Source organism: Thermobia domestica, chromosome 1 (genome assembly GCF_964235325.1).
Source record: "Thermobia domestica chromosome 1, izTheDome1.hap1.1, whole genome shotgun sequence".
NCBI classification, from domain to species: Eukaryota; Metazoa; Arthropoda; class Insecta; order Zygentoma; family Lepismatidae; genus Thermobia; species Thermobia domestica.
In genome coordinates, this window is record NC_137454.1 from 253,771,523 (window position 1) to 253,915,701 (window position 144,179).

The window sequence follows — 144,179 nt, forward strand, 5'->3', positions numbered from 1 at the left end:
AGGGATTAAAAATGTAGAAGTCAGCTATTTGAGATGTACCATCCCAGCATTCGTCTGATAGGTAACAATGTTATACCATTCTTGTTCCTTTGACAAATGAATGACATGAGGAGAAAGGACTGCGACACTCACAGAAGGAATACCGCACCTAACCTAACCCAATCATTTCAAGTCACCTACGTCTTGGAAGATCCTGAAATAGATAAAACAACGCTGTGACTGTGCTCAGTCTTGATGTTCGAAGTGATGTCCACCTTGTGCACGAATTGCCATACAATGTCGCAAACTAGCCCTAACCCGCTGCAGAGTTTCAGTGGTAATAGCAGCGCAGGACTCGCGAATATTATGTTGTGGGGCATCATTTATACGTGGGCGATCCCTGTAAACAACGGATTTTTATTGCCGTACGTAAAAGAATCAAACGGCGTTAAATCGGGCGATCTCGGTGGCCATTCCGCCAAATCTCGACGCCCGATACGATGTCCACGAAATGCTGCATCTAACCAATGTCGAAGATTGACACTTAAGTAAGGGGGCGCGCAATCGTGTTGGAAATAAAAAGTGCATTCGATTTGCGAGTGGCAAGTTGTCCAAATAAGGTTTCAGTATTGCTTGTAGCAGGTATGATTGGTTTTACATGTTAATCCCCATTCTAGGAACACAGGACCACCAGAACATTACCGTGAATTGTACACCACACATTTATACGAGGGTCAACTTGATTATCGGAAACTTCGGTAACATGAGGGTTGCTATCTGCACAATACACGTAGTTATGTCTGTTAACAGTTCCATTAAGATGAAATGTGACCTCTTCGGGAAACATGATGTTAGCTCAAGGTTGGATTGTTATGTTTTGTGCGTGTAAACCATTCACAGAATTCACGTCGTCAATCGACATCATCTCCATGAAACTTCTCTACGAAATGTACCTCGAAGGGATGAAAATGATACTTGCGCAGAATACTTTGGACAGACATTCGAATAGTATTACTTTCTTGGGCCACCTTTCGTATCGATAGCGTTGGAATGCTTGTAACTTTAGCCAGAATGTTAGCGAGTGTGCCATCGTCGTTACAGATCGCAGTTTGTCAGAGCGGGGTCGGTCGAAGACACTGCCAGTATCCTCGAAGCGTGTGAATTACTTACCGATCATTGTATGTGATGACAATGGGAGCTGTGGATGGCGGTGATGAAACTGTTCCACAGCCGCACGTATACTCAAACCGGATGTGTGAAAGATCATTTCCGCTTTGTTTGCAGCTGAATACATAGTTGCTATTCATACATACGGAGATGTAGGTCACCAACTCAACAGACCACTTGAATGCAACACACAATTCAATACCAATTCAACACACAACGGAACAAACAGAACTAAATTGGAAGTGAAAGATGAGTGGCGTGTTGCTTGTGCTTGATTACGTGAGACACTGCCACTTGGTCAAAATAGGCGTATAATGGCACTATGGTCATTAAAGAAAATCGCTCAGTGCTGCTTTCTGCAATATTTGACGGTTTCCTTCCCTCCTGCTTCTGTCTCGTCTCGTTTCGAAAACTCACACACGACACTAGACAATCATTCAACGAAATGAGATGAGACACCAAGTTTAGGAGCCGAGTCGAGACCTTAAAATGAAGAACAATGCTCACCAACTGAGAATCTTATTTATTTATTTGTTCAAGGAAATGACAAAAGGAGAGATCGGGCCTCTACTTCAAGGTCACATCGATCCTGTAGGAGATTATAGGACTGGAAAAGGAATCGGTTTTGGAAGGAGAAAAGGGACTATCTCGGCATGTACGCGGGGAACTGAGGGAAACCAGGAAATAACTTCGTCAGGATGTCCCGTCGGAACAGATTTCGTGCCCACGTTCGACCTACCTAAAAACTGTGTTACAGGCAGGCACACTACCCCCACACCAGCAGCCGGAAACGAGATAATTAATCTATTTCGTTTGAACTCATCTGGAAACGTGACGCGCTTCTGTTTCTAGACAAGACAACAATTGAATAATGAGAGAATCTAAGTGCGGCAATAAGTAGAATTGAATTGTAGGGGAGAGGTGGGCAATGGCGATCACCTAAGAAAAATGGGTTATTACGTAGTTTCATTTGCAAAATATATTGAAACAAATTTGTAAATACGTACCCCAATCCTTCTACAATAAGTGTGTAAAATAAAAAGGGTTCATTCTTTCAGTTCCGGAACACGATGGCAAAAACTCAAATTGCTACTTTGGTCGCCATTCCCATCACATGTTGGTAGTGGCGATCACAGTACAAGCTTAATAAACACACTGTAGTTTCATAGGCAGTTCAAGTTTTTTTTTTTTTTTTTGCTACTTTGCGCCTTCGAAAGACTGAAAACATCAACTGAATGTTTTATTGACGTTTTTTTCAAAGACACGTCACAGATATATCCATGTGGTGAGTCCACAGCAGTACAGTCAGCATGCACCCACGATCCACAAAGGTTACACCGATACCAAAATTTCAGTGTTTGACTCAAATAGGCGTATTACCTATCTTAGGTCTAGCCTCTTTTATAATTTTTAGCTGGAGAAGTATTCCAAATGTTTGTTAGAAATGGCGATCACCATGATGGTAAACCGATCATGTTGATCGGCATTCCCAACATTGCGCCATTTTCAAAATTGAGCTGGTTATACTGTAAAACGTAGTTTATTTGAAATACAACTATGTGCCGTGCATTAGGCATAAATATAACTTTTTATGAATCTTAGTAATTTCAAGATCTTAAAATTGTACGTATCGTGAGTTGAAGTGTGCAGATCCTTATAAGAAAATCAACAAAAACAAGTTTCAGCAGGCTGTGGACTTCAGTCTCCTCTGACAACTTCCTCGACAATACACAAGAAACCTTGCTACAAGAGGCAGATAGCACCACTAGTTTGACTTCTCCTCGGGTCACGCAAGAAGGCAAAGTGGGCTGATCGCCATTCCCAACTGATCGCCATTCCCTTCCTTTCCCCTATCTTCCAAAGTTGTCTTAGTACCAAGTAGAATACGTTTGTAAAGAGTTTATTGCTTAAAAGTTGTTGCTTCTGTTTTAAAGCACTCATATGGTCGCAGTTCCCGTTTAACTTGTATTACGATAACTCATGTTTATCGACATTTCTGTGCTTTTTATTTTTTTTTTAAATTGGCACAAAAGCCCTTTCTAATTGTATTCAATTTTCGTCTTGTTCCGTCTCGTTGACGTCACTAAGTAATTAATACCAGTTTGCTGTGATTAAATTTCTTTTTCGTACCTTCCCCTCCCCCTTCTGATGGTGACGCCACTGCCTCGGATTGACATTGTGTGTGATCCTTCTTATCCTTCATTGTGGCCACCTTCTATTCTCCTTGGTCGAGGATACTCCAAAACACACGCACTTGTCTTCATTTTTGTCCAACAAAGACGTGGCAACGTTGCATTTTTCTTTAACATTGGGCGCTATACCACTGTAGAGTCCAAACGGTTGGTCCAATTACGAAAATTCCAACATTTAGCCCTCCCATATTTTAACCCTTTCCGATCCAGGTCATTTTTGGCGTTTTCAACATTTTTACTTAATGACTTATTGCTCAGAAACTATTAGTCCGATTGATATGGTTAAGACCTTGGGTTTTAGAAGAGGGATGCGTCTATTATTTGGTGTAAGTTACATTTCAGTGTTACTAACAGGATGGAACTTATTGAGGGAAATGTAGGGATGAACATTTACAAAAACTTAAATTTTCCCTAACCGAATTTCAAGATTTTTTTTTTTTTTTTTTTTTTTTTTTTTTTTTTTGTAGTTGATGTCACTGTTGCCTCATAATCCAGGCTCTGTCCATAAGAGCTGTAGAAAAGTCGGGGATGACAGCAGATCTCTTCAGAACCTGTTAGAGGGTGATCAATTAATGAAAAAAATCGAAGGTAACACTTTCGCAACCGGGGCCTTCATTGTGAAATTCAATATTCAAAATGGCGCCCACGCGCAAGTACCAAATTATATTTGAACTGAAATATCTTCTCACAGAAACAAGTTAGAAACTTCGTTTTTGTACCAAATTAAAGATAATTGATAGTAGAAGTGAGAAAACTGGATATATTGTTTACACGTTGCCGCCATATTTAAAATTAACGGTTATTTGGGCCAAAAATTACGAGGGCTATCCAGAAAGTAGATTACGTTTTGGAATAAAAAATCAACAAAGTATAGGAAACAAATTTTATTATATACAGATGAAAGCCACACACAATACTACTTTTCGACATAGTCACCATTCAAATTAAGGCATTTATCGTAGCGATGTACGAGCTTGGAAATTCCTTCGTCGAAAAATTCGGCCGCCTGCGACTTCAACCACTTCGTTACCTCTTCTTGCAGCTGTTCGTCGTCATCAAAACGCTGCATAGCCAGCCACTTCTTCATTGCTGGGAATAGGTGGAAGTCGCTCGGTGCCAGGTCGGGACTGTACGGCGGATGAGGAAACAACTCCCACTGAAAAGATTCAAGAACTTCACGCGTGACATTTGCCGTGTGGGGCCGGGCGTTGTCGTGAATCAACAAGATCTTAGAGCTCAACATTCCTCTGCGCTTGTTTTGAATTGCTCTTCTGAGGTTTTGCAGAGTTTGGCAATACCTTTGAGCGTTTATTGTAGTGCCTCTTTCCAGGAAGTCCACCAAAATCACACCTTTTCTGTCCCAAAAAACAGTCGCCATCATCTTCCTTGCCGACATTGTTTGCATGCATTTCTTGGGTTTTTGGGGAGAACCTGTGTGCCCCCACTGCATTGATTGCAATTTCGTTTCACAGTTCACGTGTTTCACCCATGTTTCGTCACCAGTAACGATGCGATCGAGTAAAGAGTCACCATCCTTATTGTAGGCGTCCAAAAAGTGCAACGCTGCAGCCATTCGCTGATTTTTGTGGTCCTCTGTCAAGATTTTTGGAATCCATCTTGCACAAAACTTGTGGTAACCAAGCTTTTCGCTGATGATTTCGTGCAACAAACTTCGCGAAATTTGTGGAAAACTCAAAGAAAGTTCCGTTATTGTGAACTTTCGATTTTCACGGACTTTAATATCGACTTTTTCGACAAGTTCGGCAGTCACTTTGCTGGGTCTCCCACTTCGATCTTCGTCGTGAACATTGGTTTGGCCATTTTTAAATCTTATGACCCACTGTCGCACTCCACCTTCAGTGATAATGTTGTCCCCATACACTTCACACAGCTGCCGATAGATTTCTATCGGTTTACAGTTTTTTGCTGTCAGAAACCTTATTACTGCACGCACCTCGCAGCTCGCGGGATTTTCAATTAACGCAGACATTTCAAACCGTCACAGTATCTTAACGGAGCACAGCACGAACCTCTCACTAGCACGGCTAGATGCCGACTGAGCTGCGCAACGCTCTGACCCCAAGATGGCCGCGCTAGCCCCGCCCCTAGCGGACACAGACGAAAACGTAATCTACTTTCTGGATAGCCCTCGTAGTTTTTGTCGTTTCTCTTTTTTCATTTCATGACAAATAACTATAAAGTTATTAAAAATATGAAAACGCAGCCCAAACTAATTAAAGGAGAATAATATGGGCTTTCTATCGTTACCAATATCTTTAATAGATCTTAAAAAATGACGGAGCTATTTAAATTTAAGTGGCGCAGGGTGTAGCGTTTTTTGGACTGTTTAATAAATTACCGGAAAAACACTCACTACGCGAGGCTATTACTTTTTAACAAATTAAAATAGTCCATTCATTTTATCAATAAATTAAAGGTAATAGGTTGCTGTGTCGTAGGAAGTGAAATAATAATGTTATTGCATTTGTCAAATATTATTATTAACATGTTTGTTCATATAATATGTAGCTAATGTAATTATTATAATTTTTTATTTTGCAGACTTTGATGTCACGAGAATTTACTTTAATTTGATGGTAATATCATGTGTGTTTGTTTGAGCTAGTAATATTTAACTAAGGTTTTCTACAGTTTCAAAATTCTTACGAATATATGACTTTAGCTGTGCTTTAGAGAATATTTACATATTTCTTTTCAGAGCATAATGTAAAATTACTGACACTCAGCATGAAATACTCATGTAATTTTTGGAACAATCGAACAGGCAGTGACAGATATAGCATATAACGACTCACCAAGGGTAGTCGTCAACCTGGTTCGGCTTAGTTAAGATATATAAATCTTAAGTGGTAGTATTTGTTTGCATGTAAACAATTATCTTTAATAATTATATACCATTATTCTCACCTTTTCTATTAGAATGATAACGTCGATGAACGTTGCTAAAATGATTTATTAGCTGATATACTTTATAATATATTTTCCTTCAAACTGTCAAGCACACAAACTTGCTGACTATGTATCCATAAACATTTACATAACAACAACTATCCCATAATAATAATTTACATATCTTAAAAACATTCTTCTTTTGTTATTATTAAATTAACATTCTATTAAGTATAGTGCACATGTATGAGCACTTTCTGCCCAAGGTACAGGTAATTATTAATCTATCCAAAGTATTTTGTTATATAAAAATGTCGCCCGACAAATGGACTGAATATAAAAGTCATGAGTGAGCTTGGCTTTTATCTTCAAGAACCACTGGTCCGTTTACAATAGTGTTCTTACCTTACATATGCTCTTTATATTTTGATCACACCTCGTATATACCTTCATTACATTTCACATATATATATAGATACATTTATAACAAATCTTATGCTTCATTAATATTTATCTTTTATTACATTAATTATATTTATTTCATTATTATCAAAAACATCGTCGCTTATTAATATAATTAACGAGGGTGAAACACGAATTACTATGATTAATAGTTTTGATCATTATTAAAACAGTGATGTTACAAATAATGTTTGATCTTTTAGGGCGCATTAAATAACAAATAAGTTAGATGTTGTATTATAATGTATACATTGTAGCACTAAGATGTCATAATAAAGAAGAATCTTGTTCGGATAATATATCGGATAGCTCATAAAAACAGTCGTCGAATAATTAGTTTTATAGAATGGATCTTATTCTTAACATAATCTTTGACAATTAAGTTTTCAACACAAATCAATCTAATATAAATAACCTTTGCTTTTAATCATTTATGAATCGAATTATAATTCTTACATATATTAAAAACATTTGAGAATTATCATTGATTAATGAGAATTAAAGAAAATTAAATTGAATAAAAATAAAATAAATGTTCATGAAAATCTATAGCTGATATGAATTTGACCTAATTTCATTAACGGTAATCAGGTTACATTCGTACTTGCATACGATTCTAATAAAGTACATTGCACAGCACAATCATGATTATGTCCCGTATTATTGTTCTGTACAGAAATTACTTCAATACCTGGATCTTGATGCGAAGTGCCATCTCTTGTCCTCCCATTACGTCTATCCACGTAGTTCGCTGTATTCCTGGAATTTCGCCATACATTTCGTCTATTTTTAAACCTATTTTGATTATATGGTCTAACATATGGATTGCTACGATTAATTAGGTTAGGCGGATTCCCTACATAACTTTGCCTATTTTGCTCATTTTGATTGCTAGAGTATACTCGGCTTAGGTTATGTTCCGTATTATTCACACTTCGGATATTTAAATTCCGAACAGGCACCAAATGATCTGAATTATTCTTATTTTTACCCATTCCTGCTTGTTGATTCATGGCATGGTATTGAGTTTCATAGCATTGGACAAGCATTAATAAATGGTTGAAACTCATACACTGTGTGGAAAATAAGATCTGTTGTAATTTAAATGGAAGCAAATTTCGAATCGATGCTATTATTCTCGATTCCGATTGCAATGGATTAACGACCTTTAATTCGTTGTAGGTATTTACAACAAACTCTACAATAGATTTATGCAATCGAGGATTGAAGTGTTGATTTCTAATGGTAGCATCTCTATTCGCAAGCAAAAAGTCATTTTCATAATTGGCGATCAGTGCCGCTTTGAATTCTTCATATGTACTGATGTGATCACGTACTGCTTTAAACCATAATGAACAAGGTGGGAGTAATACATGAGGGATTAATTTCATATATTGTGATCTATCTATACACATTATATTGCATTCGTCCTGGAATTTCTCTAAGAAAGAAGTAGCATTCTCGTTACACTTACCACTGAATTTGCTCATAGCTCGAATTTCACTCATCTTAACACTTAACTTTACCTTTCTTTTATCATTCCGTGTACTTATTGGGTGATAGTTCCTATCCATGACGTGATGTGTCGTTACACCATCTATGTTTCGCCCATCTGTACCCTTCGGATGTATTTCTTCCAATATAATATCCTCATCAGACACCGGCGAAGGCGAGTTCATCTCTGGTGAGTGGGGAAACTCCATGCGATCACTACACATGTTATTACGGTATGTGTTGTCCTTAACCTGTAGCATTCTAATTTCTTCCTGTAACGTAGCTATCAATTGCGTATTCGCATGTATATTGTTAGCATTATTGATGACCTGAATCTTTTGTTGTTGAACAGAAGATTCTGTTACTTCTAAATCCTTTTTTACATCACTGATTTCTTGTCTCAGGTGATTGTGATTACTCTGGCATTCCTCCGATATTCCTTTTAACTTTTCCTCGAACTGCGAGGTGATATCACTCATCGTCTGGATAATTAATTGTTTCGTTTCATCCGACTTCTGTTCCATTCGTCTGCTTAATTCCTCGTATTGCTTGTTGGATTTTTCGGAGTTCTGTTCCAACGTCTGCTTTAACTCGGTAGACGTCTGCTTCAATTCTTCGTATTGCTTGTTAGATTCATCAGACTTCTGTTCTATTCGTCTACTTAATTCTTCAGAGTTATGCTTCATCGTCTGCTTTAACTCGGTAGACATTTGAATCAATTGCCGCTGTAAGACTAGCAAGATTCGGTCTTCTGATGTCAATCCTGGTGTTACATTAGGTTCACCGTTGTCACTATTAGTGGATTCTTTCTCCATTGTTTCAGTGTCCTTTCTTCTTATAATTATTCTACCACTTCTCAATATGGTGAAATTTGTACTCATTAACTTTATGACAAAAGTAAATTCAACCTTACTCTGCTTCGGGATATGAATTTACAGCAAATCCCGGGTGAGGTAAACCAAAATTTTTATAACGACTCACCAAGGGTAGTCGTCAACCTGGTTCGGCTTAGTAAGATATATAAATCTTAAGTGGTAGTATTTGTTTGCATGTAAACAATTATCTTTAATAATTATATACCATTATTCTCACCTTTTCTATTAGAATGATAACGTCGATGAACGTTGCTAAAATGATTTATTAGCTGATATACTTTATAATATATTTTCCTTCAAACTGTCAAGCACACAAACTTGCTGACTAGGTATCCATAAACATTTACATAACAACAACTATCCCATAATAATAATTTACATATCTTAAAAACATTCTTCTTTTGTTATTATTAAATTAACATTCTATTAAGTATAGTGCACATGTATGAGCACTTTCTGCCCAAGGTACAGGTAATTATTAATCTATCCAAAGTATTTTGTTATAAGCAATATAGCAGGAGTTGCACCATTTTCAAGCAGTAATTCACTCAGATACATTTCAAAGACTAAACTTTGCTTTTGTGCAGAAGTAGTCTTTTAAGACATCTTGAATTTCAATTTTGTTTTCCGAGAAAGCCAAAAATCTCTCCATTTGCACTGGTAGGAATGTGTACATGACAGATTAGTTAGTAATATAGGTGAGGTGGTTACCCTTAGCTGTCTTTGCACGTTTTTGACCGAGGTGATTAGTCACCTAAAATCCCTGCGGGTGCGTGTTTAAACATTGTTGCACCTCCTGAAGAATACATCAAACAGATCAGCAAATGTTGGTAAACCTTTCAATCGAGTTTTACGAAGTTGGTTCATAACATCAGCAATAGTTGCTGTATTCATTGATGAATTTTCTTTGGGGACGTACTCAGACGGTCCCAACAACTTTTGCAAAGTTGACAAAGTAGACTACTTTATTTGCTTGACGAAACAGTGGAAGTTTCGTCTGTGAATGGTCTTCGACAACGGAGTTTTTTTTTTTTTTTTTTTTTTACAAAAATCGCTCGTTTCGGAATGCCACATAAGCTTCATGGCTACGTGTCAGGTAATTCAGGATTTCTTCTGCATTAGAATCTGGTACAACTTCATGCGACATGAAATGGTTCAACTTCACAGGACTGTGAACTTTGTACGGGTTTTCCCTGCGCTCCATAAAATTCTACCATTCTGTTAACAGAGTTACGAACTTCAAGTACAATCAAACTCATGGTCTGTTTGGGATATACCAAGAATATGACTGAAGATTTGGCATGTCGAAAGAACTTCGTGGTACGACAGTTCCCACTCCGTAATATAATTCATAGTTGCGTCTGACCCATAATTTCTTCCGATGATTTCTTAGATCTATTTACAATCTGTTCAAGTACCATATCAGCACCAAATGCGCTAAATACATTGTTCGTTCTTCTGACTACGAAATGACTATTCATGAAATGAACATCTATTTCCGGGTGTTGAGTCTCCAAATTTCTAATTTGTTCAAGATAGAGGAGCGCGCAACACAGGAAATTGATTAGATTGAATGTCATGAATACCGGAAGCAACTGTTGTACTATATACAGATGCAGCGGCCAGTATCCTTCTCGGTCAGCTCTTATAAGGCTTTTCAACAGAAATAAAAGATGTAAAAACAGTTCAAGGCAGCGGCATTGCCCTGAGATTGAGCTGAGTTTCTCTGAAAAGTTCTGCAAAACTTGGATATTTCATCTGAATTACTGACCAACTCCATGAACTGATAAGAGCACGTTAAGCTTGTCTTTCTTTCATAATAGTCATAGTGTCAACGAACTGCTGGATGACAGACGTATAATATTCACTTTCTTCCAGGAAAGCCTTCCCTTTAGCATACACACATTTGCAATCATAAATATACCTCTCACTGTCCTAACGTAAATAGTTCCCTTTAAAATACTCTCGGTTACTTTGGACCCAACAATTTTCTATGAAAAGAGACTTCAAACCACTACTTTCCTGTGCAGACAAGAAGGTCATGTGGAATGATCCTAGCATGAGGACAATGGTTGAAAATTCATTGCTCCTAAGTTGAATTTCGGCAGCAATGTGATACACCCCTTCGTCACATAATACAGGCATTGAAGATTGGTTTAAGTGTAAAAGTAGGCTCTGGAAGTTTTTTTTCATTGCTGTGTATACCCTATTATATTCCGTTACTTTATACGGCAGTACTGGAAGAAATCCAACCTGTTTCTTGGAAACATCTGAATCCGTTATTATCGCATTCACAGTACCCCGCGTTAGAGTGGATTCTTTAGTTTCTAGCTCGTATGCAGGATGCATTATGTCTTGAGTAAACTCCTTCTGACGCAGATTATCGATGTCCAAATCATACAGTTCGGGAAAAATTGTCAGCGTGTTCTGAATCGATATAGGTTGTACATCCCTTTCTTATTTCTTCAATTGCTGAGATGGAAGGAAGGATCGAAGATGACTGCAGGTCTTGCTAATACTGACTTTGACAATTTTGGTTTCGATGGGACTTTTGTTGACACTTCCCGGAAAAGCACAATGACTGTATCTTGACTATCACGGATTCCTGACAAAGTTGCTTCTTCACGGTCGAAATTGTCCACAGCTTCTACCGTGAACTATCCTCCTGAAAGTGGCTTGAAAAAGACAAGATGGAGAAACAGGTCTTTAGTGTATATTGTGCAAGGTTGCTTCGTGCTTGCATATCTTTATAGCCAACTGACACACCTAATTTATTCATAGTTGAGATAAGTTGTCTGATTTTGCATTTCTCATGAATTGAATGTGCCACCATCAAATGCATGGGGGTTGCTTTCCTACTACGATACATATTATAGAATAAAGTCTGGAAGATTGACTTCAATAGATTCTGAAAATTTAGATTTTGTTGGTCGGAAAATTCTTCAAGATCGTTTTCACTGTCTTCGTCAGTGATATGTAGATCTTCGCTTGCGTCCCAGATATAATGTTCAGCTTGCCCACTTGTAGCACTTCTGCTAGGAAATCCAAAAGAGATTCAGGAATTCTAGTTGTTGGCCAGAACTTATGAAATTGCTGACTGTCCCCAAATTCTCCTTCAATACCGAAATCTGTGTGAAGAAGAGCGGTTCGTACTTCTTTCGCTGCACTCGTAAGTATGTTAATCGATCTCAGTTTGTCAGCTACTTCTTCGGCACTAAATAATGAGTTGAAACATAGAATCAGTTTATTTATTTTCGAAGGCTTCGAAAACCTTACTTTTTCTCCAAAGTTTAACGTCGTTGTTATTGAAAGTCAGTTCACTGTTTCCATTAATGAAGTCTCGAATTTCCGACAATGTCAATCCACACCCTCATCCAATAGTTTCTCGATAATTGGCGCCACTTTATTAAGGACTCGACTTTTATTAGTTTTCTTCGACTCGATAGTTGTGCTATCTGATTTCTGAGAATATTTATTGAACTTCAGAAGATAGTGCTCAAGACAGGCCTTATGATAATAGAGATCTGCACCGAAAACAGGAATTCATCCTCCAAGTCACAAGTTCTCGTAAATCAGTCATCTTTAAAGAACATTGTTGCGGATAAAAATGTAGTTGCACGATTTGATTCACATATTCTGTACTTTTGTTTAATTCCGTGGTGTTTCTCTTTCCCACATACTACACATAAAACATTTCTTGCTTTCTTGTTTATAGATGGTGATTGTCGAACTGGAATATCTACTCTCATTTTAATTGCCATTGGCTCAGATTGAGATTTTATTGAACGTTGATCCAGCTCCTCAGTTTCACTACGTTCTCTTTTCTTTTTCTTCGTAACAACACATTCTTATTTGAATATAACATATAGAATGCGTCATTACAATGATATACAAATTCTACACCTCGCTGAAAATCCTTAAGTCTTTTCAGAACACCATCCTTGCGAATTTCAGCTGCAGCTATAAAGACGAAATTGTTTTACCTGAAAATTCGTCATGATTCTGGCAAATGATGCAGGCATTTACGTCTAATACGGATGCAGAGGAAGAGGTGTCTCGGGATAGGGAGATGCCAAACAAGTTTTCTATAGTCATTGTCTAGAATATTGGTGCCAACTATGGATTTTTATTATTTCACTGTCCACATTAGAGTCTGCAACATTAGCTACATATTATGTGTACAAACAGGTTAATAATAATATTTGGCAAATGCAATAACATTATTATTTCACTTCCTACGACACAGCAACCTATTACCTTTAATTTATTGATAAAATGAATGGATCATTTTTAATTTGTTAAAAAGTAATAGCCCCCAAGTAGTGAGAGTTTTTCCGGTAATTTATTAAACAGTCCAAAAAAACGCTACACCCTGCGCCACTTAAATTTAAATAGCTCCGTCATTTTTTAAGATCTATTAAAGATATTGGTAACGATAGAAAGCCCAGATTATTCTCCTTTAATTAGTTTGGGCTGCGTTTTCATATTTTTAATAACTTTATAGTTATTTGTCATGAAATGAAAAAAGAGAAACGACAAAAACTAATTTTTGGCCCAAATAACCGTTATTTTTAAATATGGCGGCAACATGTAAACAATATATCCAGTTTTCTCACTTCTACTATCAATTATCTTTAATTTGGTACAAAAACGAAGTTTCTAACTTGTTTCTGTGAGAAGATATTTCAGTTCAAATATAATTTGGTACTTGCGCGCGGGCGCCATTTTGAATATTGAATTTCACAATGAAGGCCCCGGTTGCGGAAGTGTTACCTTCGATTTTTTTCATTAACTGATCACCCTCTAACAGGTTCTGAAGAGATCTGCTGTCATCCCCGACTTTTCTACAGCTCTTTCTACAGCCTAGACTATCATGGGTTCAAGTCATCTAGAAAGTTATTTTGTGTGTTGCCAAGATACAATGAAAACCTGAAGTCGCTGGCTGCCATACAAAGAGAGAAAGAAAGAATTCTCTGTTGTCATACACTTGAAATTCTAACACTTTTCACACCTCAGAAGCAAAAATCAACAGATATGCCGGGGCTACAGCTTCCGTAATCATGCTGTTGAAACTTTTTATGATGCGTTCTGTAGGTAAAAGAGAAGGCTTTCAGATAGTGGTACGTTTGCTCCAATGTAGCCAGCAAGAGGAAAATAATAGAGGCGAAAAAGGGAAATTATTCGATTTCACCTGAAATCGGGAATTAATTTTTTTGGACTGGAAACACTGTTACCAGACAGAGGCAAACTATCTAAAAATAAACCTTGGTACCCCACTAATATATCCTACAAGTAGGCCTATCATGGCGATATCTAAGAAAGTAAACATGAAATTAATAAAAATATCTCATTCTACCTCAGAAATTCACCATTTTCTTACTATTTACAGAACATAGTTTACTATAAAGCTCAACTACACTTCCCCTAATTACTCTACTGAAACTCTTTATGGTGTGTTGTGCAGGCTAAGGACGAGGATTTCAGACAGTTGTATGTTTGTTCGAATGTAGCCAACAAGAGGGAAATAGAGACAAAAAGGTATATTTCCAAAATTTCCCCCTAAATCGGGAAATAAAATTTTCTGTAGTTGGTAACACTGTCAGCAGACAGACGCAAACTATCTTAAAATAAACATTGGTACACTACTAATATTTCCTAGAAGTATTTAAGAAAGAAAGCTTCGAATTACAAAAAATATATTACGGTAATCAGAAAAGTAGGGAAAACTACAAAAATCAAGGGTTAAAATCTAAATTCGAATTTTTCGTGCGTCTTCTAATTACCCCATTGTAACGATCTGTACCCGGTTTTGTTCAGTAAGGACTAATGTTTGACTGGCGTGAGTTGACTTGTCCTCGGACGTATAGATACAAATTTTCTAAACAAAAATTTTGATTTTTCCCCAAATTTAAGACAATTTTAATTTCTCTAGTTGGCAGCACTGCACGCGGCCGGTCCAGTCGATGTCAGCAATTAGGTATCTATCCGAGGTATGTGCCTCACAACTCTTAAGGAGATCTCTCTACAACGAAGGAAACTACAGGTAAAGCAGAAAAAAAAATCGAAATTCGAAAATTCTCTAATTTTTTACTTTGGGCTGAAATTTAAGAAGAAAATTCGACACCCAGAAGGAAAAGAAACTAATATGATAAACTATAGTCCAACCATATTTGGTAATATATATATATATATATATATATATATATATATATATATATATATATATATATATATATATATATATATATATATATATCCCGATATCTTAATTAGTGTTCACACAGTAGCGGATTAAAAAAAATGATACACCTGCGTGTGCCATTTTGGCCACCTGGCCCCGAAAGGGTTAAAGACTAATGAAAGGAAAAGTATTGCAGATATAAAATTGTTTATTCAAATATATTATCGGCTATAGCGCTGTCATTAGAGAGGCATGAGAAGTAGAGGTCGTCCCTTCCGCTGACCATTCTCTTGCTGCTGTTTTCAATCGTCATTATACTTCGATCAGGAGCTCATCCTACGAATGGAGAAATATTTTTTTCAAAAGTAGCAGTGCAAAGAGCTTTTAGTTTAAAGTCTGTTATTCCACGTAATGAAAATGTTCCTAATCGGAAGATTGTCTTGTTGTCGGTTAAGAATTTCTGAAAAACGGGTCCAGCGTAGAAAAGAAAAAAGTCATCTGGCCGACTTAATAGTGCTCCTGTGTGAGGCCGATGCTGTGAGACAAACTATGTTGTAGTATCCAAAATGTTCTGCAAAGAAGCATGCTGCAGCTGTTGGGCTTCCTACGGAGAGTATAAGAAGAATTTTACGCAATTTCAGTGTAATTTTATATTTTTAAATAAACAATTCTCTATTTGCAATACTCCTTGCTTTATTAGACTTTAAATTTTTTTTTTCGTCCCACTAGTTCATTTACTGAGTTTCATCTTTCTAACCTGACGGGCTCGTAGTACGATACTTAATATTGTGCATATATTACAATTCCTGGTCTCTCCTTAGGATATATATTTTAATCAAAATAACATGATAGAAACTTAATGGTTCGTTCACGTACCAAAAATCATGAAATCTATGCAAAGGTCTAGGAGGATTTGGGATCAATTTTTTTAAAAAAACTTCATTTTTATTTATACTGTGTAGATAAGTTAAGGATATTTAAAATATTTTTGCTTAAATCTTTATGCAACTGGAAACTTTCGAATGTCTTGAGGTTTGCATATTTGCGTTACACGAAACATACGAATGAATGAATAGAATATCGTTAGCCAGCGTTTGAATCAACCTTATCCGTAAAGATATTAATAAATTGCTGCAGGAGAAAACAAAATTCAAAAATTCCTTGTATTTAAGAGTTATTGTATTGAATAAGGATAGTGATTAACATAAACTTATAAAGGCCTAATTATTTTGATCTTAATTTTTTTTAGAGGACAGAAATCAGGGAGCCAAGTTTGTAACTCATAATTGTCAGGCACTCAAATCTGTAGGCCCATTTAGACTTGCCAACAGATACTAGTTATTTAATAGCATTTTTAAATTGTTAAATTACATATTTTCACGAATATTTAGTGTTTATTGTTATCGAACTATTTACAAAAAATAGATAATAAAAATGACAGAGAGCGTAAGGCTCTTTGTCGATGAAATTACGTTAAGCATATCTATCTTACAAGATTTTGTATTAATATTTTCTGCAGTTGTGTAGTTCCTCTTATCACCTGGCTCAATAACCACGTACTGCACTAAAAGCTACTTGATCAAAAGTTCAAACTCATGACTTTTCGTTTTATTTATTGATTTATTAAAGTGCCCTATGGAATATATGAATCTCCTGGAATCCGGAACTATGGATCTCAAAAATTCGAATTCCAGCCTAGCAGAAAAACTAAAATGGAATGCAATGACTCATCATTAAGCTATCTTTAGTAGTACAATATAAGACAAATCGATTATTCCTATCGTTACAGAGTTTGGCATTTGCCCAATGGCAGCTTTCGAAAGAATTCACACCGGTAAAAAAAAAAAAAAAAAAAAAAAAAAAAAAAAAAAAAACCTACATGCTAAGAGAATAAAGCTGATCAAATGTATTAATTATGCTTTTTGAACTTATATAAAGCTTTGTTTCATTAGCTTGTAGCAACACTTAACTTTCACCGATGTAACTTTCCCCCAATAATTGTAATCTTTATAGTAGCAATTGGGTGGAGGCATAGCCAGAAAAGCACCAAGAAGGCCAGAAATATGGCATTGGAAATTGATGCACTTAACATGGTTTACTGGCTAAAATATTCTCCGTATAACCGGTCAGAGTCCTTCAAAGGCTGTTATGACACGAAATTTAATATTTTATTTCAGTACACAGAGATGAGGTGAATCATAGGATAGACATATGATAAAGAAATCATATTATTTTCAGTTTTCTTTAGGGTATCAGTTAGTTAGATTTGAGTTTAACATATTTTAAGCAGTGAGGCTTTGTGAGACGTGAACTTGAGCATGACGTGGGATTCGAACCACATGAGCTCTCACCGAGAATCGAACCCGGGTCTCCCACAACGAAGGTGCGTACGCTATCCACATAGCCATAAGATGGCTTACTTACACGGAATTGAAATACTGATGAAATTATCTAAAAGATAGAAAGAAGTACTGAACTAAACTCTTTGGTGCTACAAACCATAAAGGGATATGGCCGGTCAGTTTTCCTATGGGAATAAAATCAGGAACCAACATCGCACTTAGACGCGCACACTACAATGCGGTTAGTGGTAAGGAATATTGAGGTTGTATATCACTCTTGTGCAGGCATGTCCTTTAACAAATAATGTTCAAGTGCAATCCCCTTATATTTTAATTTCCCCTTATCACACCTCCAACCCCGAACAAACATTTTCTGGGAGAAAACCTAATTTGCATTAAACCTAGTCTTTAGTCTTCAAAGCGCAATGTGATATGTATTTGTTATTAGTTGTTTAATACCAGAGACCTCTAGTGAGCTGACGTGGCAACTGAGAACGTTAATGCCAATGTTGTCAAATATCGGAAGCCATCAGTTAATGTGGAAGTTGTGATCGTAACAATGAATCTAAGTTAATCTTTGTTTGTATCGCACTAGTTTAAGTGATTGATGTTAGTATGAAGACTTTAGGATTTATAGTGTTATTCGCGTTGATATTTGGCGTAATTGGAGATGAACATACTCACATAGTAAGTCTTAAAAATAAATGTACATAGTTAACATTTGAAGGGCGTTCACATATAAAGTAAAATTGTGTAATATTTGTATTATTTATTTTCGTAAAATTCCTTTTTTTTTACGGTAAGTGAATAATGCACTTTGCGGTGAAAGAGTGTAGATCCAAGTAGTAGCAGTGGTAACCAAAACGAGACCGACTAAGAGTGTACGGAATCTTATACTGAGTTGCAAAAAGAAAGTATCAAACTCTGTTTGAGATCAATTCTATACAGCTAGTAGCTGTAACCGATTTTTCATCCGTATCAAGTTTTATTTACATGCTCTGCTTAGCACGAAAATTGTATATTCAGTACCAATACAAACAGATGAGAGAAGCAATGTATTCCGACATAGGGGATATATTATTTGCATAATCCCTAGTGCTAAATACTATTAATAAAATAAACCGGAGACTTTTTCATTGTATGAATCTCGGCTGGCCAGATGGCTTTTACACGTCAACGCAATTATTTTTGACTTACTGACATGTAACTCGCTACTTCATTCTAAGTTCCTCAGCTGTTATTGTGGAACAACACTGATATGTTCCCTGTCGGGATTCAAGCGTAGGTGTACACAAACTAATTATTCTGCTATTTGCGTGTACTATATGGAAAATTACTAGATGCGTGGAAAGATGAATGTTAAGTGAATCACATAAAAGTATAAAACTTGAAACATGGATGCGTATCTAACTTAACGTAACCTAAACCGAAAGTAGCAGGGTGGCTCAGTGGTAGAGTGTTCATCTCTGGTGCGTGGGGTCCCTGATTGCGCCAAGTGGGCTTTGTGATGGACGAGCGGCGTGTTCATGGGTTTACTCGGGTTTCTTCCGTCTTTTCCCACTTTTTTCATTCCACCATTGCGTACATTTCTCATCACCATCTCCTTTAGCCTAGCCGGCATATTGTGGGACGTAAAACTGAAATATTCCACTTAATTTTTCTAAAGCTAAAGTGATGTTGGTAAGAGTAAAATTTGATTGATAAATATATGTATAAAAAATATGCTGATGAACTGTTCAGAACTTTCCGGGTTAACTGCTGCATATACTGGCTCCGAAATAAATAAATAAAACAACATAGAAATTAACAGAATAAGATGAAAGGCTGATATTTAGTATCTCCCCCAATCTTGCACATATAAGATTGACAGTGTGTTACTTACTTTACAAAATATAGCTGAGCTAGGGACAGCTTGCGAAGGGAGTTAGAAGCCCCCCAGGGCCCTTGTACTTCTACCTTTATCACAATTTAGACAAAAACAAGGTACTCGGTTCTGGAACCATGAAACGAGTTGGGGGAGATACTAAATGCCATCCAGAAGAAATGACAGCATGATAGTGACAGACAACGTAATAAAGTTCATCAGTGTAGGGTGATTAATTAAGGAGGGAAACAAAGTTGAATTCTAGGCTATATAAATTAGTGTGTTGATACACTATTAGACAAGCAGGCAATAGACCATAATTTGGCAGTGTTTCAAACCTACTGTTGTATTGTCTAACGTAGGACGTGTATGCTGCAACAACGAAGGAAAATACAGAAATATAGAGCGGAAATTAACAAAGAGGAGAGTTGCATCTGAACCAGATGTAGTGGAATGGGACAAAATTTCGGTTGTTACCCCATTTTATATGGGCATAAATTTGTAAAATTCACGGAAGAGATATGTTGATTTCACAATAAGTTTGCACGAGTAATAATTATATATCGGATTCTTAAATGTACCTCTTACATGTATAATAAATGGAAAGTGTGCTCTTTTCCACGTAATACTTTATAAGAAAGACATAATGAAGTATTAAGTGAAAGCAATATATAGTAGTGTCGCAAGCTGTGCTACACGCAAGGCATGCGTTTCATGCTGTATAAAATGTTTCTCCAGTATGCTAGTTTATAGGTATACGCACCATCGCAGACGCGCCTTCTTCCTACAGGATTCGGTAACATAGCATTTGTGCTTTTTAGTGGCCATGTAGCCCAAGTTGATGTATCTTTTGAATTTCTACTCAGCCGTCCTATAGTCCATCTGCACCTATTAATGCAACTCCCCCCTATGAAACACTTTCAAAGGGGGTAAGAGTCCATTTCCTGTTAAGAGAAATTCATATTTCGTGAATATAAGTATCCGCTTGTGTGTCAATCTAATCCAGGAAAGTTATGTTTTCGGACGCGTTTTGTACGTTTTGATGTCCAGGGACAAGTATTTGATACGGCTTCCCCCCCTAATCCCTTCTCTAAAAGTTTACTTACATACTAGACTAGTAGGGTGTTGCTGGTTGAAAACATGAGGAGCTAAGAATTTATTGATTTTGTTATTTCTTAACAGTAAGGTAATTTTGCGCAGTAATACAATACCGATGAAACGATATCTAGTGAAGAGCAGAGAATTCATGAAAATAATTAGTGGTTGTAATGAGCAATTAAGAGTGTAGGACTGAAATGAAAGTAATTCTATGTAATGTATATTAAAATAATAAATAAATAGTAATAAATATTGAAAGCAGGTTCATGTGGGTGTAATCCGGGTCCGCCATCTACGGAAGATTAGCCGACTTTTCCTTGGTAATTAGTGTGAAATTAATATGTTTTTCTCTATTTTTAAAATTATTATTACTGTATTGAGATTATTATGATATAACGATGGACAGTACGGCGACGACACAAAGCAACGATTAGAATGCTTGAACTGTGTTTTGTGTAGATGTTTTAAGGTATAATCTTTCCGTAACAGTCAGTAAAGTCTTACATCAGATTTAAAACAGCGGTGTTATACAGATATGTTGGAGTTAAAACTATACACAAAATAAAGAAAATATTTCCTAGTACTTAATAATGATTTTTCAGAAGTTTATTCAGGCACTACTACATCTTCTCGTATGTAATTTGTTCTTGTGACGTTCACGTTGGATGTCACAAAGGTAAATTTGCACGGTCGTCTACTTAAGGGATCCCTGAAAACATTTCTCCGACGTAAATTACCAGTTCCAAGTTTTGAACGTAAAGCACATAATGTTTTCAGAAAATGAATTGATCTTCATGTGAAAATGAAAAAGGCAACAGAATTAAGTGGTCAAAACCACTGAGAACACTCGTGCAGATCAAATCTATATTGGTTTTAAACCCAAGCAACGGAGGTTGTGGAAACGCAGAGCTCAGTTATTATGCTGTGTGTCTACACCGTGAATTTTAAAGTGTTATGGCTCTGGAATGAAACGTGTGATATGAATGTGAGTTACGCATGGAGAAAGTGTGATTCTGTAGCATATTTTTCTAAGAGAATGAAGTAAGTCACGTAAGTAAGAATATACCGTATTTGCCGGCGTATAAGACGCACCCCCTTTTTTGGGAACGATTTTCGAGAAAGTTAAAATTTTATTAATTTCCATTATTATTATTTTCCCAAGCATTTGTTATATTTTATTTTACTTTAATGTAGGTATTTTACTTTAATCATAAAATGTAAACAGATATACTGTAAAAAGAGAGAAAAAAAAAGTGTTCGTGACAAAAATACAGGAACATATACCATGTACGTTACATTCACCTAAATAGCTTGGACAGAAAAAAAAATGCGTACATGACAAAAATGCAAGAATATATTCCATGTACGTTACATTCACCTAAAAAGCTTGGGCAGAAAGATTACAAACTTGTTTTGTCACATTGAAAGACTTCAGTCATCACTGTTACTGCTATCAGCAAAACTTAAAACTTCATCACTTGCCGTTTCACCAGAAACAGAGCTACCACTGTCTTCGTGCAGTAAGTCGTCCTCAGAACCGTCCATATCGTTACTGATTCCACATTTTTTAAAATTATTTTATGACAGTTTCTTGTTTCACTTCACCCCATGATGTTTTCACCCCTTCGCATATTTGTGAGATACTGTGTTTCTTTCTTCTTCATGTGGGAGTGACTTCGAAGTCAGCAGACCTCATCCACGTATTCCATTTCTCTCTCATGAATCCTTTGAAAGGTTTGGTGATAGAAACATCTGAAGGTTGAAGCTGGCTTGTTAATCCTCCCGATATTACGGCTATGTGCGTTTTCATGTCATGCAGTTTATTCTTGACAGCCTCTGTTTTGTGTGCACGAAATTCATCCCAAACAAGTAAGGACGGTTTCCTTAAGAGTCCTCCAGGGCGCCTGGACCACACCTTCTCTATCCACATCTTAATTCCGTTTTCATCCATCCAACCCTTTTCATGAATGTGAATCACTACACCATTTGGTATTTGTTCTTTTGGTAATGTCTTTCTTTTAAATACAATGAATGGCCTCAGTTGCGTTCCATCTGCACAACATGATAACACAACAGTGTAACGAGTTTTTTCATGACCAGTGGTTTTCACAGTAACATTTTTTTCCCATTTGAGTCCACTGTTTTATTTGAAGGTACATCAAATGTGAGGTACCTCATTCATATTGGCTATTTGGGAAAGTTGAAATTGTTTACGTTTTCTGATTTTTAAGACATATCTGTGAAACTGTATAATTTTTTCCTCATATTCAGCTGGCATTCTCTGTGCTATTTTAGTTTTTTCACGCATAGAAAGGCGATTTCTTTTCATGAATCGGGAACACCATGAAGTTGAACCATAAAATCAGTGATACCTGTACGCTCTGCCATAATTTTGCTTTGTGGATTATCATCTTTGTAGACACTGCAATCCTGCCCTTCCTTTGGTCCTCAACCCACTTTCTTACATCCTCTTCGAGTTGTGGCCATTTGACGACTCCTCTGCGAAGATTATGCTTAGATCGCTTTGCTGCTGAAAGTTAATTTTCTTGTTTTCGCCAGGTGCGAATCATCTTTTCTGTAGGGGGAGGGCTAAAATGACGTTCTGCGGCTCTTATTTCCATTAGCGTTTGCATATTCTTTAACCTGCAGCTTAAAAGCTATGTCGTAGCTGTGCCTCCGCGACATTATAACAACTTGCCACGATAACGAAGATTAAAGAACTGAAGCAGAACACGATGCGAATCTTTCTTAGCCTTTGTTAGTCATCTATTCATAAACAATGCAAACAATAAAAACTGGTTACAAGTACTAAATAAAAGAACACCGTCATCCTTCTAAAAACAATGCGGTGAAACAACAATCGGCGGTTACAAAAGAACACGGACTGTTTGGTCTTTATTCAGCGGTTTATAAGAACCATGCCGACAAGTTTTGCAGGCATATTCCTTTCGGAAAAGTAATGTTATCGGTATCTTTGAAATATTCAACCTTATGTCAGCACTTTCTTGGACCCTGATTTCAACAACACAAAGGAGAAGCAGAGGCAGTGAAATATAATGTCTTCGAATTACCGTTAGTTGCATAACACGCACCCCAATTTTACCGACAATTTCCAGTGGAAAAAATTGCGTCTTATACGCCGGCAAATACGGTATTTGAGGAGGAGAAAAAGGGCGCTACCTGTAAGAAGACAAATTATAAAAATTCTTTCTTCGTCCAAAAACATTCTTAAAATCCTTTGTTACGAGAACTTCTGCTGTTAGTTTTAGACCGGTTAGCTGGCTTAAACGAATTGTTACTTTTCAGTAATGATAATAATAATAATATTTTTTTTTTGGTGCAAATCTAAACTTTAAAAATAAAGGACTAGATGATGCTGTGAGGACCAGATGATGCGCAACGGATGGCTGTCTCCACAGAGTCAAAGCTGAAATTGAGCCGATTCAGACTAGGGCAGTACGAGTTTCGGAACTACTTTGCTCCCACCAGGAAGTTGATATATCCCTCTCCCCCCTCGAAGTTGATATATCCCTCTTTCCCCTAAACTGAGAAATTTAATTGCTAAAGTGGATACTTGCAAACATCTAGGATCAATATTAATAGACGAAAACGATATTCACGAGGAAATTAAATGCCGACTAAAAGCAGGGAATTCGTGTTATTATTCAGTTCAAAATCTCTTGTTGTCGCGAATTCTGTCGAGGAATTTGAAGTTTAAAATATATGAAACGATAATCATGCCTGTTCTGTATGGTTGCGAAATATTGGTCGCCTACTACTAGAGAAGAGCATAGACTGAAAGTATTTGAGAACAAGATCCTGAGACGAATATTCGGACCCAAGAGGAACGGGAATGGTGGAAACTTCATAACGAGGAACTACATAATTTATACGGTTTACCAAACATTGTTAGGGTCATCAAGTCTAGGAGTCAGGTGGGCAGGTCGTGTAGCCAGGATGGAAGAAAGTAGGAACGCTTTCAAAGTCGTAATTTGAAGACCATTCGGAAAACGACCATTAGGAAGACCTAGGCGCAGGTGGGAGAACAATATTAAGATGCATCTCGCAGAAATAGGAATACATATTAGAAACTGGATCAAGTTGGCTAAGAAGTCAATGGAGAGCTTTAGTGATCGCGGCGTTGAACCTCCAGGTTCCATAGGCCATAGAGTTAGTTAATTTTAGGCGAAATTTATGTACTTTATATGTATTTCGTGCCGCTAGGAGGATTAGGAATGGAAATGGTTTATTTAGTGGAGTTAGCGACACTTTTCAGTACCGGAATGCGAACTACCGTAATGCCTTCGGTGCTCTTGCAGCAGGAATCGAACCCGGATCCCGTGTACCAAAGGTTAGTGCTGACCACTAACCAGCTAGGAGGAAAGATTATTATTGCATTAACGTGAAAGTGTCTGTGTTTAATGATTTTTTAATATTACACCATTGGGAGGGGTTTATGACCTATTCCTTTGTCCTTTTCCTCTCGGATGCTTCTTGTAAGGCTATTTAAAAGATACTGTGTAACAATAACAATAAACAAACATTATAGGTTTTCCAAGCAAGTGTTACGCACGTCAAGAGCGTACACCGGAATGCATCAAGGAAGGATTTAAGCACCCAAACTCTGATATGGTATGATAAATGATTATTTTTCGTAAAACAGTATCTTGTTAGAGGGAGGTTAAAATCCGAAATTCTCGGTTTGCCTACCCCACTGCTGCATGCCTATCCCAGTATGAATTCAGCGTTATTGGGGACTGTGGTTTCTTTTCTTTACTATACAGACATCCATCACGCATTCCCTAGAGCAGGTTAATGTTCACAGTGTTGCTAGCCGCAAGCGATTTTCAGAAAACTTTTCATATCAACGCCATAAGTTATTTAATTGTGAACTCATGCATTATAAACGCAACATATCACATTGTTTCAATATTTAACATATGTTATGTCTAAAACTACAAGAGTTCTTGTGACATAGGACTTCTGAAATGTTTTTGGATAAAAATAATAATAATAATAATAATAATAATGTTTTCTTAATTTTTCTTCTTAAGTGATAGCTATAACGTGAGTCTTATTCCACTATCTCGGAAAAATCATTTATATCGCAAGTTTCATTCCTAAGTTGTAATAGTTCGAAGTTCACAGGACAGGACTTCGTGTACACTGTGTATAATAAACTACATGAAATAGTAAATATGCCTCTTCAACTGGGTTGTTCTGCAATTAATCAAATTATCTTGTCACTGCGCGTGAGTTATCTGCAGAAGAAGGCGTATACTACATAACGCAGAAAAGGAAACAAGGGTCTTGGCATCGGAGTTGATTGATTTAAATCGGATCTCTTTTTTTCTTTAAACCAAAGATTTGACAAATTTATTTTGCTTGAAACTGAAATTCAATGAAGTTTCTGGCTATTCTTGGAAAATAATCGAATGTCAGTCTGAAACTAATATCTTAAGGTTAATGTAAAGGGACAAGTTTTGTCGATAGATGTCACTACAATCTTCGTATCTCTCCCATGTATTTTTTACCTTTCACGAAAATTTACAATTTCTGTTACAAATTTCAACCTAGAGAGTTCAAATTTTTAGAGAAGGAACTTCATAACCTATCAAATGGAACAATCCGTGCCGATTTTTTATTTAGAATTTTCTTTATTGTTGAAACAGTTCCATTGTTAAAGATTTAGATAACCATTTCAACAATCAAGCAATTTCAACAATGAACAAAATCTAAATAAAAAAAATCGGCACGGATTATTGCCTTCGATAGATTATGAAGTTTCTTTTCTAAAAATTTGAAGTTTCTATGTTGAAATTTGTAAGAGAAATCGTGAATTTGCGTGAAAGGTAAAAAAATATATGGGAGAGATACGAAGACTAGTGCCATCTATCAGCAAAACTTGTCCCTTTAAACCAACCTTAATCCGTATTATGTGATGGTCAGGTAGAATTCAATCATCCTTTGGGATATTGGATATTGGTCGAAGAGATTTCCCTTTAGACTTGTGGCCGGATTTGAAAGATGGAGTGCAACAGTATATGCTGTTCTCCATTGAGGCACAACACTACATTTTATTTCTGAAGTTTATACTTGTCTTACGGAAACACTTGCTTAATCCTGTTGACAGTACATCAGCTCCTTCTTATATTACTTTCTTGACAGGAGTCATGTAGAGCTGTTATTCCTCTTTTCAGTGGTCTTATATCCAATTCGATAGGTAAAATACAATTAAAGATTTTACACAGCTTTTCTGAAAGTACCTCGTCACAAATCACCGTTTTTGGAACAATCGGTATATTTTCTGTATATGTGTTTAGAACATTTGCCATTTTCACAACTCTTACCCGGAATCATTACTGCACGTAAAATTTTAGAAAAATCAGTGATGGGGTAGATACATGGTAGCCTTGTCAAATCAAGTGCCTTATTGGTTTGACATAGTGTCCCACATGTATCCTATTTTCTACTCATGAGTGTCTCACTGACTTTTTCCTTTCATATGTGACGTAACTTCCATCGTGTGACTAAAGTTAATGATTCAGGTTTCAGGGAAGATGTTAAGTTTCTTGGTTTCTGCAAGAATTTTTATTAGGTATGTGTTTTGTAATTTCATAATAAAATACATTTTGTAGTTGATGAGGGAAAAATATGTCCCTTATGTATCATCGTTATAATGTTTCCTTGGTCTTGTTTTTCCTTCAAGATGGGAAAGCCTGCATGGCTAATTACGTATCAGGAAATTTTTTTAGAATGTTCTGGAAAACCGAGAAAAGTCAGAATTTTTCCCGTAATTGGGACCGCGGTGGCTCAGTGGTAGAGCGTTCACCTCTGGTACTTGGGGTCCCGGGTTCGATCCCAGCCCCCGCCAAGTGAACTTTGTGGTGGACAAACACCGTGTGCGTGGGTTTTCTCGGGGTGCTCCCGTTTCCTCCCACTTTCTTCATTCCACCATTTCATTCATTACTCATCATCACCGTCTCCTTTAGCCTAACTGGCATAACCGTGGGATGTAAAACTCACAGATTTCATTTTCTTTCCCGTAATTTTTGTCGCCATCTTGAAATTTGAAGTAACTACTTCTTGCTAATGTTCACACACCATACTTTCCTGTAGCACTAATTTTATTTGCTGCACCTCCTCATAAGCGAAAAAGAAAAGGAGAAAAATAAACTAACTTTGAAGACACTTGTACTGTCCTTAATTATACAACTGTTGGAATAAATATTTTTAAGGCTTAGGGTTTTTAAAAAGAAACTTCTACATTACAAACTTACGGTGTGATAAGTCATCATTGATGGTTACGTTGGATGTAGACATTTTGTCGTGTAACCGAACTCGAGTAAAAGTGGCAGCTTATATGTTCAATAGGCTGTTGGATAAATTTAATCTTGAGGCATTGCTGTGTAGTTTTCTTCAAAGTCTAAATGAATTATTACTTTATTTCATGAAGTATTTTGCTTCAACGTTTCATTTTTTTACTAGCTAAACCTGCGCTCTCTACACAGCGCATAATTCACATATAAGCATGAATCTCCTTGTCATCCCTCACATCTGTAAATGTTCCTTTACAGGAACGAGTGAAACATGTCTTGATAAAAATCGGCAAGGGCTATCATAGAGGGGAGATCTTTTTCGATTATTTTTTCAATATCTCGCATCGTTTGCAAGATTGAGCCTACTTCCGGTTGAAGTTTCTAATTCATGTATGATCAGTGTTTTTTTTTTTTTTCTTGTTAAATGCAGTACGTAAGCAAATACATTACACATACAATTAATTATAATGCCAGTGATATATGGTGTTCACTGGGATAACACTCCAAACAAAAGATTCACCTTAGACTGGAGAAATGGTTATTCTTCGTTTTTCATTATCATTTGCCCATAAAAAAAAAAAAAAAATCTGACATCTATACAACCCCCTGTACACACCTATGTGGTGTTGGAATGTATAACTCGTAGGATATGATTCTTTACTTAACGGCTGTTTAAAAAAAAAAATCAATTAGAACTAGACGGTGTCTTCCCACTTGCGACAGTCCTATTAGCGACAGGAACTGTTAACTGTCCTATGAGCGACCGATTCGATCTGTTAACTGCTCTATGAGTCACCGATTCGTTCATACTAAGATAATGGAAGAAGATAAGATTCTCCCTTCTTCAACTTGTTTCATGCTAATGTGATTTAGAACCTAACAAAATGTACTATGAAAAATTTCGCTCTACCTGAATTTAATACGTGAGAATGCTCTCATTACATTAACAATCTTTTATACGTTTTTCCTAATATTATATTTTTGAATTCCTGTTTGATGCAAATGTATAAATTTTTATTTTTTGCTCTTTTATGATATTGTTCGAAGATAAGGCATTTGTCAATCGATGTATCACATTGAGATGAAGAAAATGACATGCGTGAAGGATTTAATAATAAATAAATAAAATTTATATGAATACATTGACTCTATCAAGGTGAAAACTAAGTAAATATTTAGAGTAGCTCCGCCTTTGTCTATGATTCTAATATAATTAAAAATTTCATGTTAAAATGATGTGGAGCATAAGTTTAGATTGAATATGCTTATGGCATAAGAAAGAAATCAGAAAGAGATATGGGCGCCCGAAGAAAATTTTCTAGACGAACATCTAGACGAAAATTTTCTAGGGGGGGCATCTCCATGGTTGCTGTATCACGTCTGGTATATCTGGTATTTAATATGCGTGGTTTGCTATATTACGTATACATTTTTGTGAGCCAGGGGGACGACCCTTGCCTTCCCATCGGGTGCCCATGGAAAAAAGGTGTTCACTATTTGAGGATATCAAAGAAATCTAAAAACACGGTGTATTCGAAGAAATTATTACACAAGTTACAAATCTCTCGCAGGACTTTACAGTTCGTCTAGTTATAAGGAATTATTTCAGATTGCTTCACGACAAGCTTTTATGTATAAGTCAAAACAAGGGAGGAAGGCAAATTAAGCAATTAGTTTACACGTTTTAGTAGCTTACAATAGGGGGGACGGTAGTTTAAAGAGTTTGTTTACCTTTTGGATTGTTTTACCTTTAGGAATGTACTTTTCATGGAAATATCCCTGTTGTCTCGTTAAGTTATTTGATATGTTTTATGTCAAATCTAACTCGAAAATTAAAATAAGTTTTATTTGCACTCACAGTAGAGGGAAAATATATTTGACGAACAGTATCACTGGCACGTACATATTTCATACCAAGGTTGTTCGGGCGCTAATAACGCCAGAGGCAAACATGTTTTACGAGATGGAATCATATCATCTTCCATCATCTCAATGTAAATGAATCGGTCGCTCATAGGACAGATAACAGTTCCTGTCGCTAATAGGACTGTCGCTTCTGGGACTAATTCAACTAGACTAACTAACTAACTAACTAACTCTATGGCCTATGGAACCCGGAGGTTCAGTGCCGCGTTCACAAAAGCTCTCCACTGACTTCTATCCTTAGCTAATTGCATCCAGTTTCTACTTTGTATTCCTATCTCTGCGAGATCCATCTTAATATTGTCCTCCCATCTGCGCCTAGGTCTTCCTAATGGTCGTTTTCCTATGGGTCTACCAGTGAAGACTTTGAAAGCGTTTCTACTTTCTTCCATTCTAGCTACATGACCTGCCCACCTAAGCCTCCTAGACTTGACGACCCTAACAATGTTGGGTAAACCGTATAAACTATGTAGTTCCTCGTTATGAAGTTTCCGCCATTCCCCATTCTCGTTCCTCTTGGGTCCGAATATTCTTCTCAGGATCCTGTTCTCAAATACTTTCAGTCTATGTTCTTCCCTCAGAGTAAGCGACCATGTTTCACAACCATACAGAACAACAGGCATGATTATCGTTTTATATATTTTAAGCTTCAAATTCCTCGACAGAATTCGCGACGACAAGAGATTTTGAACCGAATAGTAACACGAATTCCCTACTTTTAGTCGACATTTAATTTCTTCGTGAATATGATTTTCGTCTGTTAATATTGATCCTAAATATTTGAAAGTATCCACTTTATCAAAAGCATTATTTAATATTTTAACGCCTCCACAATTTGCCGTATTACGGTCCCGACGCACTTCCATGTATTTAGTTTTCTCTGCATTTACTTCTAAACCCATGTCCCTGCAAGCGTTTAATAAGATCTCTGCATTTATTTCTACTGTTCTCCTATCATCCCCTATTAAATTTACATCATCAGCATATGCCATAACCTGGCGAATGCTGTTCAACTTTAGGCCCTGGTTGCTACCTTTGATTTTCCTTATGGCGTATTCCAACACAAAGTTAAATAATAATGGCGACAACGCATCTCCTTGTTTCAGGCCATTTTCGACGTGGAAGCTCGTGGACAAAAATTTTCCTACCCGGACTTTACTTTGGGATTCACTTAAACATATCTTAATTAATCTAATTAGCTTTTTCGGTATTCCAAGTTCTGTAAGAACGTTGTATAATGTTTCTCTCCTAACCGAGTCGTAAGCCTTTCTAAAATCAATAAATAGTTGATGTACCGGGGTATTGTATTCCCACTTCTTTTCGAGTATTTGGCGAATGGTAAATATTTGGTCGATAGTTGATCGATTTCGTCTCAATCCGCACTGATAATCTCCAATAATTTCATCTGCGTATGGGGTCAGTCTTGCTAACAGAATATTTGAAAGTATTTTATAGGATGTTGACAGAAGAGAAATGCCTCGATAATTATTACAGTCAGTTTTGTCGCCTTTCTTGTGAATTGGAACAATGATTGATTCTTTCCACTCTTGTGGCAATTCTTCCTTGTTCCAGATAAGGAGAATGAGTTTGTGTATCTTGTTCCACAATTTTTCGCCTCCAGCTAAAATTAACTCAGCCGGAATTTCATCTACACCCGGAGATTTATGTTTCTTCAATTTCTTTATAGCGGCTTCCACTTCTATTCGATTGGGTTCTGGAATATACGGTTCTGCGGTGTGTATCTCCTTTTCTCCACGCACATTAGTTTTTGGCTGCGTGTTCAGCAAATCGTCAAAGAAATCTTTCCATCTATTTAAGAGGCTATCCGTATCGGTGAGAACTGTTCCGTCAGATTTCTTTAATATATAAGCACGAGGTTGATAGCCTTTCTTAAATTCGCTGATCCCCTTATACATGTCCCGAATATTTTTATTTTTACTATTATCTTCAAGTTCCTTAATTTTAGCTTTCAAAAAATCCCGTTTCTTTGTTCTAAAAGTTTTGGAAGTTTCCCGCCTGATATCTGCGAAATTTTGTGTAGTTGTTTCATTCGGATTTTGTAGCCACTAGACAATCTACAAAAAAATTAGTATCGACCAGTGAAAACTGCATGTTTCTAGCACTTATGGTTTTCGAGATCTCATTGTCGAAAGGACTGAAGACAAACATATAAACCTATCATTTTAATATATAGATTATTTTATTTATTTATTTATTATTATTATTATTATTTTTTGTGACACAGCAGTAAAATTTAAAATTATTGTCAACACAATTGAAATTCGTTTTATAGTTCATCGTTCTTCTTTTACTATCGAATAACCTAAACTGTCAACTTCCTACTGGCTCCGTGCAGTTATCATTTTATATACAGATCATTTGGTAATTAAAGAGGCCTAATACAAGATTGTATTGAAAACTGCTACTAGAAAGTTACTTATCGTAGATCATACATAGCAATAAAATAACAGCTTAGCCATATCCCCTCCCCCCAAAGAAAGAAACTTTAAAATCATGAGAATAATAATTACCCCTGAAACCAATAATAAACAGGTTTCTAGTTATAAGTTAGTGCACAAACATTAATGTGTATATACTTGAAATGTTATAGCTCATAAACATTTATATCTACCGTGCAAGTAGACAACTACTAGTATCGTAAATTAATATATTGCGTGGTATTTATGTACCACTCGTAAGATAGAAGAGAAAAATGTAAAGACTTTACATATAAAGAATGACTTAAGCCTTGTGACTGACGAAATATGCCGGAACGAAGCTCTTGAGATATCGGAAGGAAACATGATGAGAAAGAGCATTACTTAGTGAGTAGTCTACTAATTACAATATCCTAGTTTACCACCTTATTAACTACGCTTTCACCATAAATACTTAAATAACGAAACAAAATACAAATAACTTAACCCATAACACCAAATGTGAGTGGTCTCTTTTGACACTTTTTTTTCAACTAACTTGCTGATACTTGTGTTCGTTTGGCTAGTCTGAAGTCGTCGCAGATTTAGTTTGAAATACCAATGCTGAATGTAGTACTATCAAAACACACACACACACACATATATATATATATATATATATATATATATATATATATATATATATGTTAATAAAGTAATAGTATATTAAGAAATGTAATTAAAACCTTTATTAATGTACTTCACAGAATGCAACGATCATGACCTTCTTATAAACAGTATTGCTAGGGTTTAACCAAACGGCAAGGTAGTATCTAACAGAACACCATTATACTGTTTGTCCAGAGAAATTATATTATTTATGTACTATGAGCTTTTCAAGATTTAGAGATTAAAAAAAAAAAATACTATTCGGATTCAAGTTAAAAATGAAATGATCCAGCAGTGAATTACAGAACGCAAGTACTTTCGGTAGGTTTGGGAGAATTAGTATTTGTTTTTCTACATTATATTTCGAAGGCTAATTACTAGTAGTTATTTAAATATATATATAATGTCAACAAATAGTAATGTTGTATTGATAACAACAGAACAAATGAACCAATATTAATAGTTTCCATTTACGCAGAGCGAAATGCTAGTTGATGGGGAACTACTAGGTTACTGAGTTAGGTTAGTTTCTAGGTTACTGACAAATGTCGATGAGTTCTACATGCACCTTAGAAGACGACTATGCTCTGCGAAATGAGCGTCCAGAACGAAGAGTAAGACCAAAAGTTAAGTAATTCTGTTCTACTAATACACACATGATATTGTATTATCGTCCTGTAACTGTGAGAAATGTATGTATATAAAACTCATATCGATACTCTTGTTTCAGTAGTAGTATTTGAAATTGAGTTACGAGATTTTGTAAATGAAATATTTTATATTATTAATATAAACGTGGGAAAACTTGCAACCAAATATATGAATGCGACTAGGAGGCTGGGTTTAGAATGAAGTCTTCACTGTCTGTGCATACTACAGAAATTAATGTGCTAGACTAGTTTGATAGGTTTGAATTATTCTCAAACTCAGTGTCAAATTGCAAGTAAATATTAGGTTAGTATATTTAAGGAAGTCAGAGTCTACGTGACCTTTTAGTGTGTATCTTTGATTTGTTGTTTCTTTCGGATGATGCACTAAGATTGATAATTACGAGGGTGGATCAAAAAAGAGTTACAAGCAGCAATATTGGAAACGCAAGCATTGTGGAGGGAATATTGTTTCCCGAGAGTGGAGACAGATGACACTAGTTGTCTGTCAGCGGTTGTGTGAGTAGGTATTGTGAATTCGCAGAAACGTCAGAGCAAGTAAAATTACATTTAGAAAACAGGTCTCATTTCAGTTGCGAGCCGTGATTCGTTTCTTGTTAGCAAAGAATGTGTCACCGTTTGACATTCACAGTCAGATCGTGGAAGTGTATGGTGAAGAAGCAGTGAGAAAGACGTGTGGCGAAATGGTGTTGTGTTTTTCAGGCGGGCAGAGAAGAAATGGAACACCGCAATAAGGCAATGAGCGGTAGTGCAGGTTCTGCAAAGACAGGCATTAACATGGCACGACTGGAAAAAAGAATTTAAAATGGTCGAAGGGTAACAGTTCGTGCAATTATGTTAGATTTGGAATTAAGCTATAGTACCGTGCAGCGGATCGTGTTTGATGTGTTGCGTTATTCCAAGGTGTGAGCCCGTTGCGTTCCACATGCATTGTCCCAGTAGCAGAAACACACACAAATGACATGCAGTCATACATTTCTGAAGCAGTACCACACTGACGGCCAGAACTTCCTTGATCACATCGTAACTGGGAACGAAACCTGGTTTCATTTCGTCCCAACAAGCAAAATGACCAGTATGGAGAAAACACGCTGGATCACCAACGGGAAGGAGGATTAAGTAAAATTACATGCAATCATATTCTGAGATCATGCAGTGTGATCCTGAGTGGCCATTCTATAATTGGCGATCGTTATTGTGGAACGTTGACCAGATTACGTGAAGTCATCCGATGAAAACGCCTTGGCATATTGATTGAAGGTACCATCCTTCTGCTTGACAATGCCAGGCCTCATACTGTTCGTCAAACTCAAGCACTGCTGCAGCAATTCAAGTGGGAAGTGTGGAGCCGTCCTTCCTCTATAGCCCAGATTTAGTTCCCAGTGACTGTCCTTTTTCCGGCATTGAAGGAACACCTCTCGGGAACAAGGTTCCCTTCAGACTATGATGTGAAAACAGCTGCTGAGAACTGCCTAATTGGGCTGGGACGTGATTTCTACCAAGCCTGGTCATAAAAGTTTATCCTGCGTTCTGATAAATACCTGAATATATTTGGTGATTATGTGGAAAAGTGATCGGCCCATATGCCGCTTTTTTCCCCGTTTGTAATTTCTCTGTCTTAATGTAATTCTCAGCTTTGTAACCTTTTCTTGGATCCATTCTCGTAGATAAGTAGAAATTTGTAAGGATGATAGCATGAGCCATGAAACGAAGCTTTGTGAGCATTATACGAGTAGTGAGACAATGCGGTGGAGTAAACGGTAACACCTGGAACTCTTGGGCTCAATTCTCAAGAGAAAACTATACTGAGAGATTTTTTCCAAGGTTACTTAGTCCCAATTCGTTAATCTTTAATCAGGGTTTGCCAGGTGAGCCCGATTCAGCTGTTAAGGAAAGAAGGAAAAAGAACGATTTGATGTGAAACTAAAACAACGAAAAACTAAGCGCGAATCAAGATATATACATTTCCTACACTTCTATCTTTATCTCACCTCATTTATCTATCTATTTTCTCTATCTACCTTTATCTCACAATGTCGTCCTGGATTGATTTTTCGCTTGTTCACAATTCTTGTACTTCAACATGTTGATATAATTTTTGTACTATACAAGAAAGCTAGGAAACGAAGAAATCAAACGAACTGTTAATAATTTTGTTAATGTTAATTAAAGCATAATTGATTAATTTTTGTATTTTTTTTAAAAAAGTTAATAATTATATACTTATGAATATTAAAATTTGTTTTCTTTCGTATTACGTTTGCCAAACCTCTTTTCTTTAAGTCCAATGAAGAACTACCAATAAAAAATTTCCGCGCACTCGAGTTGAGGGAAAGATATTCATACAGAGTGTCTAAGACATTGAGTTTAGGATCTGCAGTATGCCGTATTTCTGGTATCACTTTTTAAAATTAACATTCCAATATAAAAATCAAAACTTAACACACATTTTTTCCGTCCCATGGTAAGCATTTAATCTGCATTAAAGAAAGTGTCGAAAAAAAAAAAAAAGAACGATTTCAAAGTGAAAAATAATGATTAAGTGTACATATATTGATCATTTAGCCACTAAAAATGTGTTTGAAATTCGCACTGATTACATAACTACATTGCATAACTAAGTAGGCCTGCTTAAAGTTCTTTAATGGAATAGGCCCACTATGTATGTAATGTGGTCAGTTATATCTAATCTGGTCTACTTACCTTTGTCTTGAAAAGTTATCAAATAAAAAGCACACTTAACTTTGGTTGAAACTTAAATTCACAAAATTTAATTGTTAATTAAGTTTTTAGAATTTTGAAATTCCAGTATTTCTAGTATGTAAAACAAGATCCAGTATAATTCAAGGACTTCCACTACAGTAGACACCCTGTGATATCTTGATTCGAACTTAGTATTTATAACGACTTTTAATTTAACTCGCGCTCAAACGTCTGGCGCCCAAATGACTTCGCGCCCAAACGTCACGTACCGGAAATTTGTGATGTCTTTAATGCATCATTCAGTCTTCATCACCCTGTTCATTAAGTGATGTTGAATTTTTATACTCGCTCGGACAACTACACATTGGAGTGCTCAAGAAACCGTGATTCTTACATTTGCATTTCAAACTTACACACTCAAGTTTCTGACAGCTACACATGGTATTCTCTAAACAAACCTTAGAGATATCTTCGAGGTTTTCAAGGCTGGTCTCAGAATTTGGTCCTCCAAGTACCATCTGGAGTCTTCTGGCCTTGATAGATAGATTTCACACTTATCAGCGTTTTCCAAATTGCTGTTTGGTAATGGGATCTCTTTATATGTTGTTTCAGAGCATTACTAGTTGGAGGTAATATCTCCAGGCTGCATTTTCCTAAAAGTAGGAGCCTAGCTCCATCACAGGTCTTCACATTAACCTTGAAGAGCTTTGTAAAAAACAGTTCTGCAGATTCAATAGCGTTTGCTGATAAAGGTATCTGTCCTAGGGAAAGAAAAGGTCACAGTTCTCTTAGTAAGTAGATAATGCATTGCTGGAATTATCACCTTCAGAACTTTTTGTTGTTGAGTCAAACTTCGAAATCGATATTAAAAGTTTTGAAGGGAAGCATGAAGAAGCAGATTCTAGAATGATACTTCATGCTGTGAATCACAATTAAGAAAGAATTGTTGTGGTGAGTAGAGACACCTTTGAATTCGTGCTGTTGATGCAACATTATGACAAAATTTCTTGTAAAGAATTGTACATGATGGTGGGATTTCAAAGACAAGAAGGTTTATTCCAGTTCACCACCTTTGCCACCAGTTATCTGAGAATGAGAAGAAAGGTTATGGCTTATCACGCTCCACTTGGATGCGGCATAAAGTCATATCCAGTTGGAACATCAAAGATCAAGAACTGTCTACTTATGTCAGAAAACTGTGACCTTTTACTTTCCTTAGGGCAGATTCCTTTATTAGCAAGCGCTATTGAATCTGCAGAACTGTTTTTCACAAAGCTCCTCAAAGTTAATGCGAAGATCTGTAATGAAGCTAGGCTCCTACTTTTAGGAAAATGCAGCCTGGAGGAATTACTTCCAACTAGTGATGCTCTGAAACAACATATAAAGAGATCACATTACCAAACAGCAATTTGAGAAATGCTGATAAGTGTGAGATTGATCTACCAAGGCCAGAAGACTCCAGATGGTACTTGGAGCACCAAATTCTTAAGCCAGTTTTGAAAACACTCGAAAACATTCCCAAGGCTTGTTTAGAGATTTCCATGTGTAGCTGTCAGAAACTTGATTGTGTAAGTTTGAAATACAAATGTAAGAATCGCGGTTTCTTCAGCACTCCAATGTGTAGTTGTTCCAGCGAATATAAAATTCAATATCAGTTAAAGAACAGAGTGGTGATGAAGACAGAATGATGCATTAAAGACACCGCAAATTTCTTTATCTTTTTCGAGATATAAAAGTAATCAAGGAAATTCTGTCGTTTTTTGTGAAGGTCTGTGTTCAGTTGGCCCTCACACCGTGGGTTGAATGCGAATTGAGATAAGGCGAAGGTCAGTTATTGATGTGGGGATATCCAACATACTATCTGGTTGTGGCTGTTCAGTTACACGGTTTACTTGCGTAAGGGCAGAATGAACATACGACCTCCACAGAGCGTCATAAGGGCGTGTATGCTGTACGACATCAAACTGGGATCAAACGCCGCTGCAGCGTGGCGGAGCTAGGTCTTTGGTGAGGGTGTCGTGACCACACGGACAGTGCAGTGGTGGTTGAACAAGTTATAGGACGGTGACGAAACACTTGAAAACGCACTGCTTGCCGGAAGACCAACACATGTAAAAAATGAAGATCTTTAGACAGCAATTGGAACGAACAGTGGCCAGACATGTGAGGAACTGGGACTACAATTCAGTGTGAGTGGAAAAACCGTTCGACACCACCTCCATCAACTTGGAAAGCTCTACAAATTGGGCCGATGAGTCCTACATGATTTCACTCCGGGCCAAAAGGCAACGAGAAGACACCTGTTTCTTTGCTGTCTCGTCTCAGGGAGAAGTCATTTCGGGACAGGTTGTTGACATGTAGTGAGAAGTGGGTCCTGTAAGAAGCTCCACGACACCGTCATCATTGGTTAGCATCTCATGAACCGGTTCCAAGCAGCCGAAACCAGCGCTGCACCAGAAGGTCCTCCTATGTGTTTAATTGACTGCTCGCGGCATCGTGGATCGGGAATTGCTACAAGCTGGTCAGAGTATCAATGCAACTGTGTACTGTCAGGAGTTGAGTCGTGTTCAAGAAAAACTGTTACAGGTCCTCCTGTTACAGGACAACGCTAAGCCCCACGTGGCTGGGATGATAGGGGACACCATTCTAGGCTTTGGATGGAAAACATTACATCCGCCATACTCCCGGACATTGCACCGTCTGATTATCACCTGTTTCATTCCTTTGACAATGACCTTAAAGGACGCCAGTTCAGATCCCTAGTAAAGGTGCAAAATGTACTTGATACTTTCTTTGCTTCATGGCCTTCCAGAACGTTGGTAGAAGGTCGTCGATGTTGATTGGGACTATTTTTGATCTTCCAGGTAAGTCTTAGGTTACATATCAATGCTCGAAAGTGGTGGGTGAAAAGCCACAGAACTTTCATGGTTACCTGTATATAAGAGTGGCATAACATCATTGAGGACTAATTCTAGAAATCAAATAATTTCTTCTCTTGTGTAGAGATTTCTTAAGTATATAGTTTCCTTCTATTATGTTTCTTATTATAGATTTATTGTGTTATAGCAACTGTACACAATGTTAATAATAGGCAAATGCTTTTTCTGTAAATATGATTGAACAGTTTAGAAACTGATCATTTATAAAATGTGATAGTCATATCTTTATTTTTTGCCTTTTTTCTTACCGTTACAGTAAGTATTAAGAGGGAAAGGTGGTAATATATACAAAACGTGGATGGCAAATTGTTCATGATTCTCTCTTGAAGGCAATTTTGAAATCTGGTTCCTGCTCTATTTCTCTCAGTACCATTGTAGTATATAAATCGAAGGACTTGTAGCAGAAACAACCCTTGTCGAGACAAGACTTTTTCAGAAAAATGAATGGAAAGCTGCATTTTTGCGCATGTTTTAGAAGGTATCAGAGACACGTATAAAGAAACAATTTTGAGAGTTTCTCATACTGTGTACTAGAGAAAGCTCTCTTTTCATTCTCCCAAGAAATTTTGTGTTTCTTTCGAAAAGCCTCTCAGTTGATATTAAAAATGGATATATCTAATTAGATTATAGACAGACTTAATCATCAGGATTATATACTTGCAGGCAGACAAGATTTTATATATAGAAAAAACTTTGGATGCTCTAGCTTCAATGGTTACGGAGATATAATGAATAATAGAAATGGCTAAGATTTCTGCTTTCTCTCCCTCCCCTCCCGTGAGGTGTTTTTTCTGGCATCCGGCATTTTTGTGATCAGTGATGGGTATATATTCAAAAATATCGGATGTCAAATTGTTACATGATTTGCCCTTAGAACTCAGTTCTTAAACCCCGATTCCTAGACTGTATATAAGTGTCAAGAAGGCCACTCGAGCCAATTGCTTATTTAATGAGCAAACTAATTTTGTATATCACTGGAGCGATGCTTAGAGTTCATGTGCTGGTAACCGAATCCACGTCCCAAATTACGACAAGCAAAAGAAACTATAACGTTCTCAAGTACTTCCAAGTTTTAAGCAGAAATTCGTACTCAGCACTTCGTGCCAGGTTGGAAATGGTGACTTCATATTTGAAATTCTTGCGGAGTTCTTTTTCGAAGTGAGGAATGAAAGTAGTAACCATGTGAATTAAACGAAAGTATCAGTAAAGGCTCGGCAGATCATTCATAATGTCAGAACTTACAATTAGCTAACGATGCTCCCTGATCACGTGAGCTAAGTACACGAAATGAACCTTCCTATCAATTGATGGTGAGGTTACGGTCTTTGTTTTAATTCTACCAAGATACAAAGAAAACAACTAAATTACATCGCCTTTCATTTAACAGACCGGAGTCCAAATTCACCAGCATTTAAATTATTCAGAACATAAATCCATTGTGTATGTGTGCTAGAGACCTGCACGGGCCGGGCTTGGGCGGGCCGACACTGTTATTTCTTTGGGCCGGGCCGGGCTTGGGCTGGCCGACACTGATTTCTCTTCAGGTCGGGCCGGGCTGGGGCCCATCAATTGCAATTCTTTAATAATTATTGACTTTCGTTAAACGATAATTGGAATAAGGCCAAACGTTGAAGAAGTGTGTCCGTGAAAAATGTTACAAAGAATGGAATAGCTATTTACAGTTTGTGTTGCTTAGCGGCTCCACTTTCAGTATAGAGGATTGCAGGCATTGCGCGGTAAATTGAGCTCTGACCTTGACCTTCACTGAACTCAAAATATAAAAGGAAGGGGTGGGAATGTTTTGCTTGTCGCTAAACAATATTGCCATCTTCACTTTATGCTAAAAATCAATTAAGTTAGATTTTTGTTACAGGGAATGGAGTTTTTGTTCTCTCGATGACAGGCAAAGTTCTAGGAGGCAATGGTACCATTCGGAAGGCAAGCATCAGGTTGTGAACCAAAGTTTAGAAAATGTTTCTGAGGGTTAGGTCAAATTTAGTACTAAATTTTGAGAAAGATTCGGGCTCGAGCTAATTTTTTAAAAAAATTATCGGGCCGGGCTCGGGCCGAAAATCTCCCAAAACTTTTCGGGCCCGGGCTGGGCCGGGCGTAGGTGCGTTCGGACCGGATTCGGTTCGGGCCGAAAAATTCGGCCCGTGCAGGTCTCTAATGTGTGCTTAGTAATTATGCAAGTAATTGCTAAGTCAATATGTATACTTCCAACACACAAGATCTGGTTATAAAATACACAGAGTTGTTCTTGAAGAAAAATAATACTTGGTTGGAAATAAAATCGTAGCACTCCTTAGACCCCGTTTAGATTGTAGTTATTTTTCAAATTGATTTTCTAACACGTAAAAGGCGTGGCCATGGGCAATCAGTTATCTCTCAGTTCTTTCAAAAGTTTAATTCATTGAAATTGTTATTATTAGTATGTTGATGATACTGCGGTTCAATTCCCGGTGGGAGAAGTTTGAAAATTGAACGTATTACAGTGGTTCTGATTACATCTTAGACTATAGATCCGCGTCTCATATAGCATCGGTGTTGAAAAGGGACGCTAAGCTTTAACAATTATTATTACTTTATGCTGATAGGCTAATTTTTTGGTCTTAAATTTTAGCGGTCAGTGTAGGAGTGTATATTTTGATTAGGAAAGTTAATTGAACTCAGTGCAAAGTGTCTTAAAGAGAGTTTGGAAACCAATACGTCTCACTCTGTTCAGAAAAGTTACAATACCTGACCATGTACATGTATAGTCCTTCCAAGTTAATGCAGTTTGTTAACAAGTTATATGTTTTATATATACTATAGTTTTCATATTTTGCTGGACCTACTTAGTTTCAATACACACAAAATACACAGACCAACGCACTGTGTCTACTGAAATCTACAATACGCAGAACTCCTACTAGGATCGTATTTAACGGGATGATCAGGAGGTTCAGTTCTCCGTAACATGAGAATATTGCAAATTGGCAAATTGTAGCTGTTTAGGGTAAGTCACTTCTATAAAATTTTTCCTAGTAAATTTGAATCTTCCTCAAAATGAAATCGTGGCCGTACTAATATTTCACCCTGAAAGATAATACAGCCTAGAATTGCTGCGCCGAAGGTGAGCTTTCTAATCAATTGACTACTGGAGACCTTTATCAAGTCAGTGTTCTTCCTTTATACTATTGTTATGCAGAATCAGTTTGTGTAAGTGGCGAAGTGTATAGCTTTGGGCTTTCTTTTCTTTCTAGTACGAAGATAATGAAGAGGTGGTGTTGTGGATGAACACAGTGGGACCATACCACAATCGGCAAGAAACTTACGCGTATTTTTCTCTTCCTTTCTGCTTGGGCACAAAGGAGACGATAAGTCACTATCATGAAACACTTGGAGAAGCCTTGCAGGGAGTTGAACTTGAATTTAGTGGAATTGACATCGAATTCAAAGGTAAGAAGATAATAATAAGACTTGCTTGATAGGAATTAATCATACTCATTTCTAAACCTTAAAATTGTTTATATGTATCAGATTTTAATTTTATGTTCTACATGATTTTCTGAAAACTTTTGGGGATGAGAGCATCCTAAATATTTCTTTTTTCTTGTATAGGTACGTGAGAACAACATACATTTTCTAATTTCCTTGTATATGTATGTGTATCTTAGAATACATAATTTCCGTATTCGAAGAGATCAACATTATATTTGAGTTATTTTGAGGATCTGTTTGCATGAACGTATATATTACAATAAATGAAATACAAAATGTCAAATTAACAAAAGTAATGCATACATTGATTATTACTGAATACATGTCCGAATATTTTGTAAGATAATTTATTAGTTTCAGCAAATAGTACCAGAATCAATCCGAAATTACGTTACACAACACCATTGTAGGATCATGGGAGTTTCGGAGATTCTACAGTCTGAACGATATAATAATAGTCTTCACAGAATAGGTTCAAACACTAGTCAATAAATAAGGGTTCCTTTTCGCGATGTCCAACTGTGTGCTTGGCTTCTAGTAAACGTCTGTCGGAAACCGAACAGTTATGAGGTAGTTTCAGAAATAACATCTACAGTACAGGACGAAAAGAAAGTAATATATATATAAGAAGAATGACGATCTAGCTAATTTAAATTTTAACATCTGGAGCAAGTATAGTTCATATTGTTATTCGTATTGTGTGCTGCCTGGCAGTATTGTCCAACGAGTCGAAGCTGAAATTGAGCCGATTCGGACAAGGGGCAATACAAGTTCCGGAATTGGTGTTTTCGTCAGAGAATTGAGAACTCCCATCAGAAAATTGACATCATAATATATAACCCAGAAACCACGAAACTAAACACAAATGTAATTTGTACTGCAAGTATATATCCATCTCACTGTTGCGAAATATTTAACTGCATACTATCTCTGACTATGTTTTTCTACAAGCATTTTAATAAATAGCCAAGACCCCGTGAATTAATGCCCGAAAGTATTACCAGAGAATAATATTAAGAAGAAACAAGCTATTAAACATAGTCTTCCATTTGTATGTTTTTTCATTACTACTTCGTTACACTATACCCAAAATTTATGTAGCACAAAGATAACAAGCTTGTTTTAGATGACTAATAGTGATTATCAAAAGATGCACCTATTCCTTTTCTTCGGGCGTATTTCCATCAATTCAGCTTCCTTTTACATTTGTTTATATTTTACTCTAATCTCTCCATTTCTTATGCTTACTTCTGTATTAATTATACCTGTCTGGCTCTGTTTCATGTATTTCATTATTGTTGCTTCCATAGTTCTAATTTGTATTCATGTAATCATCTTTCATTTTTGTGTAAGTTGCTTCGGTAATACGTTGTCTTCATAACCAGCGTTGATTCCCCTATCGTGCGGTTTCGTCTGCAGCTTGTACGCAGAGTTTCACCTGCTTTCACCACTTATTACCCTGCGTGCATTTCTTTTGAACAGGTGCTCCTCTTTGAATTTCCAAACGAATTTTGTTTTTAATATCACCATTTTTTGACATTGCTTCTTTAATTTTTTTGTTTCTTTCTTCGTTCTTAAGTTGGATATCTAATTCAGTCAGCACAAGGGTGTGATCTAAAACGATATCAGCTCCAGTTAGAATCTTTGCAGTCTTTAAATTACAGAAAACCTTAATTGTACCTTATATGATCTAATTGACATCTTATTTACTACTTAGTACTTAATGGCATATTTATATTAAAATGTGCTTTATATATATAGAGTGGAGCATTTATCTTCATATGCCCTTGTAACTTGAAATTTTATACGACGCTGAAATTCTACACCAAACAAATGTTGGCAGGTGGACATTGTTTGGCATACTCTGTGATATCACAAGGTGAACAATGTTTCAAACCCACCATAGTTGTTTTTCTTTGATATAGCACTACATCAGGTAATTACATTTATATCAAAACAGCATGTAAAAGGAAAACATACACTACCAAACTTGTACATTATTGCAAACTAAGGACGCTACAGTATTACGCTATCCTCCACGATAGTCATTAAAATGAATCAACAATTTTTAAAGTCCACGTTCAGCCTCCATCAGCATGGTGGGTGAGAAGGGGTGAAAAAAATATCCAAAGTGACCTAGAGTTGTATCGAATTCTTTGTTTTGGGGGGTGATTCATTTGAAATAACTTTTGGAACATAGTATGTATTCCTGTATGTGGGACTTCCGGCTTTGTCTTCTCTTGTGCCAGTAGAATCAAGTACTCTGTATTATTGTGAGTTCTTCCTGCAAAGCTTACTTATCCATAATTTTTCTTTCACAAAATTGTATTATATATGTAGTATACTATATTTCTGCTCCTCTCCACAGTAACCATATATATGTGCACTTGTTTTTGTTATAATTTTCTTGTCCTCCCTCCCTATCCGTAACCATCAAAGTATAGCAGACAATTATAATGAAAATAACTACTAAGGAAGAAAACATTATCAGCTAGCATTTGATTCCTTTAATAAAAAATAAACAAATAAATAAAACTTCGAGCATGATCATGTATTATGCGTCATAAGAGTCACTGTGTCTACTAAAGGGGTCATTCCATGTGAAATCAACCAAGCCCAAAACCTCATGGTGTCAGATTTCGATGAAAGTTGCTGTACATGTAGGCCTCTATGAGAGATGATCATGCACCAATTTGTAGCCGTGTACTCCCTGTAATTTCAGAGTACAGGGCGGTAAAAATTGACAAATTTGATGTCTTTTGTAGAATCTTGTTAACTTGTAAATATTGAGCTAGATAGGAAAAATAATATACCATTTTGAAAAGGAAAGAATATACTTAAAAAATATGTTAGGAACATTTATTTGAAAATCAAATATTTTCCGGGAAATCCCTGGAAAATTTTTGGTCAGTGATATCTCAGAAACTGCCTATTTGATTTCCTTGAAATTGGGTACCAAGGTAGCCCCATATGTTCGGCATAAGTGTGCCAAATGTCAGCTTGGGCCAAGAATGGGCCTGAAGTCTGTAATGATTTTAGTGTGACCATGTCGGGAGAGACACCTGGGGTGCCAATCTCTTCAGCTTCTTTTTCTGAATCGGTGACGCACCAAGTACCTGAAAGCTCTGGTTCAATACGTCAATTGTTTCGTCAGGTGATGTGAAAGGCTGATCAGGATTTCCGCTAAGAGACTGTCCATCAGACGATTCTTGGTCATCGCTTGCCTGTACATCAGCTACTCTGGAACTGCGCCTACTTAGTTCCTTCCTGCACTTATTGCACACCTTGCTCAGACTCTGAACTTTAAGTTGTGGAGCCAGTTCTGCCATCCACGCTTACACCGAGCGAAGTCCAACCCTCACTTTACTGCTATGACTGCCAAATGGATTGGCACAATAGAGGCGTGGCAATGCTGGCATAGTGAAATCACCTAAGCAGCAATGCAGCTTTTGAATTGCACACAGTTACAGCTAGATCAGTTACACCTCACTTCACCAGTACTGACAAATTGTCAAGTTGCTACATTGGCATCCCAGGTGCGTCTCCCGACATAGTCACGAAAATCATTGTAGACTCCAGGCCCATTCTTGGCCCAAGTTGACATTTGGCACACTTATACCGGACATATGGGGCTACCTCAGTACCTATTTTCAAGGAAATCAAATGGGCAGTTTCTGAGATTTTACTGATCGAAAATTTTCCCGGGATTTCCCGAAAATATTCGATTTTCAAATAAATGTTCCTGACATATCTTGTTGCATATTCTTTCCTCTTCAAAATGGTATATTATTTGTCTCTCTACTTCAATATTTACGGAAGATATGACCAATTGAAGCTAACAAGGTTCTAGAAAAACATAAAATTAGTCTATTTTTTTTACCACTCTGTACTCTGAAACTACAGGGGGTACACGGCTACAATTTGGTGCATGATCACCTCTCATAGGGGCCTACATGTACACAAAGTATCATCAAATTCTGAGACGACAAGGTTCTTTTTTTCCCTCAAAATTTGGTTGATTTCACATGGAATGACTCAAAGGTTAAATCTTACCATCATAACCGAGTCATCTACAAATTTTATTTTTATTACATGCTTTTTTCTGCTCTCTCAGATCTGTCCCAACCAATAGTCCTCTATTTTGTAGTAGATTCCCACTATTGTGTGCGTTCTATGGAGCTAGACAAAACATTCAGCATCTGCTTGTGAACTTCCTTCATCATGCTTAACTTCAAGCTGACTTTACCAGTAGACTTACGACCACTGCTTGGAGATGGACCCTAAACGAGTTTGTATATTTCTTCGTTACCCCAATATCCTACCCGCATTGTGAGTGTCGTAATGTTTAAATTTACCTCATTTCCCCTTCTTATGTGTTCTCTTGTTTATTGTCATTAAATGTGTTCTTAGTTCCCAGGTCAGCTGACAGTGACATGTATTTGACTTTACTTTATCTTTCATACCTAGACCCTCATTTACCCTTGCAGCATAGTCTCGGAAAAAGATATCACATTGTGTTATTCATTTTAGTTTTGTACTTTTCTCACTATGTTTGTACGTTTTCTATATAATATTGTCTTTCGTGACAGACTTGATACTGAATTTTACACATCGACAGGTGCAAAAAGATCTGTGCAGTATGACACACCCAATCCTAATCTCATACTCGTACTCGATTAGACATTTTTCTGTAGTTTCCACTTCATATTTTACTTCTAACTTCACATATTCACATCAAGTCAAAATTGTTTAGTTTCGATCTCTTCTTTCATTTTTTCGGATTTTAATTCACGCAGATCGAAGTAAGTCACTCTTAAGAAATAATATTTTTATTGCTTAGTGGAAGATGTGACATACACTTTGTAAATTTTCAATTTCTATGCCAATTTAAAATAAGTAAAAATGTAAATATGACATACCATTTTGCATGGCAATATTGTTGTCATTGGGTAGCAAGCGAGAGAGAGAATTAAATTATTTATTTATATTCGTAGTTAAGAAGATGACTTATGTTCTGTTTATTTTTCTTTTCAGCTGATACATCAATCACACCAATATGTGAAGTAGAACTCAATGAAGAGAAACTGAAAGCATTCGTATATGCTGTGAAGAATCATTATTGGTATCAAATGTATATAGATGATCTTCCAGTGTGGGGTAAGTAATGGCACAAAAATATGTTAACAAGTTTCGATATTGTATTTGTTGTTTGCTTAGGTTATTTTTTATTAGCAATGTGTTGGTCCTTCATCAATCCTATTCATGAAAATTTCTGTGTTCATTAAAAGATGAAAGAAAAATAGAAAATTTAAAAAGAAACAAAAAAAGTTCATATAGTTTTTATCCTTTCATTTGGGCAGAGGAGGGAATTTATTCAGAATATTTTTTTTAAGCTGTCGTTTCAATTGTACCAAAGCACTTAAATAAGAAAGTTGTAGAAAAATAATTAATATTCATTTTTTTCTTTTCTTTTTTTTTTTTTTAAATTTGGTTGTTCTTTAGCTTAATTCAGTGGCTAGAGGATTAGTGCTCAAATTGTGCTTCACACAACTTTACAAGGGCACCTTGAAGATTCAATGAAAGTTAATAATTTGAACATTCGCAAAACGAGTTGAATAGACATTTTTATTTATATTCAAATCATACTGGTTTTCGAGATAAAAATATGGTAATATTGTAATGTGTCTTTGTTTACTAAATAATTCATGATATATTAATATCCTGATTATAAAAAAGCAAGTTTAAAAAAGTTGAATGTAAACAGTAAGAGCTCTTAATTAAGCACAATTTTAACCTATATTATATACCAAGTCGAAGGTTTCGGTGCAGCAGCGAACATATACTTTATATATAAAATATCTTGGTTGAGTATTTTCCTGTTTACTTCATTTCTTTCTTGTTCTTTCCGTGCTTTAAATATTTAGAAATTTTATCTTCATTTTTGGATTCTGCTTCGTTCTCTCTTCATTATTATGAATGTTTCTTCAGCGTTAAGAGTCACGGGTATGAAGTACATGTTGCATGGTATCATTTTTACTTTTGTAGGTGTGTTCGTATCCCATAGCAGCTGCTTCACGTGTTTGCAGAGAGCAGACCCTTGCTTTTGTTTCCTAATAATTTCTGTAATTTTGCCATTTATCTTTTGAAAGTTTCTTCAGTAGACTCCTCTCATAGTTTTGTTTCCCTTACTAATGTTTGTCCCTTGAAGTGATCAAATATTTGACTTTTGAGTTATGTGGAGGCTTCTGTATATTTGTCCTCAGTATCTGGTTATATTCGTACGTTTTCTTTTATTTCTTTTCAAACCAAAATGTCTGTGATGTCACATTAAACAATCTGTTCTTCTTTTGCCCTTCTAACCATGCCTGCCTTTCATAACGATATTTCACCTTGATTGAGATCGCTCTTCACTTGGAACCATTCTTTTTATTGTTCAGAGTTAGCACTGTAGTTTTAGTTTTGTTTCACCATAGGGATTCTTCGTCCATTACAATTTGCTGAAGTTCGTATTGGAATGAAAGAAGAAACAGTATGAAGAACCAAATAACTTTATAAAAAAATTACCAATTCAGCTACTTTCGTTCGAGCTTTCTACGTGTGAAGTGGATATAGATTTGGGTTGGTTGTGAAAAAGACAATCTTGAAAATAAATAACTGTGTCATGGAATGAATGGCTAAAAAGTGAAGAGAATGATTGACTATTTGTTAGTAGTGTATACAACGGACAGTCGACTAATTCCTCTTTTTTTATTTTTTTGATAAAGGAATTGTTGGCGAAGTCGAAGATAATGGAGGCGGTGCTTACAGTTACTACATTTGGACTCACAAAAAGTTCGACATTGGTTATAATGGCAAGCAAATTGTGGATGTCAACTTAACATCAGAAAATAAAGTAAAGCTCACCTTAAATGCTAAGATTCCATTTACGTATGAAGTCAATTGGAAAAAGTCCAATGTGAAATTTGAAGACAGATTCGACAAGTATTTAGATCCAAATTTCTTCCAACATAGGGTAAGTAGAATTTGTTCGTTACGCTATGTATTTATCTCCGTTTCTTTTGAATATGTTGCTGAGTACCAAGCAATAAAATGCCCACTCAAAGTGTTATCACCGTTATCTTTATGAACTAATTTATTGTCTTGCTTATAATTGAATAACTGAGCAGGAAAATTCAAGAATTTGGTGACACTTTAGTAGATACTCTTCGTTCAGAATGTAAATTGAACTGCCAAATGATTGTATCTGTCTTGGAAAATGATGCAGTTAGGGTTGGCGGTATTATTCTCTAGAACAGTGATGGCCAGTTTTCAACGCACTGAGAGTCAAAACAATTTAGAAGTCATAGTTGGGAGCAGTTTTCTATTTTCTTTCCTCATTTCCTCCTCAGCGATGGTTCGCAGAAAGTACGTAAATCATACATTTTGTGAGTTTGTTCTTTTTTTCATATTCTGCTTCTTGTTCAAGTGTCTAGGACCGTTACGATCTGAGCTACGAGTATTTGAAAGTATATGAAATTACATTTTTCTTTAAATAAATAAATAAATTTCATCGTAGTACCAACAGCCTGACATTGCAGAATAGGCGTGGTAATCAAAAGATTAAAGAAAATAATTTCATTTAAGCCTCGATTCAGGTGTATTATGATGGTCAGCTTCACATTTCCTGTTACGCATGGAGGTTGTATTTTAAGGAACAAATCCTGTATTTTCAAGGATCGTTAGCGAAGCTTTTATAATTCAACTCGATTGGCATTTGTATGTCTATCCATCTGTTTCACGATAACTCTCGTAGAACTTATCCGATTTTAACGAAACTTAGTATGTGCCTTTTTTCAAACCGCAGAAGTAACCCTACTTGTTTGAGGTTGCAATCCATTAAGTATAAGGAGATAAAATCTCTCTCATGTTGCAAGTTGGCACAAGTACATGCAAGAAAGTTTTCTAATATAAATCATGTAAAAATTATTCGACTATGACAAAATTTCGTTTGTATTTTCTTTATAGCATTGTGAATATGGCTACGGTTTGAGGTTAAAATCTGCCAAAAATGAAAAGAGGAATTTACCCTTCCCCTCAATTTCAAAAGTGTGTTTCACACTAATTCCATTTAAAAAAATGTTCGATTTTCTTTGAGGTTTGCTAATCATCCTCTCTGCAGGGAGCTCAAATCAGTAGAGAATGAAGTAGTAGTATTATCTTTTCCTTGTTATTGTGTTCCACGATAACTTATATAAAACTACTATTAAAAAAAAAAATCTTTTCCATAATCCCCAGTGCTTGGGATTAAAATCAGTTAAGAATGAGCGGTGAATTCACTTCCTTCATGGGTTTGAATTACTTCCGTCTCTTCCCCATAATTTAAAAATACATTTCACGTTAATTTCTGTTACAGCTGTTTGATTTTGGTGTAATATGTCATACATTGTCATAAATTTAGTTTTATTTATTTATTTATTTTTTTTTATAAAGAATTTCCATACGTCTCAATTGTTTGCAGTTAAAATCGGTTGATTATAAAGGAGCGTGTTCTCTCCAGTTTTATTTAACGTATTTTCCTGAATATTTATTAAACACATTCAGATTTTTGTAGAACATTGTGTGTGTTTGTTTTGTTTGACATTAGGGACTTGGTCTGTAGTAGTTTGGGGTTGAAATTAATGAGGCGGAGGATAGTTTGTTATATTCTTTGCTGTTAGCTTGTGTATACGCTGGCTTTATTTTCTCTTTCGTGTTTTATGTTTACTTGTCACTGCCTTAGAGATACCATAACAGGAGTAGATTATCTTGGAACAGATGCCGTCATTGAATTCCCAGCAATCAATCAAATAAATATAGTGGAATAGGAAATGAAAATTAGATGGCACGGTGTCATTCTGAAATTTACAGATTAAGATGATGAATCGAGAGTAGTAACACTAGAAATCACAATTCTAATCCTAGTTAAATGGCTTACTAGTGATCTCGATGAGGATACTTGGTTCGGATACAAACCCGATTAATGATTCTAATCGCATTTTACGAGGTGTGACACACACACACACACACACAAAAAAAAAAAAAAAACCGAAACTAAATGTGTAGCTTGAAAAAAGAATGGAGTTGGCAACAACTGTTTCGCTGACGTCATCCCATACACCTCCTCTATCCATGCGGTTTGACTTAACCGATCACACCAGTTGGGAGTACTGCGTCATTCTGCATTCTGCCGGAAAAATGTTTAATCTAAAAACCGAACAGCGAATCAACATCAAGTTTCTTGTAAAACTTAAGAAATCCGCCACGAAAACATTTCAAATGTTAACCGAGGCTTATGGAGATAAAACTTTGTCTCGTGCACATGTGTTTGAATGGCATAAGCGGTTTCCAGGGGAAAATGACAGTGTGGAAAATGATGAACGTGCTGGGCGCCTAAGGTCACCGATTACAGACCAAAACATTGCCAAAGTTCGTGATGTGATTCGGGGTGACCGAAGATTAAGTGTTCGTGCAGTGGTGGAGTTCGTTAACTTCGATAGGGAAGCTGTTCGACGCATTTTAACTGACGTATTTTAATTACACATGAGGAAGATTTGTGGGAAGATTGTTCCGAAAGTTCTGCCCGATGACCAAAAACAGTGCCGTAAATACGTGTGTGTGGACATGTTAGAACACATTGCAAACGAACAAAATTTGTTGGAATCTCTTGTATGTGATGAGATATGGATTTTTACTTATACTATCCCCCCCCCCCAAAAAAAAAGCGCCAGTCGATGCAGTGGAAGTCTCCAGGATCCCCAAGACCCAAAAAAGTATGCATGTCAAAATCAAAATTCAAGGCAATGTTAATTGTCTTCTTTGACATTAATGGAATTGTAATGACTGAATGGGTTTCCAATGGTCGGTTGGACTGTTAATCAACACTACTACATTGAAATACAAAAAAGACTTCGTGAAAAAATTAGGGAAAAAACGCCACAGTTGTGGAGTGATGGATTTCTGTTGCACCAGGACAATGCACCCACTCTCACTGCCCTATCTGTCAAGCAGTTTGACCAGCAAAAACATTACTGTGATGGCGTCCTCCTTACTCACCTGATTTGGCTCTATGCGACTTTAATTTCCTAAAGGTAAATCTTGCGTAAAGGGAACCAATTTTACCTCCGTTGAAGAGGCTCAGGCAAAAACGGAGAATCTCCTGAAGAGCCTTCCAAAAGCCTCGTTCCAAAACTGTTACCAGCAATGGCAGCACCGAATTCAGAAGTGTGTGAATGCTGAAGGAGACTACTTAGAAGGTGATAATGTCACGAAGAATTGATTCTGTAAGTACAATGATTTATTGGATCAAGCTCTTTTGTGTCACACCTCGTAAGTTGTAGTTTTCGTCTATATAGTCTCCTTGCTGAAAAAGGACATAAAATTCCAATCCAAGTCCCATCGATCAATATTCAAGTGCAGTATAGTAAGAAAAGTTTTAGGGAAGATGAGATTAAATCATTTACTATCATAACGTTTGCTTTGTATTGCAAACTGAAAGTAGATATAAATACGATATTTAAGTTTATACCTTGTATCGTATTTGGCGCACAAAACCTGTCGTAAGAGGAATAATAATAATAATAATAATAATAATAATACCTAGGTATCATTTACCTCTTTGCTGCAAAGGAATACCAATTTTCTTTTATATTTGGTGAACTCTATAACCTTTGAGAGGTGATACTCTCTTAATTCTCATATTGTTCGTTTTTAATAGAATTTTATGTCTACTACCAACATTAAACAGTATATTGAAAGAAGTGTCGTGCTTTTGATGTTAGCTCATTTATCACATGAATGTGTATATATACACATACAAAAAATAGTATATTTATTTTCTGTGGTTGTACTTATAGTCTCAAACTACGCATCGAATATATGCCTTTTAGCATCCTCTTGCTCACTTATTCGTAACATTTTTCACCTTTGGTACGTAGATATATGTTGAATTCCAGTGGAAATACTATTAAAATCTCGTTGCTGAAAAATGATGTTAAATTCCAGGCAGTAACAAAAGAAGATTATAATTTGACAATATAAAAACAGGGAATATCTTACCTGACACAGGCATGACTGATACTTTATATATGACATAAGTCAGGGGCGGATCCAGGACCGACTTCTGGGGGGGTGGGGGGGTGGGTTTGATACTGTTACTTTTAAGGGCTCCAAACTTTGGGATTGGTTTTATTTATATATATAAAATAAGAGTTTCCTCTTCTGGGGGGGGAGATCCCCCCCTGGATCCGCCCCTGACATAAGTACTAGTTCTCTTTTGTCTCAGATTGGATAATCATCAAAACTATATTGTGAAATGAGCGAGGATATTGTTCTGATTTTATATTCAATGAAATGTTGAACAGAACTGCATGGCTTTTGATATGCATTCTTCCTTAAAAGAAAGAGTGAAAGGGAGTATTTGTAGAAGACACCCGGATAGAAAGAATTTGAAATCGAAAATTCATTCCAATGTAGAAATTGTCATATAGGCAAATGAATTTCATTAACCCATTTGGAGTCAGCGTTCTGTTTTTATTTAGTACACTTATATATATATATATATATATATATATATATATATATATATATATATATATATATATATATAACAAAGAAGAATAAGGTTGGCGAGTTTTGCTAATTACAGGGAGTAGTGAGACCTGTCTTAATATACTGTAATTTTCTTGATATTTTTTCCTTTCCTTTTGTAAGAGGCGTATGTTTAAACTTCTGCGTGTAAGTTACTTCATTTGGATATGGTGTTGAAAAAAAAAAATTCAAACTTCACGGGTCTCATTGATAATACGTATGAACTACTAATTAAAACCATAAAAATTACTCAAGATACATTATAGCACGTGAAATATTATGGTTTAACTCCATTATAATTTAATCGTTTACATATATTTTCGTCGAAAATGGTTTACCTTCACAACATAACAAAATGAGTAACATTTAAATTTTATTTGCTTTTTTCAGTCCTTGTAATTTCTATTTACAGATCCATTGGTTCAGCATATTTAACAGCTTTATGATGGTTATTTTCCTTGTTGGATTGGTTTCCATGATTCTAATGAGGACATTGAGGAAGGATTATGCCCGATACAGTAAGGATGAGGAATTGGACGACATGGTACGTGCACTTTCCTTCAACTTACAAATAAAGCACAGTACTATATGAATAACTGCTCCTTGTTAATAGAGGAAACATATTTTCATACATTCACACTATTTTCTAGAGAAAACGATAAGTTGGATATTTTTATTAGTATGTGATTAGTGCTTGAACTCGAAAAGGAGTAAGATTAGAATAATTCGTTTTTATCCCACTGTATTTGGTAAGATAAGATCATTATTTGTGTAAATTAGAAGATTATGATAATGTGAAGAGATGAGAAAAATATTTTTTTCTTAAGATGAAATTCTCTTTAGTTCTAGACTCAATGAAATTCCGAGAGAAAAAGTGCAGCATTCAGAGATAGAATTCGGGAGTCAAAGTTATCATGCTATGTGATGATAACGTTACTCAATCCATTCCCAAACTAGCTATAATGAATACCTATAGTGATCGAATTATATGAGATATAGAGGAAAAGATAAAATAGAAGTCACATGAAAACAGAGGTCGCTTGTTTATAAGGTGGGACTGGCAACGCTGACAAGATCACGCGTGGGGCCGCGGTGGCTCAGTGGTAGAGCATTCACCTCTGGTGCTTGGGGTCCCGGGTTCGATCCCAGCCCCCGCCAAGTGAACTTTGTGGTGGACAAACACCGTGTGCGTGGATTTTCTTGGGGTACTCCCGTTTCCTCCCACTTTCTTCATTCCACCATTTCATTCATTACTCATCATCACAGTCTCCTTTAGCCTAACCGTTCGTGGGACGTAAAACTCAGAAATTTCATTTCAAGATCACGCGTGAGCAGTAGCATGTGCACTAGTCTTCAATGCAAGTAGCATGCGTGTAATCGTCAGTGTAGAGACTTGTATACTATGCGTGACAACAAGTGACCGTGGCTGTCGCAATACAAATCCAGTCAATAATGTGCATTCTTTACTCACAAGGAAAAAAAAATCGAGATTATTCATCTATGACCCAACACTAATAAGTGATGGAGGAGTACGGCATTGATATCAAGCTTTTCGGGAAACCCGTTCAAAAGAGCGCGACGACAAAAGGAGCGGTAGGCGTAGTGGTCGGAGGATGATCTTGTGAATGAAACGGTGCAATTCAGTTCTTGCTTCGCAATTACTGCACTAGCTTTGGAGATCCAGAAATGACTCTAAAACAGTACACTATATTATGAGAGTCACCATGGGTTATTAAAGACTGTGCCAGGTAGGTCCTCAAAATGTCGACACGTTCACAAAGCACGGATAATTGTAGCTTCACGTGGATTTTTGAACTGATGGGTGAGGGATGATGATGATGAATTCCGGGCAGTAAGGGCGACTCAGTGTCGAGTCATTTTTTTATTTATTCAAAGTAATAGAAGAATAAGTTTCAGTAATAATAATAATAATAATAATAATAATAATAATAATAATTGAAAGAATATTTTGAGTTTGTTCTTATGATGAAAGTTTAAAATGCATTTTTCCTAGAACAAGCCTTTATTGAGTTCGCCCTTATTACCCGGACGCTTCAGTTGTTTTCGGACATATTGACTGGTGACGAAACCTAGATTTCCTACATCACTAAATGATCGAAGAAACAATCGATGTGACGGTATCTTTCAAGTTCCCCGAAGCCGGAAAGATTCAACCAAACAGTCAGCCTGTAAAAATCAAGACAAATGTTTTCTGGGACCAGAAGTGCTTTCTCCGTGAGGATTTAATGGAACCAAAAAGAATCATTACATCGGAATGAGTACTGTCGAATACTAAACTGCGACGTGGAATGTCAGAATCTGGAGTTCTTCTGATTTATGGTAACGCTCGTATTTACACAGCTGTTCGTCCGTTCAGGTAGTTTAATAATTTTAATCGGAACGGTGTGTTCACCTCAGGAAGTGGCTTCCAGACATTTTGACGATAGTGAAGTGTTGAAAACATCAGTGGTGAACTGTTAGACAGTGCAATTCTATCAACCGATGTGTAAAATATCCAATGAAATTCTATCAGAAAGTGGGACTAGTTTTTAAATAGTAGTACTGAGTCACGTAATTGTAAGACAGAGACCCGAGTTCGGTCCCTGACCTAGTCACTTATCATACTTCGAGTTTCTTTGGATCTACTATATATATGTACACTCATGTCCAAAATTATTGTCGCATGTCTAAATATGTTGTTGTAGGAATATAATTTGATAACGAATTCGCCCGATATTTCTTATAATGTTATGTGTATAATCGGCAAAGACATATATGTGGCAAATTTCATGTCAAAAGAGCAGTAAATAAGAACAATGAAACGAAAATAAAACTTTCTTGTCCATTTAGCAACATTTTGTTTTACTCATTCTAATTTTCGTATTTATAATTCTTTTCCTATGAAATTTACCACAAATATACATTTCCCGATTATACACATAGTATCAGTATTAAAAGTACCCTGCAAAATCATTATCAAATTATATTCTTACAAGAAGACAGTTATAGATATGCGACAATCATTTTGGACATGAGTGTTCATATTTTTTATTTAGTATCCAGATCTTCTGCAAGGGCGGTTCTAATCCCGTTTCAGAGCTAAACATCAACCCGAAACATAAAGAATAAGTGGCTGGTCTGAGGGAGGACGAGATATGTCGAATTATAACGTTTTAAAAAGTTGACAGCTGCTATGAATGGGCTCGTACGATATGTTAGATACCCGATATCAACCAACCTTATGTTATTTAGTGCCATGAAAACAAAATTCATAACTTTCATTTTCTTTTAAACGACTACAAGTAAAAACATTACCGGTACTAGATTCTGATGCTGGAACAATGATAAAATTAATAAGAAATTATATATCTTATTCAGCTCAGCTCTTTGTATCAGAATTTCCATTGAACCCAATGTGTTCCAGCAATGTAATGATACAGCAGTACTGTTGCTAAAGGTAGTAACATACATTATTAAACTCGTAACATTGCCTCACTTCCCTCTTGTTATGTTACCTTTGTTTGACAAAGCGTCCCTATTAAACTCTTGTAAGATCGAAGTTTTGATCATCCTTTCTGAAAGCGTGAATACCCTTTTCTGTAGCTCTAATCGACTCTTTATCTTTGAGTGTCTTCTTTTCTTTGTTTTCTGCATTGAACTTCGGGTGCATCATTGTAGGCCCATTCTAGTATCAGCATAAACATCCAAACCAATGTTGGTGTTCCATCACGTATCCAGGCAATCCAACTGGCACGTTGTATTGTGATGGTATCTCACCATCCTGTATGTTCTTTAATTGCTTCGACTTCTGAAGAATTATTCTCAATTAAAATATATATATATATATATATATATATATATATATATATATATATATATATATATATATATGTTTGTAAATAAGACTAATTCATATCTAATAAAATATTCACTCCAACTCGTTGAATTACAATATTTTAAAAAATTGACCTCGACTATGCATGTGTTCGTACAAGATATCAGATATCAAACACATCCAACTACTTCATATTATTGAGTACAGAATTCCGTAACACCTGATCATATAATTTCGTAAAGGAACACTGTTGATGTAGGATGATCTTTCATACATTACTTTGGTCTTACAAACACACTATAAAAATATCTAAACCTCAAATAATGGCAACAGCTTACTGTGTTAAGTATCGTAGGGCGAGTGCTCAAAGGCTAAATTTACGTTCGTCAAAGCACAATCATATATTTGTAGAACAACTATTCGTTTCACTGGAAACGATCAGCATCGTGAGTGTCCTTCAACAAAATTCATGTTGTACCTCTTTCTTATTTACGGATAGGTATGTATGTGACCTTCATAGACATTTTTATGTCAAACAATTGTATCCTTAACAAATCTCAATAGTCCGTCTTTTAGAATGCAGTGCATGTTACGGACTAAATAGTTTTTTTTTTTTTTTCTCGTTCTTTTTTTCCCGACACTTAAGGGAAGTTTTTTTTTAATTCTTGCAGGAGCGAGACTTGGGAGATGAATATGGTTGGAAGCAAGTGCATGGAGATGTCTTCCGACCTGCATCCCATTCGATGTTGTTTTCAGCATTGATAGGATCCGGTTATCAAATAACGGTAGTCACGATGTGTGTGATAATATTTGCTATTCTAGGAGAACTGTATACAGAGTAAGTAATATTGGTCCCATTTAATCCATCCTTTTTTTTTTTGTTTTGTTTTGTTTTTGTTTTAATTCATTTAGAAGATGAACTGTGTGTTTTGTTTTAGTTATTGCACAATACTTTGTAACGTAAAGTAGTGTCAAGAGATTTTGTTTTGCAGTTCCTTGAGTCTTTTGTTGCTTTTTGCACCCGAATGGAAATTATATCTTCCCAAATTGTTTTCCTTAATTTCTTACTTTTCTGTTACAGCACGTTATTAAGACCTTATTTAACTTGAGCATTTCAGTTTTTGACTCTTTGCATACTGAACCACTTCAGAAATTGGGCAATGGAAAGCGAAGTGTAGATGTTGATGTATACTTTTAAGTTGCAGTGAAAGTGCAGTTCAGAGCAATAGTTCCCATTCTAGGGCACGGCCCCTGAAGGAAGGTGAGCTTAGGAAGGAGACATAAAATATTGAAAGATTTTCAGATTTTGCAGGCGAAAAGAGATTATGAAAAATATTTAGTTCATTTCCACCTAAATCGAGCTTACCGACCACTATCATTAAAGGCACATTTGGTACTAGTCCAACGAGAGGGGCATTAAATTTATGAAGTTTGCAAAGTGAGATTCGAATAGAACAGGTTTAGAGCAGTGGATATTTATTGCTTTTGTATTAATGATATTATGTCTAATGTGTCAACTTTTCAGAAAACATTGTATTCTGTTATACTTGCTACGCTGTTTTATTACAGCACTTAGCTTTCTCTAATGTAGATTCTCAGTCAATCTTAGTTGAGGCAACAGTTAAATTTGTATCCTCTTTGTACTTCACAGATCGCACACTTCATACATGTATTACTTGATTTATGAGCAACATTGCTTCTTTTTAACTGTGGTTCTTTCAGAGGCTCATTCTTTCTTCTACATGTAAATGCTATATATAATTCTTTATAAATCAGTAATCAAATTAACTGTCCTAATAGTATTATTTCCTGTTTTGGGATTCTAATAGGGCTATGCAGTTATTGTATATTTTAGTTACTGTAAGCAAATTGTTAATATTGTGAAGCCACGAAATTGCTGTTTACATCCAATATCCATAATATGAGATCACCTTCTTCATTGTATTATTGAATAGTGTATAATGGCATTTATTTATAAGGTCCATACTGCTATTAAATAATAGTAATAAAAATAAAAGTACATGTTGTTCAGAATATATTTCAACCTCCGTGATAAATTCAATAGACCATTTGAACTGAAAAGAAGAAAGTGTTTAAAATCATAAAAATATTTGCAAATACCATGTGCCATGCTACTGTCATGTTCAACTTTCTTATGGCTACGGTTATCTTACGCGAATTTTGGCGCGGGAATCCCGTTTTTGATTCCCGTAGTACTAATGTTCGTATTCCTCACGAAGTTACAGATTCACATCTCGCCCAGCCTCGGTGACAAAAGGGACGTTAAACTCAGCAACAACTATTCCTATTACTTTCATATAATAGGAAACATTCAGAACGATATGTGAATTAAACGTCTCGACATATTTCACCATATCAATAATTCAGCCGCAGTCTTTAAGTTCCATTTTGGAACAACAGAGAGGTATAGTAGGTCAACAAATCTGGTACATATTTGACGCGGTGGCTCAGTGGTAGAGCGTTCACCTCCGGTGCTTGAGGTCCCTGGTTCGATCCCAGCTCGCGCTGAGTGGACTTTGTGGTGGACAAACGCCGTGCTCGTGGGTTTACTCGGGGTTCTCCCATTTCCTCCCACTTTCTTCATTTCACTCATCTCTCATCATCACCGTCTCCTTTAGCCTAACCGGCATAACCGTGGGACGTAAAACTTAAAGATTTCATTTCATTTTCTGTTACATATGTGGGTACAGTCAGTTGCTTCGCAAAAGATTTTCACTACGTCTTCGTTGAGCGAATGTAGCTGAGTGCTTAGTGACTGAAAGTGAAAAAGGTGACGAATTTGTTACTGGTGGTTTGGTGTTTTAAAACTCTTACTGTTCGATGCCTTGTGCCTTAAAGAAGAAAGTAGTCAAAACAAAATCAAAGGAGCCTTGAACGTGATCAGTATTGGCATCAAATTAAATCACCGCTGCACAGCTAACCTTTCCATGGCATTGTTCAAGTTTTAAATTTATGTAATCAATCAATAGTTATTGTTTGATATGATTACGATTGACATGAGAATTAAAACTATTCTAACAAGGGAAGGGGAAAAAGGCTTGATAATATTCTATATGCTATTACTTTCATTCTGTTGTGGTACTAGGAAAGCGTTTAAACCAGCTAAAAATACAATGAAATTGTATCAATTACGATTATTTTCGGTGCATTGAAGTTATGCTTGGTGCACGTAATCGCAGATTTCGTTAAATATTTTATACTTACGAAATACAGTATTTTATTCTTCTAGATGCTGTTTTACAGGGTAAGTAAGGAAAGTATTTGGTGTTTATCGCTAAGAACTTCAAACCTGATAAAAAAAAAAATCGTCGAACTTAATGTAATACTATTCTGCATGGACTAATGTAATAGTGTTCTGCATGGACGTTATCTGCTGCATGTATAAGTGGATGAATAGTTAATTAGAAATCAGGGTCAAAGTTTAAAAACTTAAGAAATAACCTTCAAATACAAATACATATAGAACTTCTAGTTAGTTAAAACTAATCTGCCAAATAAGCGCTTTCTCCATTAGCTTAAGAAGTGTCTAGTTCGCTTGATAATTACGCAAAAAAACATCTGGAAAATGCATGATGCTTCTGTGTGCTTATCTTAAATTATGATTGCTGATTTTTGCAAGTTATGAATATGACTTGGAGTGGCCATGTATTTTCTTTTCAGACGAGGGTCACTCCTGAGTACTGCAATATTTGTGTATGCTGCCACGTCTCCAATCAATGGCTACTTCGGAGGAAGCTTGTATGCACGAATGGGTGGCAAAGTCTGGATCCGTCAGATGTTGCTTTCTGCATTTATGCTGCCTGCCCTAGTCTGCGGAACAGCGTTTTTCATCAATTTCATAGCTATTTATTATCATGCGTCCCGTGCCATACCATTCGGAACTATGGTAAGCATAAAATGACTTTTTAAAAATAAATAAATAAATAAACACGTTCGTTATGACCACTCTGAAATTATATTACTTTCTGCATTTTCTTAAAAAACTAAAGTGGCTTAATAATTATCTATGCGATATTATATATATATATATATATATATATATATATATATATATATATATATATATATATATATATATATATATACTAGCAGCGTTCACCCCGCTTCGCTGCGGTCACCCCGGAACGCAATAAACTTTGTTACTTAGATAATTTTTACTTTTTCGCTTTCAAATTGCAGTAAATGTTAAAATTATAGCGCCTGTCATTTATGTTAACCCGCCGAGTCACATGGTCATGCGGGTTGCATATAAATACGTTTATTTTTACCTATGATGAACTAATAACAAAGGATTTGTACGTATGGACACTTGAATGGTCAATTATCTCAAGACACTGGTAATTAAAAATTAAAGTGATATGATAAAAACCATCTAGGGTCCAAATCCTAATAACCCCCCAAAAATGAAAGAAATTGGTTCAGCCGTATTAGCGTGATGAGTTCACAAAGGATTTGTGCGTTCTCTTTTATATATATAGATATATATATATATATAATATGAAAAGTTGCATAGCTTTATTTTTAGATTATTATTAGTAGTAGTATTACGGGACACCGTAGTCTAGTGGTTAGACCGTTGGATTCATGTCCGCGTGGTCCCGGGTTCGATTCCCTGCCGTTGTTTCCCCAATTTTCGGCGTCCACCCAGCGTCGTGAGGCAAACTAGGAAATCACGTGAATAAAAGACGTGACTACCACTAGGTCTAGAAAGCTCCCGATATGCCGGTTGGCGATAGGGCGACGCGGCGCGCTGAACACGTGTTCGTCGCTACGCTGGACGTAGTTCCACCAATCGGTAACAAATGGCGTGGAGCGGCTCAGGCCCACAAATCGGGCCGTTGCGCCAAGTGGTTTATTATTATTATTATTATTATTATTATTATTATTATTATTATAATCAGTGACGAAAATTATCCTTTTTGTTCCTTTCAACAAGTAGGGTAGAGATGATTATAATAAACCTAACGTAGTAGTTTAACGAAATGCAAAGAGTTTTCTCCTTTTATTATATGTAGAAACCTTAATATTCTTTAAAATTAATATTTTGCTGTTTATTTCATTACATGTGTGCACTTAATAAGGATACATTATTAGAATTCGATGCTATAATTAGTAATTTTTGTGTAATGAAATGAAACCTTCTAGAGTTAGTAAATTTTAGTTTTATTATTGGCTAAATGTGTCGTCGTTTTCTCTAAGTAGGTTTTGTCTAATAAATATATTTTGCCTAAATATGCTAAATATGCGCACTCTAACTTGAAGATTGACACAATTTTACTACTACCAATCGCAATCGTTCCTATACACCGATATTTAAAGAAATGTAAACCGAATAATACGTAAAACGTGCTTAGAGATCTTAAATTCGCTTGGAAGCAACCTTACGAAGTATATCAAAGCAATCCTTGGAGTGGCTGACACTTCAGCTTCAGTCACAGTAGTATTACTTACATAAATGTAATATTACACAGCATACGAGCAGTATTACTCGATCAAATTCGAACTATAATTGTATGAACATGTTAAAATTTTATGTTGCCTTGAGTTGAAGCTCTCAGTTTTAAAGACATATTAAGATTTAAAATGGATTAATTATTCATATATCTCCGGCAGTTCAGAAAAGCCCAATCAAAAGAATATTGACTGTTTTTGATTCAAAAGATATACTTTGAAGCACGCCAAATAAACAGGCAGTGACTAGAGTAGCTGTTCTATCTATATATTAAACTGATAGATTTATATGTTAATCTCCAAAGAAAAGTTTACATGTTTGTCTCAAATCCTTTCGACAATGAGATCTCGAAAACCACAAGTGCTAGAAACGTGCCGTTTTCGCTGATCGATTCCAAATTTTGTGTAGATTGTCCAGTTCTAATTGAATATTTAAGAAACGTGGCCGTTAATTCTTTATTACAATTTTAGGGGAACACGGAAAGTGTTTAATTAAAAAATATATATCCTACGAGTTATACATTCGAACACAACATAGTTGCATACAAGGGTTGTATATATCTCAGACGTTTGTTTCATGACCAATAATGAAAAACGAAGAATAACCATTTCTCCAGTCTAGGATGTATCTTTATTGTTTGGAGTGTTTTGCCCAATGAACACTATATATCACTGACATTATAATAAATTGTGTATGTAATGTATTTATTACATAACTATGCAAAAAGAAAGAAAACACTAATCATACATGAATTAGAAACTCCAACCGGAAATAGGCTCAAATCTTGGAAACGGTGCGAGATATTGAAAAAAATAATCGAAGAAATTTCTCCTTTATGATAGCTCTTGCCGATTTTTATCAAGACGTCTTTCACTTGTGTATGTAAAGAAACATGTACACTTATGTCCAAAATGATTGTCGCATATCTATAACTGTCTTTTTGTAAGAATATAATTTGATAATGATTTTGCAGGGTACTTTTAATACTGATACTATGTGTATAATCGGGAAATGTATATGTGGTAAATTTCATAGGAAAAGAATTATAAATACGAAAATTAGAATGAGTAAAACAAAATGTTGCTAAATGAACAAGAAAGTTTTATTTTCGTTTTATTGTTCTTATTTACTGCTCTTTTGACATTAAATTTGCCACATATATGTCTTTGCCGATTATACACATACTAACATTATAAGAATTACCGGGCGAATTCGTTATCAAATTATATTCCTACAAGAAGACAGCTATAGATATGCGACAATAATTTTGGACATGAGTGTACATATGTTGTAAGGAATGACAAAAAGATTCATGCCCATATGTGAATGATGCGCTGTGTAGAAAGCGCAGATTCATCTAGTATGATTTTAAAAAAAGAAATTATTATTTGTAATTTATGAACAAAAGGTTCTTTCCCGGTCCTATAAAACATTTATACGTATAGGATGAGAGGCTTTCGTGAACACAAGCGGTAACATATATGAAGACACAGGCTTTTAAATCATCTTTGGCTCAAAATTCACAGATCAAAAACGTGTCATAGATAGGAACAAACTTTTGCCCGTAATGTATGCAGGGTACACCATTTCTATTGATATGCCCTTGTAACTTTTAAATTAATAGGTACAAAACGCTGAAATTTCATATTATGAAAATATCGACCAACTGTATGACATACACTGCAATACAATAGAGTAACAGTGTTGCCAACCCAGCATAAAGTTTTATTTTTTTTCGATGGCACTACGTCGGGTTATTACATGTATAAAATCTACATGTTAAACAAAAATAGCATACTGGTAATGCAGTGCTGCAAACTAAGGACGCTACAGTATCACAGACATTGAAAAGCAACCAAATGGTGAGGGATTCTACGACAGTAATAATGCAAGTGAGACAGATGGGACAACACATGTTCGAAGTACCTTAGTGTTAAATACTAGGGTCATCATATGACTTACTTCGAACAAGTAGTAACCAAGTTAGTTATAAGGAATCGAAAATTTTATTTTCTTCAAAGGACTTTGTTTCGAAAAAGTGCTTAGGTAAGTATCTTATCCAATTACATAGGTAATTTTGAATAGATATAGAAAATTATAATGCCGTTTACAGCAGTGTAATATCTCAGACCATTCTGGAGATATGAAAAATGGTAAAATAATTTCTATATTGCATATTATGGTGTATTTGTGGGAACATTTTTAAAACTGCTAGTTTCCTTTGCTTCCAGAACATCCTAACAATAGCTTTTGGCAGGTGTAATGATAATTTCTCGAAATGATATAACTTTAAGCAGTGTGGCAAATATCACCAGTCTGTATCATTTGTCAAGAACAGTTTGAGATGTAAAATTGCTACGAACGGCATTATGATCTTTACATTTATCGAGAACTATCTCTGTGAGTGGATGAGGTATTTAACCGAGCAGTTTTTCAAAATAAGGGCTTTTGAAAAAGGTCAAATTTTCAATTCCTTGTAAATTTGTTCCTAGTCATTCGAAATTCATTACATTATGATCACTGAATTACACTAAAGTACTTCAGATGTGAATTGACTTCTACTTAAGTTTACTGCTGCGGAGGTAATAAAAATTTGGTGTTTGTAGTACTGTAGCGCCGTTAAATTCCAATACTGAATAACGAAGATAATATAATACAAGATCTCGTTTGACATGTAGATTTAAAGTGTGTAATAACCTAATACAATGCTATTTGAGAAACATAACTTCATGCTGAGTTGGCAATACCGAGTATGTGTATATAGTCCCACTTGTATGTATAGCCAAAAAAGACTTCAAATTTTCACCACCAAAGTGTGTGGGTTTCAGTCAATCAAATGTGTGTTTGCACAAACTTAATTTAGTTATCCTAGTAAAAATGTTGCATATCCCGAGCCAGGTATTTGATTGGAAAAGCGGTATGCTATGTTCACTAAGCAACATGGCTTCTTATGTCTTTAAATTGGACAACAGAAACTATAACCTCACTCTTTCAAATCGTGAGATAATACACATTTTGGAATATCGAACCCTAGTAAAGAAAATACGTGCATGTCACGGAGAATAATGACTATAAATAAATAAATAAATAAAAAAGACTAATATAACAACTTAAGGTTATGCCCGGTTGGCGGATTATTAAGGAAAGTGAATGAAAGAATTGGTGGATTAAAATGTAGAGGAAACGGGAAAACCCCGAGAAAACTCGTAAACAGATATCATCCATTACAAACTAAGATGGCCTGGGATCGAATCAGAGATTAGTGAAAGACCTTAATACATTTATTTAGTAAAACAAATAAACTGTTACATTTTCAACAACTTAACGTTGTCTTCAGCAGACACTAAACTAACACTGTATTTTTAGTTTTGCTAAATAAGTGTATTAAGTTCTGGTCAGAAAGAATAACTGTTTATGTAATAAGTTTCAGAGTCGTAATGAACGGAGTTAAATACAATAGTGCGGGCGCCACCCATAGGTCCTGTTGGATCGAAAAGGTCGAGAGCAAATTATTACTGGACTTCACTAATGGTACTAGTGGATGATTTCTGGCTTGGTCACGTTCTGAAAACCGTGAGTTTTTTTTGACAATATGGCTGCCAAAGTCAAAGTTCGTCGCAAAATTACTCTATATCAGAAATCTTTAAATATATTTAAAACGGTTGAGTTTTTTTTTTTGAAAAATAACCTTCTACAAAAGTTGTTCAGAATTAAATTTTGAGCAAATTCACTATTTTTACCTTTTTGTGAAGTGGCGTAGCGTGATCAAAAATTTGGAGGGCATTATGTCCTAAACTGTTATAAATATGTGGACCATAACCATATGATAGAGGTAAGTAGATATTTCAGGGGAGAAAGTTGGGAGCATGTACCTCCCTATACCCCCTTCGACGCGACACTCTTGCCTAAAACCTACCTTTATCACAAAAATACGCGCGAAGTTAAATGCTGATATATGACGTAGACGTATACGCCACATTTTATTTTATTTACTTTTACAGTATTTATTAAATGTAAATCATTGTAATTTGTCAGAGGTTTTATTTCATTAAGCAGGAGTCGTGCAGTATTTAGTAAAGCCAATATTAACTAGTTCTTTTTGTATGTAACCTATATTTTTTTATATTTCTTACACGAATAGGTGCACATATATATATGATTTATAAAAATAGACGTGATTCGATAACACCAAAATTACGTGAACGAATTTTTACCTTCGCTGCTTTCACAACTGCAGAATCGACAGGGAGACATGACACTAATGCGACACTTAACAAGATGTGTTCCTTGCGCATTGTTTGCAAGTGCAGGGGATGGGAAGTCGACAAGAAGAGTTCCAAGTGTCATATCAGATATATTCGCCATTATTGTCTGTGTAGCCATACTGAGCTGGATTGAGTTCTGGGGCTTCAAGTACCACGTATAACACTGAAAATAAACTCTTCTAATGTGAAGATTTATCGAAGATGAGGTTGGCGGTAATTTGGAGAAATCCAGACGTTTCATGCGATGATACAGGTAAATTCTATATTTAGCCATGATGAGAATTTACGTAACATAATCTGCATTAGAAAGGTTTGTGCAGACATTATCATAGTTTATGACAATTCTTCTTTATCGAATTGAGTCAGATACTGTGCCATATTCTTTGCAGTGGTAACAGGAGAATGCTTAGTGCTAACTTTGCTTGTACTGTCATATCCAATTTGAGCACGGACTGCCAGCAAGGTATCAATCACGGGACTCCGCGAACATTCAGCAAGGATTTGGATGGAGATATACCGCGAAGTGATCCCAGTCCCACATAATACCCATAATTCTACTAATCTGTGACTTCTGAAGTCTTTCTGGTAATAATACAAGGTACAAATAATCAGTATCAGAGGATGCAACAATTAGACGCTTAATGCTCGGAGACTGCATGCTTAATATAAAAAAATATCCTCTGCCAGCTTCTTCTAGCTCGCGTTGCAAATCAGGAACATTGCTTATTTCCTTTTTAATATGCGAATGCTTCTTTTCCCACAAACTTAACCCACCAACATATACATCCATCCCTCGCAATTTATGACAGTTTCATCAAATAGTCAGCGAAAAACATTTGCACTCTGTACCCATTTTAGGAAGATACTCAGAATGCATGCGTATCTTTTGGCATTGGGGTTTTTACTCCATTGATGGTAATTTCAATGGGTTGACTCTCACATCTTCTGAGGCATTCGTGCGATTTTACACTATCCTCTTTATACATATCGAATACATCTACGCAAGATATGATGTGCAAAATCTCCAAACATCATCAACGACTTTGCAGCTGACACCGCAAGAACACAGGCATGAAAAATGAAGTCACGTGCAGCTGAATTTGCTAAAGAAGACGCGGAGTTGAAGTAGGCATTTTAGACGATTCATTTTCCATATCCTGTATCATTTCAGATTTGTTTGATTTGGACAGGAAACAGTCTTTTGTTAGAAAGAACGAAGTTGAAGTTATTTTGTAGTATAAGCGATCGAATGGATATTCTCTCTCCCTAGCTATGTTATTAATCTTCATACTTCCAAAGGTTTCTCTTACGATATCAAATTTCTTGCTTCCTTGTTGAGTCTTCGGTTTTTTTATTCGCGCAAGAGGACTGAAGAACTTACTGTCTTTTTAATAAGTCTATCGTCGCGAAATTTAAGGTATTCTCTATCGCCAATGCTCATGCACGTCAGCTTGAAGTTCTCGTCAGTTTCCGTATGGTGTTTTCCAGTTACTAGATTGTGCAAACTACAATCATTTAAATCAAACGTGCTCTGTGTTTCACAGATAAAATTCACAATTTTCTTTCACAGAATTGGCATCTGATTGCGTGACACTTAATGAAAATTGTAGTGAAGCGTGCACTCATCATTTTCCTGGAACCCGCACATCCTGCGATGGAAGTGTTTGATGCTGATCTTCTCATGTTGATTTAGATCGCGTTAGGCAACAGCTTCCTTCCGTCTTGTAATCTCAATGATTTCTCCTGGACCTTTTGCGGGTTTGTTGTATAGTTGCTCCAGTGCCTGGTCCATTGCAACTCCTTTAAAGTTTCGATCTGTTTGTTGGATAGCGAAGTGACCTCTCATGAACTCCTCATAATGCTTTTGTGTATTTCTTGAAGCTTCAAGCAGTCTTCCAAATGAACTGAGCCTCATCTAGAATAATTAATTTTTCCGAACGCGAAGAACAGTAGAAGGGCGCGTCGGAGAGCAGACACATGAAGCACCCAATTACCCTCTCTGTCAGCTCGAATCATCTCTCTTAAGACTGGGAACACAACAGTGATGAATGTATTCCAATAACGGAACATTTTTGGTTTATTGCATCTGTCTTCCACAAAGGAATTTCAATAATCGATCATGGGTTGCATAACGTTGGAAACTTTAATATGCGAACGTATTGCTGCATCTCGGTCGTCAACTTCACCTGTATCTACAAAGCATTTCACTGACTGAATGACATCCATATATTTCCTGGGATCTGATTTCAGAAAGAACTGTTGCCACTGTCAAATTTGAATTCCTTCTGCGAATAGAAATAGACCTCAAACTCCACGAAAGTAGTGATCACCTCTAAACACGCTCTCAATCGCTTTTGCTCCACTTTCACTCAGATTGTCACCAATGCAGTTGATGATAACTTTACAAGTGTAGAACGAACATATGACCTAGAAAATGTTTTTAAACATCGTCCGGAAACCATAACTGCAGTTATTTTGCCCATCTATAAGCACCTTCCACTACTTCTACTTAATGAAATAAAACCTCTGAAAAATTACAATGATTTACATTTAATAAATACTGTAAAAGTAAATAAAATAAAATGTAGCGGATACCTTTACGTTATATATCAGCATTTAACTTTGCGCGCTTTCTTGCGATAAAGGTAGGTTTTAGGCAAGAGTGTCGCGTCGAAGGGGGTATAGGGAGGTACATGCTCCCAACTTTCTCCCCTGAAATATCTATTTACCTCTTTATCATATGGATATGGTCCAGGTATTTATAACATAGTTTGGGAAATAGTGCCCTCCAAATTTTTGATCACGCTACGCCACTTCACAAAAAGGTAAAAATAGTGAATTTGCTCAAAATTTAATTCTGAACAAGTTTTGTAGAAGGTTATTTTTCGAAAAAAAAAAAAAACTCAACCGTGTTAAATATATTTAAAGATTTCTGATATAGAGTAATTTTTCGGCGATCTTTGACCTTGGCGGATATATTGCCAAAAAACTCTCGGTTTTCAGAACATGTGACCAAGCCAGAAATCATCCACTAGTACCATTGGACAAAGTCCGGTTTTAATTTGCTCTCGACCTTTTCGATCCAACAGGACCTATGGGTGGTCCCTAGACAAGGAGTGTTCAATAAAGACTTTTACTGCCATTTCGTGATTCATTATAACAACTTCGCGCCATCTGTCAGCATGAAAATGAGCTACATTTTTCCATCAGAACCTCTAGAAGTTTTGTAAGCACAACGTGTTCAGTCGAGCTACTGTAGTTGGTGGGAGTGTATGTTATGTTCGTTGCCGAGACGCCTATTACTACAAGCAGCATTTCACCTTTAAATTTTGTGTATTTAAGCACAAACGCTTCTACCACCTTCGAGAATTCAGGAGAGCTTTTGGTCAGTCTGTGATGTCTCGAGCTTACTTTCGATTGTACAAAACATTTTGAGATGGCCATGGAAGCTGTGATCTACAGAAGATGAATGCTTACAGTTATAGCACTAACGCAAGAATCATCAACATTGCAGCTGTTATTATTGGCACTGAACTAAATCTCACTGTTCGACAGCTTGTGCATATATTAAAAATAACGGTGAGGATCACTCATAGGATTTTGCATATATCCAGAGTATATGTGCTATGAGTATCGCGATTACTTGCTCTCGAATAGTTGTCTCATGTAGTGGCAGCCTTGAATGCGAAAGGCATATTTCCGGTCCATTGCCACCCACGAAGAGCCTTAAAGAGACATCAGCTTGACGATGAAATCCAAGCAGTGAAAGCTTTTCAGACGAGTCTGAAGCAACTGTCGAATTGCTTCCTGTTCATCTTTAGGAATTGTAGCGAAAGTGGGACAAATTTCTTTGACTGAGAAGTATTTTGAAAGAACTAAAAGTAACGAATGTGTAACCTGTAGTAATATATTAGTGACAGCAATAGCGCCAGTCATTTTTTGAGCATACCTCGGATACAGAATTGATGGCGTAGATTATACGTTACTTAACAACGTCAAGCAGGCTATCACAAATCGGATCGTCGCTTTGGATGCGAGTATTTTAATTCTACTAATTAATAAATTATATTGAGAAGCATTTTGATCAAGATAGTTGTTAATAAAATGTTTAACATTATTCCATTTCAACCGTATTGTAATCAAGCAAATTTAACAACCTTCAATAATGTGGTGTGTAACAATCAAGAAAGTAAGTCTTTTCTCCAATGTAATAACAATGAAAATGGAATTAAGTGGATAGTAATATGTATATGAAAGAATTAATATATCTTATGTTACTGAAAGTGTGATATTATTATTATTATTGAGCTATGTTCCGATAAGGTAATAATGTATGCTTGGAAGAGCATACCGTAGTTATTATTGTAAAGATATAATGTACAGAGGTAAAATACGCCATATAAGTAAGGACGCACGTGAGGCAGGTAGGCATGGCGGTGAGTCTAAAAACAATAATGAAAACTGTCTTTGCCCGAAAACGTTTTCAAAATCTAATGTCACGAGAACTTCTGTAGTGTTAGATATCGCATATGCTAAATTATAGAAACAAATCGATTTCTTCCGTGTGTACAATGCATGGTTGGTAGTTAAATAGCATTTTATGACATCACCTTAGAAATCTAATTTTCTGAAAATTCCTTGACTGCTAGTAATACTGTGAATGCCAAATTGTTCCAGGTGGGCGGATGTCTGTACATTATAGCAAAAAGGAGAATGAAAATCATGGGATACACTTTTATTCGGAAAATTAGTAAAACCTAGTTACACACTAGCATGATTGGTAACATTTGTTTACTTTTCACTACGACGTAAATTACGAAACGCTATTCTCAAAACAACATGCTTCATGTTGTTAATGAGATGCGAGAGTAACGTACGCAAAAGGAGAATACCGGATTTGAACCCCCTTCCCACACATAGAGTGAACGTGCGTAAAGGCTTAGTAGATCTTCTAAAAAGTCGCGTGTCACCTCAGTTGGATTGTACTTTGAAATGTCACACACAGTTCTAGTAACCTGGAAGTTTGGATGAAGTCGCAATATTGCTTTCTGTGTGGCATAGACCTGCAGGAAAACTTTAACACAAATTAATCTCGGAACTATTCAAAACGAGTCGTTCGCAAGAAAGCATTAATGATAAACACATTCTTGCAATGTGTAGCACATTTCAGTAAGAAAAATTAACAACTAACACAGGGAAGACAGCACCAACAATCAGGAGTCCTTTCAGAAAATTTTGTTGGAAGGGGGTGGTAGTAATTAAAATATAAGGAACTGCACTGTGACACTTCGCTAAAGGACGTGCCTTTCACAAAAGGTACAAGTAAACACAATTTAATTTATCCTAGATTTGGTTGGGGAATGGTCAACTCCGGGTGGCAGGCAAAACACTCCCAAGTAATATGCCTGGTAAAACATTGGTAACAACCGTGCATGTATCACTTTACTCCAGCACTGATTTTTACTTCCCTGAATTGGATCTGCTCAGTTCTACCTTTTGACTTGGAGAGGTAATGTTACCAAAGCTAGTGTTGCTAGCTAAATTCAAATAACTTACGAACTGTTCTTGCTTCTGATATCAACATTTTAAGTAACTATATATTTTATTCAGCCGTAAAAGTTTTCTAATAAGCAGGAGGTTACGAGAAAGTTTGAGAACAGTGGCGAACTGTAGAGGGAGTTTATGAATATATTAGAGTAAGAATGAAATTTACAAATACATTCTGCTGTTACAGATTAGTGTTTTTTTTTTTTTTTTTTCCTAACTATTTCTATCGTACAGTTCATATCATTGCTATTAATTCAGTGAATATGTATCCACAGGTTGCTGTGACTTGCATCTGTTTGTTTGTGATTTTACCACTCACACTGGTGGGAACTGTATTGGGTCGTAATCTAGCAGGGCAGCCAGATTTTCCATGTCGAATTAATGCAGTTCCCCGCCCAATTCCTGAGAAGAAGTGGTTCATGGAACCAGCTGTCATTGTTGTCCTTGGTGGAGTTTTACCTTTTGGATCCATCTTCATTGAAATGTAAGTTTTTGGGAAAAAGCATTGAATTATTAGTCATTTTTGTGCTTTCAATTTAAATAGTACTATTTATAAAAGTATAATAGTAACCCCAAAGGTAATTTTGTTATGGGGATAGTTGGAAAGTAATGATCTTTGCTGGGCAATACTTTCGAAAGAGGAGAGGAGGAGTGCTGAAAAATAATGCAGTTAACAAAAATAGGAATTTTTATTTGTAATACTGAGAAAAAAGTGTATGTTTGGAGTGGTAAAATATTTTTAAGAATGTTCATTCAGTCGTATGATAACTTGGGTTCGATTGTCTGTAGAAGAAAAGTTTGCAGTCGAGGTAGCTCATAAAGTATAAGACTACGTAAGACGTAAAACTATAGTAACAAAGTTTTCATGGATACACAATATTTCTGATACAAATAAAACATTTTCACTAATACATATATAAAATTGATACTTTTCAGGTATTTCATCTTCACTTCTTTCTGGGCTTACAAAATTTACTACGTATATGGATTCATGCTTCTAGTATTCATCATCCTAATCATCGTTACAGTATGTGTTACGATTGTGTGCACGTACTTTCTTCTGAATGCGGAGGATTATAGATGGTAAGTTTCAATCAGCATATACTTCGCCATACAGCCATATTCAAAGAAACTTACTAACACGGTAATGTGTTCAGAAACAGGTTTAAATCAAAGGAATTGAAAAGAACGAAGCATATACGCGTAGGCTCGCCATAGTTCTGTCTAAAGATGGGGTTATTTTATATTTTGAACACAACTTTCGCTTCGTTTTTAAACTTAGGAATTTTAGGTAGTTCAGAAATTAGAACAAGTATCTATCCTAATTAGATTTTCATTTGTCAATGTCTAATCATACTTCTCGCTAGAAGCCACGGTCGACCTCATGATTACAATTAAAAATTCAAATCAAGAGAAAAAATAGCTTCATGAAATGCTGCGTATCTCTGCTAACCGGTTAACGAACTTCCCTTAATTGCGTCAATGGATTCAAGGTAGTGACCTTTGTGAATATATAAAGGTAACCAAGAGAGTTGTCACCCTGTCCAGAAATGGCTCCTTTTTCAGACGAGACAGCAAAGACACACAGGTATCTGCTCGCGTTGCCTTCTGACCCGGTGTCAAATCATGTGGAACCCACTTCCCAACTCAATTGAGCTGCTGCCGAATGGTTTTTCCCCTCACACTGAATTGTAGTCCCAGTTCCACACATGTGTTGGTCTTCCGGCATGTGATGCATCTTCGAGTGTTTCGTCACCGTCCTTAAAGTTGTTAAACCACCGCTGCATTGTCTGCGTAGTCACGACACCCTCACCAAAGGCCTGGCATATCTTCCGCCACGATACAGCAGCGTTTGACCCCAGTTTGAACTCGTACATCATATACGCCCTTATGACGCTCTGAGGAAGTCGCATGTTCACTCTGTCCTTACGCAAGTTCACGGTGTAACTGAACTGCCACAACTAGGTAGTATGTTAGATATACCCACAACAGCAACTTGTAACGAAACACCCTTAATCCCCCCTTTTTTCAGAATGACCACCCCGGGCCAAAATCCGTACTTTAAAAGAATGAGAGAACAGCACACATCTAACCTTCAAAATATAGACCCGCCCACCGGGGAAATAATCCTGAAAAAAAGTGAGGAGAGTTTTCGCCGGTACTGTATTAAAAGGCCGCGTAGCGCACCCAGATAATGTATATGTATCACTCTCACCTTTAATTTACAAAATTGCAAGCAAAAGTTCTCAGTTGTTTTAAGGAAGTTACTTAGCAATGACAAGCCTACTATTTCAAATTTAACAAGGATAAACAATTTATTATAATAAAGAAAAAAATAAATAATAATAAAAATAAAAATACAAATAGTACACAAAATATTAACAATTGGATATTAATAGTAATAATAATAATAATAAACAATCTTACTGTTTCTGATGGAAAAACAGCCTAGCATACATTTAAAAAAAAATCGCCATTCCAACATGGCCTACACCAACCTCTAATTTTCGTCTTTCAGTAATCTAATTTTTCAGTCAGTAATATTTTACACTTGCTCGTGACTAAATATGTCAATCCATAAGTATTTATCGTTTTTCAAATACATTTGAGTATACTCACGAAAATTCCAATGATAAATTTTTCACCAATTTCCACACACACAAAAAAAACAATAATTTAATTTAACAAAGTGTAAAGAACAAACACTACGTACCATAAACAGTGACCAACTGACGATCTACGTCAGTTGATCCATGGCTTCCATTCCGGGTTCAAAACCAACCAGTCACAATCCGGATTTTAGATCACGAGGACCTCGTCATTTTACATTACCAGCTGGTACCAGATCTTCGAATATATTTTCTTAATACACTACAAACCTGTTTTTGAGACCAGAAAGGTAGGACGGAAAGGGCGAAGGGAGAATAAGGTCGTATGTCTCCATAAAAATAAAAGATGGCACCATCTACTTTCTAATAAATCCATAATAATAAGTGACCTATTTATATATATATATATATCACCCAAATCCACATTACATATTTGTGACAATCCATGTCGTCACAAACTGATCTTCGCCTTATCTCCATTTGCATTCAACTCACGGTGTAAGGGCCAGTTGAACACAGACCTCCACAAAAAGCGACAGAACGTTTTTGATTACCTTTATACAGGGTGTCCATAACCTTTTGGATCAAATTTATACAGGTGATAGAGAATTCCAATCGGTTTGAGATAGGAGATCGAAGGTCGAAAACGGCTGGTTGAAGCGTCATGCCATCTTAAAGTTAGAGTAATTTGTGAGAACAAGTACGAAATTTCAATAACAAATGTGTTTATCAAGTCGATGTAACCTGCTTTATTGTGCATAACACTACATCTGAGAATATAAGGTTTAGTACAAACACACTACTGCTGTACTGTACGTACCAAAAACTCACAGTAACTGCCCAAAGTGACTACCAGCAACCTCGACGCCCGCAGCACAACGCCTAAGGAAATTTTGCCTCACTCGCTCAGATATCCCCAGCGTCTCTTGCACATTTAAGCAGGCAGTCAGGACTCTTGCAAGCAAGTCTTCCTCGGATTCTACTGGTGATTCATACACGAGGGACATGAAGTGTCCTCAAAGGAAAAGGTCGAGTGTGTTGAGATTGTGGGAGTGCATTGGCCTCCGGATGGGACCTCCTCTTTCAATCCAACGATTAGGGAAGGTTGTATCCGAATAATGGTGAACATCCACATGGGCAGGTACGCTGTCATGTTGCACCCACATTATCGCTTGGACATCTAGAAGTACAATCTCCAATAGTTCGGGCAGCTCATCACGAAGGTAGGTAGGTCCTTTGAGTATGAATCGCCAGTAGAATTCGTGGAAAATTTGCTTGCAAGAGTCCTAGCTGCTTGCTCGATTTTGCAAGAGACGTCGGAGATATTTCAGCGAGTACGGCAAAATTTCTTTAGGCGTTGTGCTACGTGAATCGAGGTTGGTAGTCGTCACTTCGTACAGTTACTGAGAGTTTTTGGTACGTACAGTGCAGCAATAGTCTGTCTGTATTAAAACTTACATACCCAGATGTAGTGTTATGTACAATAAAGCAGGTTACATCGACTCGATAAACACATTTATTATTAAACGTCGTACTTGTTCCCACAGATTGCTGCAAATTCAAGATGGCGTGTCGCTTGAACTAACCGTTTTTGACCTTCGGTTTCCTATCTCAAAATACGTGTATTGGACCCCTCTATCACTTGTATAAATTTGACCCAAAAGGTTATAGACAGACACCCTGTATATTTTAATTCACAGGACCAAAAAAGTTTGATAGAGATTAGAAAGAAGAGATGCCGATTGTTTCGGCCATAGCAGCAGTTTTGTGAGTGGGCTCACATGAGCCCCATTGCAGAACATGCCGCGAGCTTCGATGTGATCGCAGAAAAGTTTCCGCGCCTATGCAGAAAAATTCAGAGAAAAAACCAAATAGCCAACATAAAAGTTTGGCAAGGTTCTAGATTACTAGTCTCCCTTCCCTGGATGCGGGTCAGTGATTCAGAAGAGCCGAAAAACTGTATTATTAGATGACCAGAAGGAAATAATACTTTTTTTTTTTTTTTTTTTTTTTTGGATCTTCCGGGTCACCTATACCACTGACCCACATCTCCCTAACCCTTTACCCTAACACAATTTTCTATACAGGTATAGGACAACCTTCGATTATTTCAAAAAAACCTAAAGTATTCTTATTTTACAAAAAGTTAAATACTTCTTCAAAGCCCTCCTAACCCCCCCGACGACAATAAACATTTCTACACACGTATGGCGCAAAACCCCTCTAACTCAAAAAACTAACATATTCTTATTTTAAAAAAACGTGTAATATATTCTCCAAAAAGGGAGTAAAAATATTCTACAAAAATATAGGTAGGCAAGCCCCCCTAACCCCCACAATAATAAAATATTCATTAGAAAAACCAAACAAAAAAATACTTTTAAAAATACATGACAATGACGTATATACTCAACCAATAACAATATTACGAACCCCCCTAACACACAATTACCCACACAAAAGCTCAAGACATACCCAACTCATTCATCAAATAGTCAATGCTAATAACACAGTAGATGACATCGAAGATCTAACATGTGTGAACTTCGGGAAAAAATTCGGAACAGATAGCAAATGCATAGAGTTCTTCCAAAACAGGATTAATACCGAGTGAAAATCAAACTTTTGAATGTGAAAAGTGCGGAAACCTAATGAAATCTGTAAAAGACAAAATTGTAACGCTAGGCTACCAATATACTGTAAATGCACCAACCGAAAGCATAAACACAATCAGAATCAGCACAAATTCTATAAACCCAACATATAATACCTGGCTGTACCACACGAACTAAGGGGACCAGTAATCTAGAACGTTCCCGAAAAGTTTACTAATGGACCAACCCATCAGTTCAAAAATTCTGAGATCTGTCAAAAAAAGAAAAAAAGCGGTAAACCAGTGAGAGAAGAGGCTGATATTGCTTTAATAAGACACGGTTTCGAAGAATATCCAAGGTTTTTAAATTCTTTTCTGGAACAATTTGAAGTTTATACACATGAGTCTGATACTGACTCAAGCTTCTTGAAACAGATAGATCTAAGTCAGAATTCTTGTTTAATTTGGACATTTTAACTTTTCTAACAGGTAATGTTTCCGTTGAGCAAGCAGAAAATGACTTTCTGTTTTTTTCAATCTTCTTTGGGTTTGTGAATATATTCCCATTTCAGTTTTTGACAGATATAGACCAGGATAGATTCTTGTTTTGAATACAAGCTTTTCATTAAATCTATGCAGGACTTGGTAATCAGCTCAAGAAACGAAGGAAAGTTTTTTGAATTGAAGACTCTCTTTAATGTTCCAGTAACATATTTCCGAGACAAATACTGTTGCAGTAAAGCTAATGATGTTTTGTTTGAGTATATTACTGTGAGACCATATGTGAAAGCTGGGGTTCAGTGGTTACTAATATGATGGAGAAAAGGCCAGCAGGAAAGGATGGACGTAGGTAGTGGTGATATTGGAACAACAGACCAGCTTACATTCATTATTCTAAATGGACCCCCATCAGGATATATATATATATATATATATATATATATATATATATATATATATACAGATGATCAGAAAAATGGAAACACCAGTAGTTGGCAACACGTCAGATGTATGGGTTGGCAGTGGTGTCGTGGCCCACAGCGCCGGACCGCTGGTGGTGGTGTGTTAGGTCGGTCTCCATACTACGTTAGGCGCAGTAGAACAGCAGTGTCCAGTGGCTGCAGCAGACGGAGGTAGTGTAAAATGGGAGACCTCTCAGATTTTCAAAGAGGGCAAATTGTTGGTGCGCGGTTATGTGGAGTGAGTGTGACGGCAGTGGCTATGGTGTTAGGTGTGCCGCGTGGGACAGTGTCGAAGGTGATGACGGCCTACACAACACACGGAAAATTCACATCGGGGAAGTGGAACAGTGGGCGGAAGAAAATCATGAGTGAGAGGTCACGCCGGGTATTAAAGCGCATTGTCACGCAGAACCGTCGTTCCACTGCGGAGCAAGTGATGGAGGAACTCAATCAGCACCTCCCCCACCCTGTTTCGACAATCACAGTCCGCCGCGAATTACATGACATGAACTTACGAGGTCGTGTTGCACGGGCCAAACCGCTCATCAGGGACCATAACGCTTTCGCACGCCGCAAATGGTGCCGCGACCATGCAACTTGGACCGTTGAGGACTGGAAACGTGTGATATGGTCGGATGAGTCATCCTTCACCCTATTCCCAACCACGGGCCGTGTTTGTGTGGAGAACGCCCAAAGAAGCTTATGATCTGCATGTCTCCGCCCAACTGTGAAACATGGCGGCGGCTCGGTGATGCTGTGGGCCGCCATATCATGGTTTTCATTGGGTCCTGTGGTCACACTTAGCGGATGAATCACTGCCAACGATTATGTCGCATTTTTAGGAGACCAGTTGCATCCTATGGTCCGGATGTTGTTCCCGGACAATGACGCCATCTTCCAGGATGATAATGCACCCATTCACAGCTGGCGTTGTTGCAGCGTAGTTTGAGGAACATCGGAGTCAACACCTCCCCTGGCCCGCCCAATCCCCAGATCTCAACATAATTGAACATCTGTGGTCCGTCTTGGAAACACGACTCCGGCGACGATTTCCACCTCCATCCTCTCACAGAACTGGCCGATGCCCTGCACGAGGAATGGTGTAAAATTCCACTTGCTACCATTCACGACCTGTATGCCTCCATCCCACGTCGTATCAAGGCTGTTCTGAAGGCGAAAGGTGGCCCGACACCATATTAATCTGGTAAGTTGCAATTTCTCAGGTGTTTCCATTTTTCTGATCACCATCTGTAAACAACAACAGGAAAATTCCTTAAAGTACTCTCATTACAAAATACGGTGTATCGCATCATAAATATTTTAAATCTGCTTCTTTTAGCTAAACTCTTTCATAAAATGAGACTTCACAGGTCGTAACTCGAACTACGGATACCATTGAAAACTGTTTACAATGCTTCATGTAACGCTATAATAAAAACATGATAGTATCATCTTAATGATTTTTTTTTTTTTTTTTTTTTTAATTCCTGCAGAAAATTTGTGACTTACAAAAGCTCATCGCAGAAAGTCAAAGGAAGTTCTGCCATCGGGCACATGAGTGTTCAACCACTTTTTGTTTCAAATTTTTTTTAACTGCTTCCCGAGGATGATTCTTCATCTCCAAATAGTATTTCTTATTGACTGTCTTTCCCTCTGGCGCATCAAATCCTTGACGAATGACACTTAGAATCGAGAAAAGCCGTAGAGAAGACCTCATTAGATTGAGTTTGTTGCGCATTTTTTGCATCGCTATGAACATTTCCTTTCATTATGATGAGTGATGTTTTAGTTTCAACATTGTACCCATATCTTGTGTCTCATCCTCGTGATTATTTTCATAACATTTAGGTCTGCTCCATCTCAGATACTTCTGGAAGTACAGCCTTCTTTAAAACTTTCCACCACCTGTACATTGCAATCTCCCGTAAAGATTAATCCTCAAGTATTGTTTTAACATCCATGTGTTTCTGTAAAAGGCTTTCCGAGTTGAAGAATTTCATACAATTCAAGCTGCTCCTCTGACTTGCTCATTTCGCCTACAAAGATATCAGCAAAACATAATCCACATATAATACACAAAAAGTGCATGACTGGTCCGGGATTTGAACCCGAATTCTTCGGTGTACCGTGCCGATGCGTTGACTACTACGCTACCTAGTCCGCTCCCAGAACAGCCATAAGTATAGGTATAAGAGATGGTAGCTTCAATCTATATTAATATTGTTTTTGACTGTACCACAACCCAACTGTTGTTCTTGCAGATCTCATAGCGATCATTTTTTTAAAACTAAAAGTTACTTTTTTTTTCAAGTTGGTCACTGAAAGTTACTTTTTTTCAAGTTCGTCCCTAAAAGTTACTGTTTTTGGAAGTTAAGTCATTTTTTCGTGTGATTTATGTTTTGCATTAGCAGTTTTCTAAGAAGAAGAAGAAGAAGAATATAAAAATAAATGGAAAAAAGCAAAAACTTGTTACTTATTACTCTTCTAAAAATTGTGTTGTGCTGCCACATGTGAACCAAGTCAGTTCTATTCTCACTTCAGCCTTTATTCTTTCTAAAGCACAGTGGGTGGGTGGTGGGTGCTTAAGCTCTGTTACCTGTTGGTGAAGTGGAGTGTAGAGAAGAAGCGAGGTTAGCATTCTGCAGTTGGAAGAAGAAGGATGTGCTTAGTTTAAAAAAAAAATGTAAAGTCTCATTACGTGCCAGTATATAACACATAGTGAAAAACCATTGAAATTTCCCTAGAACTTAAATACTTGTCTTCATCCAGAAAATGTGAAGTCATCAGAGTGTCACGTATACCACAAATCTGGTAAAAGTTCTTCCCCTCAATATTGACTTGGATTTACTGAGTGATGAGAGGCGGTTCCTTGAACTTGAGAATTTCTCAGGAACTTTTTGCAGTGGCCGAATATATTATTTTTGTAGTAAGTTTTTCATCAAATTTCCTACAGTGGCAACGGTGGTGAAAGTTTGTCTCTAATTCATGGCAGTGCTGACGTTGAACATGGATTTTCACTGTCACTCGTCTGCTCTCTAAAGATTGCACAGCGATGGCTTTATGAACTCTCAATGCTAAGTTAAATATAATGTCTGGGATGAAGAAATTTCGAAGTAGGCCAGAAATAGTTCCAGTTACTCAGAAGCTTCTTACATCTGCTAGGTCTGCCTACCGTAACTACAAAGCATACTTAGAAAACCTAAAGATGAAACAAAACAACATGCAAAGAGAGAGGTGATGGAGAAATTGACAAAGAAAAACAGGGGCATTGAGGATATGGAATCAGTCCTGCAACAGAAAAGGAAAGAGGAGGATATGAAAAGAAAAGCAGATGATGAACTTTTGCTTCAGGCTTCTGAACGTCTGAAAACAGTTGCAAAGAGAAAGAACATGACTGAAGTGCACGTTGCGCAGGGTATGTTGGAGGGGTTTGAAGAAAATAAGGAAAGACTTGCAAGGTGAACAAAACAGGCCGATGATTTGCAGAAAATGGTGGATAAGAAAAAATCCTTCTGAATAGCTCGCTTCTTTATGAAGAAAGAGTAAGTTTAGTGAAAATATGAAAATCTGTTAACATACGTTCTTGTTATTGCTTTTTATTTCATTTTGTATGCAACTGCATTTTTAATTAACATAAGTAATTTATTTTAAAAGTTCATAATAAGGGTATAAACATAATCCACATTATTTGCTTTGATCTTATTGTATTAAAGGAGAATGACGTATAGGGCCTGCTTACAGTTTACTTTTCATTGTATGCGGAATGTTGATAGAAGCCCCATACCTATGTTTGCCAATCATGTGATACCAAGACAAAATTTGTAACAAACCAATTGTACAAGACAAAATTTTGTTACCAGTTAATGGTAATCTAGATGCTGGATCAGTTACATTACTTTAATTTTGTATTATTGGACACAATAAAAATATAAAAATTTGGCCTTACCCCATCCAGATGAAAGTTGAAATACAAAACCGTGCAAAGTATGTAATTAATAATGAACCTCTAAACACAAGTAATCCAATTTTTGTAATTAATTAACAAACTCAAGTAAAATAATTTTTAATCTTAATATGTTAAAACATTACGTATTTCAGCTATGATCCAGCTGGCCCTATTTTGGTTGAGGACAAAAAAACCTAAACCAATTTATGCCTAAGTTTGGCATCAAGGTTTAAAGTTAATTTCTGACGAGAGTTTGGTCATTTTTTAATGAGCTTTTGGCAGGCTTTCCAATGCTGCTATATTTCCTATTTTTCCTATACATTTGCGTCTCGTCCTATATACTTCCATATTTCCTATATTTTAACGAAATTTCCTATATTTTTGTGGCATTGCTACTTCCACTTGTGAAAATAACATAAGGAAGTAAGGTGTGGGTTGCTGGAGGGCCGTTTGTCTCCACAGTAGGATAGTTGAATGGATACTCTTCCGTTTTGTCCTATTGTCTAAAGATAATTACACCAAACAATATGCAGTTACGCAAAAAGTATTCATACACCTACAAAATGGAACAAGAAATAAACTAGTTTCGTCATATTCATTAAAAAGTTCCATAGTAGTGATTTTATTAAAGACTTATAAATAATTTATTTATATTCTGCGCTATCAAAAAAAAAAAAAAAAAAAAAAAAAAAAAAAAAAAAAAAAAGTGAAGTTATTCACATCTTGGAGAAGTATACTAACAAACACTGGTTTTCTGATGCAGATCATTTTCACACTTTCCTTATGGTCGTTGCTTAGTACTGGTGAGCTACGTACGAAAACGCTAAAAAAACTCGTATTACCCATTTAGGTATATTTTGAGTACAATGTATTTTCATATAACAATTGGTGTAATTTACATGTTATTATATTTTTTTATTATTTTTTTTTTTTTATTCCTACCTATTGGATAATTGAAATTTCCTTTTTCACAGTTTCACGAAACCTCCTATATTTTTTCGTCGTGATTTCCTATATATTTTTTTCCATTAGCATTGGAAAGCCTGGCTTTTGGTTACTTTTCAACTATTTAAAAGAGACCAGATCACTATGAGCCATGCTCTTGGACAATCCAGTGTCCATTTTCGAAACACGTATTTCGGTTGTATTATCGTTATATTAATGAAGGGAGGAAACAACCGATATAAACTTATTTTTACATAAAATCCTCTGTGGGTGCGAATTCAATAATACACGGAGTGAAAAAGTTCCTGGACTGAGACTCGAACTCTGGATCTTCGGTGTACCGTGCTTATGCGTTAATCACTATGTTGCCTAGTCCATAGTTTAAATCGGTTGTTTCCTCCTTTCAATCCGTAGTTTAATAATCCGCATACGTTTACACAAATTAGTGTAACAACAAATAAAAGTAGATTCAAGTACTTTCAGCAGATAATGCATAAAACTTACCACCAGAGATTAGTGCACAATATATACTTATTTATTTATTTATTTATTTGTTTATTTATTTATGTATTGGTTGATTGGCGCGTAATTTAAAAGTGAGCGAGCTTTTCGGATAGACTCGTATGGCACTAGCGTAAATTGCCCTGCAACAAGCTAATTGTAACAGATTTTTGTCAGAGAGTGTTTCCTTTTGTAAATAAGAATTCCTTGTAAAGTTTCTTTAGTGTTTTTGTGAACATTGTTACGTTTTCTTCTCAAAGCCCTAACTTAACATACCTTTTTACTTACCGGTGTTATGATTTAGAGTCGAAATTACCTTTACTAGACACGACATATATATATTTTTGTATTATATACAGAGGTGGCAGATGACTAGATTCCAGGGTTGTGAAAAACCCAAGTTAAAAAAAAAAAAAAAAAAAAAAAAAACAGCCTAGTGTGTTTTATTTGTTAAAATTGGATTTTATTGGGTAATATTGGGTTTTATTAAATTTTGTACGTATATTCAAAGCCATATTCCTACTTAATATACCATTTAAGCATATATGTTCTACTATACACACGAAATTGTGGAATTCTCTTGTGAGACTGCGGTAGTTCACGTCTGGCACGGGTTCCTAGTTCGATCTCAGCTCCCGCCAAGTGCGTTTTGTGGTGGACAAACATCGTGTGCATGGGTTTCTCGGGCTGGTTTCGTCATGCCACCATTATTATCCATATAATAGTCTTCCTTAGCCGTGGTACATATCATGAGACATTGAACTGAGCTTAGAAATAACAAGTAGTAATAATAATGCACAAGGAATCCGTGAAGTCCCATACGCGTTTTGTGAGAGACTCGCTTATATTTCAATTTCTAGCAGGAAGGAAGTACACAATTTTCTAGAGTAACAAAGAGGTTGATAGTTTTACGTAATACAGAATAGGAATAAAATCCCTGAGCCAGCCGTCCTGAGTTTCAATTAAAACACGCGGGCAAATACTGGGATAGTACCTCAAGTTCAGTAGCCAGAGATAAAAATGACTATTGAATGGATGTGTTGATTTTCTAGAATTTTTTTTAAAGAACTGAAATGGAAATTGATTTTTTTTTTTTTTTAATTTCCAGTTGCTAGTTTGGTTTCTTACAATATATTTTACGATTAAAGGGGTTTTGTAGCATACAATAATTGTAGTGTGTTTCACATTCTCCATCAGATACGCAAGAAGAATTAGTGAGTTCTACGATCTGATTGCAATTAGTGTTGAGAAGATAGAGGTGTATCTTTAGTAATTTCCTTTTTCAAATGAAGCGTTCTCGATTTGTAATTAACTAACACATGGAGAAAGACATTTTACCTCTTTATATTATTACCCAAGTATATAACAAAAACAAAGGAAATCTAGCAGCATTACTTTTGATTCCATACTAGCTGAAGTGCCCGTTCTTTGTACGGAGAGAATTAGGCTCAAGGAAAATGTTTGAGCCTCGTCTGCCCCTTAGGATACGCATATCAATGAAAGTGTAGTAAGATATATTTCGGGCATGAATTTTTAACCCCCTTTTCCCTTAGGAAAGTTACCTTCCCCTTCGATTACGCCCTTTAAGGAAAGTTACAAAATAGTATCCCAGCTTGAAGTAGGTACTAAATATCTTCTAAAACTCATTTCAAACTGTTCAAGCATTTTTTGTGACGCTATCACAAACAACAGACAACATTGCTTTCAATGTGAAGAAAGAAATCATGAAAAATCACCCCCTCCCCCTTAAAACGAAAATTTTCAGAAACACTACAACATATGCCAGCTTATTTTTAATGAAAAGTTTATATACCGAGTTTAATCTTCCTAACTTGGCGAGCTCGTGACATAATGTATTTTTTTTTTTTTTTAACATGAATTTTGAACTTCCCCTACTCCTCCTAGGATGCGTCCTTGAATCAAAGTAATATAAAAATCCCAGCTCAGGGTAGGAACTAACTACTTCTTTATGTTCAAAAATTCATTTCAAACTGCTTAACCGTTTCCCCGTGTGATGCGATCAGAAACAACAGGTAAAATCGCTTTCAAATTATAGAAAATGCTTCCCTTTCCCACTTAAAATGGGAACTCTCAAAAGTACTGGAACACGGGTCCACTTACTTTTAGTGGGAAGTTTACATAAAAAAATGTCATTTTCCTTACTTGACAGAATCGAGAGATACTAAGATTTTCGCATAGATTTAGACCATCCTCTCCCCCTATTTTAATCAAAGTAACCTGATTAAACACCTAGTTCGAAGTACGTGATAGCTGCATCCAAAAATTCATTCCAAACCGTTTAACCGTTTTCCCGTGTTGCGCGCACAAACAAAATTCTTTTAATTTCTATATAATAGATTACAGTTGAACAGTATTACAGCGAATTTGATCGAGCGCAAATAAAATTCATTATGAAGGATTCCCAAACCTTTTTTTGTTTTCAATAGTGTTCTGTTCTGTGCTGGTTGTAAATACATATATTAAGCCAATTTTGAATCTAGGCATACACTAAGAACTACGATTAAAAGAAAGTAATTATAATCATATTACGATTAATATTTCAATCCAAGTTTTGAAGTGTATTTTTTGAGGTAGGCTTTTTTGGGTTTTATTTTATTTATTTATTTATTTATTTATTTATTTATTTATTAATGTGGGTTTTACCCAATAAAACCTACTGGGGAATTTTTGGGCTGGGGAAAATTCCAACAACTCTGTTAGATTCAAAGCCTGGTAATACCTATGTGTTTTAATTGAATTTTATTTTGACTGCAGATTTTCTATTGAAGCGCCAGCAGCAATATATTGGGGATAAATGCAGTATGAATTTTGAATATTGGATTGAATTATTTTTCATTGATTGCAATAAAACAAAGAATTATTTCTACTAAATGTTAGATTCACATTATTTTTTAAATAAAGTTTCTAGGAAATTTTTAAAATTTTCATAAGAATTTACTCAAAAGATTGCCAAAATTAGAAGAAAGCAGTGTTAACCAGTTTTTGTTGCTTAATTTGCTTATTCAAATATTTCTTTTGCAGGCAATGGACCAGCTTCCTTGCTGCAGCTTCTACTTCAGGCTACGTCTATTTGTATTCATTTTATTATTTTTTCTTCAAGACAAAGTAAGTTAATTTTCTGTAGTCAAATTTAAACTAAATCTCTTTTATTTCTATGGAACTTTGTAAAATCGTCCATAATTAACCAAAAGAATGATTGAGACTAGAAATAAAAATCCAGCTTTTGCATTTTGAACTACAACTATTAGCTTACATTAGGATCTTCTAGTAGAATAGTAAGCAGAATAAATAGTTTCTAGTGCTGTTCAGGTTGACCATTCAGTCCCGACTTTCGTCAAATTTCTAAAGCTTTGTTGATGCTTCAGCAATGTTATTATTCAATAAGAAAAAAAAAAAAATCAATTAGAGGCTGTGCTTAATAATAAAACGTTCCTCTTATTATGGTAAGGTAACAATTGCCGCCATGCAAGAAAGTATGCCGCTATGCATAAAAAATTGAACGTCCTGTGTTTGAATGTGATTAATTAGGCAGGACGGTGTACGTCTGTTCGTCTTTGTAACTGCGTTGCTAAGTGTTTTTCATTATTTTTCCTTGGACGTGTGTAGTGCGTGAGGGAGTATCAAAGTTTTTAATTGTCACCGTGAACTAATAGAGAAGAGTATTGAGTTATATGTTTTTTCTTAAGATTTTTCTACATAGGCTTCGTGCAGAGTTACTTCTCCCACTGTTTTTTGACATGAAAACGTTCGTTTTTAAAACTCTCCAGATTGCATGGGAAAACCATTGTTCCACCTTCATTGTGACGTCATCTTTGTTGTCAAAATTCCGACCCCAAGTGGATTCTTCAGCTGTGGGAACAGGAAGAAGTCACTTGGTGTCAGATCAGGAGAATAGAATGGGTACAGTAAAATTTCAAAGGTACTTCGACCAGATTCTATTGGCTCTGCTTGGGATGCGTGAACAAGTGCATTGTCCGCAAGGAGACGGATTCTTTGATGAGCATACCGTGACATCTTTGCGTAACAGCATCTCGTAACTTTCTCAGAAGTGAGCAGTAGAATGTACCAATGATAGTACCATCCTTCTGAAGGTAATCTGTAAGGATGACCCTACGACAGTCCCGAAAAAAACGAGAGCATAACTTTACTGGCAGACTTTTGCAGCTTCGCCTTATTGGCGAAAGTTTAGAAGTACCTCCACTCCTTGCACATCTGTTGTCTCATTATCATATAGATAGATCGAACATTTGTCCATAATTATCAGACGGGTAAAAAAAAAAAAAAAAACTCATCTGCCTCCAGAAGATTAAACAAGTGACTCGAGATGTCACGTCGTGTTTGTCTCTGAAGAGGAGTCAGCAGATTCGGAACCCAACATATTGACATCTTATACGTGTGCAATTCTTCGTGAATTATTTTCAAGACACTACTACAGCTGAGACCACTTTGGTGCATGGTATTATTGATGGTTATTCGTCTATCTTCGACGATCAGCTTTTCGATTTTCCTCACAGTGGCGGCGGCGTTCGTGATTGATTGATGAACGTCAGGTCGTGGCTCATATGTAAGGAATCTGTTTGGAAATTCCTCTTCAACCTCACGACAGTATCATAGGATGGGCATTCATCACGATACACAAGCTTAATTTCATATGTATTTCCCGGGCACTGTAACCTTTCAAATACAGAAATTGAATCATGCTGCAAGCTTCTATCTGCTCATCTTGTACCTTACTGGCAATTAGCACACCTGTAATAATAATAATAATAATAATAATAATAATAATAATAAAAAGTAAATGACATACATGAATAATTTTTACCAAATCATACATGTAAGGTCTAATGTCTCTACAGATGGAGTTACATCAAAATCACTCAATAAATTCTGGAGGATAATTAAAACTTTCCACTTCATATTTATAAGAAGTTTTAACGTCGCTCCCATATATATTTGCATATTTTTGATTTATAGTTTGTATATTTTATTTCTCATGTTATCTAGCAATCTGTGCTGATTTTTATTTCTATGAATAGTGTATAACTGCATGGAATACAAGAAGCGAAACATGAAAAGATATTGCGCATTTACATAGTGAATTTAACAACTTTCACCTTATATTATCCGTTCACATTATGGAAGAAGAGAAAAATTAATAAAAAATAAAATGGAAATGTAGATATTACGCCACAAGTATAGGAAGTACTCCTATATGGGAAAATGGAACGTAAAAGTCTCATAAAAGAAAAACTAAAGTAAACATTGTGTGAAAAAAATTGAAATCTTACTTCCTTTATAATAATAATAATAATAATAATAATAATAATAATAATAATAATAATAATAATAATAATAATAATAATAATAATAATAATAAGTTGGCTCTGGAAGTTGGGATTTAGTGTGTAATAAAAAATAGAAATTATTGCCGCTCATAACTAAGTCAGTACCTTATTTATTCGCATTTGCAATTGCATATTATTGTATTTGCAACTTTGGGATAAATATAGTAGTTAATACGTGTGCCATTATAATTTAAAAAGGCCATCCCAGTCTAATTGGTTGAGTCCTATATTGCTGTAGAGTGATGTCTTAGTAGTTTCTCAAGTACGCCTAGATTAGTTACTTAAAGTTTAAAATTGATACACTTTTAATCAACTTTTTAATAAATAATGAGTTAAAACAACCCCGTTGATTGCCTCTATAAAATTTTTACTGGACATTTTCGAACACTTACTCTGGCCGTGTTCACCGGAAAACTTACATTAAAATAAAATATCTTTATAAATACATTTTGCATTTTTAGTGCAACGGTTCATAGTTGGAAAGAAACCTCTTGTTAAATTGCTTGTTTATGTAAAAAAAAAATTGACGGCAGTTTTTTTGTAAAAGAAGTGACAAGTAACATAATAAGAAACCTGGAAACACTAACAAAACATAAGAATATCTCTTAGGCCATGTTTCTATGCTGTTTCTGTTCTTCATGTAACTAATTCACTTCACATTAAACTTGTTCGAAAATAATAATAATAATAATAATTCGTGATATAACAAATTATTGATTATGTGATCATTAGGAAATACTAAGTTTTTTTTGACAACGTAAACACGTTGAATATGACAAGCTAAATTGTTTAAAGAAGTCTTTTGTCGTAATTTTTTTTCCTTTTTTTTTCTTTCTTTTTTTTCTTTTTCTTTTTTTTTTTTTTTTTGGTTGCCTGGTCAAGCTATAGACATAAGGGGATTGTGGAGAATCATTAAATCTTGACCAAAACATTAGATTTTTGTTTTGTAATTTTTAGCCCTGAAATACATATGAAGATGCAAAATAGCTGTAGAACGATTTTTTGTTGTTTAAATGTTTGTATTCTTTGTATATGCACTTACGTTGAAGAAATTAATGAAATGTCACTTCTCTACAGTTTCTACACATGATTTGTCGAAGAATATATTGAAATTTAAGAAAGGTATGAGATATAAGTTTATCTCATTATTTCATACATAAATCTAGATATTAAACTTAAAAGTACTGATGTAAATTTTGAAGATAGATTGCTAATATGCGGCTTCTCTTATATGCCTGAAAGAAGCTCTGGATAATATATATATGTGCGATATAATCCCAATATGAGATCTCTCTTTTGAAGAGAGGTATGATTTCTGTAAACATTTCTATGCATGGCAAAAGTTGGCTAATCCTTTCGGAAAACATGATTTATTTCGTGAGAGCAGTATGGTTGACTTTTAAGTAAAAGATAAGCATTCTGGTGTTTTATCCATCGTTTCTTCAGTTTGAATTAACTTCACGCATCTTTCGCTTGACTGCAAGCAGGTTTCCCATCGACTGGAAATGCGAGAAAACTTGAAGGTCAAAGAGTTTCATGAAAAACTGAAAAATCTGGAAAATTCAGGGAATTTAAATATGAATGTTTACTTCTCAGAACCTAAGAACTCTGTTTTACCCGGGCGGAGGGAAGGAATATGTTATAAAATAAATTAGTTTGTTTTGTAAAACTTTGTACTTACATTATAAACATGTACATACATAGTAGATGAGAAATCCTCTTGTCGGGAGGAATATAGTTTTTTAATGTTATGAACAGACCTTGAAATTTGTAAATCGTGACTTACAACACACCTTGAAATTTGGAAAACTAGGGAATTCGTGGTCAATAAATAAGTGAAATCCCTGACAAGTCGGATGACATGTTTTTTCCAACATGATTTAGTGCAAACTAAAATTAATTGAAATGAATTAACCTTCAATTTTACTCACAATTAGAACTTAAAATAGGATTGAATGCATATTTAGAATCTGATTTGCTAAAAGTATGTAATTACTCACTACATTTCCAAGTATGTTCTACTAATATTACGTTTGATCTTTTCAGGATGTATGGTCTCTTTCAGACAGCGTTTTACTTCGGATACATGGCGTTATTCAGCCTCGCCTTAGGTATATTGTGTGGAACAGTGGGTTATGTAGGGACAAGTGTTTTTGTCAGGAAGATCTATTCTACTGTGAAGATAGATTAGTGTTCCCAAAGGAGACTTACGTTAATTTTTTTAATTAATAAAAATGAAAATGAACTTCACTGTCTCATTTTGTGACAGAAGAGTGTTCATCGTGCGTGCGAGTGTGGGAATGGATGAGCACGCTAGGTTGTAGATGGAAGAGTTGCGAAAACATTAGACTGATTTCTAATATTTTCTTGATGGCACTGAACATTCTAGAATCAAACGGGGCATTGCTTTGTTTTTTGTGCGTTCTATTTTCCCCTCCTTTTTTGTGAATGAATATGTGTGGAACTTTGTGAAAACATGGGAGCGTGAGTGTTAGAAAGTTTTGAGTGAATGACAAAGAACTTTTTCATGGCTGTTAAATTGTCCTGTATGTACTAATTTAATACGTCTCTACAGTTTGAATATGTTTCGTATTGTTATTTCCCCTCCCTCCTGTTCAAATTCCTGCAAGGTGATGGGTTTTAGGAGGGAAAACACGAACATAAAAATACACACATGACAAAATATGAAAACTTTTGGATGTAGCTCAGGTGTACATAACCTTGTCTTAATTGTGTTGATTGAAATTATCGTTACTCTATATGAAAGAGAGGAGAAACAGTAGCGTGTCCATATATATTTTTTTAACAATCTGATTCGTTTTTAAGGTATGAAATCTAAGTGTTGCAGGATGTTTTCGTGAAGTTGTAAGGTACCTGTAACAGGTACACATAGTTGTTTTTGCTTTGAATGATCATAGCACCTAATAAGCAAATTAAAGGAAAGAAAGGCAACTTTTTAAAGCTTTGTTCATACAGCATTTCAATCAAGTAGGTAAAATATTTTGTATGTACCCTTCACACATGGGAGCACCATGTGAACTGATTACGATAAATCAGTCCCCAGGCATGTGTGTGTGTGTTCTTCATGTTTGTTTTTCATGATGGGATTTTAGCCTGTGAGGCTATGTAAATGTTTGTAAATGTTATGTATACAGAAGTTAATTGTGACATATGTCGGAGAAACGAAAATCCTGTTATTATATAATATATATAAAATATATAATGAAAAGTGCAAGTTAATTATCAAGTTCTGTAATAAACTCGCAAGAATTTTACACGTGGAGCATTTTTCAAATTGTATCTTATGTAATTAGTTATTTTCCAAGGTACAGTGCTCAAAACATCACTGTCGTAATTTTATGTTCGAAAATTACTCGTACTGTGACATTCCGGATCAGAAAGTATTCATCAAGTGAATTAAATAAATACTAATTATTATAAAGCGCAATTGATGTATATTTTTGTACAGCAGGAAGAATTCTCAATTTAGATTTCATGCACATTAAATTGATTTATGTGTTGAGTTGGATGCAGTTGTAAAGTGAATTGTTCTAAATTACTTGAGAAATATTATTTATTGACGTGACGTTTATAAACATTAACGTAAATTAGAAGACAAACGGGAAAGAAGTTTTCATAATATGATCTTTAATATGTAACAACATACCTAGATCTTATTTTTATGTACGTAATATCAATATAATTTACATTTACATTCGAATTTTCCATTAGCCTAACAACGCTCTAGCGTCTAGCACTGAGATAGTAGCACCAGAAACAAGCATAAAAGTAAAGAAATAAGAATCTTTCTATCACTGGCAAGTCAGTTGCTGAATATTTATTTGATCCAGGCAATATCTTTCATAAGCTAAAATTCTCTCCCTCTATTGTTTCTACCATACATCCTGTCATATCACTAATGAAATAGTTTTTTGTTAAAAAGTATTCTAGCCAGTTTCTTTGCCAATTGATATCTCCATTGTTGTTATTTAAAGGCCTGCGGTTGTTTCTCTTTTACGTGTTCCATAAAGCACAATATTTATTATGAAATTATAATTCAACGAATTTTTCGATAAATATTTATTTTGCCACGTCTTTGCTTTTATTTCTCATTCACATCTCAAATCCCGCTAGTACTTACGTAGCGAAAACTAGTCTGCTGTTCCATGTTCTTCCCCTCACTTCTATAGTTCTAACGGTTTCCTTCATTCAAATCTCTGCTTTCGTCTTCTTAATAGTTCAGTTTTATTTCAATTCGCAGCTTTTTTGTATTTTTTTTTTTTCAAACTTCCTCTTGACTTTTGATTCAGATTCCAGTGTAATATTATTTGCAAATCAAATATGCTGACCATTAGATGACACGGTGGCAAAATGGTAAAAGCGTTCGTATCTGATGCAAGAAGTCTATAGTTCGATCTCAAGTCATGAGAGCGTGTCAGTTTTTTTCCTTATTTTTAAATAATTAGAGGAGATTGTTCCGATTATTCCCATAGTCTCATTCTATTGATTCTTCGATTATTATTTACTGTCACTAATCATCCGCCGTCTTTAACCTAAATAATGGGATATTAAATTGTTTTGTTTCATTTAGATTCAACCGTTCTATGTGAATGGATATACAGTCTTTTCTTTACAAATTCCTATTCACTATTCCTTACATGTTGGTGGGAGAGGAGAAGCCGAAGTAAACCAACATTTCCAGTGCTCATTCTCGTTCTGTCTAATATGTTCCTCTTCCGTAATTTGTTCTTCCTTACAATTGTGTGCATTATTTAAAGCTTAAGTTGTGCTGCATTAAATATGAGCCCAGTCAGACAGTCCTTTAATCTTTTGGCAGTTTGGAGTTAAGAAATGCCTTTTTTTTTTTTTTTTTTTTTTTGTTGTTGTTGTTGTTGTTGTTGTTGTTATTTTTGTTTTACAATGTTTACATTTCTTCGTTCCTCCTACCGCATATTAATGAATTTGATATGTTTTGTAACTTTTTTTTTTTGTTTTAACTTTTCTAAGAACTTCCTGACATTCATATTTTAGTGTCGCCTATTCTTTGCCATCTTCGTTTACTTGGTTTTCCTGATTTTTATTTATTTATTTATTTATTTATATATATATAGGTTAGTTCATACTTTCTAGTACCTCTGTCATTTATATTTTCATCTGTAATGCGCTTACTGGCCAATTCGCTTTTCAGTTTTCATTCTTTACTGCAACAGTTCTCCCATTTCACACACATTTTCTCAGTGCTTCTGTAACAAGAAAATTATTAACATAGATAGATATTAGGGACCATCACACGAAATATATGAAGGGTACAGGAGAAAAAACACGCTAAGTTACATTTTGTAAATTTTTCAGGAGAGCGGTTTTAACCGTTATAGGATTTCCACTTGTTGAGGTAAATTTTAAGACTTTCGCTCACAGCTACTGCTTCCTTAATATTTATCGTAGGATTATGGTTCATACCTCGTTTTTTTTATAGGATAAAGCATACTTTCCAACGGTACCACTCGTTTGTCCGTATTATACACTAGAAACTGGAAAATCGGGTAAAACCAGGAGATTTTTCGAAATTTTTGCACCCCTCTGGCCAGGGCCTGGTTTCATAATATATATAAAGTACTTCAAAAAATTTACTGCGTCATTACTATTTGACCTAGAGTCATGGCTCAAACGCCATTTTCTTCAGTATAACAAATCCTTTCCAACGGTACCACTCCCGCGTCCGTATCATACCCTGAACAGGAAAATTCTTCAAAAACTCGGAATTGTTTTTTGAAAATTCCGCCAAAACACTTTGCCCCACTGACCCGGGCCTGGGTTCACGTAGGGATCTGAATAATAATAATAATAAAAAAAAACGTTATGTACATAATACATGTGCAAAATTTCAATTGAAAACAAAGGGTGGAGGCCCTATTTACACACACACACACACACACACATATATATATATATATATATATATATATATATATATATATATATATATATATATATATATATATATATTACTGCGTCATTACTATTTGACCTAGAGTCATGGTTCGAACGTCAGTTTCTTCAGTATAACAAGCCCTTTCCAGCGGTACCACTCACATGTCAGTATCATACACTGAAGTGAAAAAATCGGGAAAAAAACAGAATTTTTTCTGAAAATCATCATCCTCGGAATATTTGCCCCCTCTGGCCCGGTTTCGCATAGGGATCTAAAAAAAGAGAAATACCCAAAGGTACACATAATCCGTATGCAAATTTTCAATTTGATATCTTGAAAACTAAAGGCGTGAAAATTTTTTGAAATTTGCCTTAAGAAAAAAGAAAGTCACGCCACTCCGCCCTCACTTGGCACCGCCAAGTTACAATCCGGTTCCAAAATGCATCTTGGGTGTTCTTTGGTTCATCCTTGACTTGACCATAAAACAAAAAATTAAAAAAAAAAAGTTTAAATACCTGTTATAGAACCTAAATAAGCGGCCAAAGACGATACTACGCCATGGTAAGAAAATTAACCAAAAATCCTAAAAGGGTTAAAGCATGGACAAAGCGGGTTCTTCCTTATATGGAATTTCTTTAATTGTTTAGAAAATGGGGTCAAGCTTTCGCAGTGTTGTTATACTATTGGTAAGATGCCGCATTTAGCTGTCTGAAGGGACTAATATCTCAAAGTCAGAGACTTTGAGACTTGCCGTGTTTTTCCCTTGTACCTTTCATATGTATTGGATATTACGGATAATTACCATTAAAGTCAACCATTAAGATATTAACAAGTTGAGTCCATTAACGAACTCGGCTAAGGTAATCGCTCTATCTGTTTCAAAATACAGAATTAACAACATGTTGCTATATGGGATATAGACTATGGATAGCCACCATTAACTCTCATTTATCAGTTAATATGTAACGGATTGACTCCACCAAGAAACTTGGCCGAAATAATCGCACTGGGTATTTATTGCCAAAACCTAATTCAAAAATCGATTATATGTTGGGCTATAAATAGGCACAATTGAAGTCACCATTAACTATTAATAAGTTAACGGATTGACTCTATTTACGAACTTTGTCAAGGTAATTGCTTTAGGTATCCGTCGCAAAAAAGCAGCTCAAAAATTTTCTTACATCTATGAGACATTTGCTACAGATAGTCACCGTTAATGGATTGACTCTATTAATACTTGAATAAAATTATCACTCTAGCTATCTGTTGCAAAGAAACAAAAAATGGCTTACATGTATGGAATATGGGCTATAGATAACCGCAGTTAACGTTAACGGACTGACTTCATTAACGAACCCGATCGAGGTAATTGCTCTGTCTGTTGCAAAAACAGAATTCAAAGTTCGTTTATATGCTTGGAATATGGGCTATAGATAGCCACAATTAAGATGGCAATTATCCGTTAATACGTTAATGGATTGATTCCATTAACGAACTCGGTCGATATAATCGCTTTAGCTATCTGTTGCAAGAAACAGAATTAGGAATTCACTTATAATAATGAGATACAAACTCCAGATAGCCACAAAGTCTCTGTTGTCCATTAGCGGATTGACTTCATTAAAGAACTCAGCTGAGATAATGGCTCTAGCTATTTATTGCACCCCCTCCAAAAAAAAAATCAAGAAAGCATGCGAAGTAACGAGCACACGGAGCACTAACAAAATGTTATAAATCTCATTGTGTGATCCTAATAAAAACATTCTATGAAACTTAGTGTAATATTTAATTCCGCATGAAAAACAAAAATTTTGAAATCCTATTAGCAGTGAAGAGGGAGAAGTTTAATACGTTTGTATTACAGAGTGGACCAGAAGTCTAGAACAGACATTGTAAGTGAATTGTGTATACATACGTCGTCCGCACACACACAAATGATTATTGTGGATGGGCACAAAGATTTGGCCACATGACCAAGTTGGTCGCTATCTTAAATCGAATTCCAATATTTAAATGGGAAGGAAAATGCAATATATCTAATACTAGGAAAAGCTCAGAGAAACTATGGTAACATCAGATCTGAACCTGAGGGCAAAGGGTTGGTAATGGGAGGTTTTCTGCATGAATATTCGGAGATGATGATCCTTACATGACATGCTCAAAATACTCCGTCATGAGTCAATGTGAGCGTTATGCTCTTTTTGCAATGCCCTTGTATCCGAAGGAAAAGGATCTGTGATCTGGAAACATTGGACCGTGTGAGAGTATCTGGAAACGTTGTGACCGTCCGTTGGTTCCCGACAGCCTATCCACTTTTCCATGGAACTGCACATCCAGGTACTCCTCTCCGCGCAGAGTGGGGCGGAGCGCCATCCTGTATGAAGAATTTGGGAAATGAGCCATTGAGCTAAAGCACAGCTGGTATAACAAACTAGTTTAAAAGTTGCAGATATGTGGAGAGTGTGGATACCCTCAACGAAGATCAAATAATTTGTGTTCTGTATTTCTTAGACCATACCAAGGGTTTTCCCTCTCCATATAAGCTTCGTCGAAGAAACATTTTCATAGGTAACATCGTTCTGGGAGCATGATATTGATATATTCTGTAAACTGCTGACAATCAGCATATTCTGCAGCTTGTAGGAGCGCCACTATAATGGAATCGGTTTGGCAATTCTTTTGCATCAGCTTGATGACAGCACTGGTCACATTATGGATGCAGCGGTTGAACTTTGCGATAATAAGAGAGGACCTATCAGAATGATAACAATTCACCTCTCCTGAGTTACTGCACCTGTAACAGAAGAGAAAATATCGAAAATCAACCACACTATTGCCGTAAAGGTAAAGAGCTAACACTTCCGTAATGTTTCTTCTGCTGGTGTCAATCGATATATCGCATGCTCTCCCCTTCTATGTGAAAATTTACACTTGTATTCAAGGTGCTGACCAACTTTGTTACGTGGCCAAAAACTGTTTCCCTTCATACAATTTCGTGTTTGTCCGGTTGATGTATGCGTACACCATTCACTAACGTATATTTAAATGCGGAAGTTAGCATAACTCATTAGTCACATTTATTACTATAGTACAGGGCGCAAAATATTCGATCGCCAGGTTGCCATTGGCGACTAGAAATTTAGAGCTGGCGACCAGTGTTCAGTAGGAATGATTTCTGCCTAAACTCACAGGGCTGCGCAGTTCGTTACGCACGAAAATAATCATCGTCACTGAGTGAGAGAAAACGCGGAATGTGAAGTCTTGAAAATCCTTAGATTTGATGTGGAATAAAAAAAATGCTTTTTAAATACTTGCAACCAGATTTATACAGGGAAAAAGTGGACCTTGTCTTAGCAGAGTGGGCAGAATATAAACTTTTGTTTTCTTCATTGACGTTGAATCAGACAATGAAAAAGATCTACAGCAAAAACTTCATTATGAGATTCCCAAATTTGCTTCCAACTGTCACATTTTGTGAAGTTTTACCTGTGAGTACTGCTTTATGTGAGATCGGGTTCTGAAGTCTCAATAGAGTTAAGACTGCCTACACTGGATGATTTATTGACAATTTCCATCAATGGCCTTTCACTTAAGGACTTTGATCCGAAAACTGCAATCGACAACTGGTACTTCAGTGCAGAGAGAGCGAGCGAGAGAGAGAGAGAGAGAGAGAGATAGATATACATACATACACAAACGTGAAGTCTTAAGGTAAGATGTTTTTAAACATGTATATGAATTGTCCAAGTCAAAATTGATTACCTGTATCCTGAAGCTAGTTGTCTGGTTTGAACTTTTATGCCCTGATGTAATCTCTTTCTTTGTCAACCAAAGGCTGTGGTGGTAATGGGGGGAACTTCATTTGTACGTGATAGATACTGGCGACCATCATTTTTGGATTGGGGAGTGCGTCTGACTGAAATTTTGCACCCAGCTCTGGTAGTAGTCTACTATATTAACTCAAAAGTACTCGTGCTCAACCCACTCCATGCTTCATTTTTTTCCCATTCATGTTCATATTGTATCATGTGGAATAAGAAAGTTTTATGTTGAAATGAACCACTGTCTAACGTCGGGAAGCTTAAATAGGACAACAATTGCCCCCTCCCATAAGTTAGGGCCTTGGGTGGTACACTTGCAAAAGATTAAATTTTGAAAGTATTTCGTTTTGTACGTTTTATGAAATTCCCAAATATATATATAAGCAAATGTTGGAAGAGCAGTATTTTGTTTAAATTTCTTTAGTGTAAATATGTTTCCCTTATACGTATTGCTTCACTCAGAACAGAATGTTGTATATACTACTCGTCATATCACAAACGCTCGTAATCAAGGGACATGTTGGATCAGTGGTGGAGCGCTTACGTCTGATGCGAGGGGACTCATGGTTCGATCCCAGGCCGTGAGAGTTCGTGGTAGTTCATAGATTTTCTCGCGGTTCTGGCGTTTCTTCTCACATGACCATTCCACCGATTCTTTTATAATCATTCACTTTTATTAATCATCTGTCTCTCTCAGCGTACAGAGCATAAACGTGGGGTGTGAAATTTTCGTTTCTTTCAGTAATCAGCCAGTGTGGAAACTAATTTGTTATTACTTTATCATACCTGTTTATTTGTTGATTTAAATGTTAAATTGTTCAAAACGTTTCAGTCGATCTGTAAATATTTACCTGGACTAATATAAATAATTTACGAATATGTTTCGTCGACTAAAGAAAACTACGGTAAGCGCGAAAATATTATTAATTAATATTGTTAATGTGTTAAGTAGTTCGATATTAGCAATGGCGAATTCTCAGAAAGCTCATGGACATGATTATCATCTTAAGTTTGTGCGTTCTAGTATTGAATTCAGTAGAGAATTTAGATTATTTTTACTTAGGGAAGTGTTATCTCTTGGCTAAATTTAAGACGAACTTGCAGATTGTGCACGTTCGTCTGCGAACTTGCAGACGAACGTGTAATAATATTAACACACTTGTATCAAATCACTGTGTTAATATGGTAGATTTTCTTAAGCATGAATGATTCATTTTGTAAAGTTGGTTGATGACCCAAACATGAGATCATTAATTAGTCCATTTACTCAGACTGTAAACAAGTACCCAATTGAGTAAAGGTACTAAATAAAATTACTATGACTAAATTAACTGTGACACAATGTGTGCTTATACGTGTAGCATACATTACGGCTTTCAAAAGAACTCCGAAGCTTCGATGAGTACGTATGTTCATAGGCACTGATTGTGGTATACTGCTAAGGAAAGTAACGCTAGTTACATCTGTAAGTGTTTTTGACTTTGTTGCTTACTAACACTTCAATAATATACAGGTATGTTAGATATTTTGCTGTATAATCTTGCAAATTAGTACACTATAACCTTATCCTTAGATAATTCAAATAATTGGTAATATACAAATAGACAAATAGTTTGCTTTCAAAGAAACCTTAAGTAATGTTCCTTTTGTATTCTTTGTACTAGCAACGTCATTGACACTTGAAAAATATTCATCATAAGTCTCTAAGCCGTTTGCCTACTGACAATGTGAGCTGCGCAGACACTTAACCCTGAACTGACAGATGACAGTCATTGTTTTAAGTGCACGGGTAACAGACCGAAATTTAATCGCAGATTTCGACTAGCCCCGAATCAAAGCATTTCCTTTCGCTCATCCGTTCTCTAATCAGTTAGCTCTAAAGTATTTTGTAGCGCAATATTATTAGTAATAAATGAGTGGAAATGTGTATTTACGAGGGATGATAGAAAAGATACAAAGCCTACTATGGCTTATGTGTGAGACATACCTGGAAGATCAATACACTTTGTCATTCTGTGAAGAATACTTAATAAACTGAGAATCGAACCCTTGACTATAGGTCCTCCGTCTATCTAAATCTTCAGTTGATTTCTCACAGAATATTGCGAGAGAGAGAGAGAAACATGGATTGAAGAGAATAGGAAACTGATAATTGAGTGATAAAGAGGTTTTAATTTCATTACTTGCTCTTATAATGTGTATAAAGGCTGTGCTTGAGATACGAAGCAAGGAATCTGAAACTATCAGATAAGGTAATATGGAAAGGCACTTACATTGTGATCCTTGTGGTAGCTGTAGTAAACCTCGCAGACTCCGCCTTCCCTGTAGCTTATGTAACTTCTAGACGAATGACAAGTCTAGAACTGAAGTATAGACTTGTGTCAAGTGAACGGTGCGTCCTTTTATATGAAACTGCGGAATGCAATCCACATGTCTTTCATATTTCCTTGTCTGGGAGTTCCACGTGTATGTCTGATAGAATAAAATAAGTTTTGGGCTTATTTCAATAAAGAGGACTAGATCCTGGAAACAACCCTGATTTAATTCATTCAATTCAGACAGTTAATATTTTGTACTCAAGCCAGCCTTGAACTGTTTACATAATTTTTTACAAGAGTTTAAATATTTGCAATAATTTCGGGGTTTTCAAAATGTATACTACATTCCCCCGCTTTGTTTCCCTGTTGAAACAAAATAAACAACAACAACAACAAAAAAAAAAGTATTAGTTGTAATATTTAGCAGTCCACTGTCCACATAATAGTCCAATATAAGAAATGAAGTCACCAAATATGAAAAATATACTATATAAAAATAATTATTTTGCAATGTTGAAATATTTGCAGCGTTCACTTAAAGTAATATACTTCACTATCTACTGTATATTGTTGAACACTGTCACAAAAGTTAGTTTTAGGAAATAGATGATAGATTCTGATAGGTTCGTATGAATTAGAATAAATTTTGCAGTTTTCTGTGAGATAGGCAATAATAATGATAATGATGGAAAGAAATAAAATAATACAGAGAACTGATAAGGAAATAACTAGAACTAAAAATCTCTCCATGCCTTCCTTTTCTCTGAAATGAGAAAAAGAAAGACTAATAATTTTAACTTCAAAACACTAGAATAGCAAAGCTTAAAATGCGTGTTAGGATGGCTATGACCGCGATATGTTATTCTAATTTATTACTATTACCCGATATAATTGCTTTAGGCTATAAAATAGGCTTGAATGCCAGGTAAATATACTTTATTTGAAGTACTCTTTTATGTACACTCATGTCCAAAATTATTGTCGCATGTCTATAAATATGTTGTGGCAATATAATTTGATAACGAATTCGTCCGGTATTTATAATGTTAGTGTGTGTATAATCGGCAAAGACAAGTATGTGGCAAGTTTGTCAAAAGAGCAGTAAATAAGAACAATAAAACGAAAATAAAACTTTCTCGTCCATTTAGCAACATTTTGTTTTATTCATTCTGAGTTTTGTATTTATAATTCTTTTCATATGAAATTTACCACAAATATACATTTCCCGGTTATACACATAGTATCAGTATTAAAAGTACCCTGCAAAATCATTTTCAAATTATATTCTTACAAGAAGACAGTTATAGATATGCGACAATAATTTTGGACATGAGTGTACATTAGGGATGACCGGATCTGGATCTGGTTGGGTTCGATATTCGGATCTGGATCCGAAATCCGGATCTCAGATCTTGATTCTTATCCAAACCCACATCCCACCCAAATTGTGATAAACTTGAATATCAAAAATTCGCCGAAAGTAATTTCACGAAGTCCTGACAGTGAAGAAGAAAACAGAAAATTAAGACGAATATTGACAAGTCTATTTGTCTCCTTCATTCTACACTAAAGATCAAATGCTTGCCTTACTAAAAAATAATCTTGATTTGATCCGGATGAGAGTTCGAATGTCGAATCTAGGTCCATCCGGTTGCAGGACCGAGATGAAATACACACATATTTATATTTGAAACCGAAATACAAAACTCGAATATTTAAAATTCCTCAATACATCTATTTCATTGACAGTTAAGAAAACATAAACAGTTAAGACAAGTATTGACTAGTTTTTACGTATATTTATCTTGCTCAGTCTGCTCAAAATATCAAATTTATACCGTACAATTAGATTTAATAATTATTTAGTAAATCACAATATGAGCACCGAAAATAAACTATGAATTTTGATGCCCTTTATCTAGATTTGAAATTTCGGATTCATACATAGAATCACGCTGAAAGATATATATTTGAGATCTGGAAACCGAAACAAGTGCTAGTGCTAAGATCGTAGTCGTTTGTACCTAGGTAGTGCGAGCGGAAGGCACTTGCACTAATTCCGCATTTACTTTGGGGAACACGAGAAACTAAAAACAGATAAATATTCTTTTTCAGGGGCAAGTCGCGCTTTAACATTACTTTTCATGAGTGTTGTGTTCAAATACGAAAATTGTAATGGCGACTTGTTTGAAATAAATGCCTTTTCTTTTTTAACAATAAAGTTAGGTACTTTCACATTGAATAAAAATTAGCAAAGCACATTTCACTGATTAGAGTGCTGGTTCTTATGGAAGCTTACACACTGAACCGAAGATTTCCTCGTGTGGGTATCGTATTACCACAATTCACCTTGCTGAAAGACGTGGTTTATCAGGAGGTCGGCCAAGAGATTCTTTTGGACTTAGCTTGTAGACTGCTTATTTCCATATAACAAGACTAACCATATATAAAGTTGGTTCGAAATGATTTAAAATATCACTAATTGACCTTAAGGGGATAATCGCGATTTAAATATTCGTAAATCAGAAGAGACGTAAAAGTTAAGAATTAAAATAAATCCGATAATTCCTAATGCAACCTAATGATAGCAATAAAACTCCTTTATGGAACATTTTCAAAGCTAAGATTAACAGTTGTGTTCTTGAAGAGGGTTTATGGCAACATAGAATATTATAAATCCAATTACCATAAGTAGTACCTCTGACAGCCCCGCATTTCACATCATCGCCCTTCATCCTGACAAGTGGGCAATTCATTTACCCACAATGACTTTTCAGGCGTTCCAGTGACATCAATATCTCAGTTTGGGTTTGGGATCATGCTTCGGTGAACCTTGACTATCACCATCAGCAGCTACTAGAGAATCAGAACTTATTTCTGTATTAGGTAATGTGGGTAACTATAGCGTTTCGTCTATAGAAGACGGAGAGCGTGCCTTCGGTGTCCGTAGTCATGGGTTCAATTTCCGGAGAGGCATTCAATAATTTCGATGTTGACCCAGCATCGTGAGGACAATTGGGGAGTTATCTTAAGTAAGAGGTAGCAGGCACGTAGCCAGGATTTCGCAATAGGGGGGGTCCGTGACGAAATATTTGTGGTTACCAGGGACACCAGGGGCTCGATCATTCTAAATTATTTTACTGGCAACATATATTCCTTCCTTTAGCCAGGATTTCGTAATAGGGAGATCGTGACATGAAATACTGTGGTTGCAGAACAGGAGATCAACCGATCTAAACTATTGTACTGGCAACATACCCATATTGGTTTGTTAAGACAATAAAATGAGGATTTTTAGTAAGAATTCTTCCGAGATCATTCGAACTCGGTTCTTCTTCTCTTCCTTCTTCTTATCTCCGTTTAATGCCGTCAAGGATAACAACGAGATTTCTTTCGGGAGCAAGGACATCCTACAAAATGGATTAGTGTTGCCGCGAAATTCAAAATGGCTCATATTACTGGTGATTCTGGGCATTTCTTAAGTTCTAAATTACCTGAGAGTCTATCTTATCCAACCGGCTTATCGATCGTCGTAGTCCATAGGATTAGCATGGAGATAGATGGAATTTCGAATGTTTCGTTACCAATATCCATTTTCAGCTTGACTCTCCCACTCCCCGTTTCCTCCACACAAAGCTTCTCATAAAAAAGAATAACCGAACCCTTGGTGTAGCTTTATATTTTTGACGCTCATCCTTCTTTTTCTCGTTTCTTTTTGTTTCATCCTTTCTTAATATTTTTCATTTCTGGATCCGAAGGGGGGGGGGTCCGAACCCCCCGGACCCACCCCTTGGCTACGTGCCTGGAGGTAGCGGACTCCAGTCTAGAAAGCCGGCATTAGGGACTTCGGGTGTCGATGCGTTGACTACACATCCCCACTTTCAACGTAAGCCCGCTGGTAGGAACCAAAGGACTCTCGTGCCAAGAATTTAGTTTGTTTTAATTATCATAAATGCCTTCTTTATTATTAAATTTTATCCAATATTTTCTTTTCAACTAGTTTGCGAAACTCAGAGCTAGCTAGTTGTTTTCTTTTTAATTCATGTTCATAGTTAGCACAACTAATCACTAAGGAAAAACAATCTTTTCAATAAAATTCGCCTCACGTCTTTCGTAGCTCTAAGTTTAGTTATTTTTATTTATTTTTTTAAATTTTTTTTAAGTTGATGGGCGGTTTATCATTTTCCCCTCGCTTTGCCTATTTTTTTTTCTAGTTTTACCTATGTTTCTTTGCACGGACATTGCGCCTATACGCACGTGCTTAGTGTGTTCGTTTACAAAAGCGGGCCATTTTCCTGCCACTATAAAAAGTAAGAGTGCACTGTATCAGAGAAATATTAATTGACGTATGTAGGGGCCGCGGTGGCTCAGTAGTAGAGCGTTCACCTCTGGTGCATGGGGTCCCGGGTTCAAACCCTGCTCCCGCCAAGTGCACTTTGTGGTGGACAAGCACCGTGTGCGTGGGTTTTCTCGGTGTTTTCCCGTTTCCTCCCACTTTCTTCATTCCACCATTTCATTCATTTCTCATAATCACCGTCTCCTTTAGCCTAACCGGCATAACCGTGGGACGTAAAATTCAAAGATTTCATTTGACGTATGTAAGTGGATATATCTGTGACGAAGTCATAATTACTCAGTTTTTGCATCGTACATAGTTTCCTCATCCTCATTAATCTCTTCACCCCGCTTCCTGAATTCCAGTTCTAATATTCTTTCTTGATGGGGGACTGATGTCTCATGTAGGCTTATTAACTACAACATCAGCAATAAAGAAAATTGGTTTAATTTGCACTAATTTTAAAACATTACTTTAATTAAATAATAATAATAATACGGAGCGAGCTCAGGCTACTTGTTAGGATTCTTGCTTTGCAATTGGATAATACCGGTTTCGAATTCGGAGACCAGCCATCCTGACTGGGGATTTTCCAGGGTTGTTCCTCAGTTATACTGGGCAAATGCTAGGTTAGTACCTTGATCTAAGGCTCTGGAGACCTTCCTTCCATTCCTTTTCCAATGTTTCCATCTATTGATTACTACAGTGTAAAGTGGCCTCTGAGGATGCATCTGGTAGCTTATAGTAAATAAACAATAACGACGTAATATATCTTCACGAAATGTGTGGGTTAATTTAACTACAGCCTTACAGTCCCAATAGATAGTTAAAGTCTTAATATCAATTTCCTGACTTTTAAATACTCTTTTCATATTGTTTTAGCTTTCATATTTCCTCATGTATGTTCCCACCGAGAATTGAACCTGAGATCACATGAACAAATGCGAATATGTTAACTATTTTTGAACACTTCAATATACAAAACACAAAACGCTTCAATGATACGATGCATGGATATGTTTTGGTTACGTCCTGCAATGTATGATTAAAGAAACCTGGAGGGTGAAGAAAAAATAACAGAAATCTCTTTTATATTTACTCCTTCAACAAACTCCCGACCTCAGAAGGGCAAGCCATAAGTTAGGTAATAAAGTCATACAACGAACATAACCATATCGCTCTCCTGAAATTCTCGTGTGTATGTTTAAAAATCTACTGTTGTTCCAAGCCAACCAGTCTATATTTTTTGTTGTATATACCTTCGAAGTGAAAGATATTCATTATTACATTTGTTGATGGTTGGACTCTAGTGAGTCAGAAACTGCTATTAATAAAGAGTTTGTTTTGTCTAGTATTCCTGCGATTAGAAGGGCCTTATCTAAAATATATTTCATTTGTACATGAGAAAAGAAGAAAGTTTATTTTCTAAGAATAAAATAAATATTTTCAATATGAAGCTAACATTAAGTTTCGAAGAGGAGCTAAACAGAAGAATTTGTTACCATTTACATCAGTTTTCAGAAGTTCACTATACTCTGAAATGGGAAGAAATCAAACTTGGAAACATTTTACTAAAGAGACTTCGACAGAAAGTGCAACATGTAAATATTGCAAGGTTAAAATAAAATAAAGAACAAAGGTAGCACAAAATTGTTATGGAAACATTTAAAAGCACAGCAATCTACTATATCAGAGTGTCCGAAAAAAGTTTTAACGAATTTTAGATATTCAATTTTATCATTACAATTTCAGATGTAGGTTTGGATACGAATCAAAAATCTGAGATTCGAATTTCGGATCCGGACCCAGATTCGAAATCCGAATTTCGGATCCACACCCGAGATTCGGATCCGAATCTAGGTCGGGATCCGGATCTCACTGGATCCGGAGCCGAACATTTTTGGCCATCCCTAGTGTACATTCCATGCACTTAGTGTACTAAAGAAAACTTGGTAGTGCAAATGAACAGAATAGTTCTTAATGCATTTTCTTTTTTAAAATCAAGAATATATATTCAGTAGTATTAAGCAATATTGCTTGTAACGTAATATGCAATGCATTATCAAAATTGGATTTTTATCTTTCTTTCCTATCATATGAGTAATATCACACTAAGAGATTTAAAGTTTGGTGTAGTCTTTTTCTCTTAATCTAAGCTTCATTAGATTGCGTTAAATGAATCTGTCGTTTCAAGTTACGAATCTGGAAAAATTGAATTATCATGGCAATAAATAAGATTTCCAATATAATTGGAGTTGATTTTAGTTTAGCGTCCCTTTCAGCAGCGAGGCTATATAAGACGTGGACCTACTGATTAACGTAAATCCGAACCACATGAGCTCCCGCCGGGAATCGAACCCGGGTCTCCCACGCCAAAGGCGCGTACGCAAACCGCTCAGCCACGAGGGAGCTCCCAATATAATTGGAATTATAATTAGATATGTCGTATGCAAAGTTTCAAAATGTTTACAGTATAAATCATTTTGGATCAGTTTTAGATTTTACAATTCCATATTTAAATCAGTGAGGGTCTTAAGTGAAGTTGATAAGTTTAGATGGGGTTGAGGAAAATTTAAATTTATCTACTTTTTCATTTTCAATATTAATAGTTTTACGTGTTGATAAGACTGTTTTGAATAAGTACAGTTTCAAATTTATCATAAGCTAGAAATTGAGTTAGATTTCGGCCAAACTTTATAGGCATAGTATGTAAAATGTTAGGTGACGTTCCCAAAGTAATATGTCCTCGGACTAATGATGTAAAAAGTAAACCTGCTGGTGTATATTGGTGGGCAAAATTAGCATTACTGGAAATGATTTCAATATCGCAAAATGATAAATTTCGGTTAAAGTATATATTTGTTAAACATTTAGTTTTATTATTTGTGTGAAGTCTTGAAGTTTCGCAAAAAAAAAAAAAAAAAAAAAAAAAACTTTTTCCATTCACACTTTTGACCATCTGTCTCCACAAAGTGGTTATCTGTTAAATAAGCTTCTTTTGGCAAGGAATATTTAACAAATTTATTTTTCAGTAAAATGCCTAAATTACTAATTTCAATTCTGGTTTTGAAATTTTATCTGGTGTCAATACTGATGTCTTCAGTATTAAGTCAATGTTTTTAGAATCAAAATTAAAATTTATTAGAAAAACAGAAGAAACTGTATAAAACAATCCTACATCATGAAGAAAGAGTGTTTTCTAAGATTGGAGTGATTTTCTAAGAGTGATTTTCAATTAGAGTACATGAATTGCATTTAAAATTCTATAAATTACTTGATTTTGTAAAATGTCCGTTAACATATCTACAACTTTTCTTCGTGATTCATGATAATTATACGTAGTTAAAAATCGTTTCTCATTTGTTATTATTCCACAAAGAAGTTTGAGTTTGCACCTGTAGCAGAGCATGTTTAACAGCAAGAACTACTCCATGAATAATTTTGACTTGGTGATTGAAAGCTTTCTTAATATAATTTAATTCGGAGTTCAGATAATCGTCGTGTTCTTGAAGAATGTTCAAAGAATTCTTTATCTTTTGAGTTTCGAAAAAGTTATAGGTCGAGAAGCTAAAGGAAAAAATTCCTGAAAGTCAAGAAACAATTGATCGAGTAGGGCGGTGTTGGTGTAAACAATGAAGAGAATTATTTGAGTATTGAAATGCACAAGGAATAATAGTTTGTAATTGTGAATAAAATTCTTATTCTTTCGAAATTATCTCATCAATAAAATTGGCCTCAGTAACATAGGTGTTGTTAATCAAATTCGTGTGATGAGTGTCTAAATGGAGTATGAACTGCATATCCTGATTCTGAAATATCAATTCCCAATTTTGCTAAAGTAGATTGTTTATTTTCAATAATCCAAACCGAAGAGGTGTATTTAACTTGGAATAGAAGAGTGATTAGAAGCCAAAACATCTGAAAGAAAAAAAACATTTCAGTACATGCTCTACTACAGTGTTAAGAATAAATTTATTTAATATAAATGAATAATTATATGGTTGCGAAATATAGTCGCTTACTTTGAGAGAACAGACTGAAAATATTTGAGAATAAAATCCTGAGACGAATATTCGGACCTAAGAGGAACGGGGATGAAGAATGGCGGAAACTTCATAATGAGGAACTACCTAATTTATACGGTTTACCAAACATTGTTAGGGTCATCAAGTCTAGGAGGCTTAGGTGGGCAGGTCATGTAGCTAGGATGAAAGAAAGTAGAAATGCTTTCAAAGTCTTGACTGGGAGACCAATCGGGAAACGACCATTGAAGACCTAGGCGCAGATGGGAGGAAAATATTAAGATGGATCTCGCAGAGATTGGACTACAAAGTAGAAACTGGATCCAGTTGGCTAAGGATAGAAGTAAATGGAGAGCTTTTGTGAACGCGGCATTGAACTTCCGGGTTCTATAAGCCATAGAGTTAGTTGGTTAGTATGAATGAATAAAATCACTATAAGTGTATTATACTCTAATTTTGGTGATTTCCCTAATTTCATGAAAAAGAAGAAAACGATTCCTATTATACCCATAGGATACAGAAAGGTAAACGATACAAAAGGCATTGAATCCTATGTTGTTATTGAAAGGAAATGTCAAATCATATTTCCATGATTGTAAACGTGTTTGGTAGAGTATCAGCACACAAACTCGCTGATTATTATCACAGGAAGCAATGAATAGTCCCATCACCTTGTTAGTAATCTCCTGTTCTAATTCAAAAATAGGGAACACTAATGTACTGATTTTTTCTTCACTCTGTATTTTCATAAAATGGCTTGATTCTCCTGATGTCAGATGAATCAACTTTCCAACCATTTCGAGAGGTTTTGTATTTAATTTCATACAAATTTTCATTAAGCTTGGACAAAATTTCTCCTTGAATACTGAATTTATGTTCAAAGCAAGCTGGAGTTCCTGGTTTCGGATTCACTTCTTGTATGTAACGCGCCCATAAAGATTCCGGAGAGAGAAAAAATACAAACAAACTTACTCAACCTTCCTCAATAGGGCGCTTTGGGCAGAGGTCATCCCAAGTAATTAGTTCGCGATAAGCTCAGCTCAAACCTATTAAACTCTTACCTTATCAGTAGTAACTCAGCAGGACTCTTACTCTATCAATGGCTCAAGTAAATCATTATCCAGTTTAACGATAGGAAAAACATATATGTATATATATAAAAATAAATAAAAAACACCTTTTCAATTATAACAACTTTATTACAAAAATTATAAACAACATCAGTATATTTTTCGAATTAAATAAAAATACCAAGTAAATAGAAAGATTCGTCGATCGACTAGAATTATATACTTGAAAGTCTAATATGCAAATATTTTCCGTATTAACACTACAATTCGTCCTTTATTTCTCCTCTGGAATTTGAAAAGAATAATATTATTGCAAATATAAACTAACTAGAGGTCCAATTCTAATCCTAGCTATTAACAACGATAGAACATTAATGTAAGAATATTGCTAACTATTTCGCATTTGGGGGGATGCCTTACACCTGTCCTTATTTCCAGATTAATAATTTCATTACAACTTCAATTTATACTAAATTAGGTGTTATTCATCTTAAGACAAATTTTCTGGTTAGGTTCTATTCTCTTATATCTAGTGAGCTTGGATCGTTCCTGCTACACAATACATATAAGATACCAAGAATAATTGTAGTAAATCTTTACTCAGTATTTAATTAATATTGTCAACAGCAACACAATTATCTCTTCCTTCTTTAGCTGAAACAACAACTAGGATCGAGCTGAGCATTAACTAAAAGGGTAATTGGGTCGATGGATTACGATTTAAATCTCGAAATACCGGAATTAACGGTCGTTCTTCTAGTTGGAGGAAACAAACTAAATCACAACCAGACAGCTAGAATAACTATTTCACTGAACATTGGCAATTACACATACAGAAAATTGTTCTAATGCTCACCTTTCAGACTCTTCGGTCAATCGTCTTATCCAACTATTATCCTGGACTCGCCTCATGGGTGGAAATGTGACTATGACTGACTTCTGCAACCCAAAAACTGGCCAAGTTCTAAGCCTCCAAGACAGTTCACACGTTCCCAAAGAACAATCACGACGTTTTACGAGTAATAAATTGCGCATAACACGGAAATGCTAACTGGAGTAATCGAATTTACTTCGATTAATTGGCAAATAACCGACCAGTTAATTAAATTACTAGTAATATCATTCATTTGCCCACAATATTTCTTTAACCAGACCGGCTAATTGCACTAGCATTCGACTGCACAAATTTGTCACTTTTCACTCCACTTTTCTTCTCTCCTTTTCCTTTTTTTAAAAAAAGAACAAAAATATCGCATTCACTTTTCGTACTGCACTTTCCTGTTAAACTTTAGCCTTCAGTTGTCTTCTTTAAGCACACTAACAAGAATTTCAAGCGAGGCATTCGAACATGTATAACCGACCACAGGGGCGTAAATAAGGTCCCCGCATTGCGGGGAGCTTCAGCCCCTCAGGGAACCCCAAATCATGAAGTGTGACGTAGAGAAGGGGCCCCACTCCACGATGTTTGCAGGGAGGCTCCCAAGCCTTTAGTTACGCCACTGACCTACCAACATAATCCATGAAGAAGGAAGGCGCGGGCACATAGAATCCGTATTCGAGGAACAGCCTTCCGCCTCCACAATCAACACGCTTCAGGGCTTACGTGTACAAGAAGAGCAAAACAGTGTTGCCTGTTGAAAATATTAACACACAGCCTCAATCCTTTGTCTACTTAATCATTTTTCTTTTTTGTTTTTAAATCCATACGTATTTCCACAAAATAATACAGAATTCAATTCAATAATGTTCTTCACTCTTAAAATACTTTATTATTTTTATATTATTAATTTTCTTCCTTTTTGTAATGAAATACGAGCTGATGGTTTTTCAGCTATTCAGTGGCGGCTTTCGTTACAATTTGCCCCGCCATGGGGAAAAATTGATGTCTTCACGATGCGACAACAATACTCTTTATTTATCGGATAAGCTATGAAACAAAAAATTCATAAATATTCACATAAGATAATAAAATTACTAAAATACATTTAATTATTTTTCAATTTCCACATGCTTAAGTTTTTCAATTTACTTTAATACAGTTTGAATTTTAAACGTTTCAATTCAGTGATTTTAATGCAATAAATTATATCTTTGACCAAAGATAAAATTAATTTAAAACGTAAAATTCAAATTAATTATCACTATATATTAATATGGCAAATTTTAGACAATACTGACACCATGTATGTTAATATTGCGCATTATTTTCTGTTTTAAAGATTATCTGAGTTTTGATTCCGTCTGAAAATGCTTCTTGACTTCTGAATCATGAGGCCTTCTATAAGATTCTGGATCATTATTCTCATCTGATAAAAGAGTATTAGAAGTAAGGAATTTCCTGATTACAAAGGGCCCAATCCACTTATCATTAAGTGATTTCGTTACCATTTCTCTAATGGACACTAACGTGACTCTTCACTATGACCTTATCGTTAACTTGCACCACAACTGGTCGCCTTCTCTGAAGTATAAGCTTCTTTTGTCCCACGCTTTCTCCATATTAGATAAGGCCGTTTGCCAAATCTCTACTTGATTTTACATCTAAATCAAGATCTAAAATGTGCCAACGATTCTCTAAGGGGGTGTAATTTGGACGTCTATAAAATAAATCCATTGGGACACCTTTCAGTCCTGAATGTTCACAAATATTCATGGAATACTGAATTTCGGGAACAAGCATCGACCACTGATTTTGTTTATTAGAACAATATTCTCTCATCACCGATTTCAAAATCTTGATAAATCGCTCTACTGGATTTGCCTCAGGATGGTAAGGGCTTATCCTTACGTGCTTAATACCTAGTCCAAAGAGAAATTTTGAAAAATACTCTGAAACAAAAACTGATGCGTTATCAGTAGCCAAGGTCTCCGGATAACCAAGGCGACTGAAAATATTCAAAAAACCTTAGCTAGTAAGGTAGAAGTTATCTTCATCTTTTCAAGGACCATGAATACTTGCGTAATCCACTCCTATTGAGATAAATTTATACCCTTGTGATTATGGAATAGGACCTACTATATCTATAAACCCAAGTGGAGTTTATTCTGTTGACTATTGTCGATGCCAACGGTCCCATCCTTCCTTGGTTCGACCCCTTTACTCTTTTACATATATCACATGATCTCACGTACTCTTTGACATCATTTTCTCGATCATACGAATTGACCATCGAAGATAATTTGTTTGAGTGCACACTTAAACTATTTCCTTAATACCTCTGGATTCAATATCTGTCTTCTCTCGAACTACTGAAGCAAACTCACTATGGAAATAACCAGGTGAAGAATCTTGAATATTAGCTTCAATTCCAGAATTAGATATTCTTTCTGTTTTAATATAACTGACAATTTCTCTCACAAGGTCTCGCCACTGTTTTAAATTATCATCACTAGGAGCACTAATTTGTAATAGCTTCCTCTCAACACCTTCTAAACTTATCTCACATTGGACACGGACACTATTGAAACATTTTTTTTCTCCGAAGGAAGATACAAAGAAACCATTTGATCTTCGAAGTCGAAGCTACTCGGATGAATGGAGAAATTATTGTTATCAACCGAAGTCATCTCTTGAACTTCACTTTTGTTATCACCATATCGCATTAACAATGAAACAAGTGAACCTAACTGTTGGCCGTCTTGATCTGATCGACATTGAACCACAGTATTGTTTCTCCTAACATTCTCTCTCCCAATTGCCAAAAGCGTTTTCTTCTAATGCGGATTCTTCCAAAATTTTCTTTTGAAAATGTTCATAAAACTGGCTTGCATGACCACCTGATGTCATTCTGGATAAATTGCCTTTGTTTAGGATTAACAGCACGTCTTCCAATTTGTGCTTCTGAATAATTCAGAGAAAAATGGCCAACTGGATCTCCAGACTTAAATGTCGAAGGATGATTCAAATGGTCAGAACGAACAACAGATCTAATTCCTGAAGTTCTTGTTGGTCATCTCGATCATTTAAATTTAAATCCAGAAAACGTATAGCTAGACTGGTCAACTACCACCTGATCTAACCCCCATATTATTTCCACGAAGCCGTTCAAATATCGTAAAAAATAAGCGAACAGGTTTAACTCCTCTTAGCAATAAGCAATTATCCATATAGTCTATTGAGTGAATCGTTCGCAGAAACGGAGTACCCAGTATACAATCACATGGTAAAGAGTCTACGATCTTAAATTTCATCTTTTCAAAGTGTCCGGCAAAATTTACTATGAACATAATTTCAGCATCGGTAGAAAATCGTAAACCCGAAGGTGCGTCCACAAATCTTTCTGGAACCTTTCTTACATAAGATTGTACACCACACTTTGACCAGGCTGTATGTTGTCAGGTTGAATGAGAATCCACTGTCCAAACAACAATTAATTCTGACCATTTATTAATCTTATCACAAAAGATGCTACGGTATCGTTCATTTCTCAAGGCATAACCCCACGTACTGGAGAATCCGATAAACCAGAAACGAATTTTTGTTTTTGAGGTTTTACATTATTTTTATGAACTCCGACATATTATTCTCATATGACATACTATGTCCCGAAAACTTTCTAAGATTTATATCCCTAGGTGATTTAACAATTTTATAATTTTGACATTTATCTGAAATTCGCCTATTAGATTCCTTTTTGCTACGTTGTCTTGAAACAAATCTTTGTGAAATGTCCAACAATTCAGTTCTAGTTCTAGGGACATAATCATCAAGCATTCTGTATTGTATTGCTGGATTCATGCCACTCAAGATAAGGACTACCAACTCAGATTCAGATCCACTAAAACTCAAAACCTTAATCGAATACATTATTGATCTTACGTAGTGATCAACTAACTCAGTGAGGCCCTGTCTACGATATATTTTATCTGATAATAATGAACGTTTACTAACTGACGTAATAAATAATGAGAAAAATTTATTATAAATCTGTTCCCAATTCATACGACTTTGTAGTGCGCTTTGAAGTTCTCTCAAACAAATACCTCCGCATTTTGAAATAAGAATCGTAAGCATCATCTGCACCGAATAGCTAGTCGTATTCAACAGTTCTTCAACCCTATATAAATTCTCAAATGTTAGATAACTATCCTCCCCAGAAAAATCTTGATATCCCGAAATCTTTCCTCCAAAAATTCACTAGATTTGTTATATGTGTACTTTAGCATTAAATTGACTTCAACTCCCATTGCTATATCACTTCTAAGACTAACAGCTCTATCACTCTAAATTATTCGCTTGTCCAGCTGGAAATTCATTATATTCAGAAACCCTGGAATTCAAAGGGTTAATCACCCTTGCACAATAACCAAGACCTTTAGGTGTTGAATTTCTAATATTAGCAACCCGTTGATCATAGTTGCGCATTCCTAAATACCTATGTTCTTGAGTTTGACTTCTGTTACTATTCGCATACCGACCCGTTTCCTCAAATTCTACACGCCCAGAAAAAGGATTAACATTATTTATACTAGAGGAATTTACCTCTCTACTTGCTCTCGATAAATTAGAATACCCTGTATTATTCACGGAATTTTGTCGCAAGTTCTCCAATCTAAAAATTTTCAAAATATCTGACAGAAGGAGGGGTGAAACTCATAGATACTTCACCAAAGGTACTATTGTCAGAAAACCCTGTAGGGTCAATCGTTAAATATTTGGAAAAGTCTTCCGGAATATCAATAACATCATCATTATCCTGCGTATAACACATGATTAATTCAATAAATATAAACTTATACATATAAGCCAATATATAAATATACTTAAATTACAAAAAAAACAAATATGATGCAATAATATGGAATTAGAGCTACTATAGAACCAGTATGCCCAATATTAACTACACTACAATTCATACGATTCAAAACATTCCTCCAATCCTATCATCCTATAATATTCAACGTATGTTTTTCAAACATCCTGTAGAATGAATTCCGTATTCACACAAAAATTTACATCAATTTTATTATTATACATCTTAACCGGGATTTTCACTATACTTATCCTTACTTATCAATGAAAATACTAATTAATTGGATTTTTTCAAACCTGCTAAAATACTAAGAATGCGAGGCTGGGGATTTACGTGATGATCATATTTGTAACGCGCCCCATAAATATTCCGGAGAGAGAAAAAATATAAACAAACTAACTCAACCTTCCTCAATAGGGCGCTTTGGGCAGAGGTCATCCCAAGTAATTAGTTCGCGATAAGCTCAGCTCAAACCTATCAAACTCTTATCAGTAGTAACTCAGCAGGATTCTCACCCTCTCAATGGCTCAAGTAAATCATTATCCAGTTTAAATGATAGGAGAAAACATATATATATATAACAAGAAATAAAAACACCTTTTCAATTATAACTTTATTTAATTATAACTATTAAAACTTTCTGTCCAACTTCGCATTGAGGGTTTGCAAACTTTCGTTCAAAAGTTGTGTTCTGAATCTCTTCTGTAAATTGCGATATGCTAATTGTCGCGCATTCGCACTTTCGACACGAGTTTCATTGTCAACGTATTGACATGGTATGTCTAATTCATGATCAAGCGGTGTTCTAACATTCCAACCAAAGAATAAATAGTGTGGTGAATATCTTGTTCCTTCGTGGATATGATAATTTATTGAAAATACTACATTTTGTAGTTCTGTATCCCACGATGTCATTTTGCGATCAATATAATGTCGTAAACAATTCTGTATGATTCCATTAGTTCGTTCTGCTGCCCCCACAGAGTAATGACTGTCTGTATTCCCAAAATTTAAGTGAATGACAAATCTATCCGCAAACTTGCATAATTTTAGATTTGTGTGCGGCTAATCTGTCCAAAACAATCTGCCATGGTACTCCAAATAACTATGATTTCATACAAGACTTGCACTATTGACTCTGTTGATACATCTGGAATACTGCGTGCTATGACATATCTTGTGCATGCGTCGACGGCTGTTAACACATGTTTGTGTCTGTATATACTTGATAAAGGCATAGGACCAAATTTATCCAAAAAGATTGTTTCCACTGGATTATATGATGGAAATGTTTACATGTGCAATGGAATTCTGCCTGTACGTCTTTTGTTTACTTGACAGGAAATACACTGTTGACACTTCTGTTGAATAAATTGCTTAAGGTTAGGCATATAAATCTTGTTAACCGCGGCTGAATAACATTTTGAGAATGAAAAGTGTGCACCTCTTTATTTAGCATTATGTAGCTGGTCAAAGACAATTTTTCAAAGAGAATGGTATGCACAAAAAGTATCTGTATCCTCCTGGATATTTTTGCTTTCGAAATATTTTACCATTTCTAATTTCGTAGTAAAATGACACGTTACAGTTTTGGGTCTTCTGCTAGCTGTCCCTTCAAGGTGGCAAATATAGGAGAAAAAATTGTCTTCTCTTTGCAATTTTGCCACATCTATCTCATCTGTAAACGCAATGAATGTATCTAGTTCGTCAATTTTGAAATCCTCTGAAGTAGGAGGATTATTAGTTTCGCTTGACAAACAATCCGCCAAATTTTTGTCACTTTTCACATCAACTGGTGTATACGAAAATTCCGCCATCTGTAAATGCCAACGTGCTAGTTTTGATGGTATATTGCGTGTATTCTTTAAATATGAAATCGCTTTATTATCCATGAAAAGAAAAACCTCTCTGCCAATCAGAAACACTTTGAGCGCTTTGAAAGCACAATAGCTAACAGTTCCAAAGAATTATGTCCAAATTTTTCTCCGAATCTCTCAAATTGCTGCTGTAATAACTAATTGCATACCATTGATTATCCTCCTCACACTCAGTAGCGTAGCTAGAATTTCTTTCAGGGAGGGCAATGAAGGGCCCAAGAAAATTTTAAGGGGACCATCTTCAATGAATGAAAAGTTTTATTCACACACACACACACACACACACACACACACACACATATATATATATATATATATATATATATATATATATATATATATATATATTTATGTGTGTGTGTGTGTGTGTATAATGTGTGTGTGTTCAAGGCGAATGTTTTTATCTTTATTGTTCATGATTTTACTATTTTACAGTGAAAATGTAAGAATTTACTACATCAAACAACTAGGACACTTTAATACAATTGATTTCTAATATAAGTAAGTGGTTATTTAATCATGTCGTTTAAAATATGTATGGCTGGTTGATTTAAGTGGAAGCAGAGAAATACACTTTTACAGGTAAAGAAAATAACTTTTAGGTCCATGTCTCTATTTAAAAGAGGATTTTTCTATTCTTGTGGACAGCAGCAACTTATCAACAACTTCTTCAAGATCTAACGATTCGTTAATTTTCTTCAATATAAAGTAATTCTAAATTTTTCAACCTATCGTCAGTCATTGACTGGCGTATACGTCTTTAATCTTTCAAACATGAGAATGGCCTTTCACATGTAGCACTAGAAACTGATAGTCACGGAGATTATCTAGCGTATATGTTTCTAGGAATACGCTTTTCTAGACGCAAAGATCAACGAAATTCATCAACTTTGGTTTTCTCTCATCTTCATACAACTTAGTTGTGTTTGTTAAGATTTTGAGTTCACATTTGAATATTTCCAGATCACTTCCATAATACTGGGCCATAGGCTCCATAATGTTGTAATTTCAAAAGTTTTAGATGTAGAGTGGTGATTGATCTAATGATTTTGCTACATGATCCAAAACGTTTTTCCGTATCAATGATTGCTTTATCAAAAGTAGGCAGAAAAATGTCTCTTAGTGTATTATCTTTAGAAAATTCGTTTTCTGTCTCCAACGAAGGAAGAGATTCATCCAAAATGAATTTGTGATATTTCGATGGCGAATGTCGAGTTAGTTTCCACGAAGAACCCCTATAGTCTATCTGTTTCCGGCTCTGGAATTTCAAGACCATTTTCTTTGCATATCTCCAAACATTCTTGATAAATTTGTTTGAATGTTGTTTGTTGAGAGTCATATTCTCCAGACCTCATCTTCGACATTCTTTGAACTAGTGAATCTATAAGAACCAAACCTTCCGACATGTCTGCATCTACTTGAGATAGGGCGAAGCTCATAGTTATAGCAGGCAACAGTCATCTCAAATTTTACCAGCCCGAAAACATTGCCTTTCGTACAGATCACCCTAATTTGCAGGATGGAATGATGGAAGTAAATGAATACTATAAGTTCCAGATTTGATTTAATACCACATAGTAATATAAATAGTTCTTTGTGTGATAAACTGTATTAATAACAATAATAATAAAATAAAAAGTGATGGACAAGGACATGTTTTTAAGAGACAAACGTCGCAGAGAAACAGGAACTGAACTCTAACAGGACACTGATTTGCCGTTCCAGCCCATTTTAAATTTTAAGCCTTGCTCTTGAAGTTTAAGTTTCAGTTTAAAGTAAATTTTCAGTAATTATCATGTATTCTTAATACTTCAGAAAAATGTCCAATTTCACACTCTGAAAATATGGTAGCCTAATCAGTGACGAAACTAGACATTTGGTGCCTAAACACACAGATTAGTTTGCTGGCGCCCGGGGCAACTGCTCCGGTAGCAGTATCTTGTTTTGATTTGGTCGTAGTTCAGTTATTTTTGGTTACTTTTATCCTTGAGCTCCAAAAATGAGTATTAAAATGATGAAAATCCTTTGAAGCAAACAGAGGGAATGTATTTTTTTTCTAATATCAAACAGTGTTAGAACAGACATTTCAATCGGGACTCCTTACAGCAAAAGAAGTATGCGTGGCCTTTTTCTTGCTTTCCTTTGTTTACTTTCACTAGTTTTTTTTTTTTTTTTTTTTTTTTTTTAGAAAATTACATAATTCCTACAATGTAATTTTCTCAGAAATGTTTAATGCTTAATTTTCTCAGAAATGCATATTTTGACGAAGAAGAAATATAAATATGTGATAAAAATGGGTATCCACTGACTGAACTTACTGAATGGAATATCTGCGGACCAGTCCCAGAAACTCCTGATATATCTCTGATTACTAAACATCAGATAACTGGATGATACAAGCTGGTCATTAGGGTAGCTACCACTTTTACACAAAATAACATTACTGCCGCGACCAGGTTGTATCATCTCGGTATCTTACCTGATGGTTAGCAATCTGGCTCTGTGATAAAATTCGGAATTTCTCTAGTAGTAGCAGTTTTGGGATTAAGCTACAGTTAAAATCGTTTAAAAGAAAATACTTCTGAACGATTTATTTATAAAGAATCACTAATTTTTGTTAGCCTCATTTCCCCAGGATTTAGTTAGTAGTATAGGTCCACCAAGCGCTGACTCCGTTTTCCTTGAAGATCGCTAGTATTGCTTGTTAACATCACAACAGAAGGTTTCTACTGGGTTACCAATGGCCAAGAGCGTTAGGAAACTAGACGTACTAGAGACAAGACCAGAAGGTAGTCGAGAAGGAGAACCAGTATCAGTAGCAAATAGTAGGTGTTGGTATTATTCAGTATCTTAATTTTCTTGAACGATTGGGATGCGAACAACACAATGACAGAAATAATAAAAACTTCTGCTCTCTTCTTTTACTGTATATTAAACAAGGCAGCTTGATATTATTTAATAATAATAATAATAATAATAAATTAATTAACGGATGCTACGCATTTGTTCTATGTCGCCATAATCAATGGAAATTAATTACCTAGTGCACGAAGACTTCTTTCGTCCAACACAAGTGTAATGTTCTACTGCAGTGCATATTGTATGTAACGATCTCTTATTTTCGTATGACTTTCAACATCGAATCAAATGAGAATGCATACTTATTTTGCATTTTTTTCTGGTTCTTTGTCTAAAACAAAGAAAATAACCAGATAAGGTATAAAGCAGCGTTTCCCAATCGGTGTGCCGCGGCCTTGGTGTGCCGTGAATGGGCCGCTGGTGTGCCGCGAGGAAATGGAAACAAATTATTAATTCTATAGCAATCAAATTGCGAGACAAAGGAAAAATGTATATTTGTATTTCACATTACTATGAACCTCTATGAATCTACAATTTTAAGTTTCATACCGTGTTACTTTTCTGTACATTTTTAATGTTGAAAAAAGTATTTGTTATCATTTTTATGACTATTATTGCTTCTTTATTTCTGCAGACTATTTCCTAACTTGAAATTTTAAAATATCATTCAATCCTTTCGACAAAGCAAACATGCATGTAAATTACCTACATTTGTGTTTTTAAAACTAAAAGAGATTTGTTCGTTCGTTCGTTATTTAGTGATCTTTCTTCTTAGTGAAAGGTTGGATACAGTTTTCGAAAAAAGAAAGCTTAGTTTTAAAAACCTGAGTCCAATATTCCATTGCAATTGTTTTCTATTTTTAAATTAGAATGAAAAATAAACATAACGATTTACCACGGAGAAAAAACAGTGATCGAGGTTTCTTTTCTGTGAGATGAAAATCAGTAATCACAGAAAAAAATACCACGGTATTTTATATTTACAAACAATAATATCTATGAGTGTGCCGCGAGAATTCAAGTTACACCCATAGTGTGCCGCAAGTCGAAAAAGGTTGGGAAACGCTGGTATAGAGGTTAAAAGGAACGTTCAGATGGTGAGGTCAATGCATGCACCTTACAGATTTCGAATTAGATCTTGCTCAGGGTTTCCGCCAGGATTTCAAAATCAGGGGGGTATTCAAAAATTTAAGGGGGTGTTGGTGCTTGATTTTTAGAAAACTTATATTATTATTTTTACCTTTCTCCTATTATCCTAAAATTCTGCAATAACACTAGATGACATATTTCCCCTGCAATCCTAACTTCAACAAAGTAAAAAAATGTTGAGTTGACCTTTTTTCGTCTTTTATTTATTTATTTATTTATTTTAATTTTGCGTAAATACCCATTACGATCAAGGTAAATTATAGTATTAACGAATTGATTCACTTGACTGATGAATTAAATCCGTCGTAATTTTCTTGATTAATGTATGCATGGACAAATAAACGTCGGATGTTCTAAATTTATCACTTCTCTTGTCGTTCTTAGATTTCTATTTGCTCTGCCTAAAATGAAATTTTTTTGACGACTGAGATCAGTCAGTACATCGGTTAGGTTAGATGAATTCGATCTTATATCTGAAGTGTTAAAACAACAATATGATATACTAGAACATTTATTGCTAATTGCAGATATTGTACCTTTATCGCAATATTGTAGATAACTTAATTCATTTAAATTTATAGCCAATGTAATTTTATGGACGTATTCGATACGGACGTATTCAAAACCAGCTACCGGCATAGGTAATCTATACAACAATAAAAATACAAGTGACAAAAAATTCATGATTTTGTAAACTAAATGCTGTTTAATGAGTATTGAATAATAATTTTAGCGTCGCCTGTCACAATTCTATTTTGTAACCTATTCTACAGAATGATCACAAAGTCCCGTTACCTCCTATGTATTTAGTTAATGAATTGTTGTTTCTTATTGTTGCAGGTGCTGATATACATCTAAATCATAATTGATGAGTCCACTGAAACCATGGAGGAATGGATCGAATGTGCACGTGGGCTCACGAATTATCCCATACAGGAAAATCAATAAGAGATATTCAGGAAGATTTTACTTTCAGAAACATAATTAATTATCATTGTCTTTTTTTGTTTCATTGAAAAAAGATTAACTATGTACTGTAACTTGTAACTTCTAGCCTCTGTTTCAATTTTTATTTATATTCATAACCAGAGCCGTAGCTAGATATTTCGGCGCCCGGGGCGTAGTAGAATTCAGCGCTCCCTACAACCAATACACCAAGCTTTTACGTTTTTTTTATATAAGAGAAACAGCTTTTGTTGTTATGCTATGTTGATTTTTTTTTTATCAAGGTCTTGGACAGACCATTGCAACAGCCAAAAGCGATCATTAGTATGTATTCTTCACGAATCGAGCTGTTTCCAAAAGGCGTATTTTGGACTTTTCATTAAACTTGACAAAACTACATTTAGTTGGTATACAGATCCACTTGAAGATCAGTAATGGAAATTTACAGTGCAACTATTTGTAACGTGCCATACTACCGATAAGAAATGAAATTTCAATACATCAGAAACTATGTGCTTTTAAAATGTTCGAAATGAGTGACAGCATTAATTTCCAGTACTAATTGTAAACTTTTGTAATTTTATTCTGTATGTGACCACACAAATAGCATTTTAATTTCGATTCTTTTAATATCAGCAATTAAACAGGTTGAATTTGTTAATGATAGACTTTCTTTTATTACTCTTAAGGGTCGATGGTGTGATATTATTATTTTAAATGTACATGCCCTAACAGAAAATAAGGACGGTGATATAAAAGACACTTTTTAAGAAGTATCACAGGTATTCGACCAAGTCCCGCGATAGCATATGAAAATTCTATTAGAGGATTTCATTGTAAAAGTAGAGTGACAGGGTATTTTCAAACCGGTTATAGGGAAAGAAAGTCTGCATAAGGAAAGTAATAACAACGGCGTTAGTTTCGTGAACTTTGGAACATCCAAAAACCTTATTGTGAAGAGCACAAAATTCCCACATCGCGACGTTCGTAAGTACACATGGACCTCGCACAACACACAATAAATTGATTGTATACATGTTTTAGTAGATAGAAGAAGGCAGTTTATTGATGTTTGCTCGTTCAGAGGACCCGACTATGACACTGATCACCATCTGGTGGCAACGATAACAAGAGAGAGAGAGATTATCATTGAATAAAGATAATATTCAACATCTGAAAACGGAGAGGTTTAGTTTAAAGAAAGTAGCGGAAAACCAGGCGAGAGAGGAATATCAGACTGAAGTATAATAGATTCTGTTTTTAGAAGGTTTTGAGAGCACTAATGTAGAGGATACTTGGGTTCAAATTAGGGAAAGCATTAAAATTTTAGCAAGAGATAAATTGGGCCACGCGGAAATACGTAGGAACAAATCATGGTTCGGCCAGGAATGTACCAAACTAACGAAGAAGGGAAAATTGGCGAAACTGGGTTGGCTACAAAATCTGAACGATATAACAACACACAATTTCGTTGACATCAGGTGGGAAACTTCCAAAATATTTAGAAGAGAGAAACGCGATTCTTTGAAAGCTTCAATTAGTGAACTTGAGGATAATAGTAAAAGAAAAAATTCGAGACATGTTCAAAGGCATCAACGAATTTAAGAAAGAGTATCAACCTCGCGCGTATATATTAAAGAGAGACGATAGAACAATTCTTACTGATACAGATAGTGTGTGAAGCCGAGTGCCCTCTGCTTCATATGCATATCAAAATGCAAATGAGTGCACATTTACCTATTGATATGTTAATTTTGTGATTTAATTAATTGCTCCATAATTAGCTTTATTTTAAATATTGTGTAATATTTAACATATTATATTTGGTAAACACCACAGAGCGAAATACGGTAGCATTAATACTCCTATGATATTTATCTTGTTATTTTATATGTGCATTTATCTTAGGTTTATTTAAGAGATTGTGTCTATCACATGCATCTCATTACCGGGAAGTAGTATGTAAATAGCTTAATGTATGACTTTATTGGAATATTCTGCATACAAGATACAGAGAAAAAAATATATAATATTGTTTACTTCGTATAACGTAGACTTGGAGTTCTTGATTCAGCGAGAGCAAGTACTGCGAATTTTTTTTCTCTTGGCGACAGCGTTCTGTCCTGGAAGTCTGCATTAAAATGTTTGCTACTATGTGTAAGAAGAAATGTCTAGGGTAACCATGAATAGGAAGAGAATATGGTATAGGAAGCATGCAGGAACTTCCTCTATAAAGAAACCCTAGTTGGAAGCATTGATTACAAAACGCACTATACTCTTTGTTTCAAAAATCATAAAAATTTTAGCAACGATATGCTGTATTTTGGATTTCTATACGTGTGCTTTTGGCACCTTTCAAAAGAATGTCTCGCCTCTCTTGCATAGAGCGTGGGTCTCAACTGTCGTTGGGCCGTAAGTCAGCGAACTATTTTCTACTTTTCCCGAGATGCATTGCTTGTTTGAAATTGTGTATTTTATTTTGACTATTTTCATATATATTTTACTAATACTATCGTATTATGCTCACATGTTCTTGGAAAGTACGTTATAATTCATATTTTGATTTTTGATCGTGATTCCTTTCGTCAAAGACATTTAGATCTTTGGTTTATTTCAAAATTTTGTCTGCATCGCAGCTTCTCCTTCTCTCTCCTCCTTGGAGAAATGGCAGACAGAAATTGCAGACGAGAAAGGGCAATGGCATGGAAAAATGAATCCCTGAACCATAACTATTTAGTGCCATGAGTAAATATATATGTACTTATATTCTGTGTTATCTATTATATCATTATGTATGTTGTACGATGGTTTACTATATTGTATATAGTGTGTATTAATGAAATATTTATTTGTTTACTTTTGTTGCTGCAATGGACATCTGTTAGTCCACGAACTTTCAGACCTGCCGCTAGTTGCAGTGAGGGCAGCACATATCAAGTGTGTTTTGGAATTTTTGTGCAGTTTTGCCGGTCTTGGCCCTTGTGTCTGGAGAGACAACCCAGGATTTTGCCTCCGGCTACTGACAGTTCGGAAAACAATTCTGAAAAGAGCGAGTCTCTTTTTTTCTTCAAGTACCAGAACTATGTTTGGGAACAAGAGGAAAACTTTGAGTTAGTTGTTTTTGAAACCCGGAAGCGTCTGCACGACCGAGCTGCGAGGACTTCCGTAGATTCTTATAGAACAGAAGTTCTATAACGCGATACGAGTGTGTTAATACTACACTCAGTTAATTGCAGTTCAGCAAGAAGTATCATCATGTGTTGTTTATATAAAAATTAAAACAGTTATACAACATTCTCCATGTTCGCACACACAAACCGTTCTCAAGTGAAAAGTGTTATAAGCGTTCTTCATAAAAACTGTGGGCTATAATGGCCACTTGTACATTAAAATTAAAGTGCAACGTAATTTGAATTTATTTTATACAGTACAATGCACCAACGTTTGGTCTTCAGGAGTTGAAGATCTTGTATTTTGAAATAGCTAGGTGCCTGTCCGCGCCTATGGACAGGACTCTCCTGAACTTTACTATGAAGGAGACAGATTAAAGAAAATTTGTATTTGTGCTGTTTAGCAATACAGTGCCTATTGGAGCACTTACGTTGTCATCATTGTGGGTGAAACCAAGAACTGCCCGTATTTCCATGGACAGAGCTTTAGTATGGTTTAGCAGTGCCATTGCCTTCCTGTAGGAAAGTATTTCATTCAGAGTTTAGTTACAAAGAAATAACTATGAGCAGTTCGGCTGTGTGTTATTTGTCACAAATACTGTCCGATCTCCATTGGCGTGTACAGAGACTATCAATGGAAGTGAAATATTAATTTAATCTAAACTGGAACTGTGCATCGTTATATGATTTTGTTTAGTTTTGTTTTATCTTCATTCGAAAAGAAGGAGAAAGACAAATAAACTGTCAGAGAATGAGAAAATAGATTCATATTCTAATCGGTGTAAAAATGTTCTATTCAATGAATTCTTTTAATACATATATATATATATATATATGTGTATATTTTCATTTTATCTGGTTATTAAATTGCCATTACAAAATTCTTAAATATCGTGATTTACAAAGTGTATGAAAGATAAAATATGCAATTAGTGTTTCAGTGGTGCACCATTCTAGTGTCTTACCATTTTAGTGTCTTGTGAAATGTGTTTATTCAGCATTCATGTGCAACAACCTCAATTATCTAGGAAATAAAATTGTACCACCTACTCGTATCCAGAGGGTTTCCTTTTTCCTGTGTGTTAAGTACCCAAAGGGCCAATTTTCATATGTCTTTCTTACAGGATGGAGAGTTAAAGGGAATATTCCAGAAATCTACTCGAGTATTCTGACCCCCTTCCCAGTTGGGGCTTGGGAAGGTATCGCCCCATAGAACTGTTGAATTCCTCAGTTATGAGTGTAAAGGAGTCTCTAACAGGCTGCCACCTGTTCATCTTGAAAAGAAAGAAAAATTAAGTTTAGTTTTTTTAAAAACTAGTTGAAATTCTTGTATACTCCTTTACAAGTAGCATCTGTGACCATAACTGGAGGTAACATAAATAAACCCCTGAGATATTTTATCAAATCCCTGGGATAGTTTCATATTAGTTTTGTTTCTCATGCTCAATAAAGGTGCTAAGTGTGGTAGTGGCCGCTCCAGAAGGAAGTCACCTTTTGACTTCAGTAGGGAATTTGCATTCTCAAAAAGGGAATAAATTAATTATCACCTGATAATAATGTAAATAGTCACTTATTCCCTCGTCATACCACCACCTTACTTCAGTGGAAGTTCTCTCATAGAACTACCTCCACAATAGCATCTGGAATATATGGAAAGATTTCTTTGACGATTTACTCAACACGCAGCCAAAAACTAATGTTCGTGGCACAGTAGAGGAGAACAGAGCAGGTAAATGCACAGCTGAACCATAAATTTCAGAATCTAGCCGAACAGAATTAGAAATTACTATAAAGAAATTAAAGAAACAAAAATATCCGGGTGTAGACGAAATTCCGGCTGAGTTAATTTTAGCTAGAGGGGAAAATTGTAGAACAAGATACACAAACTCATTCTCCTTATCTGGAACAAGGAGGGATAGAAAGAAAGAATGGAAAGAACGAAGCATTGTTTCAATTCACAAGAAAGGCGACAAAGCGGATTGTAATAATTATCGAGGCATTTTTCTTGTGTCAACATCCTATAAAATACTCTCGAACATTTTATTAGCAAAACTGATCCCATACGCAGATGAAATTATTGGAAATTACCAGTGTGGATTTAGACGTAATCAATCAACTATGGACCAGATATTTACCATTTGACAAATACTCGTAAAGAAATGGGTACATCAGTTATTTATTGATTTTAGAAAGGCTAAAAATTCTATTAGGCACTGGCGTAACTTCTGTGCAGACAGGGTGGACAAAGGCCACGGGCCCCAAGCCCCGTCCAGATGGTGAGGGGGTCCCAGGTAGGCAGGTACTCCAATTAAAATAAACAACAGGACCGTTTCTAACCTACATCTACCTACTAAGTTTGACATTCAGGCCAAATTTCTACAGACCATTTTCAGTAGGCTGTCATTCAATCATGGATCTTTATAAGTAAAAATGGACAAGTAGTTACAGCAGCACTTTTCTGCTATCTCCTACATTACATATGTTATTCTTGGATTTTCTATACTGTGTTCATACTCACGAATGTTTGTGGAGTGAATTAGACTACGGCTAGCGGAGAGTGTTTATAATTTTCATATTAAAGACTGATAGCATACTAAGGTAAGAAATATAATTAAGGGAAATTATATACTGTTAAATAGTTTATATAAACTGTTAAAGTAAGTGTATTATAGTGGGATATTTCCTTTACATATATTTGTCAAGAAATCCATTCACGAGTCAGGATGGAACTGACTCTCCAGAATTGAGTTTTCTTATTGATATATTGAAGAAATCAACATATTTATGATAGAATTCATTTCCTGGAGAGCCAGTTTCCTCGAAACTTGCCCTCTGGGTGATAGACCGTGAGGCAGGCCAGCTATCAGAAGTGCTCCCTATTTTTCTGTGCTTTTAGACACAACCAGTGATATTAGAGGACCTGAACAATTAAGTATTGTAATTACGTGGATTAAGGTAGATTTTAAAAGGGAAATTTCGAATATTAATGAAAGCTTTCTTGGGTTTTGGGCAAAAATAGCTTTCGGTTCTGAAAACAGTTCAGAAACTTAAATTAAAAAGATTGTGCTCAACTCGATGAGCTTCACATATTGAGGCTGTTAGGCTTTGAGAAGTCGTTATAAAGATGTTTTACAAGTTTTGAGCAAAATAATGCTTACTTCTAAGAAATCTGAGGGAAGTGATGTCAAATATCTGCGCTTGAAATTAGAAAGGTTTGAATTCATAGTTCTCTTGGTGGTTGGGGAGGAAATTCTTTCTCGTTTAAATAAGGGTTCCACAGAACTACAATCTATTTCAATAGATTTAAATGTAGGAGTGTATTTGTTAGTATGGCAAAAAAAAAAAAAAAAAAAAAAAAAAAAAAAAAAGCCAGTGATCAAGTGATGGAAAATTAACGTTATCGTTTGTGTTGTTCAGACTATTTCTGTCCGCTGGTTCAAGTGATGGAGAAATAACGTTATCATCAACTATTGCTTGTTTTTCTCAGAAATGTAAATTTTATTAAGAAGGATGTCAATTTCTTAAGGTTCGAGTATCTCTAGTTTTTTCAGCTATTCTCTAACATAAATAAATAAAATTATGTATACTAAATAAGCAAGTCAAGTTCAATAGTTATTTAACATAAGTATTCCATTATTTTTGTGTTTATCTCAAAATCTTTATTTGTTAAATACAACCCTTAAGACTAAGTCATGATGTCATTAAGGCCTCCAAAATTGCTATTCAACCGGTTCGCTAGAACAAGTTGTTAAAATCTTTTGAGTTCGCAGAACCGTTCGTTATACCCAGACATAAACACGCACATGATCTTACCAAGAGTGAAAGAAAGAAACCAAACAAATTAGTAAAAACACATTTGTACTTTTCCCACTCGTTTGTATTGTTGTGAAAACAAATAACTTTCAATTGTTTCAATTCAATGGGCAGACAGAAATTTGCATGGGCAGATAAAAATTTGAATATGAATTCAGGAATTTTGTTAGGGATACTGGGATTTTTAAGTGTAATGAATGTGATAGTATCTAAGGGGTCGTCCACATATTACCTAACGCGGCAAAGGGGGAAAGGGGGTTCGGCTTTGCGTTACGAAGTATGACACGAGGGAAGAGGGGTTAACATCTTCGTTACGTAACATGTTTTTTTTCTGTAATCTTTATTTTTATTCTCAGCTTTATATCCAATCTTTTAAACAAATAATTTTATTCAGGGTTCTTTTCACTTTTATAAATATTTATATTGGTTTGGAAAATTGAGAACATACAGCCTTTTTAAATTGAATCATGCTGAAGGGATTTGAAGACGCTACTAGACACTAGCATGACTGGTGACGAACCTTGCGTGTATTTCAATTAGTGTTACTACCTAAATAAGTTTAATTATAAATCAAATCCTAATTCAATAGGAAGTGATTAACTAAATCCTCACTTTGTACAAGCCCCGTTACTCCCTATTTCGTCTCCACATATTCATAATGGTCACATTGTATTAATGTGCGATCATGCAGAGGGCAACTTTGATGTAATGTGATTATTGTTTACTATTTATTCCAGAGTGTCTCTGTGTATACCATCGTTTTCATAATAAAGCATGATTCTCCTCCATGTACGATGTGAAATTCTCCTCAACATTGCTGGCGTGATGGCAGTAAATGCACGTCGAACAGCATCCTTAAGTTTGTCAACTGTCTCGTAACTTGTGGCAGCAACCTTTTGTTTAATGAACCCTCACAGTGCATTTTAGCAAGATGACAGATCAGAACTTCGGGATGGCCACTCCAAAGGTGCAGGCAAATGAACAGAACAACGTCCAATCTATTTATCAGGAAATACTTCATTAAGATATTCCCTAATGGCAATAGCATACTGGGCTGGTGCTTCATCCTGCTGGAACCATATACGATCGAGTAGTCCCCATCTTGTATATATGGAATAAACTAATCACGTAACATGGTGATATACGCAATGTGATTCACAGCCCGTCAAAGAAATACGGACCTACCAAGTGGGTTACAGACATTTCAACCCAGATCATGATATGTGGTAGGTTGTGTTCAAGTTCTTCATAAAAATGTGTGTTTTGTTTACTCCAGAAATAAACGTTTTTGGCTTTTGCACTGCGATATGTTGCACACTCGTCCGAGAAAAACACTTTCTTCCTTGAAGGAAAAGATGTAAAGACATCGACCATTAGCCTACATGCCTGATGATGTTTTTGCATGTCACTATCACTCAATTCGTTTACAAACGAAGGTTGAAATGCCTTTAAGTGCAAATCCTTCGTCATATGTTTTGTAATATCGAGTATGGAACACCCAATTTCTGTGACCGCTTTCAAATAGACCCTTTTCTTGTTTTGTTTTTGCGAACGTTCGACAGACGCTATAGCTTCCACAACGTTTCCAGTCGTGTTGGTGGTCCTCCTGAGCGGGGCTTATCTTTTATGCAACTTCCCACCGTAAAATTGGAGGGAGGTTTTTCTCCCACTGTAAAATTGCTGATTTCGGAGGAGAAGGTTTCTGAAAGCTGACAGTAAAATCTTCCTGAATATCTCTTATTGATTTTCCTGTATGGGATAGTTCGTGAGCCCACGTGCACATTCGATCCATTCCTCCATGGTTTCAGTGGACTCATCAACTATGATTTAGATGTATATCAGCACCTGCAACAATAAGAAACAACAATTCATTAACTAAATACATAGGAGGTAACGGGACTTTGTGTTCACTCTGTAGAATAGGTTACAAAATAGAATTGTGACAGGCGATACTAAAATTATTATTCAATACTCATTAAACAGCATTTAGCTTCACAAAATCGTGAATTTTTTGTCACTTGTACTTTTATTGTTGTATATTTATTACCTATGCCGGTAGCTGGTTTTGAATACGTCCATATCGAGTATTCTATTAAGTGCTGAACCTGTAATGCTGTCACAAAACGAATACAGCCTTCTACGAAATCTATACAGCCTTCATTTTTACGATAAAGATAAATAAGTTACTTTTACACACTTTATTTCTTAACTAATATTACACTCGAATTCAGTTCAATTTCCCACTTTTCTAAAAGTTTCAAACCAAACACTAATTTTTTTCTAATGGAAAATAAAGGGACTTAACAAAAGAATATTTTTTGACCTATGCTAAACAACTAAATGCGTTATTTGTGAACTACGTATCAGAGCTTAAAAAAAAATGAAAAAATAGAAGGGCAGAAAAGAGGGTAACGCTAAAGACACGTGTTCTAGCTAGTGATCTCGTTTCCGAAAAATAAGATTGGCTCTAGCATCTCGAAATCTCATCAAAGTATTTATTTTCAGACTAAATATAATGTCGATGTACACAAGATATCTCATTGGTCAGTCTACGACCAAACCCCAGTAATATGGTGTGTAATCCGTAGTAGATTTCTTTGTATTATTGACAATCTTAAATATTCCCTAAGGGGAAAGGTTGGGTTTTTGAGCGTAGAGATTTTTATTACTGAACGTTTACTAGTACATCTGACATCAAAAGAATCCTTCTATGTTGAAGAAAATACAATGAAATGTTATTTTTTTGTTGCAAAAGTAGTCCACTTTGGTATAAAAAAAAAAGATGAAAAGTGTATTTTGGGATACGTATTTCATTTGCATCGCATTTCTATGATTTTGTATTACAAACTGCGATGCGATACCGCTTTTAAAAACACTGGTAGTAAGCAGGCCCGTATTTTTATATTGTGCGCCCCTGTGTTCTAAATAATTTCTCGCCCGCTGCACAAACTGCCTCCCCCTTCCGAAAACGACCAACATTAGAGCTGAATTCATAGTTTTTGGGGTCGCTGCGATGAATAGTGACAGTTTTAATCCAATTCAACTTTAAGGTCATACTTCAGTCCCCAGTGAGGGGGGCAAGATTTTAAAAGTAATCGAAAACGACAGATATTAGTGTTGAATTCATAGTTTTCGAGGTCGCTGAGTTAAACGGTATCAGTTTTCATGATGTTCAAGTTCATCCTCACTCCTTGGGATGAGGGTGAGAGAGGATTACTTTTTTAAAAATAATCAGATAAGCTAGCTAATTAGTAACTACTGTAATTAGAGCAAATTAAACACATTACCATATTTTCTCTCGGGACTCTGCATGTTGCTGGTTTTAAATATTACTTTATTGTGAATCTTTTCAAAAATTCAAAATTTTGCCGCCCCTGAATTCTGCCGCCCTGTCTAGCACAGAACAGGACTTACCTACATACAGGCCTGGTAGTAAGATAAATTTTTAATGTAAATTTTGCTATAGATAACCATTTTACAGTCATTTTATTGCATTGAAGTACGCAAAGGAAATATTAACAAATGAAAAACACACAATTTCATTCATTTCTTTATTCATTTAGTTTCACATCCAACACTTTATTACTAGAGAATAGATGGCAGTTTTCCTCTGTGTTTCTACAAATTCTCATCTACAAAAATATACATGAATTTGTTTGTATTGCAGTATTGATTACTTGAAGAAAAAAAAAAGTGCCTGAAAAAATAATTCATTTCCGTTTAAAAATATTCGAATATGGATTTATTTGTGTCCAGGCCATGAGTAGCCAGACAATTGGTGAACAATTTTACAATTTCAATGGAAAAGCGTATTTTTACTGACATTTTACGGGTCTTTAGTTAAGCGTTTCTACAAATTTAGAACTCCGTGACTGGTCTTTTCTCAATCCACTCTTTTATTCCTGGTAAGTTGTAGACTTTACTTTTCAGGGCGAGCAAGTTTGGATATTGCTGTAAAGCCTCCTTGCCGAAAACAGCTTCAAAACTCTCTAAGGAAGCCGCATAATGTAAATCTGTCCAAGTTAACTGTAAAGAAATAGATACAATTTTCAGTTTTATTTGACTTTTAGTTAAATTAAAAGTTTAGTAATGTAAGTAATCTAAAAAGCAGAAGCAGGCAAAATTCATAACCATAAATATTGCGAACGTCTTTATTCCAAAATCATTGTATCATAAAAATTACATTTACTGAGATAGTATTACTACGTAAATCCTCCCTATACACATTAAACCTACTACTTGAAATGTTAAAAAAGAAAAAGTTTATTGGCAAAGACTAATTGTCTATTCCATAAAACGGCTAATGTTCATCTATTTTTTTAACACTATAATGATTAATTTATATTATGCATAGGGATTATGTGCGAAAATACGAATGGAATACATATCTAAGATACAATATAATAAAACCCGTTGACTTGAGGAAAGTATAATACGATATATAAATCCGATGTATATATCACAGTGACTGGTAATTCGACCATTACTTGAAAAGAGTTTTCTCCAAGGGTCGGAAATCAATAGTTTCTGTGTAATTTGAAAGTTTGTGATTTATTATTATTATTATTTTCGATTTACAAGTAAAGACATCAAATTGTGATAAAACTACTCTATCTGACCAAGCTGATGAATGAAGTACAAGGGTAAAGTTAATAAGTAACTGTAGTATATTTCTGTTTCTTTTCAGGTTGGCTCTACGGAACTGTGTGCTTGCCAGACGCTAGGTGTCACCGTTGGCTTCGTCTGTGGTAGTTTGCAGTGTTATCGCGTCAATCTGCTTTACGCTGTTGTGAAGTAAGGACCTTCCGTACTTCTCTGTGTGCACTAAAGAAGAGCAGCGTTCTATCATACGGATTTTGTGGTCTGAAGGTGTGCCCAGAGCGGAAATTTATAGAACACTTTCAGTGCAATACGGGAACAATGTGTTCCCACAGCGAAGTGTTTACCAATGGATTAAACAGTTCAAAACTAGTGGAACACGCGTGAAGGATGAAGAAAGAGCAGGGCATCCAGGTACAGCAACAACTGATGATATTGAATGAGTCGTTCCCTTGATTCTGAATAACATACGAGTGACTGTTGACGAAGTGGCAACCCATATGCAGATTAGTCATGGTTCTGCATATGACATCCTTTCACAAAGTCTGTGCGAGATAGGTTCCGATAAAAACTCGATGTAGACCACAAGCGAAAGCGTGTGAGAATCTGTCAGCATCTAATGAACCGTTATGCTAACAAAGATGAAGTGTTTCTCGAGCGAATCATCACTGGAGATGAAAGGTGGATTCATCACTTGGAACCAAAGAGCAAACGCCAGAGCATGGAATGGAAGCACCCCAGATCTCCCGCCAAGAAGAAGTTAAAGTGTCAACCTTCCGCAGGGAAAGTATGCTCACAGTGTTTTCGAACTCACAAGGGTCAATATTGGAACATTACATGGAAAGGGGGTCAACAATAAACAGCAAAAGGTACAGTAATATGCTAGTGAGCAACTTGAATCCTACAAACGTAGAGGTCGATTGTCGGAAGGCGTTCTTGTGTTGCATGACAATGCGCGTCCACGTACTGCCGCCCACGTCACTCAAACTCTTCAAACGGTGCGTTTCGAGGTGTTGAAGCATCCTGCATACAGCCCCGACCTCTCCTCGTCGGATTACTATCTGTTTGGTCCACCTAAAGATGCCACCAGTGACCGTAAATTCAGTTCCAATCAACAGGTGAAGGAAGTGTGCATTCGTTGTTTGCTGCGTAACCAAAACCCTTCTTTGCAGAGGGTATCGGAAAGCTTGTGCAACGGTGAACCAGATGCATTGATAAGCAGGTGGCTATGTTAAAAAATATGAATAAAAACATTGTACGCTTGTGGTAGTAAATAGTAAAAATTGATTGTAGATACTTATTGACTTACCCTCGGACTACTGTAAAAAAAAAAGAAAAAAAAAAGAAAGAAAGAAAGAAAATACACCCAATTGACCAGAAAAACAGATATGAATGGGTCACAAATCGCAACTCGTGGTATTGTGTTTTAAAAACTCCTTTTTATCAAAGCGAATAACAGAAAAATGTTCAGATACTTAGAGTACAAATTGCTAAAAAGACTACGTAATTTCATAACCTTTCCACAAGGGTACAAATATTACCAAGTTTCAAAATAGACAAAACAAAAGCAATAAACGCGCTGTACCACAAATTTGAATTTGATTCGTAAATCATTTGAGCGTGAAAAGGTTATCAGTGTAGAGAAATAAATCAGAAGAAGTTGCAAAGTATTAAAGGTTTAATGAACGAATTGCAAATATATTTACAAATTACACATCTTGTTCGAATTGCTTTCCTTGATTTGGTATGCAAACATGTAGCCAATGACGTACTTCAATTACTATCACTCGCATTGAGAGCGTGTTTTTTATGTGCTGTGGAGCTGCCAAGATCATCTCACAACTCTTCTATATGTGATCCTAAATGTGGAAGTTACATAGTTAAATCCGGACTTCGCCCTGATCATGGTATTGGGCCACTCCACAAACGTTCGAATCCATGAAACCGATAGCACGCAAAGCAGTAGTCAGTGGCGGATCTAGCCCGGGGCTGGGGTCGTAGCCCCCCAGTTTTTTGAGTGATAAAAACAATTTAAGGTATTATTTATATGTTTTTGAAAATTACTCATGATATACCTATCATAGTCTGGGTTCTGTTTGCCCCCTCCTCACATAGATCAGCATCTGGCAGTAGTAGCTTTATTTGTCAGCTATTAGAAAGGTGTTGCAGTCCATAAGTACATAAAAGATACATCTTTTTGCATACATTTGCAACTTTTTCCCATAAATTTCTCTACACTGACAAGTTTCTCACTCTGAAGTGAATTTATGCAACAAATTCAAATTAGTGCCACAACGGGTTGCATGTTGTTTTCTTGTCTAACTCTTATGAAACTTGACAAATTTGTACCTTTATTGAAAATACATGAAATGAGGTAGACATTTTTGCAATTTGTATGCCAAGTGTCTTAACATTTTTTTAAGTTATGGGATAATGGATTTAGACAGCATATCCATATCACATCAGGAAAAAACACAAATAGGCAAAAATCCGAACTTCAGTAATACGTAAGGTCTTTTAGTAGTAGGCTAAGGTGTTTCTACATAACCAAGAATAGGTTTTTGTTTTCAAGTATATTTTTATTTTTATTTTTATTTACAGTATTAACAAGTAGCTGAAATACCAATTCTTAGCACGAGAAGAATAGGCATTGCAAATTTATGAAAGATATATTTTAACTCTCTTTTACACCCCTTATAATGTGTTATTGAAATGAAAAGATAGAAACCCAACTTGACGTTGTGGCCGTTATTATTTGCGAAAAATCTACCCTTCCCCTCTTACTGTAGAATACACATTTCAATCCAAGTGTACAGGGACGTACGCGGAGGGTGAGTCTTGGAGGTCCGTACCCACTAAAAAAACAGATTTTTCTGTAAATTTAGTTTAGTTTTAGGGATGATTTTACACATTTTAATATAATTTATCCTCATATCGAATTTGGACTCTCACGAAATAAGTACCTGCATACGTGCCTGCTCAGGACAACCCCAGCTATGTTTAAAAAAAAATCATTTTAAACGATTGAACCGTGTCCTCATTTCACTATTTATTTATTTATGAATACAAAAGAGGAAATTAAAACATTAGAGAAATGCTCCTCTTTTAGAGGCAGAACTTTCGAGGCGGCTGGGAGGCATCTCAAGGTATTTTCAATGTGACTGCGAGTGCCAGGAATCAAATTATATTAGAATAATAATGATTACCATATTAATACGATGTACTATAGCGACACCATCTATTAAGAGTCTTCATCCCGGCGAAATTAAAATACCGCTAATTTTACAGTAATTATGTGATATCTTCAAATAGATAAAAGATATTTGAAATATGGAACAAGAGCGCCCTAGACAATATTATTTTGCGTGAGGTACCGTTATCACAAGTCACCTAGTGGTTTTCCGTTTTCAGCTGTTTAGAAACGCGAAAATAAATGCCGATTTTCAAAATGGCTCGAAATCGAAAGCAGATAAGTGAGTCGTGATAACGGTTTCTCATGTAAAATAATATTGTCTAGGGCGCTCTTGTTCCACATTTCGATTATCTTTTATCTATTTGAAGATATCACATGATTGTTGTAAAATTAGCGGTATTTTAATTTCGCCGGGATGAAGACTCTTAAAATGAAATTAAAACAGAATAATGTTTTCATCAAATTTTTTATTACGACACTAGCAAGACGACATCAGGCATACGCAGTCAGTGAAGACAACCTGTGGGAAAAATCCCATTTTGTGGGAATTTTTGATAATAATTTCTTGAATAGGGATAAAGGGAGTTTTCATGAAAATTAACAGCATATATGGGATTTTTCATATATTTAATTCATAGGCGCCAACAAAATTTTTCATGAGAGAGAAGTAGGCTAATAATATAATAAACGTGAATAAACGTGAAATCAGTGCTAACTGTCAAATTTTGTTATTAGAAAATGCATGTTAGTTAGAAAATAATTTATGAAATAATTCGTGAGTCTCAAAAAATAAGCACCAACAAATGGAAATTATATTTTGGAATTAATAATAATAATAATAGTGAACGGAAGAAAGTAAACTACCAAACAAAAAGCAGCCAATTTATAAAACAGGAGAATGACTGGAGAATGAATTTTATCTGGTTTTATTATTTAGTAGAAAACTAACAAGGTACATTCGCGAAGTGTCCTCTCGAGGTTCATGTAAAACTCATTTAAATGCAAAGTTCTCCATGGCTCAATGTGTATTGTACTAATTTTAGCGGCCCATATGGGTAATTTACATATTTATGAGCCTTCATATACCGGTACCCGGAATTCAATCATACACTACTATAACGCTCAGACAAAATTGCTTTTAGTTTCTTTAGATGTAACTGAATATGAATGTGGGCATATGGAAAACAAAGTGGATCAAGTACTGCTTCTCTGACACGTGTTATCCATACCGGCCGCCATCTTTGATCCTCCATGTTGAATTCAACTTTCGGTTATTCAAATGGGAATAGATGCATGTGATACATCAAATTCATATAAAATTTTCTCGAAAATTCCTTGGTGTAGTGAGTTTTACTGTAGTTTGTACCATTTGCGAGATATTACATCTTAAATCCCTCTAGGCACTTCGCGAATAGATATTGCAGAGTAATATCAGTTACGCTTACGTTTTTGATGTTGACAAATCAAAACAATTTCTAACTGGAAAAGTACTGTAGGTATAAACAAACTCTCTACAACATTAGTGTCATAATCTTACAACATTTCTGTGAGTGATTGTTATTACTTCCATATTATGCTACGAACAAGGAAGTATGGATTACGAACAAAATGCCTAATGTAAATCTAGATACGACCAGATTTTGGTGAAGATCTACCATATGCTATTAACGTCTGTGTGTATGTACGTTCAGAAACATTTCGTCATCAATAAATCATGTAAAAGATCACATATACATACGGGGCCCTGCACAACTTTTTAATGGTTGAATTTGTGAAGTGCCTCATATTTAACATGCAATATCTTGTAAATGGTACAAGCTACAGTAAAACTGACTACACCAATGAATTTCTGAGAAAAGTTTGTATGAATTTGATGTATCACATGTACCTATTCCCATTTGAAAAACCGAAAGTTGAATCCAATATGGCGGCTGGTGTGGATAGTACGTGTCAGAGAAGCAGTACTTGATCCAATATGTTTTGCGTATGCGTATGCCATTCTCTAATGGAGAACTTATGTGTGTTTCTAAAGTTAGAAATGAACTACTTACGGAACCATTCACCAAATACCCGTTGTTGTTTTTAACTGTCTCCTCGAACTTCTTCATGTAGAATGGAACAACTTCTTTAACCAGTTGTTGTTTCAGTTCCTCCTTTTTCTTGGGATCTTGCTCTAAACGATATTGGGCAACGGCTGAAATGTTATAATATTTTTAGAACAGAGCACACTAACACAACATTTACAGAGAGAATAGAACACAACATAGAAATAAAATGTACTTGGCATCATGATAATAATAAAATTAAAGAATAGTTTACACTTACAAACTACTTGAGAAGAAAATGTCAAGACACGCATATACTTTATAGAAAAACACACACATACATAGATATGCCCCCATCAATAATTTTTATTTATTACAAAGCAGGATGTGCTGTTTTCAAGGAGGGAATTTCATTTCATTCTGCACTGGTAATTTGTATACTATTCCTAGTACCATATCAATACACAACTTTTAACGACAAATGTTATTACAGTTACAGATACGTATATCAATTCTCTAACGAAGTACAGTACTGCTACCATATTTCTGCATATCTATAATTTAGTTTATTCTGGTTTTGCTTATACGTAACTGTTTCATATAAAAATAGTAAAAAATATAATATTTATGTAAAGGTTGAATGTATGCATTAAGAATCCATCATGTTATTTACTTTTTATAATTATTTTTTAAAAGAATGGAAATTCACAGAGAAGACAGAAAGGAAAATAACAATCAATGTTTTTTTTTATCAGCCAACAACAACTTTAAAAAATCCTCAAAACGTAAAATGTAATACATTAGTATAACTTCGTAAAAACGAAATAGGTTGTTTAAAACTAATTTTCAACCAATAAAAATCTTAACATAGTTAAAAATATTTACAACTTTAGAAGTAATAAATAATCATTAGTAAAAACTTAAATAAAAATTACAAGTAATTAAGTTTAACAAAGGGTCATTTTAAGAGCAGAAAATATAGGGAATAATAATAATACAAAAGTGATTATTTCTTTTATAAATACTAAGGTTAGACCAGATTCGAAGTGCGCTATTGCTCTCGCTTTTTCTTTTCTTTTCTTTTTTTTTAAATAGTTATTAATTTTAATGACTTCGCTAAAGATACATGAGCTATGAACTGAATATGAAGAGCCTAATGGCTTTGGCTTGTTTGCTTAAAAAATATTGTTTCAAGTAATAGTCAAAACACACTTGCATTGATATAACTTGCATATAGAGAAAAAACTGTCTTTGGAAAATCTAAGTTTTGTACTAATCTAAACTTAGATTATTTAGTTGTTTTTCGTGATTTTGCTTCATACATGTTTTTTTTAGAGGCGTCTATAGTAGATTTTAAAATTGTAGTTAAGCAGGAAACTAGAGTAATTATAGACATAAAGGCTAAGTAATTTATTTAATTAACTTGCAATCATTAATGTTATATACCTGAAATATGTTATTACTATTTACAGTAATAATTCAAAATTGTAAATGATCACTAACTAATGTATACTAACTGATAGTTCTTCATATGACCATATATAATAATTGACAACTTTTCATCTTCAGGCTATACACATGTATTTACTAGTTTAAACATTCCTATTTACTCGCACACTAAATACTTAATTTCGTTTCTCTTAGCTACAGGGGATAATCGTAGGATATAAAATTGAAATAGTTCATTAAAAAAATAATTTTTTAATTACAATCAAATACATTCCGTCTTTATTAAAGTAAGAACTTAAATCTTATATTTTCTTTTCTCTAATAGAATAATTTTCTCTAATAGAACAACTAATAGATGCATATTTTAACAAGTCGTTTTCTATATTTCAAGTTAGTATCCGAAGAGTACGAGAATTTTTAGCTTCATATGTTACAAAGTACAAGAGGCATTTTGTACGGGAATTTTACGAAATACTCATGAAATTGATTAAATCAAGATAATTGTGTTAATTAAAGCTTCACAAATTGTACAGCAACTGTGGAAAAAGAGAAAGACATTTAATTTATACTGAAAATTTAAAATAATGTAATCAACTATCTTTTCTTATTTGCCCTTTCAGAAATTATTCTTACGTATGGTGATATTAGAAGAAATTTACATATTAATTTCATGGCAACTTTTATATGTAAATATCTTTTTTTTTTTTTGAAATAAACTACAGTAGTTAACTTTATTTATAGACTGCTTTTTACAATATGTGATAATATGTGCTAGGATTGAATTAGCAATTCCGAAGTACACTCAACATCTTCCTCTTCACTAAACCACTGTATTCGATTTTAATTACAAGACGGATAGCATGATTATGCTAGTATTAGCGTAGTATGAGGGTGCATTATTCAGCACCATAAATGCTTTTTGCTGCTACTGTTGGGTTAAATTAAAATCAATGGCGTAAAAGTTCACAAATCTGCTGTTGTATTTCAATCTCAGTTGGATAAATCTCCATTGAATTCTTCTGCTCAGTTGGCTGAAATTAACCCCCTCCTTACACATATATATTTGAGTTTAGCGTCCTTTTCAGCAGCGAGGCTATATGACTCATATATACAAGGTGAACCATTTATCTTAACATGCCATTGTAACTTTTAAACTAATAGACAAAATGCTGAAATTTTATACCATTCAAATATCGGTAGGAGGACATTGCCTGTCATACTGTGATACCCCCAGGTTAACAGTGTTGCAAACTCAGCATAAATTACTTTTTTTTCTAATAGCACTACACAAGTTATTACATATTTCAAATCCACGTGTTGAGCGAAAACGTACAATATCACATTTGTTATTCAGCGTTTCTAACTAAAGACTCTGCAGTCTTACAAAAATCCCAATTTTGGTAGCCTCTACAGCAGCAATAACGCAAGTGAGACGGATGGGGCAATGCACATCCAAAGTATTTTAGTGTCTCATACTATGGTTACGATATGACG

The 144,179-nt window shown here is 35.5% G+C and overlaps 2 protein-coding genes across 2 annotated transcripts in view; one reads left to right on the forward strand and one right to left on the reverse strand.

The window, feature by feature from the left end:
• Nucleotides 1-18,081: 18,081 nt before the first annotated feature.
• TM9SF3 (transmembrane 9 superfamily protein member 3) lies at nucleotides 18,082-93,779 on the forward strand. Its single transcript, XM_081772214.1, has 11 exons — nucleotides 18,082-18,289; nucleotides 42,448-42,643; nucleotides 47,720-47,842; nucleotides 49,450-49,697; nucleotides 54,702-54,833; nucleotides 58,796-58,962; nucleotides 61,806-62,031; nucleotides 73,685-73,893; nucleotides 74,346-74,492; nucleotides 88,008-88,091; nucleotides 92,378-93,779. The coding sequence occupies exons 1-11, from the start codon at nucleotides 18,218-18,220 to the stop codon at nucleotides 92,520-92,522; spliced, it is 1,749 nt and encodes a 582-aa protein (XP_081628340.1). The 5' UTR covers nucleotides 18,082-18,217; the 3' UTR covers nucleotides 92,523-93,779.
• A 41,157-nt stretch (nucleotides 93,780-134,936) lies between these two features.
• LOC145660444 (glutathione S-transferase-like) overlaps nucleotides 134,937-144,179 on the reverse strand; it is a 152,627-nt gene continuing 143,384 nt past the window's right edge. The window contains exons 4-5 of the mRNA XM_081725483.1: nucleotides 141,243-141,385; nucleotides 134,937-135,425 (exon numbers count right to left, since the gene is read on the reverse strand). Coding sequence (XP_081581609.1) covers nucleotides 135,258-135,425; nucleotides 141,243-141,385 — 311 coding nt within the window. The 3' untranslated portion in view covers nucleotides 134,937-135,257. The remainder of the gene's footprint in view (nucleotides 135,426-141,242; nucleotides 141,386-144,179) is intronic.

Coding starts and splice junctions, on each gene's coding strand:
- TM9SF3 (XM_081772214.1), top strand. CDS start 18,218: ATGAAGACTTTAGGATTTATAGTGTTATTCGCGTTGATATTTGGCGTA. Junction 49,698..54,701: donor CAAATTTCTTCCAACATAGG/GTAAGTAGAATT, acceptor TTCTATTTACAG/ATCCATTGGTTCAGCATATT. Junction 54,834..58,795: donor ATGAGGAATTGGACGACATG/GTACGTGCACTT, acceptor TAATTCTTGCAG/GAGCGAGACTTGGGAGATGA.